The sequence below is a fragment of the Salvelinus fontinalis genome, chromosome 25 (genome assembly GCF_029448725.1).
Source record: "Salvelinus fontinalis isolate EN_2023a chromosome 25, ASM2944872v1, whole genome shotgun sequence".
Taxonomy (NCBI): Eukaryota; Metazoa; Chordata; class Actinopteri; order Salmoniformes; family Salmonidae; genus Salvelinus; species Salvelinus fontinalis.
Genome location: NC_074689.1, coordinates 33,916,962 through 34,061,140, shown reverse-complemented (window position 1 = coordinate 34,061,140; position 144,179 = coordinate 33,916,962). Strand labels below are relative to the sequence as shown.

The 144,179-nt window shown below is 44.6% G+C and overlaps 4 protein-coding genes across 41 annotated transcripts; all 4 read right to left on the bottom strand.

Annotated features, from left to right (window-relative positions):
• Positions 1-8,825: 8,825 nt before the first annotated feature.
• LOC129823218 (60S ribosomal protein L22-like 1) lies at positions 8,826-19,867 on the bottom strand. 24 transcript variants are annotated; one of them, XR_008754586.1, is made up of 5 exons: positions 18,339-19,867; positions 15,904-15,947; positions 15,568-15,630; positions 9,298-15,446; positions 8,826-9,126 (listed from the first exon to the last, which is right to left on the bottom strand). XR_008754586.1 is itself a non-coding variant. In XM_055882089.1 (4 exons), exons 2-4 carry the CDS (start codon positions 9,712-9,714, stop codon positions 9,100-9,102), a joined length of 261 nt encoding a protein of 86 aa, XP_055738064.1. In that variant the 5' UTR covers positions 9,715-9,952; positions 12,662-12,680; the 3' UTR covers positions 8,826-9,099. The 24 variants fall into 24 exon arrangements, 1 of the variants encoding a protein (XP_055738064.1); XR_008754591.1 differs by lacking the exon at positions 18,339-19,867 and adding an exon at positions 18,209-18,332; XR_008754590.1 differs by lacking the exon at positions 18,339-19,867 and adding an exon at positions 16,269-18,202.
• An 8,088-nt stretch (positions 19,868-27,955) lies between these two features.
• Positions 27,956-32,132, bottom strand: LOC129823217 (eukaryotic translation initiation factor 5A-1-like). Its single transcript, XM_055882088.1, has 4 exons — positions 31,916-32,132; positions 31,522-31,626; positions 29,379-29,510; positions 27,956-29,278 (listed from the first exon to the last, which is right to left on the bottom strand). The coding sequence occupies exons 1-4, from the start codon at positions 32,081-32,083 to the stop codon at positions 29,210-29,212; spliced, it is 474 nt and encodes a 157-aa protein (XP_055738063.1). The 5' UTR covers positions 32,084-32,132; the 3' UTR covers positions 27,956-29,209.
• An 8,031-nt stretch (positions 32,133-40,163) lies between these two features.
• LOC129823215 (TRAF2 and NCK-interacting protein kinase-like) lies at positions 40,164-109,733 on the bottom strand. Of its 11 annotated transcripts, XM_055882084.1 has the most exons (34): positions 109,298-109,733; positions 97,911-97,976; positions 89,451-89,507; positions 89,210-89,335; positions 88,986-89,096; positions 88,793-88,883; positions 88,580-88,710; positions 88,404-88,458; positions 88,148-88,226; positions 87,890-88,065; positions 87,727-87,793; positions 87,395-87,593; positions 87,043-87,159; positions 86,276-86,362; positions 81,249-81,437; positions 80,553-80,888; positions 79,489-79,653; positions 78,389-78,628; positions 76,239-76,348; positions 76,035-76,150; positions 75,809-75,900; positions 75,624-75,647; positions 68,179-68,354; positions 67,138-67,240; positions 66,607-66,747; positions 59,817-59,928; positions 59,443-59,619; positions 58,861-59,004; positions 55,172-55,306; positions 54,906-55,006; positions 54,600-54,749; positions 53,972-54,131; positions 43,610-43,749; positions 40,164-43,484 (listed from the first exon to the last, which is right to left on the bottom strand). In XM_055882084.1, the coding sequence occupies exons 1-34, from the start codon at positions 109,352-109,354 to the stop codon at positions 43,401-43,403; spliced, it is 4,314 nt and encodes a 1,437-aa protein (XP_055738059.1). In that variant the 5' UTR covers positions 109,355-109,733; the 3' UTR covers positions 40,164-43,400. The 11 variants fall into 11 exon arrangements, with proteins under 11 accessions (XP_055738059.1, XP_055738051.1, XP_055738052.1 ...); XM_055882076.1 differs by lacking the exon at positions 80,553-80,888 and having other exon boundaries at positions 87,031-87,159; positions 109,298-109,730; XM_055882077.1 differs by lacking the exon at positions 80,553-80,888 and having other exon boundaries at positions 109,298-109,730.
• A 5,921-nt stretch (positions 109,734-115,654) lies between these two features.
• LOC129823213 (phospholipase D1-like) lies at positions 115,655-143,889 on the bottom strand. 5 transcript variants are annotated; one of them, XM_055882071.1, is made up of 26 exons: positions 143,593-143,876; positions 134,890-135,064; positions 134,474-134,637; positions 134,222-134,364; positions 133,018-133,129; positions 132,865-132,930; positions 132,612-132,670; positions 132,418-132,510; positions 131,862-132,014; positions 131,543-131,692; positions 130,915-130,998; positions 130,406-130,487; positions 130,163-130,273; positions 129,701-129,886; positions 129,344-129,563; positions 125,275-125,406; positions 125,074-125,192; positions 124,797-124,910; positions 124,583-124,693; positions 124,408-124,496; positions 122,573-122,686; positions 122,121-122,170; positions 120,830-120,964; positions 117,753-117,906; positions 117,497-117,614; positions 115,655-117,338 (listed from the first exon to the last, which is right to left on the bottom strand). In XM_055882071.1, the coding sequence occupies exons 2-26, from the start codon at positions 135,026-135,028 to the stop codon at positions 117,114-117,116; spliced, it is 3,123 nt and encodes a 1,040-aa protein (XP_055738046.1). In that variant the 5' UTR covers positions 135,029-135,064; positions 143,593-143,876; the 3' UTR covers positions 115,655-117,113. The 5 variants fall into 5 exon arrangements, with proteins under 5 accessions (XP_055738046.1, XP_055738047.1, XP_055738050.1 ...); XM_055882072.1 differs by lacking the exon at positions 143,593-143,876 and adding an exon at positions 138,595-138,708; XM_055882074.1 differs by lacking the exons at positions 115,655-117,338; positions 117,497-117,614 and having other exon boundaries at positions 117,762-117,906; positions 120,826-120,964; positions 143,593-143,880.
• Between the last annotated feature and the right edge of the window lie 290 nt (positions 143,890-144,179).

The following is a 144,179-nucleotide window of genomic DNA, read 5'->3' as shown; positions in this document are numbered from 1 at the left end:
GGTATATGAATGTAGATGCCGTTCTACAACAAAAAAGGCCGAGGTCCACAAAGCGGCACTTTCATACGAATCATTTGATGAGTCTTTGAGTGATGCCCTGAAGAAGCTGGAGGTGACATTTTTAAGTGTCGTTGTTGATGCTGCAACCTCAGCCCTTCAGGAAAGATTTTCCACATTGGAAAATGTGGGAGAGAAGTTTGGAGTGCTGTCAACTTTCCAACGTCTCTCAAATGAGGAGCTGACAGAACAATGTGAGACCCTTAGTGTGACACTGCACTATAAAGAACACTCAGACTTGGACGGCAGAGAGCTTGCACAGGAACTGAAGAACTTGCCTGACTTGCCATTGAAGACCATGACCCTGCTTGAGCTGCTGATATTCATACACGAAAGGGAGCTCTCAGAATTTGTCTTACTCTTCCAGTGACTGTGGCTGAAGCAGAGAGGAGCTTTCAAAGCTGAAGCTCATCAAATCCTATCTGAGGTCCACCATGTCACAGGAACGCCTTAGTGGCCTTGCTGTCATCAGTATTAACCATGCAATTGCTGGACAGATTTCCTATTATGATGTATTTGATGACTTTGCATCATGGAAGGCAAGAAAGGTCAGGGTTTAGATGGCAGTTGTGCAATTGTACTGATATTGTATCATATAATAGCACCCGCATTTTTCCAAGAAAACAAAAATTGAGATATTCATGGTCTGTTTACATGTATTTTAGAGGCTATGTATACAGAAAATGTGTATAAAACCTGTATTTATAATTATATGAACATATTTTTGTTTGGCAATAATCCTACTACACAATTTCTGATATATCACATGCCTTTTTTTTTCTCTTGCAAAAGTAAAAATCTGGATTATGCCTCTACTGCCATTCATTCCAAATACACTGGTTTGGACTTCTCCCTGAGCAATATGGCTGCCATGTTCACCCCATTCTGGAACTTTGAGGGTTCATGACATAGTCCCTAGTAATTTAATAGGATCTCTATGGTAGGAGTGACCTGGAAATGAGCCAGGTGTCTGTGAGTCTATAGTGGGGAAAGAGACTGACAGTCAGTCAATGGTTAACTACACCACTATACACCAATAGTATGTGTGCTGCTGGTCTCATCTGATGAACAGCTCTCTAATATTAGATCCCTCGGGCCTGGATCCAGTGGATCCCAGCAGTGGATTTAGTGTTAGCAGAGAGGAGAGATCTAAGACCCCTCAGAGCTGCGGAACAGAGAGATGGAGGAGAGGACTTTAAGGAGGAGCTGGGCTAATATTTAATGACCCTCTTCTCCAGGTTATTTTTGTGGTGTTGAGGGCTGGGGTGTACGGTAGGGGAGAGGGGTTGGGGCTTTTGATTTAGGGCTAGGTATGGGCTGGGGACATTGTTATAGATTCTGTGCTGCTCGTATTGTATTGTTGTAATCTGCATGTCTTCTGATAGAACAGATTGGGTTACCAACCTGCAGTCTGACCAATCAGTCTCAGGGCTAAAGAGAACATACACACTCACACACGCTCTCTCATACAGTACATGCTCACAGTGCTCTGACGTATAGAGCAGAAACACTGAGATTTATTAAAAGAAGCACACACACAGATGCCAGAATGCTGGGTAGGAATGCTTGGATTTATGGCACACACACACTAATGTCTGGCGCACACATACAATGCCTATTGAAAGTCTACACACCCCTTGCACAGTGTTCACATTTTGCTGCCTTAAAGTTAAATCTACAGTACACTGAAAAATGTATTGATTGCATATGTCTTCACACCCCAGAATTAATACTTGATGGAATCACCTTTGGCAGCCATTACAGCTGTGAATCATCTTGAATAAGATACTACCAACTTTGCACAACTGTTAGGGCAACATATCCATTGTTTTTGTCAAAATTAACAAGCTCAGTAAATTTGGTTGGGAATCATTGATGGACAGCAATATTCAAACCTTGTCTCTAATTTTCAAGCAGATTTAAGGACTGGAGTCACTGGACCATTCAAAAACACTCAACACCTCTTGGAAAGCCATTCTGTTGTGTCTTTAGCAATAAAATGTGTCTAATTGAAAATAAAACCATCACATGGTTAGGTTTTCAAAAGACTATGGCGGGTTTTCCTCTAACTTTTTACCTAGGCTTTGCTCCTTTCAAATATTTGGGGGATCCTGACGAACTCCCCAGTCCTTGCAGGTGACAAACATATGAAAAACACGATGCTGCCACCACAATACTTGAAAATATAGAGGATCTACAACATTGCATTCACTCCACATGACTGGCCTGTATGACAAAGTGAAAAGAATGAAGCCTGTGTTTAAAAATCCACTCCAAATCATCCATTCATTTTGCAACAAGGCCCTAATTTTCCCCCTAAATTAAAAAAACTTCTGGTTTGCGCTTAGTGGGACTATCATTTGTTTTTCAACAGGACAATGACCCAACACACCTCCAGGCTCTAGGTGGGCAGAGCCATGTATGAGCTTACAAGAGCCTATTGGCGCGTTCTAGCATGTATTTGAATATTTCCGTTAGGGAATGCCTACTCTGTGAAGTGTGCGTGTGCAATAACTCAATTCGGCCTTACACTCCTTCTAAAAAAGAAGAATGTCGACCAAAATCCATCTCCCTCCATTGCTGGCACTGTGCATATTTAGTAGTGAGTAGTGATGGGTTGTTCGCGAACGAGTCGGCTCTAAGAGCCAGCTATTGTAGGTGAACTTTGGGAGCCGGCTCGCATATCAGAAGAGCCAAATCTATTTATAAAAATATTAAAAAATTAAGATATGAACAATCAAAAAATTTAAATGAATAGAATTAACTAATTCAAAGAACAAAAAAAGAACTAAAATAATATAGGCCTAAATGCTCAAGCGCACACACATTCGTTCTGACTGTCTGCTCAGACTAACAGCCTCACCTGTTGTTCCTGTTAATCAGACACGCAGTGTCAACCAATGAACCAAAGATGCGTGAGGGAGTGCCTAAATCCAATGTACACAATTCCAAGCAGGAAAACCCTTTCAAAATCACTTATTCAACAACTGTACGAGACAGTTATTCTTTACATTAAAAAGTTATACTTTAAATGCAAATGTTTAATATCATTCTTTTTCATAACAAACATTATTTTTCATAAATACATTGTGGTTAAGGTAGAGTATTATTTCACTTAATTATTTAATTGGAATTGTTTTAAAACCAATCATAGTCAAACTATTGCAAACTGTTTGACTTGAAAAAATACAAAACATATTTTTTTTAAAGAGCCATTTGAGAGCCAAAAGAGCCGTCTCTTTTTGGTGAGCTGAGCTGAACGAGCCGGCTAACTGAAAAGAGCCGGAATGCCCATCACTAGTAGCGAATGGAAACACCAACCGGATGCTTCTCATTCACAAATCCGTTGAATTATTATTATTATAATTTTTATTTTTTGTAAATCAATTCAAAATATATAATATAGAAAATCAAACAGAGTATACAACAGATTATACAAACAGGGGAATAAAGAAATTACATTATATAAAGACCTTGTAAAAATGTAAAACATTCAAAGTTTTGATTGCTTTTTTGTTTTGAGAAGAAATTGTTTATACACTGTTCAAAAAAATAAAGGGAACACTTAAACAACACAATGTAACTCCAAGTCAATCACACTTCTGTGAAATCAAACTGTCCACTTAGGAAGCAACACTGATTGACAATACATTTCACATGCTGTTGTGCAAATGGATAGACAAAAGGTGGAAATTACAGGCAATTAGCAAGACACCCCCAATAAAGGAGTGGTTCTGCAGGTGGTGACCACAGACCACTTCTCAGTTCCTATGCTTCCTGGCTGATGTTTTGGTCACTTTTGAATGCTGGCGGTGATTTCACTCTAGTGGTAGCATGAGACGGAGTCTACAACCCACACAAGTGGCTCAGGTAGTGCAGCTCATCCAGGATGGCACATCAATGCGAGCTGTGGCAAGAAGGTTTGCTGTGCCTGTCAGCGTAGTGTCCAGAGCATGGAGGCGCTACCAGGAGACAGGCCAGTACATCAGGAGACGTGGAGGAGGCCGTAGGAGGGCAACAACCCAGCAGCAGGACCGCTACCTCCGCCTTTGTGCAAGGAGGAGCACTGCCAGAGCCCTGCAAAATGACCTCCAGCAGGCCACAAATGTGCATGTGTCTGCTCAAACGGTCAGAAACAGACTCCATGAGGGTGGTATGAGGGCCCGACGTCCACAGGTGGGGGTTGTGCTTACAGCCCAACACCGTGCAGGACGTTTGGCATTTGCCAGAGAACACCAAGATTGTCAAATTCGCCACTGGCGCACTGTGCTCTTCACAGATGAAAGCAGGTTCACACTGAGCACATGAGCACATGTGACAGACGTGACAGAGTCTGGAAACGCCGTGGAGAACGTTCTGCTGCCTGCAACATCCTCCAGCATGACCGGTTTGGCGGTGGGTCAGTCATGGTGTGGGGTGGCATTTCCTTGTGGGGCCGCACAGCCCTCCATGTGCTCGCCAGAGGTAGCCTGACTGCCATTAGGTACCGAGATGAGATCCTCAGACCCCTTGTGAGACCATATGCTGACACATGCACATTCGTGGCCTGCTGGAGGTCATTTTGCAGGGCTCTGGCAGTGCTCCTCCTTGCACAAAGGCGGAGGTAGCGGTCCTGCTGCTGGGTTGTTGCCCTCCTACGGCCTCCTCCACATCTCCAGATGTACTGCCCTGTCTCCTGGTAGCGCCTCCATGCTCTGGACACTACGCTGACAGACACAGCAAACCTTCTTGCCACAGATCGCATTGATGTGCCATCCTGGATGAGCTGCACTACCTGAGCCACTTGTGTGGGTTGTAGACTCCGTCTCATGCTACCACTAGAGTGAAAGCACCGCCAGCATTCAAAAGTGACCAAAACATCAGCCAGGAAGCATAGGAACTGAGAAGTGGTCTGTGGTCACCACCTGCAGAACCACTCCTTTATTGGGGGTGTCTTGCTAATTGCCTATAATTTCCACCTTTTGTCTATTCCATTTGCACAACAGCATGTGCCATTTATTGTCAATCAGTGTTGCTTCCTAAGTGGACAGTTTGATTTCACAGAAGTGTGATTGACTTGGAGTTACATTGTGTTGTTTAAGTGTTCCCTTTATTTTTTTGAGCAGTGTATATTGTTCCATTTCATTCTCAAAAAGAATAAACTGAAGTTTTTTTCATTTACATTTATGAATATGGAATTTAGCTAAAATAACAAGGAGATTGATTAAGAAGAAAGGCTTTGAATATACTTTACTATACTTTGTAAAAAAAACAACTCATCACATTTTTCAAGTAGAAGGGGAAAATGTGTATGTATATGATCTAAAACAATCTACAGATACTGTATCTTGCCACAGCTTCCGGGTATAAGAGCAATACCAAAATAAATGTAAAGCAGTCTCCGGTTGTTCATTACAGAAGGTACAAGAAACATCAATGTCTATTTTTTTTTACTTTTCAAGATAATGTTTAGTATGGTAGCACTTGTGGAATTAATTTAAAAGAAACTTATTTAAACGTATTAGTTAGAAGAAACTTCAGAGAAAGAGACCAAACATTTTTCCAATTAATATTACTTAAAAGGCCATTCCAGAAAGACATGACATATGGGACTGAAACAAAATCACATTGAAATAAGGCTCATCTGGTGAAATATCTGTCTCATTGTTCTATCTGTGATTCAGAGGTCGTAACAGTAGGTGCGGTAGTGGGAGAGAGCGAGAGGGAGATAAAAAAAATAAGGTAAAAATAACGTGTTTGGACTGTAGCCAGTGAGAGAGAGAAACAGGTTGACGGATAATCGAAACAGCTGGTCTGGGTCAAGGTAGCACGTCTGGTGAGCAGGAAACATGCTAGCTAACAGTGTACATGGCTCGAAATACTTTCGAAGAGATGGGAAACTCCACTGGAATCGTATTAAGGCACATTGTGTACGTTGCCCATGCTACTTCAATGGGCCACGCGGTGCATTCTGGGCGATTCTGGGACAAGGAGGGCGCTAGATCAAAAACCCAACATTATAATGAATTTCGTCGACAATAAGTACAACATTACAAATCTTTTCAAAAATGTAACATAATTAACTTTCTATCTGTAATAATGTATGTCTTTGGAATCGTGATAATACGTACATTCGAGTAGAATAGGCAAGTTAATCAACTCGTACCCTGACTTTGAAAATGGATTGCGTAACGCCGAATGACTACGTGAAGGCGATTGGTGGGTGGGACGTTATACGTTCCTCCATTCATTTGCAACTGGGATTTATAAACCTTCCTTTCTCTAATATCTCTGACATATCTAACAGGACAAGCGCTAGCATAGCTAACAAGTTAGCATGAAAACACGGTTAAAACCAAAATACACTATCCATTATGACAAACTACATGTTAATACGTTGTACATTAGTTAATACAAATCCTGTGACAATTTGGACGGAATTATATATTTTAAAAAAAGTGCTTTTAACTGGGCAAGGAGTGGAGAAGGACTTCAGATCTACCATCAATTCCAGAAAATGGTGCGCAAAAATAATAGAGTTGGGGTGCAATATCGTCAACCAACCACAGAATGTCAGTCAATTACGCATTAATTAAACATGTCAATATAAATAAATGAAATTATATATTTTAACAGGAACTCAATAACATGAATTGAATCTGTGAAACTAACTAATTTGGGCAAACGTCCACAAATACAACAGGATATAGGTTCTTACTCTGTTACACAAGGGGTGTGTAGACTTTCACTAGGTATTACAGATGGACACACACTAGTGGGAAGTTGCAGGGTGAAATGGGCATTCCTGAGGCGGTGTGTTTTATCCACAGCAGATGAGAGAGCAGATCAGAGAGTGGGAAGCAGGACTAGATACACCCATGCATACACACACACACACACACACAGACACACATAACTAACTAGGTATCGAACCCAGGTCGCCTCAAAACAAGCCGTTACTGTGAACGGTTCCACACACTAGTCTCCAACACGACAAAGATCACTAACACATTTACACACTCCCACAGATGAAAGGGCGGGATCAGTTCCAGGAAAACATTGCTCTGCTCCTGGGAATATAAAACATTTACTGACATTCTGACACATCAGCCAAGGTAGACGTTTATATAACATAAGAGCTTTATAAAATTCACTGCCAATCTAACATATCGAACACTATAAAAGGATAGAGGAGCTAACTGCTACCACATAGTGAAGAGGAGCGGAGAAGGAGAGCTTCTCACCGTTTTGTCCAGAACATAAACTACATTACCAAAATCATGGGCATTAATTGATCGCCCCTTTGCTGCTATAACAGCCTCCACTCTTCTGGGAAGGCTTTCCACTAGATGTTGGAACGTTGCTGCAGGGACTTGCTTCCATTCAGCCACAAGAGCATTAGTGAGGTCGGGCAATGATGTTGGGCGATTAAGCCTGGCTCGCAGTCGGCGTTCCAATTCATCCCAAAGGTGTTCGATAGGGTTGAGTTCAGGGCTCTGTGCAGGCCAATCAAGTTCTTCCACACCGATCTCGACAAACCATTTCTGTATGGACTTCGCTTTGTGGACAGAGACATTGTCATGTTGAAACAGGAAAGGACCTTCCCCAAACAGGTGCCACAAAGTTGAGGGCACAGAATCTTCTAGAATATCATTGTGCTGTAGAGTTAAGATTTCCCTCCACTGGAACGAAGGGGCTTAGCCCGAACCATAAAAAAACTGTCCCAGACCATTATTCCTACGCTAAATTTTACAGTTGACACTATGTATTGGGGCAGATAGCGTTCTCCTGGCATTCACCAAACCCAGATTCGTCCGTTGGACTGCCAGATGGTGAAGCGTGATTCATCACTCCAGAGAACACGTTACCACTGCTCCAGAGTCCAAGCGAGCTTTACACCACTCCAGCCAACGCTTGGCATTGTGCATGGTGATCTTAAGCCTGTGTGTAGCTGCTCGGCCATGGAAACCCATTTCATGAAGCTCCGACAAACAGTTATTGTGCTGATGTCGCTTCCAGAGGCAGTTTGGAACTCAGTAGTGAGTGTTGCAATTTTTATGCGCTTCGCGCTTCAGCGGTCCCGTTCTGTGAGCTTGTGTGGCCTACCACTTCGCGGCTGAGCCATTGCTACTCTTATACGTTTCCACATCACAATAACAGCACTCACAGTTGACCGGGCAGCTCTAGCAGGGCTGAAATTTGGCAAACTGACTTCTCGGAAAGGTGGTATCCCATGACGGTGCCACGTTGAAAGTCATTGAGCTCTTCAGTAAGGCCATTCTACTGCCAATGTTTGTCTATGGTGACTGCATAGCTGTGTGCTAATTTGAAGGGGTGTCTACATACACTATATATACAAAAGTATCTTGGCAGCAGAATGGGACAACAGGAACATTTCTTTGGGTTATAGTGAAGTGAAGGCTGTGGAGACTGGGGTATCTACACTGGGGTCGGGTAAAGCAAAGATGGTATGGTAGGGTTTGTGCTCTGCTTATAGTATGATAATCACATACTCCAGCTTCATAGAGTAGTGCAGCAGTGAGGTTATTTATTTTACATTGTAAACCTTCCAGTTTAGCCAGCATTGCCATTAGCGGTCCTGATTCGCAGACTATAACAGCAGGGCAGGACGCAGTAACACAGCGTCTGGTGACATCACGTGGACATACTGGGAATTACACCTATGATAGTCATCTGAGAAGTTCTGTGACAATCATTTCTCACTGAACTTCATACTTCATTGAAACAGTCATGCACCCACAAAATATTCAAGCAGAACACACCAGGGCTGTTTTGTTGATCTAATTTATTCTCCCATCAAAACTAGAGACATGATGACACACTGAAGTTTACAGTCTATCCACTGACAAATACAAATGTCTCTCACAGAAGACTTCCCTCTCACAAACAAGTGACAAGTGTGAGGGACTGGCCAGTCTCCAGTCCTGCATGCTGGGGCAGGTGGGCGGAGCTTGGCTCTACTCGTCATTGTCCTCTTCCTGGCTGATCTGGAAGTATCTCAGCTCGTAGGTCTCCTTGTCTGACAACACGACTCTCAACCAATCACGGAGGTTGTTCTTCTTCAGGTACCTGTGGACCAATGGGAAAGGAGGAGTTTGATGTCAAAGAAGGGGAGGAGTACACCTCAGACCTGTCCTAAAGGGTTGAGGCCAGGGAGTTCCTCAAACCTACTCCTAGTTAAAAAAAGGCACACTCAATGGAGTTATTAGTAGTAGTAGACTATCGACAACAATAGCTTACCTCTTGGAATGCTGGTTCTGTGACATGGATCTTGTTTTTCAGAAGGTTGATCTCGACTACATTTGCCAGATTTCCTGTCTTGCCATTGACCTTTACCCTCTCGTTGAGAAAGGTTTCCTGTTGGAAAGAGCAGTGACTAGGGAAGAGAACCCTAGTCAGCTAGGGAATGTTACCATAGTCCACACACAGAGTTAGACAAACATTACACAATGATAAAGCATAATATCCCTAGCCTGTTTAATGATGAAGACCATGGGCAGTAGCCCTATGGTGTCCGGTGAAGCGGGGCCGGTAACATACGAAGTTGGCCGAGTCCAGGATGCTGTCCTCCACAGGGTGAGTCAGGTCCAGGGTGAACCCCCTTTCTTGGCGCTCTTGACCACAGTCTGTTTCTTCTGCTTCAGCTAGGGGACACATTCAGATCATAGAAATATAAAGGAGCGTAATGATTGTCTCCCTCAACGTCAGCAAGACAAAGGAGCTAATCATGGACTACAGAAAACAGAGGGCCGAGCACTCACGTTGACAAGCTGTAGTGGAGCAGGTCGCGAGCTTAAAGTTCCACGGTGTTCACATCACTAAGGATTGATCACGGTACACATACACCAACACAGATGTGAAGAGGGAAAAACAACACCTCTTCCCCTTCAGGAGGCTGAAAAGATTTGTCATGGGCCCTCAGATCCTCAAAAAGTTAAACAGCTGCACCCTATAATGCATCTTGACTGCATTATAGGGCTGGGTGATATACACTGCTTATTCTCAGATGGATTCAATATTTGAATGAATTATCAATCTATACACAATACCCCATAATGACAAAGCAAAAACAGATTTTAGACATTTTGGCACATAAAAAAACTAACAGAAATACCTTATTTACACAAGTATTCAGACCCTTTGCTATGCGACTCAAAATTGAGCTCGGTTGCGTTCTGTTTCCATTGATCATCCTTGAGATGTTTCTACAACGTGATTGAAGTCCACCTGTGGTAAATTCAATCGATTGGACATGATTTGGAAAGGCACAGTTGACAGGCACAGTTGACAGTGTATGTCAGAACAAAAACCAAGCCATGAGGTCGAAGGAATTGTCCGTAGAGCTCCGAGACATGATTGTGTCAAGGCACAGATCTCAGGAAGGGTACTGAAACATTTCTGCAGCATTGAAGGTCCCCACCAACTAAGTGGCATCCATCATTACTAGAGCTGGCTGCCCGGCCAAACTGAGCAATCGGAGGAGAAGGGCCTTGGTCAGGGAGGTGACCAAGAACCTGATGGTCACTCTGACAGAGCTCCTCTGTGGAGATGGGAGGACAATCATCTCTGCAGCACTCCACCAAATCAGGCCTTCTTGGTAGAGTTGCCAGATGGAAGCAACTCCTCAGTAAAAAGGCACATGACAGCCTACTTGGAATTTGCCAAAAGGCACGTAAAGGACTCTCAGACCATAAGAAACAAGATTCTCTGGTCTGATGAAATCAAGATTGAACTCTTTAGCCTGAATGCCACGTCTGGAGGAATCCTGGCACCTGGAATCCTGGAATCCTGGCACCAACATCCACCAGAAGCATGCTGTGTGGATGTTTTTCAGCGGCAGAGACTGGGAGACCTGTCAGGATCGAGGGAAAGATGAACGGAGAAATGGGAGAAACTCCCCAAATAAGTGTGCCAAGCATGTAGTGTCATACCCGAGAAGAGTCAAGGCTGTAATCACTGCCAAATGTGCTTAAACAAAGTACTGAGTAAAGGGGCTGAATACTTATGTAAATGTGATATCAGTTTTTTTTTAAGTTATAAATTTGCACCAATTTCTAAAAAACAGTTTTTGCTTTGTCATTATGGGGTATTGTGTGTACATTGAGGGGGGAAAAACGACTTAATACATTTTAGAATAAGGCTGTAACATAACAACATTTTATGAAGGGGCCTGAATAGCTTCCCATTTACACCAGAAATCTGTATATAATGCTCATGTCTCCACCCTAACTCCCTATGTGAGTCGTTTTCCCAATGGCAGGAAGGCAGGTGACAAGTTAAGGTTCAAAATAGGCGCGGTGTGCTTATTTTGGACAGATTTCAATTCACCTCTTTCACCCAAGCCCCTCCCCCTACCACTCACAACAACAAAGATGAGAGATCACTTATTCCTCTATGACAGTTTCAACTCGCTATTCGCATTTCAGGTTTGGACCAACAGAATGGGTCATATGGACACCAAAACACATGGGGACATTATTTTACTGTAATAGAGGGGAAGTTGACCTTTCCAACCCTGTTTATGTTTCAACTCCTCAAAATTCAAGCAGAGCAGAATATACTAAAACAGATGTACCAATGAACATTCATTCTGAAAAATGCTCAGTTTGTCACACGCGCATTACGGTACCACATATCGCTAGCAGCATTTTAGTCAAATAAAGATCGTTATACTAGCTGTTTAGTCTTTTATAAATGTGCAATAAACTTAAAACAATTATAAAGGAATTGGCAACTCTTTCTCATTCTGAGAAATAAGGTAAGCCTTATTTATAGTGGACCGGCTAGCATGCTGTTCAAATAGTTGGAGACGGACAGAAGGTTGTGTTCATAACAGTTCAACTGTTTTGCCTTGTTAGCTGAAATCAGAGCTTGTGAAATTATACCTAGATCCAAGTTGGCTAAACTTGAAATATAAATATTAGCTGGCTACTCACTACTGTAACAGTTCAACTTTAGTCCGTCCCCTCGCCCCGACCCGGGTGCGAACCAGGGACCCTCTGCACACATCAACAACAGTCACCCACGAAGCATCGTTACCCATCGCTCCACAAAAGCCGCGGCCCTAGCAGAGCAAGGGGAACCACTACTTCAACGTCTCAAAGCGAGTAACGTCACCGATTGAAACGCTATTAGCGCGCACTACCGCTAACTAGCTAGCCATTTCACATCGGTTACACTCACCCCCCTTTCGACCTCCTCCTTTGCCTCGGGCAAACAGTGATCCGGGTCACGGCACCAATGTAACAGTTTAACTTTAGTCCGTCCCCTCGCACCGACCCCTCGCCCCGAGCATCATTTATTTCTGTTGTTAAATGGGAAACAGCACGTTAGTTGTGCAGGGCTTAACAGTGTTGATGGCTGTCGATGGCAAAATCTGTAGCATGAAGACAACTGTGTTAGCAGTGGCTTATGTGACCATGACATCGGTGTATGCTAGCTAACACATTTATTTACAGCAATCATATGCCAAAGCACATCCCAGAAAGCCCCTCAATCCCTAACAGGTACCATATACCCACACATGTATAAATCAGTAACGTACAGCAAACTTGTACACATTGTAAAATAGAAAATAGAAAACAGTATTCAGAACGTGACCTACCCCTTGCATCACATTTTCATACTGGGAAGACCTGACGTTCGCGATCTCCCCCTATCTGCAAGCGGGGCCAATCACAACACACCTTATTGTCATCAGAGTTGAACTAACCAATAAGAATGATTGAACATTAAATACACATTTCTTTAGAGGCAAGTGGAAACATAACCAACCCTGTTACACTAGCATGTGGGCTTGTGTTTGAGAAATTGTTTATGAGTGTTAATTTTCTATAATGCTTGCTACATTATTAGTGGATGTGCATTATGAATGGTTTTGGTTAAATTTGTAACAAAAATTGCATTTTTATAGACAAACCTGAAAGCCAGACTAGTGATTATTGCAAAAAAAAGCAGGTACAACTATTTTGATTAACTTATTAGTGGGTCTTATGGTTGTGTAAGGTATATACTCAGCCTCGGTATAATTACACAAGCTCTGAATTCAATTATTGTTGACCGTTTGGATTTGACCTTTAAATTGTACAACAAAGCTTAAAGAAAACACACACATATATTTTTTTAAATCAAGATGTTATTGTGAATCACTCATAAGAAAAATTAATAAAAGGTGAGCTATGAGTTTCAGGCCATATCGCTCAGCCCTACTGCATCACTGCTTGGTATGGCAACCGACCGCAAGGTCCTACAGATGGTGGTGCGTATGGCCCAGTACATCACTGAGGCCAAGCTTCCAGCCATCCAGAACCTCTATACCAGGTGGTGTGTCAGAGGAAGGCCCTAAAAATGGTCAGACTCCAGCCACCAAGTCCTAGACTGCAGGGCTCAATGCTGAGCTTTTTTTAAAGGAGCACGTGTGCGCCTAAATGGAAAAAAGGAAGCGCGCACAAAATAATTTAGGCGCACAATGACAAATATTTGAGGTAATAAAGCTAGAATTGTTAATTTCTTGGGGCCTGGTCGCACAGCAAAATATTTAGGCGCATATGCGAGTAAAATGTTCAGAATGTAGAGCCCTGAACTGTTCTCTCTGCTACCGCACAGCTAGCAGTACCAATGCACCAAGTCTGAAAGCAACAGGACCCTGAACAGCTTCTACCCCTAAGCCATAAGACTGCTAAATTGTTAGTTAAATGGCAGGCTGACCACTTGTTACGCGAGTGCAGCAAGGAGCCAAGGTAAGTTGCTAGCTAGCATTAAACTTACCTTATAAAAAACAATCAATCTTAACATAATCACTAGTTAACTACACATGGTTGATGATATTACTAGGTTAACAAGCTTGTCCTGCGTTGCATATAATCAATGCAGTGCCTGTTAATTTATCATCGAATCACAGCCTACTTCGCCAAACGGGTGATGTTTTAACAAAAGCGCATTTGCAAAAAAAGCACAATCGTTGCACGAATGTATCTAACCATAAACATCAATGCCTTTCTTAAAATCAATACACAGAAGTATATATTTGTAAACCTGCATATTTAGTTAAAAGAAATTAATGTTAGCAGGCAATATTAACTAGGGAAATTGTGTCACTTCTGTTGTGTTTATTGCACACAGAGTCAGGGTATATGCAACAGTTTGAGCCACCTGGCTCATTGCGAACTAATTTGCCAGAATTTTACATAATGATGACATAACATTGAAGGTTGTGCAATGTAACAGCAATATTTAGACTTAGGGTTGTCACCCGTTCGATAAAATACGGTTCCGTATTTCACTTAAAGAATAAATGTTTTGTTTCGTAATGATCGTTTCCGGATTTGACCATATTAATGACCAAAGGCTCATATTTCTGTGATTATTATATTATAATTAAGTCTATGATTTGATATTTGATAGAGCAGTTTGACTGAGCGGTGGTAGGCAGCAGCAGGCTCGTAAACATTAATTCAAACTTTACTGCGTTTGCCAGCAGCTCTTAGCAATGCTTGAATCACAGCGCGGTTTATGACTTCAAGCCTATCAACTCCTGAGATCTGGCTGGCAATACTAAAGTGCCTATTAGAATATCCAATAGTCAAAGGTATATGAAATACAAATGGTATAGAGAAAAATAGTCGACGCGTCATAATTCCTGTTATAACCACAACCTAAAACTTATTAATTCTTAACTGGGAATATTGAAGAACTGGGAATATTGAACCACCAGCTTTCATTTGTTCTGAGCATGGAATATAAACGTTAGCTTTTTTATTTTTTACATGGCACATATTGCACTTTTACTTTCTTCTCCAACACTGTGCATTATGTTAACCAAATTGAGCATGTTTCATTATTTATTTGAGACTAAATAGATTTTATGTATTATCTTAAGTTAAAATAAGTATTCATTGTTCATTCAGTATTGTTGTAATTGTCATTACACACACATATAAAAATCGGCCGATTAATCGGTATAGGCTTTTTTTGGTCCTCCAATAATCAGTATCGGCGTTGAAAAATCATAATCGGTCGACCTCTAATATTGACTCCTGATCAACTCCTGATATATCCTGGGTGTATTCAAACATATTGACTCCTGATATATCCTGGGTGCCATCAATGATAAGTGCGAACTGAACCACTGGCATTGATGTTATTTCCGACAGAAATTCTTTGATGATTGTATTGCCCACCAGCTTCAACATTTCGTTTTGCATTTGGGGACTGGTGAAATCAAAGTGACCTTTCAGCCAGGTGGTCAGCTCTGCGTCGCCCTCTGCCTTGTACTTTAGAAGCTTGCTGAAATTCCCACTTTCCTTATCAATGCCTCAAAAAGCCTGACCTTGCCGCACCAAGTACTTCACACCCCCAACAATCTTCATAAGACTGCTTGAATTTATTATCTGAAATACACATGAGAAGCCATACTTAGAGGAATATCTGTTTAAATTAACATTAGGATTAGACAGCTGTTATGTCATTATTCGGTCTTAACCATCAATATTTACTCCTTTTCTCACTCACCTCCATGTCACCTGCTCTCCCTGTCCTGTCAGCATCCTCATGCTCTCTCTCTCTCTCTTTACACTGAACACAGGAGAGTGAACATGAAAGAAATATTATCAGTAAACTAAGGACTAGAAAGAATGTTGATACACATGTTGATACACATATGGAGGCCAACAGGAGTCTGGTCTGTACATTAGGATTAGACTGTTGTGATGTCCTTTTTCGTAACCAACTAACTACAGGTCAGTTATAATGATGGTCCTGGAGCAACATTAATTATGATGTCGTAGGAACAACACCAACACAGCAATATCAGATCAGTCATCAATATTTACTCCTTTCCTCACTCACCTGCTTTCCCTGCCCTGTTGGCATCCTCATGCTCTCTCCTTACCCTGAACATGAAATAAATATTATCAGTAAACAAGTGGTGTTTCTTGCTATGATGTTCAGGAATGGATTACTAACCATTTCTGATCTGAATGGCAATGATTATTATATCAAGAAACATTTACTCATCACTTGTACTACTGTAGACTTCTATCATCTGACTGGTACTCAATTCCTCACTGCTCTCAACTTATTCTTCTTTCGTAAAACTGAATATCCTACCGATCCTTGACTTCGGCAATGTCATTTACACTCTACTCAGCAAATTGGATGCAGTCTATCACAGTGCCATCCATGTTGTCACCAAAGCCCCATATACTACTTACCACTGCGACCTGTATGCTCTCGTTGGCTGGCCCTCGCTTCATATTCGTCACCAAACCCACTGGCTCCAGGTCATCTATAAGTCTTTGCTAGGTAAAGCCCCGCCTTATCTCAGCTCACTGGTCACCATAGCAGCACCCACTCGTAGCACACGCTCCAGCAGGTATATTTCACTGGTCAGCCCCAAAGCCAACTCCTACTTTGGCTGCCTTTCCTTCCAGTTCTCTGCTGTCAATGACTGGAAAGACTTGCAAAAATACTGAAGCTGGAGACTCATTTCTCCCTCACTAACTTTAAGCATCAGCTGTCAGAGCAGCTTACAGATCATTGCACTCTGCACATAGCCCATCTGTAAACAGCCCACCCAACTACCTCATCCCCATATTGTTGTATTTTTTTGCTCCTTTGCAACCCAGTATCTCTACTTGCACATTCATCTCCTGCTAATCTATCTCTCCAGTGTTTAATTGCTAAATTGTAATTATTTCGCCACTATGGCCTATTTATTGCCTTACCTCCCTAATCTTACTTGATTTGCACACACTGTATATAGACTTTTCTATTGTGTTATTGACTGTACATTTGTTTATTCCATGTGTAACTCAGTGTTGTTTGTGTCACACTGCTTTGCTTGGTCTTGGCCAGGTCGCAGTTGTAAATGAGAACTTGTTCTCAACTGGCCTACCTGGCTAAATAAAGGTGAAATAGAAATAGTCTATCACAGTGCATTCCGTTTTGTCACCAAAGCCCCATATACTACCCACCACTGCGACACGTATGCTCTCGTTGGCTTGCCCTCACTACATATTCATCGCAAAACCCACTGGCTTCAGGTCATCTATAAGTCTATGCTAGGTAAAGCCCCGCCTTATCTCAGCTCACTGGTCACCATATCAACGCCCACCCGTAGCACCGCTCCAGCAGGTATATTTCACTGGTCACCCCCAGAGCCAACACTTCCTTTGGCCACCTTTCCTCTCAGTTCTCTGCTGCCAATGACTGGAAAGAATTGCAAAAATCACCTTAGATGGAGTCTTACATCTCCCTCTCTAACTTTAAGCATCAGCTGTCAGAGCAGTTTACCGATCACTGGACCTGTACACAGCCAATCTGTAAATGGCACACCCAACTACCTCATCCCGATATTGTTACTTATCCTCTTGCTCTTTAGCACCCCAGTATCTCTATTTGCACATCATCATCTGCACATCCATCACTCCAGTGTTAATGCTAAATTGTAATTATTTCACCACTAAGGCCTATTTATTGCCTTACCTCCCTAATCTTCTATATTTGCACACACTGTACATATATTTTTCTATTGTGTTATTGACTGTATGTTTGTTTATGTGTAACTCTGTGTTGTTTCTGTCGCACTGCTTTGCTTTATCCTGGCCAGGTCGCAGTTGTAAATAAGAATTTGTTCTCAACTGGCCTACCCGGTTAAATAAAAAAATAAAAAATTCTGACTGCCCAAAAAACTGATGAATGTCACTGCCACCCTTCCTCTTGCTCATGATGACATCACTGTGAATGAAAGCTGACTGTAATAAAACGGCTTGCACTTTAATCAAACACTAATAATTATATTTATCATAAGCAAGTACAGTACACTAATATGCAATAAATTAAAGCTACTACCGTCTACATAAATTACATATGCAGCGCAACATAAATGATTGACACTACTCAGACTTCACTTGGGATTTCTGACAAATATAACGTAATAAAGACATTAACATTAGTTGAATACACCCGTGAGCCCCATTGTTGGTCCATGGGTGAATGTGTGGCTAATTAATTTTCCAGGTAATTTAGCTATGATAGCTAACGTTAGTGGTGGTTGATTAGCACTCGCAAATCGGCCCATTTCCACCAAAAACGTTTGTTTCCACTCCATGCAAACATTGACTTTTGAGCAAAATATTATTTCCACAATTACCGTTCCAGCGCACAGCGACATGTTGAGTTTAAAACGATCACAATCGAGAGAGATATAGCCTACATAACACTCATATTATATTATTGTTTTCAAATGTTTAATACACATGTTTGACATTGATTGTACCTACCCACAGCAGTCGAGCAACGGCTTCTGCTGGGGTACGGCAAAACTACTTGGACAAACCACACGCAGAACTGCAGTACACCGTAATATTAGAACCGGTCGTAATAATAATGGCAATTTGTTAAATTTAGTTATGATTACGTTTGCTAATGATTATTTCGGATGGCGGTGCGTGGTTCCGTCGTACCGTAGCAAATTTATGTCAATATATTGGGAGGGGACAATTTGAGCATATTTGAATATTGTGTGTGTGTGTGTGTGGGGGGGGGGGTCCCTCCCCAAATATATATTATAATTACGGCCCTGTCACATACGCTGCAGCTACTGTTTATTATCCATCTTGTTGCCAAGTCACTTTATTCCTAGTTATATGTACATATCTAACCTCAATTACCTCATATGGGCTCCTGAGTGGTGCAGCGGTCTACGGCACTGCATCTCAGTGCAAGAAGTGGATTCAAAATCAATCCTTGTCTTGAATCCAGGCTGTATCACATCCGGCCGTAATTGGGAGTCCCATAGGGCGGCGCACAATCGGCCCAGCGAGTTTGGCCTGGGCATTTTTCTGAATTACTTTTCATGTTCAAAACTGTGCTCAAACAGCATGGTATTATTTCACTGTAATATATACTGTAAATTGGACAGTGCAGTTAGCTTAACAAGAATTGTCTTTCTGCCAATATCAGATATGTCTAAGTCCTGGGAAATGTTCTTGTTACTTACAACCTCATGCTAATCACATTAGCCTACGTTAGCTCAACCGTTCCCCAGGGGACCCACCGATCCCGAAGAAGTTTAACTGACTTGCCTAGCTAAATAAAGGTAACATTACAAACAAAAAAACATTGACTCTGAACTGGTACCCCGTGTATATAGCCAAGTAATCGTTACTCATTATTCCTATATTTTCTTTCTCTGCAATGTTGAGAAGGCTCGTAAGTAAGCATTTCACAGTTCGTCTACTGAAACGTGACAAATTCAATTTGAGCCACTATGGGTCAGATCGCCATAAGAGGTTTTCCTCAATCTAATGTTTCTCCTGAACCACGTCTCTGAGATTAGAATAGGAATCTAGTTCACATGATCCAGCTGTCCCCAGACTGGAGTATTGAAATAGCAAATTCACCCATTTCTGATTAGGCACAATGGATCCAATTCATTTCACACTGACCGACAATCCAAAATGAGGTAAAATGTATGTATGCCACTGTTAGTGAAGAGGCTGCAAATTGCATACTTGTAAAAATAAAATGGTATCAATTGTGAAAACAAATACCCATCTTGAATCTATGCTTTGAACTTACTTTACAGTAATTGCCATCTTTGAAACTGAACATGTTTAACGTTAGAAAGCCAAGCTAACGTAAACTAGCTAAAGCTTGACTACAAATGAATGGGGAGTAGTTTTATACTTTAATAATATAAACCCAGAAATCACAATGAAATGTATTATATAGCACAATGTAAAGTAATTAACACATTTTGTTTAGTAAAAGTGAAATTAACGATAAAAAAACTAAAGTTCAGAAGATCTCTTTTCACATACCGGTGCCATGTTGAGTGATCGGAGTATAAAGGAAGTTGCGGTGATCTTACACCTAGTTACGCAGGCCCCTTACCTAATATGGTCATCGTTCTGTGAATGGCATTCCAAATTGGAATGTGGGATATTCCACAGCAGGGATCATCAACTAGATTCAGCCGCCAGACGAATTTTTCTTGGGCGGATGATCAGGAGACCGGAACAAAATTACAAATAATTTGTAAACTGCAAATTGACCGCAAGACGCCAAAACATATGTGTTTGACTGAAACATAATCTTTTTAAACATTGCTTACGTTTGTATGTGATCACGTGTCTCTCTCTAGGTGTGAACAATACTTGGTAACAGATTACTTGAATTAAAATCACTTGGAGCTGATTTCCTGGTGTTTTTTTTAAAGGTCTTTCATGTCCAACCAAACAAATATGAATTTTTCTTTTTGATCAGAAAGCTTGCGGGGAAAATAAAACCACCCGCGGGCAGTCAGTTGGGGGACCCTGTTCTACAATTCCATTTTCAGTATTCTGCAGTACACTTATATAATGGATGAAATACTATTCCATACATTTCATTTTTTATTCATAGATCACTCGTGTTTTATAGTTGTGAAATTGACCATTATCATTTACCATGAATGAGATACTATATTTTACCTTTACATCTATTGTGATAAATCTACTAATAGTTAGAAACTACTATTAGTTAGAAAAACAGAGGCTTTCACTGGTTATTGGTTGTCATGGCGGTGCCTTTAAATTTATTTAATTTTTAAATCCACTCCAAAGGCCAAGTTGGGTTCAAAGAGCAGCCAAAAAGCACCCACCCAGACTGGAGAGTGGTCAATCATTGACAGCAGGGCCAGATTAAGAAATCATAGGCCCCAGGGTTTCATTTTTTAGTATTTTAAAATCTGAAAAACACAAACAGACAGCTGCAACCAACCATAGAAATATAACCCATAGATGGCAGTTACCATTCCAAGTCAGGACTGGCATCCATTGCTACTGTACCCCTTGAGTTTAATAGTCAAATTACCAGGGTAAGAGGTTACAAAACCCTTCTATGGATTATGTCTATGGCCACAACACAACTGTATACCTGTAACTGCCAAAATAAAGTAAATACTTGAGTAAACTAGGGATACAAAGTATATATTATGGTGTGGGGTGCATTTTCCTGGCATGGTTTAGGCCCACATGTAGAATCTATGCCAAGGTGCATTCAAGCTGTTCTGGCAGCTCGTGGTGGCCCAACATCACTTTATGTTTCCTTTATTTTGGCAGATACAGTATATATACACAGACGTGGCCAAAAGTTTGGAAAATGACACAAATATTAATTTTCACAAAGTCTGCTTCCTCCGGTTGTATTTTGGCAATTTGCATATACTCCAGAATTTTATGAAGAGTGATCAGATGAATTGCAATTAATTGCAAAGTCCCTCTTTGCCATGCAAATGAACTGAATCCCCCAATAAACATTTCGACTACATTTCAGCCCTCCCACAAAAGGACCAGCTGACATGTCAGTGATTCTCTCGTTAACACCGGTGTGAGTACTGACGAGGACAAGGCTGGAGATCACTCTGCCAAGCTGATTAAGTACAAATGACTGGAAGCTTCAAAAAGGTGCTTGGAATCATCGTTCTTCCTCTGTCAACCATGGTTACCAGCAAGGAAACACGTGCCGTTATCATTGCTTTGGACAAAAAGGGCTTCACAGGCAAGAATATTGCTGCCAGTAAGATTGCACCTAAATCGCATCATCAAGAACTTCAAGGAGAGCTTGCTCAGGAATGGCAGCAGTGAGGCAAAGACTTTTGGAGGATGGCCTGGTGTCAAGGAGGGCAGCAAAGAAGCCACTTCTCTCCAGGAAAAACATTAGGGACAGACTGATATTCTGCCAAAGGTACAGGGATTGGACTGCTGAGGACTGGGGTAAAGTCATTTTCTCTGAGGAATCCCCTTTCCGATTGTTTGGGTCATCCGGAATTAAGCTTGTCCGGAGAAGACAAGGTGAGCGCTACCATCAGTCCTGTGTCATGCCAACAGTAAAGCATCCTGAGACACTTCATGTGTGGGGTTGCTTCTCAGCCAAGGGAGTGGGCTCACTCACAATTTTGCCTAAGAACACAGCCATGAATAAAGAATGGTACCAACACATCCTCCGAGAGCAACTTCTCCCAACCATCCAGGAACAGTTTGGTGACGAACAATGCCTTTTCCAACATGATGGAGCACCTTGCCATAAGGCAAAAGTGATAACTCAGTGGCTCGGGGAACAAAACATCGATATTTTGGGTCCATGGCCAGGAAACTCCCCAGACCTTAATCCCATTTAGAACGTGTGGTCAATCCTCAAGAGGCGGGTGGACAAACAAAACCCCACAAATTCTGACAAACTCCAAGCATTGATTATGCAAGAATGGGCTGCCATCAGTCAGGATGTGGCCCAGAAGTTAATTGACAGCATGCCAGGGCGGATTGCAGAGGTCTTGAAAAAGAAGGGTCAACTCTGCAAATATTGACTCTTTGCATCAAATTCATGTAATTGTCAATAAAAGCCTTTGACACTTATGAAATGCTTGTAATTATACTTCAGCATTCCATAGTAACATCTGACGAAAATATCTATAGACACTGAAGCAGCAAACTTTGTGGAAATAAATATTTGTGACTCAACTTTTGGCCACAAGTCTGTTGACACCCCTTCAAATGAGGGGATTCGGCTATTTCAGCCACACCCGTTGCTAACAGATGTATAAAATCGAGCACACTGCCATGTGATCTCCATAGACAAACAGTGACAGTTGGATGGCCTTACTGAAGAGCTGAGTGACTTTTAACCTGGCACCGTCATAAGATGCCACCTTCCCAACAAGTCAGTTCGTCAGATTTCTGCCCTGCTAGAGCTGCCCCGGTCAACTGTAAGTGCTGTTATTGTGATGTGGAAACATCTAAGAGAAAGAATGTCTCAGCCGCAAAGTGGTAGGCCACATACTCACAGAACAGGACCGCTGAAGCACATAACATGTAAAAAAAATCGTCTGTTCTCGGTTGCAACACTCACTACCGAGTTCCCAACTGCCTCTGGCAATAGGTCTAGCTGATTGAGTTGCGACTGTCAGTGAAAAGCATCTAGATTCTAGAAGATTGTGTGTCTTGAGTATAATATTTAAAATGTTGCAACAAGAAAAGTGGAGGGGTGAGGCAAAGATATGGCACCTCTCTCTCCAGAATGCGCTCAGCTGTCTCCTGCCAATTCCTGTGCACTCATTCCATGATTTTGGAATGAGATGTTCAACAAGCAGGTGTCCATATACTTTTGGTCATGTGGTGTAGACAGTATGCAGTATTTATTTTGTATTTTTTCCCAACAACCATGTGGTCACCTGCTCGTCAAACATCTCATTCCAAAATCACAGATATTATATGGAGTTGGTCCCCCCTTTGCTGCTACAATATAGCCTCCACTCTTCTGGGAAGGCTTTCCACTAGATGTTGGAACATTACTGCGGAGATTTGCTTCCATTCAGCCACAAGAGCATTAGTTAGGTCGGGCACTGACGTTGGGTGATTAGGCCTGGCTTGCAGTCTGCCTTCAAAATCATCCCGAAGCTGTTTGATGGGGTTGAGGTCAGGGCTCTGTGCAGGTCAGTTAAGTTCTTCCACACCGATCTCGACAAACCATTTCTGTATGGACCTCGCTTTGTGCATGGGGGCATTGTCATGCTGAAACAGGAAAGGGCCTTCCTCAAACTGTTACCGAGTTGGAAGCACAGAATTGTCTAGAATGTCATTGTATGCTGTAGCATTAAGATTTCCCTTCACTGGAACTCAGGGGCCTAGCCCGATACCATGAAAAACAGCACCAGACCATTATTCCTCTTCCATCAAACTTTACAGTTGGCACTATGCATTGGGGTAGGTAGCGTTCTCCTGGCATCAGCCAAACCCAGATTCGTCCGTCAGACGGTGAAGCATGATTTGTCACTCCAGAGAACACGTTTCCACTGCTCCAGAGTCCAATGGCGGTGAGCTTTACACCACCCCAGACGACGCTTGGCATTGTGCATGGATATCTTAGGCTTGTGTGCAGCTGCTCGTCCATGGAAACCCCTTTCAAAAAACTCCAAACAGTTTTCTGCTGATGTTGCTTCCAGAGGCAGTTTGGAACTCAGTAGTCAGTGCTGCAACTGAAAACAGTCTTATTTTTATGCGCTACGTCATTCAGCACTCAGCAGTCCCCTTCTGTGAGCTTGTGGGGCCTACCACTTCACAGCTGAGCTGTTGTTGCTCCTAGACATATCCACTTACAATAACAGCATTTACAGTTGACAAGGGCAGCTCAAGCAGGGTAGAAATTTGACAAACTGACTTGTAAAGGTCGGATCCTATGACGATGCCACATTGAAAGTCACTGAGCTCTTCAGTAAGGCCATTCTCCTGCCAATGTTTGTCTAATGAGATTGCATGGCCGTGTGCTTGATTTTATACACCCGTCAACAACAGGTGTGGCTGAAATAGCCGAATCCACAAATTTCAAGGGGGGGTACACGTGTTTCTATACACTATCGGTCAAAAGTTTTAGAACGCCTACACATTCCAGGGTTTAAATATATATTTTTTATACTATTTTCTAAATTGTAGAATAATAGTGAAGACATCAAAACTATGAAATAACACACATGGAATCATGTAGTACCTAACAAAAAAAAAGTGTTAAACAAATCATAATGTATTTTATATTTGAGATTCTTCAAAGTAGCCACCATTTGCCTTGATGTGTGAATGCCAAGAGTGCAAAGCTCTCAACCAGCTTCATGAGGTAGTCACCTGGAATGCATTTCAATTAATAGGTGTGCCTTGTTAAAAGTTTTGACAATGTAGGGGGGTATACAGAAGATAGGGCTATCTGGTAAAAGATCAAGTCCATATTATGGCAAGAACTGCTCAAATAAGCAAAGGATAACGACAGTCCATCATTACTTTAAGACATGGTCAGTCAATACGGAAATTAAGAACTTTGAAAGTGACATCAAGTACAATCACAAAAACCATCAAACGCTATGATGAAACTGGCTCTCATGAGGACCCCCAAAGGAATGGAAGACCCAGAGAATAAGTTGAGTTTCCAGCCTCAAATTGCAGCCCAAATAATTGCTACACAGAGTTCAGGTAACAGACAAATCTCAACATCCACTGTTCAGAGGAGACCATGTGAATCAGGCCTTCATGGTAAAATTGCTGCAAAGAAACCACTACTAAAGGACACCAATAAGAAGAGACTTGCTTGGGCCAAGAAACACGAGCAATGGACATTCGACCGGTGGAAATCTGTCCTTTGGTCGGATGAGTCCAAATTGGAGATTTATGGTTCCAACCAGTGTCTTCGTGAGACGCAGTATGGGTGAACCGATGATCTCCACATGTGTATTTCCCACCGTAAAGCATGGAGGTGGTGTTATTGTGTGCTTTGCTGGTCATACTGATATATTTAGAATTCAAGGCACACTTAATCAGCATGGCTAGTACAGCACTCCGCAGCGGTACACCATCCCATCTGGTTTGGGCATAGTGGGACTATCATTTGTTTTTCAACAGGACAATGACCCAACACACCTCCAGGCTGTGTAAGGGCTATTTGACCAAGGAGTGATGCATCAGATGACTTGGCATCCACAATCTCCAGACCTCAACCAAATTGAGATGTTTTGGGATGAGACGGACCGCAGAGTGAAGGAAAAGCAGCCAAAAAGTGCTCAGCATATATGGGAACTCCTTCAAGACTGTTGGAAAAGCATTCCAGGTGGAGCTGGTTGAGAGAATGCCAAGTGTGTGCAAAGCTGTCGTCAAGTCAAAGAGTGGCTAATTGAAGGATCTCAAATAAAATCTATTTAAACAAATGTAACACTTCTACATGATTCCATGTGTGTTATTTCATGGTTTTGATGTCTTCACTATTATTGCACAATGTAGAAAATAGTAAAAAATAAAAACCCTTGAATGAGTAGGTGTTTACGATATACACTACTGGTCAAAAGTTAAGCCTAAAGGCAGGAGGGGTTGTGGTATTTGGCCAATATACTACGACCAAGGGCTGTTCTTATACACAACGCAGAGTGCCTGGTTACAGCCGTTAGCCGTGGTATATTGGCCATATATCACAAACCCCTCAGGTACCTTATTGCTATTATAAACTGGTTACCAATGTAATTAGAATAAAAATAAATGTCATCATACCCGTGGTATATGGTCTGATATACCACAGCTGTCAACCAATCAGTATTCAAGGCTCAAACCACCCATGTTATAATGTATACATTTCCTTTTTAGCTTCCTATTGGGCCCCCCACAGAAATTGAGCCCTGTTAAGCATTTGCATGAATCAAATTGACACAACAGCAGGGTTGTGGCTTTACTGATGTAATGGGTCTGTATTGTTGCCAATATGCTTACTGAGTGACCTTAACACACCAACCTTACATTTCTTTCCTTTACCTAATTCTTCAATATGTATTAGTCTAGTGTTAGACTGATCCGACTCATTGTCCAGGTTTGAGAGCATGCAGATGGGTTGTGTACACTTGTCTGCGTGAGTATGCATTGTGTGAAGAGAATGAATGAGTCATCTTCACACTGCAGTGGCAGGCATTGAGGCAAGGTGTGGCTCTAACAGCCATACAGGCCCCTGCAGGGACAGGGCTTCATCCTGGCTCAAACCCAGACACTTCCGCTCAGTCATTGAGTCTTAGCTGAGCCCTGAACACTAATATTTGCAGTGATTTGCCTCTGTTGCAGCGTACTCTAGTCCGGGCAATGGGCCAGAGACCAGAAGAAGCAGCGGAGTGAGTACTTCACTGGGCATCAGGTATCAAACCCAGGCTGTACAAGTGCCTCAAAACAGCTTTAGCAAACTGCCCTAAAGGATAAAGGTCAAGCAGTCAACAGTGAGGCTTCCTCTATCAAAGACTACACCATTCTGCTTACCAGACCCAGCAAATTGAAGACAAACCCACATTACAGGATGTGCCAGTTGCCAGGGATCAAATTGATACACTGAACAAAAATAAACGCAGTCTACCAAGATTTTACTTAGTTCATAAGGAAAACCGTCAATTAAAATAAATCCATTAGGCCTTAAATTTATGGATTTCACATGGTTAGATATCTTTAAAAAAAATATATATATATATATTGTTTTCCCACTCTTCAATGGCTGTGTGAAGTTGCTGGATATTGATGGGAACACGCTATAGTACGTCAATCCAGAGAATCCCAAATATGCTCAATGGGTGACGTCTGGTGAGTATGTAGGCCATGGAAAAACAGGGACATTTTCAGCTTCCAGGAATTGTGTACAGATCCCTGTGACACGGGGCCATGCATTATCATGCTGAAACATGGCGGTGGTGGATGAATGGCACGACAATGGGCCTCAGGATCTGGTCAAATTCTCTGTGCATTCAAACTACCATCGATAAAATGCAATTGTGTCATATCTTATGCCTGCCCATACCATAACACTGCCACGGGGCACACTGTTAACAACGTTGACATCAGCAAATCGTTCACCCACACCATACACTCCACCTGCCCGGTACAGGTGAAACTTGGAATCATCCGTGATGAGCACAATTCAACGTGTCAGTGGCCAACTACCAACTTTAGTTAGTTACAACGCAAGTTAGGGCAAGCGGTTTGACATTTTGTGCTGAAATTCTCAGGTTGTGCAAACCCAGTTTCAGCGGTCCGGGTGGTTGGTCTCAGACGATAATGCAGGTGAAGCTGGACGTGGAGGTACTGGGTTGGCGTGGTTCCACGTATTCTGCAGTTGTGAGGCCGGTACACCATACTGCCAAATTCTGAAGTCATTGACTTGGCTTATGGTAGAGAAATGGACAATCAAGTCTCTGGTGCCATTTGCATTTTCTGTAGCATATGACTAAACTGCAAATTTTAGTGGCCTTTGTTCCCAGCACAAGGTACCCTTGACATGTCGCCTGTCAGATGGATGCATTATCTTGGCAAAGGAGAAATGCCCACAACATTTTAGAGAAGTAAGCTTTGTGCATATGGAACATTTCTGGGATATTTTATTTCAGCTCATGAAACCAACACTTTACATTTTGCGTTTATATTTTTGTTCAGTGTACTATGCATATACAGAGTAACATACCATATGGTTCCAAGCAACTTGGAGTGCAGAGTTTCCAACCAAAGCTCAAACCTATCCATTCCTGTATCATTATTTTACTTCAGTCAGGCATTGGACAGTGGAACATTATAGCGAAAAAACAAAACCACCACAACTAAGAAAACTTTTCTATTTGTTTTAACTTTATTTTTTGCCATCTCCAGTCAGGTGACAAAGGCCTCGAGTGAACAAAATAAGTTTGCAACTCCACCCCCCCTGCCCTCATACACACCTCACTGCCTTCCAGAACATTCCGGAAGCCCACGCTGCCACACCAACACCTCGACTATTATGGGATGCCCAGGGCAGCCGGGGCAGGGCCAGGTTGCCGTGGTGACAATAGAGGTAAGCGCACAGGGCCCTCAGCTTCCTAAACAGACAGAGCGGCATTGACAAGAGAAATCACTGAAGTTTGGTTTCATATTTAGCATCTTCTCTAATGTTCTCTTTTTCATGATATCGAAGGTTTATTTAAATGCTGGGGTGGGACTGTTAAGACCGCTAGTTAAGCACTAGCCACCATCGTTCCCGTGGCTTGGGAAAAAAGCATCAGAATTGTCTGATCTGCCAGAGCAGAGAGGCCATGCTGGGAAGCAGCAGTAAGGCGGCCAGAGAGGGACAACCCCAACGGAGTTGGTCAGTAAAAGGGGCCTCCAGCCCCCTCCTCCCACCAGTCAACCCCCCCCCCCCCCCCTAAAAGGCATCAGACCTGTTCTATTCAATCTAAGTAATATAAAAAAATAATCATACAAAAAGCTGGATCCCATCATTATTTTAAACATTCTGGAATGTATGTGGCAAGACCAAAACATCTCGAAGGCAAAAATAAACAGGAATGAGGAAGTCAAAAAAGAAAATCTATATTTTTAAAGTATTTTTCTTTATATAGTAGATTATGTATAACTAAACCTCAGTGATCCGGCAGAATGCCACCCAACAGCGAGCAAGCCGCTGTAACGGTGGGACAGTCCGACAGCGTCGGAGAGAGAAAACCAAAAAAACGAGAGAAAAAAGGAATCACAACAGAATGATTGAAGTTGTCTGAAGGCCGTCGCTTTGGTGACAGAAGAACCAATAAGAATGCTAGACTGGTTGTGGGTGGAGTTTGTTGCCTGGGCAGCCCAGTCTGGTCTTTCTATTTGCCACCGGTCATCTGCTTAACGGCCACAGCACACTCCTCCCCCATAGCGGCCAGCACAGAAACCTGCAGGCAGAGAGATGGTTAATATTCTTCATAGGCACCACTCAAAATAAACTGTCAAACGTCACAACACCCCAGCCAACACTGTGCCAGCCACACTCACCAGGATATCCTCACCGGCAGCAAACTTCTGCTCGATCTCCTTGCCCAGGTCTGAATCAGGCACACGCAGGTCCTCCCTCACATCACCGTTGTCACCCATGAGGGACATGAACCCATCAGTGATGTTCAACAGCTGAAAACAAGCAGGTTACAGTCAGACAAAGGCACACTCCAGGTGGTCTTAATGTCAGTCAGGCTGTGCAGATGAGAAGGAAATAAGCAGAAAACTGCATGACGATGTGTGAGATGATGTTAGAGAAAATGTGCATTTGTTTTGTTAGCAATCGCATCAGAGGTTTGTGATCTTATCACTCTGGTGTAACAGCCATCTCCAAGGAGATCTCTGTAGCATGAACCATTCACACTCACGCCACGGGTATTGGCACAGTGCTGGGTGATCGTCATGCATTAACACAGGGGAACACACAAACACCAAATTCACAGTTGAATGTAATCAGTGTTTATAAAAAGGGACATTGCAAAGGGGAATATTACTGTGACCCAATCAGGGCCCAGTGCTGACAGCAGAGGAACATGCTGTGCATACATGGTTCCCATAAAAAGAAAGCCATTGTGATCAGCACAACAGCGTTACTCCCAAGGCAGTTGAATTATGTACCAAGAAACTATGAGGTCACCCAATTGACCAGGCTTAAGCCCTAACACATACAAGCGCATTTGATCCTGCTTTGAGGCCCAAGTCTACCCCCAGGAAATGTAGCACAGTACGTTAACATAGTCAACACGTCAATAAACAAAGGGTCGTGGACAGTAACTTCAATGCCTTAACAGTAACTATCAGAGCATTAAAGCTCAATGAATACAAGCTCCCTGGACAAGGATGACATCATGCCTGGGAGATCAAGACCATATGACCTTGGGGGGGACAGACACTGGCCAATCACATTGCGCCACCTCTCAGGTGAAAGCAAGCCAGACTGGGAGCGTGTAGCGCTTGTCTCACTACTCCACACTGAAAACTGACCAACTAAAGGACTGCCCAGGAAGCCTTCTAGGAAAGTGTCTAGCCTTATGACGGTGGTTGGTTTGATAGCCAGTGACTGAATAGTGTTGAATGGATTTTCTAGTCTCTTGGAAAGTATGGTCCTGATAGTAATGACTAATTCACATTCTGAATTAGTACAGTCAACTGGTATCATGCCAACTATGTGGGAACAAGTTGGATAAGTGAACCCTTGTGACATAGGGCATGTTTCCCTAAATCTGTCTTGGCCACCTCGGTGCACCTTTTGCCATAGCACTACACAGCCGCTTAAAAATATCTAAGCTTGATGAGCTGGTTATTTGAGTCAGCTGTCTAGGGCAAAAACCAAAATGTACACCCAACACGTTTGGGAAACCCTGGCATAGGGGAATGTGCACTGACAGGAAGTGAGGTCACACTCTTTGGTCCACCAGCCACTGTGGCAGGTAGATGTAAAATCTACAAGCCATTCCAATTTACCAGCCAAAATATTTTTGCCATAATAACACCGAAAGTAGTAATGAGGTATATTGCTCAAGTCAATTTCATTTTGATCCCAGTCTTAACCAATGCTAAAATAGTAAGAAGTTGAATGATGTTCTACAACTGAACATCCAAGTGCCTGCACTGTCACAAAATGCTGAGTGATACAGATTTATTAGTTCAGGGCTCTAACAATGACATTTAGTACGAGTACTTAAGGTGATATTTAGAACAATTAAATTGGAGTGTTTTAATAAGAAATGACTGAACGCTAATCAAAACATTTGTGTTCCATGCTCAAAACAAGCACAATGTAACCCTCATATATTTGAGTCACAAGGTAAGAAATGTTCAGCTGCTCCCTTTTGAGCGGAGGGCCATTACCATGGTAACGCAGTGTCCATCAGAGTTGAGTATCTCCTCATCAGCAGACCATTGCAGCCAACTCAAACTAATATTGAACAACCTAGCATGTGTACAAAACAATGCAAATAGCCAAGAGACACAAGGACAAAGTTCCACTAATACTCTTTCAGGGCAAGTCGACCAATTTCTACATTTTGGCTTTTAATAAAATGAACGGTCGCGATTGTGGCTGGTGAAATAGGCATCACGACATTGCCAAAAATCGACCCGCTTTTGGCAGGCGTTCATTTCCCACCCTGGTCACACTGACCTGGAACTCATTCCTCTTGATGTGGGGCACATCCATGTTGTGGGTAGAGGGGCACATGTCCTCATACTTCTTGTTGGTGAAGATGTCAATGCCCACCATGTTAACCTAAAAGAGGAAGAGGGATAAACATCAACTTAGAGAACAGAGTTTAACCATACAACTAATAAAAGTCATAACAAGTTAGGTAAAGCCTAATTTGATGAGTCAAGTTATGCTTGGAGAATTCAGACAAAGCATTTTGGGGTCAATTACTTTAGACGTGGACAACGCATGTACACCAAAAGTCTGTTCCCGGCAAATTCGCTAATACTGATGCTGTTGGACGTTGCCACTATCTAGCAGAGGCATCCCTAGGGCATGTCGTATGTGTATGCGTGTCTAGGCAATCTCCTACCTTGGCGTGTCCGTGCTTTCCGGTCTTGGAGGTGGACATTTCCACAATCTTACATGGGCGTCCCTTTAACACCACGTGACCGTTCTTTCGCAGGGCAGAGCACTGCATAGGAATGGTGGCGGAGGCACCAGACTCTCCGGTGGTGAAGTCAAGTTCGGGATCTGCCATGGTGCGATGGATTAGGGGGTACTGCAGAGGAACACATGTATCGGTTGGATCAGGCAATTACAGCAGCGCCAAATTAATTCCATGTATGAATACTGGGGCTGTCAAAGTCAACGAGTAAAACATTAACGGCATTCATTGTTGGACACTGTTAAGCGCATCTCCATTTCTTCAATGTACGGACCCTTTAAGCGCACATCCTTCCACAAGTGTGCAGTCTGCGGCAGGTGCTGTTATGTAGCGAGCTCCGTCTCACATCCATTATGGAGTGAAATGGCGGCCATTCGCATATCATATGTTGCTTCATTACAATGTTAGATCATGATACCTTACTGTGTTCAGTTTGTCATGTTTAGCAGACCAACTGATATCCATGCCATGTCAATGGGACAAACAGACCAATTCTTTGGGACTGGGGGGCAGTATTGAGTAGCTTGGATGAATAAGGTGCCCAGAGTAAACTGCCTGCTACTCAGGCCCAGAAGCTAGAATATGCATATAATTAGTAGATTTGGATTTTTTTTTAACTCTGAAGTTTCTAAAACTGTTTGAATGGTGTCTGAGTATAACAGAAGTCATATGGCAGGTAAAAACCTGAGAAAAATCCAACCAGGAAGTGGGAAATCTGAGATTTGTTGTTTTTCAAGTCATTGCCTATCCAATATACAGTGTCTATGGGGTCATATTCACTTCCCAAGGCTTCCACTAGATGTCAACAGTCTTTAGAACCTCGTTTCAGGCTTTTACTGTGAAGGGGGAGAGAATAAGAGCTGTTTGACTAAAAGGTCTGGCAGAATTTACATTTACATTTAAGTCATTTAGCAGACGCTCTTATCCAGAGCGACTTACAAATTGGAAAGTTCATACATATTCATCCTGGTCCCCCCGTGGGAATTGAACCCACAACCCTGGCATTGCAAGAGCCATGCTCTACCAACTGAGCCACACGGGACCTGTGCCATGAATGCCATGAGCTCAGTCAGGCGCACAGCCGTGAGAGCGAGCTCTGTTCCTTTTCATTTCCACAGACAAAGGAATCCTCCGGTTGAAAAATTATTGAAGATTTAATAAACACATCCTAAAGATTGATTCTATACATCGTTTGACATGTTTCTACAAACTGTAATATAACTTGACTGTCTGAACTAAGTAATCGCGCATTGAGCATTTGGATTACTGGGATAAACGTGCAAACAAAAAGAAGGTATTTGGACATAAATGGACTTCATCGAACAAAACAAACATTTATTAAGCAACTGGGATTCCTGGGAGTGCATTCCGATGAAGATCAAAGGTAAGTGAACATTTATAACGCTGTTTCTGAGTTGTGACACCTCTCCTTTGGAAAATGGCTGTATGTTTTGCTGTGACCTGACGCTGACCTAACATAATCTCAAGGTGTGCTTTCGCCGTAAAGCCCTTTTGAAATCAGACACTGTGGCTGGATTAACGATAAGTTTATCTTTAAAATGGTGTATAATACTTGTATGTTTGAGGAATTTTTATTACGAGATTTGTTGTTTTGAATTTGGCGCCCTGCAATTTCACCGGCGGTTGGTTAGGTGGGACGCTAGCTTCCCATATATCCCAGAGATGTTAATTAGCTTTTGGTATGTTTAAATAGATGGTTTGCTTAGAACGGTTAAGTAAAACACTGGCAAAATTTCGTTGTTCTTACTTTTGCCTTGCCAATGACTTGACTGGCAGTAGGTCGAGCGGATGAACAAGGCAAGGGCAACGACTTAGTCGCTTGTTTGTTAGCTGATATTCCAGTACAGATTAGAGGTCGACCGATTAATCGGAATGGCCGATTTTAAAAAATATATATAATTTGCACACAGCTTTATTTAACTAGGCAAGTCAGTTATGAACACATTCTTATTTTCAATGATGGCCTAGGAACGGTGGGTTAACTGCCTTGTTCAGGGGCAGAACGACAGATTTTTACCTTGTCCGCTCAGGGATTCAATCTTGCAACCTTACGATTAACTAGTTCAACGCTCTAACCACCTGCCTTACATTGCACTCCACGAGGAGCCTGCCTGTTACGTGAATGCAGTAAGAAGCCAAGGTAAGTTGCTAGCTAGCATTAGCCTTATCTTATAAAAAACGATCAATCATAATCACTAGTTAACTACACATGGTTGATATTACTAGTTTATCTAGCGTGTCCTGCGTTAAATATAATCGATGCAGTGCGCATTCGCGAAAAAGGACTGTCATTGCTCCAATGTGTACCTAACCATAAACATCAATACCTTTCTTAAAATCATTACACAAGTATATCTTTTTTTAAACCTGCATATTTAGTTAATATTGCCTGCCAACATGAATTTCTTTTAACTAGGGAAATTGTGTCACTTCTCTTGCAACAGAGTCAGGGTATATGCAGCAGTTTGGGCCGCCTGGCTCGTTGCGAACTGTGTGAAGACCATTTCTTCCTAACAAAGACAGCTAACTTCGCCAAACGGGGGATGATTTAACAAAAGCGCATTTGCGAAAAAAGAACAATCGTTGCACGACTACCTAACCATAAACATCAATGCCTTAAAATCAAAACACAGAAGTATATTTTTAAACCGGCATATTTATCTAAAAGAAATCCAGGTTAGCAGGCAATATTAACCAGGTGGAATTGTGTCACTTCTCTTGCATTCATTGCACGCAGTCAGGGTATATGCAACAGTTTGGGACAACCTGGCTCGTTGTGAACTAATCTGCCAGAATTTTACGTAATTATGACATAACATTGAAGGCTGTGCAATGTAACAGGAATATTTAGACTGATGGATGCCACCCGTTAGATAAAATACGAAACGGTTCCGTATTTCACTGAAAGAATAAAAAGTTGTTTGAGATGATAGTTTCCGGATTTGACCATATTAATGACCTATGGCTCGTATTTTTGTGTGTTATGTTATAATTAAGTCTATGATCTGATAGAGCAATAGAGCAGTCTGACTGAGCGATGGTAGGCACCAGCAGGCTAGTAAGCATTCATTCAAACAGCACTTTTGTGCATTTGCCAGCAGCTCTTCAAGCACTGTACGACTTTCAATCCTATCAACTCCCGAGATTAGGCTGGTGTAACCGATGTGAAATGGCTAGCTAGTTAGCGGGGTGCGCACTAATAGCGTTTAAAACATCACTCGCTCTGAGACTTGGAGTAGTTGTTCCCCTTGCTCTGCATGGGTAACGCTGCTTCGAGGGTGGCTGTTGTCGATGTGTTCCTGGTTCGAGCGAGGAGAGGGACAGAAGCTATACTGTTACACTGGCAATACTAAAGTGCCCATAAGAACATCCAATATTCAAAGGTATATGAAATACAAATCGTATAGAGAAATAGTCCTATAATAACTACAACCTAAAACTTTATACCTGGGAATATTGAAGACTCATGTTAAAAGGAACCACCAGCTTTCATATGTTCTCATGTTCTGAGCAAAGAACTTAAACGTTAGCTTTCTTACATGGCACATATTGCACTTTTACTTTCTTCTCCAACACTTTGTTTTTGCATTATTTAAACCAAATTGAACATGTTTCGTTATTTATTTGAGGCTAAATTGATTTTATTGATGTATTATATTAAGTTAAAATAAGTGTTCATTCAGTATTGTTGTAATTGTCATTATTACAACAAAAATTGGCTGATTAATCTGTATCGGCTTTTTTTGGTCTTCCAATAATCGGTATCGGCGTTAAAATCATAATCGGTCGACCTCTAGTACAGATGTGGTAGTCAAGCTATAGGAAATGAGTGAAGAAATGTGGAAATTAAGTTGGAGTCATATGAAATCTATTCATGTTGCTCAATGCTCCAGTCTCATACCCAACTCAGTTGCAAGAAATATTGCTAGTGTATCAATTTACAGTAACATTCCGCAACCATTTTAATTAGAAGCATTACAGCCATTACATTTACCTACTGTTTGTTGTAGTTCAGGTCAAAAGATAAGCAAATGGTCCCAATTCTAGCAGTAGCAGCTTGTGACTAGTTCTTGATAAAGAACATAAGTAGCCTAGTCTAGAATTAGACCTGGCTGCCCTGTTATTAATTTCACAAGATAACATTGTTGGACATGTTTAAAATGGTGAAATATGTAACTTCATGGGCAACCCGACCAAATACACAGAAATTCGTTATAGATATGCCACTCATTGAAAGCAAGTCTAAGATGCGGTAGATCTGATCAGTTTAGCACACCAGCTTCAAAAACACAATATTTTTGGTAATGGTAAAGATAATTCACAGCTGTGTAGGGGCGGCAGGTAGCCTAGTGGTTAGAGCTTTGGGCCAGTACCCGAAAGGTTGCTGGATTGAATCCCCGAGTTGACAAAGTAAAAAGCTGTCGTTCTGCCCCTGAACAAGGCAGTTAACCCACTGTTCCCAGGCAGGGCGTCATTGTAAATAAGTTTTTTTTCTTAACTGACTTGCCTAGTTAAATGAAAAAAGATTCTCTACACTATACTTACGTCAAACAGAAAATAGGCAACCTACCATAACTTGGGCAATGAGGAAATAGCAGAGCACATTACAGATAGATCCTAATTGCTAAGTAGAAATTATATACGCTCTTAAAAAAGCACCATTTATTAAAACCGTAATATCAATTTGTTATTTTACGGAGAACAATCTTCAAAAAGACAGTTACCTCAGCAGTGGTGCTTGCTTGTAGAAGCATATGGCATAGCCTTGTTTTGTTAATGTAGCAGACAAGACTTACTTCCCAAGCCCTTTTCAAAAGTCAAGACAGCCATTTTACAATATAATATTATCCAAATGAAATAAAGCTGCCAGGGTGAAGTGATACGCATCTCACGCCTGGAACAGTTATTTAGTGATCCTTTAAAAACAGGGCTCGTTTTGGCCAGTTGAAAGAATTCACGGTAATACAAATAAATACCACCCCCCTCGATATACAGACGCAAATGTTTTATTTTATTCTGCCCATTTGGAATTTTGCAAAAGGATTGACTACTCCACATTTAACAATGCACGGTGATGATTTAGGGCCACAACATCCTTTTTGTTCAGTAGTCCCTGGCCTCCGAGTGGTGCAGCGGTCTAAGGCACCGCACCTCAGTGCTAGAGGCATCACTACAGACCCTGGTTCAATTTCACAATTGGCCGAACACTAACCTGGACTACGCTGGGCCATCATTGTAAATAAGAATTTGTTTATAATTAACTTGCCAAGTTAAATAATGGTTAAAAAAAATGATCCTGATGAATGTACTGTCTTCATTAAACTAATGTCAGAATATTTTCATTGTGTTGGGGTTATAGCCTAGCCAATTCTATATGCCACTAACAGTTCACAAATAACTTAAGTGGAATAGACAGGACACATTTATTCCAGAACTGCAGCTAGTTGGAACATTTCCCTACTTCAACCAGTCCATTTTGAATTTGACAAGGAATGTAGCTTGGGTATCTTATCCGTAGGCTTAATGGGAGCAGTTGCAAGGGGCACCATATGCGTTTTGTTTTGCAGGATGACCAGCCTGCATTTGCGTGCTTGTCGCACATGTGAATAACTTTCAACCTAGTTAGTTTGTTTGAGTCTGTACTTCTGTACCATTGAACAGCAAATAAAACGGAGCTGAAAATATTGAAGGCATGCGGTACTCGGAATGCCCCGCATTGCGGACTGCTCCATATACAATGAATGACTTCCGTCAGAAAGCAGAGTTGACACATTTGGTGGACAAGAGGCGCGAGACGGGGAAATGCTTGGCTTTTTCGGTGAGCATCACAAAAACACTAGTCAACGCAATGTAAAAAATGTGGGGTCAAAATTGTACTTATGGTCATGCAATCACAAAGCTATTCCACTAAACAGTTTCACTAGTCTGGTTAAAGATAGTTGACATCAGTTCCCGTACTCATGCCCATTATAACCAACATCATGTGGTGGGTGACAACGTGGGAATAATGGACGTCCCAGCACACGTGGACCTCAGTCAAATTTAACAGGCGACTGCTAAACCGATTTCACAAATCAGCCCAAAAGACTGGATCAGGGCCCGACCTGGTCATGTTAACGATCATCCCCACGCCCTGTCCACGTGTCCCAGTTTGGCCTGCGCCTTTGCTCGAGAGGCAGAACGGGAGTTTGCCTCACGTCACGATGAACCTGCCGCATTAAAGTGCCCCGGTAAATAACGAAGGCCTGGCCCGGGACGCTCGTGGCCGAGCGGACAACATTTATTACCATTGTTGGCTAGACAACTTCCTCTGCGCCAACGTCAGATTGCTAATGTTATTCACACAAGCACCAGTGATACCGTTCAGCCAACTTCACAAGTTTGGCTAGGTTACCAAAAAGAGGCTAACAATAAGCTAGTTAGCTATTGGCCCGGCCTACACGCTGTGTATCTATTGTAACTAGCTTTGAGAATAAACATTGGGAGAGAAAAAAAACACTGACGACGGATTATAAGACAACGTTATCCACCATAACAAATAGTATTGATTAACAAGACTCATTGGATTATAAATAGATGCGATAATGTATTAGCCAGCTAACCAGATGCCTACGTTAGATTGAAAGACGCGATAGTTAGCTAGCGTTACTAGTATGACGACAATTCCATGCCATTAGCGAGAAGTTAATTGTTGAAACGTTCGGGGTAATTTTAAGTCATCACAACCTCCCAGGTTTGTATTACGAACACATTGCATTACCGAGCCAATTAGCTAATGTTAGCTAGCGTTGGAATTGGCAACCTCATCACAATACTTTGTCTAAACAAAAGATTGTTAATTCAGAAGTGATAACCATTTAAAAAAAAATAACAGTTAGCTTCTTTGTTCAATCGTCTGTCAATGTAACGTACATTACAACATTGTTAGTTTTCCAAGTGCAGTTATCAACATTCGGCTAGTTTAGCAGGCTAGCAAGACATGACTAGCAACTTCCAACAAGCGCGCAGAAGGCCTCATGCCTCTTTTTCCATTAGCGTTAGATCGGTGGATTCAGAAATATGGGACCCACACCCTATCGCCGAATGCACCTACACTCGTGAAGCAAACTTAAATTTGACCTTTGCTTTCCACTACCAAAACCTAAAATGAATCTGTCCAGTCAAAAATAAACTGACATAAAACTACTAAAAGTTGTCAATTTTCCCCCGTGAACAGACGCACGCTGCATGCACCACTTACCTTCCAAGAAAAAGAAGAATAGGACTGCGCAAGCGCGACCAATTTAACTGCGGCATACGTAGACAGAGGAACATGTATATGGTTTCCGTTAAAGCGGTAGTCCAAAGATTTTCTTTTGTGTTCTCCCAACATACCCCTACAATAAAATATACTGCTATGGTCCTAATGTAGTGTTCAGCCAATACTGCAACATATTTGGTTCAGTAGTGTGGTGTTAATGACAATAAAACAGCAAAGTACCTACTAACTATGATGATAACTGTTTCCTGAAGACGTTCTTGAGTGGCCTAGTTACAGTTTTGGCTTGAACATCTATGGCAAGACTTGAGAATGGCTATCAAGCAATGTTCAACAACTAACTTGACAGAGCTTGAATAATTTTTTAAAGAATATTATGAAAATATTGTACAATCCAGGTGTGCAAAGCTCTTAGAAACCTACCCAGAAAGGCACAGCTGTAATCACTGCCAAAGTTGATTCTAACATGCATTGACTCAGACGGTTGAATACTTATCAAATAAAGATATATATTTTATACAAATGTTCAAATTTTTCATCCACTTTGACATTAGAGTATTTTGTGTAGATCATTGACGGAAAATGACAATTACATCCATTTTAATACAACATTTGGAAAAAGTAAAGGGGAATACTTTGTGAAGGCACTGCATGACACTAGATGAAAGGGAATATAGGCTCCAGGGCTGGGGTTAATTCCATTTCAATTCCAGTCAATTCAGAATGTGAACCAAACTCCAATTTTAAAAAATTAAATACTAAATGAAAAGCAATAAAGAGAATTGGAATTTTAGAGTACTTTCTGAATTGACCACAGCCCTGGTAGGCTCATAATAACTAAATCATTTTATGATAAGAGAGAGAGGAGTACAGACAAGATATTTCACACATTGCTCATGTTTAACTTATTTTATTTAAGAAAAAACAGCACATTTTTAATGCATGTTGTCATTTGGAAACATGAGGTGTGTGAATAGGTTACATGGAAAATTCATAAACAAAATGCTTCCAGTCACATTAATTAATCACCACCATTAATCACATGTATCCATGCTCATCACCCATACATCCTACCTACCTCTGCACCTCTGTGTCTGTCATGGTGACACAGAAGTAACAGCAGAAGACTAAAGAAGTCAGTAGCTAGTGCTCTTTATTGCTAAACACTAAAGGAAGCTAGGATCCAGTGTACAGATACCATCCCAACATTGTTCCCTTATAATCAATGTTTAATCCAATTCTACTTACTTATATTTAAAACATACATATTTGTGATGTGCCAAAGTTGGAGGCCCAAAGTCTAAAGAAGCTGTAAGTAGGCCTACTGCAGTCTGCCCTGCTTCTCTCTCCCCACACCTCCACATGCACAGACAGAAAAGAACGCTAGAGAAGTGCTCTCAGACCAGTGGGCCGGTCCTGATCGGTACAAAGAACAGCCTCCTCTGATATGCTACTGCTTGAATACTGGCACCTCTTACAGAATATTGGCTCTAAAATATGGACCCGTGTACTATAGTCTCTTGTGACAACCTTCACAGCTGAGATTTGGTTCTGGGTGTCGAGATTACCTGTACTGTAGAATTTAAATAAGTACTGGTACCTATTTCATTCCACTTCAAGCACTTTGTCACAAAAACACAGATCATGGAGGTGAAGCACCTTGGGTAGTTTACCATACACAGCCGACCACACAGCTATTCCCATGGAGCCAAAGACAGAGCCCTCTATGACTCCAGATCTACGTACAGCAGTATTGACATTGGTTCTAATTCAAGAAAAGAACATGAAAATCACAACTGAGATTAGCTCTCAAACAAGGAAATCATATGGACGCTCAGCAGAGCAGGACATCATCCCAATATTTAGTATGTCACACAGGTGCTTGTTTCTTTGTGTGTGTGTGTGTGTGTGTGTGTGTGTTATGGAGCTGAACATGGGGGACAAAGGGGCAGGGGGAAACCATGTGGCCAACAGTGTGAGATAGGGCTGCCGTGTACTTTACATGTCAGACACAGACATCCAGACACAGAGTGAGAAGTAAAGCAGAGGAGGACGTCTATGTAATCATAATCATGTCTCTGTACAAGGACAGTTACGCTTCAACAACACATAGTTGACTGGAGTACCAGTCTGGGGGGCGGGTTATTGATTCCAGTGATTCAGAAGAGGTGAAAACACACACACACACACACACACACACACACACACACACACACACACACACACACACACACACACACACACACACACACACACACACACACACACACACACACACACACACACACACACACACACACACACACACACACCTAACAGTGGCAGTTTAATTCTGTACTGTTAGCAGGGAAGACAAGTCACACATGCACACTTTCATTCTTGCACACGTTCAAAGTCTGATACAACAACAAAAACATGATAAAAACATATTGTAGAAACCATTTTCTCTACTCTGTAGAAAGCCTTATATTATGAACATGATGGTGGTCTATCTCTAAATGATCCGTTAGATATCATAATCAAATGCTTTATCATATTTACCCTACGGTTTCTTGGAAACAACCCCATTTTCCTCTAACTTATACCCCTGCAGTGTTCAAAGATCTGACAGGACTAGATAGGAGAAAGCAAGATGGCTGCCGACCCAGGTTCAAACACCAGTCGGTCACACTTATATTTAACCAGTCATTTCAGATCTATGATGACTGAAGAGGTATGGGATTAGTGGATGGAGTAGGCTCATTTCTATTACCCTTTATTACATATAACCCACATCAGTAGTCTATCATCATTGGTTCAGTAAACACAGACACCCTCCTCAACTTTCTACTACCTTTGCAAGTAGTGTCAGACACAGTATCCTAGAAGACTAAATGTGATTAAACTTAACGGTTGAGATTCATAATGTGGTCATTCCACCTGGCCATCTAAAGCTATTTCGAGTACATTTACACCCCCACCCCCAGTTTAAGGTATTAACTGACTATAACATGGTGGGTCTCATTTTGGAAAGTTAAATCTTTCCAACCACGCATTTGTTCAGTCAGACCACACCTGTGTATTGCCTTAGTTTAGAAGTCAAAAGTGATGACGACAAGTGGAATATGTGTCACTATGCAAATGTTGAGGAGCAGGTCAACTAATGGAAGGGGGGAAGAGATGAGAGAAGAGGTGGTGTAGGAGGAAGCCTGACAATTAACCAACCCAAACGTCTATCTCTCCATCACTTCTCCCTCTCTCGCAGTCTTTAACATGAAGAAGCATGTCACATTTTTTTAATGAAATTTCTACAGGAGGAAGATGAACTAAACAAACTCAGACTGCTCTCATCATTCTCTCTTTCTATCTCCTCCTTTTCTCTGTCCTCCGTTGTTCCGTCTCAGTGTAAGAGTGTCTGATAGAGAAGCAGCTCCGTTTCAGATCATAGAATGTGTATTTACAGATGTGAAACACAGAATATAAATATGGCAAATAGATTGAATGTAAAATAGAAGAGGGGAGCACAGAGAAAGAGGGGAGCGCAGGTGAACTAGAACAAGAATGGCAAGAGTATATATATTTTCTGTGACCACTGGTTTCAATATTTGTATTTTTTCAAGTGATCCTGCAGTCAAGAATCTACACTCAGCCCCACCGCGTATATACGCACACAGGTCAGGGGTCATGACAACACCCTCAGTCACTGACCCCTGACCCCATGAGGGAGACTACACCAGCACCTCTTGTCATCACCTCCCAAAAACAAAACACTGAGGCTACATCCAAAACGGCACGCTATTCCCTACTCTGGCCAAAAGTATTGCACTGTATAGGGAATATGGGCCATCTTGGACGGTGCCTGAGAGAAACTAAACGCACCACAGAGAGAGTGTTGGCTGAGCGTAATCTGGAGAGTTGTTGGAGAGCTCCTCTCTAGTTCCTCTGGTGGAGGGAGGTTAGTACTGCAGACGTCTGGCTGGCTGGCGATGAGAGTTGGATGGAAGACGGTTTTTCTTTTACTCCCGTCTCCACTGAGCCGCAGCCGCTCTGTGTTCACTCATCTGTCTCAGTTCTCTCTTTTCATCCCTCCATCCTGTCCTCTGGTTAGGCATGTACAGTATGGAGGGAGAATGTAAGGAGGGGTTGCCAGGGTTACCAGTTCATCATAGAGCTCCGGTTCAGGGTCATGAAGAAGACTTGGCTGCTGCCGCCAGAACGCACAGAGGCGAAAAACACCTGCACACAGCACAAAGTATCATGGGAAGTGAGGAGAGTAAGCATGTGTGTTGGCTTATAAATTTAGGCTTTGCAGCATGTGTGTGTGCTTGTATACATGTACATGTGTTCGTGCTAACACACACCTTGTCGTTCCTCTCCGACAGGAACTTCAGTCGCTGAGCTCGCTTGTGCATGAAAACTCCGTCGAGGTGTCCCGTCTCCACGGAGCGGATCTCAATGGCCTTCTCTCCCCAGCCCATGATCTGGTTGGAGTGGATGTAGGCTGGGGGAGGGACAGGGACACACAGACAGGGGATTGGACAGGAGAGCACTCACTCAAACCAGTCAGATCACACCCCTAGGCCACGCCTCCGGGAGGAAATCATTGCAGCAGTTTCTGTATCTGATTCTGAACGATGGATAAAAATCAAACACCTGAGCTGTCCACCCCGAGGGGGGATGGGGAGGACAGTTTCATACAGACCCAGGGATAACACTAATAAGAGAGATGCCCAGATTTATGGGGGCATAGTCAAAGTCAACCGTAGAGCGCTACTGGGAGAGAAGGCCATCTGAGGGTCTACTGTGATGACTATGGTATTGTGGTTTGACGTGGACGGTAACCCTGCCCTGGGTTTACCCCTGGGTGGTTGTACTGTAGCAGAGATTCTGCAGGTGACTGATGACTATGCTGTGAGAATGGTTACAGTAGTAGCAGCATGATGATGATTGGGTGATTTTACCTCCCAGTTCTGTCATCCAGCTCCTTTGTGCTCAGGGAGTGAGCTGGCCAACGGACTGGAGTGTTAGTGTGTGGGTGTGTGTGCCATTCCGTGTGTGAATGTGTGTGTTTGTACTGGTTTGTATTGGGTGGCTTGGGGCTGTATGTGTTTATATAGTGTGTGTGTTGGGGCCGGGGTGGAGATGCCTTTAATAGAACGAGACAAACTCAGGGGTAGAAGCTCCTAGGACTGAGTGCAGTCTCAAAATACAACAACACAAACACAGTGTTTCAGACAAAGACAGAACGAGCCAAATGAAAACAGAACTAGTCAACCAGACAGACATGATAAACTGAGGCTTGGTATTAAGAGTGGAGAGAGAGAAGAGAAGCAGAGCTGATCTAAAGGGATCAGAGGGATCTATCAATACCCATTCTAGATCTAGTGGGATTAAAGCAATAAGATCCTTATTACTGACCCTGAACTTTGTTAATTAGTTAAAGATGTGATGCGCGTCGTTAATAGACCTGGGTCAAATACTTTCAAATACTTGGTGAGCTTGATTTAGCTTGGACCTTACGCCGTTGGAGCTAGTCCATGGCACAGAGGAAATTTAATCAAGCGCAACTCATGTACTTGAAAGTATTTGACGTATGTACACTGAGCGTACAAAACATTAAAGACACCTTCCTAATATTGAGTTGCACCCCCCACCCCCACAGAACAGCCTCAATTCGTCGGAATGGACTCTACAAGGTGTCAAAAGCGTTCCACATGGATGCTGAACCATGTTGACTCCAATGCTTCCCACAGTTCTTTCAAGTTGGCTGGATTTCCTTTGGGTGGTGGACCTATCTTGATACACATGGGAAACTGTTGAGCGTGAAAAACTCAGCAGCATTGCAGTTATTGACACAAACCGTTGCGCCTGGCACCTACTACCATAGGTACTTAAATATTTTGCCTTGCCCATTCACCCTCTGAATGACACACATACACAAACGTCTCAAGGCAAAAAATATATATAATAATTCTTTACCCTGTCTCCTTGCCTTCATCTACACTGATTGAAGTGGATTTAACAAGAGAGATCAGTAAGGGATCATAGCTTTCACCTGGATCACCTGGTTAGTCTGTCATGGAAAGAGCAGGTGCTCCTAATGTTTTGTACACTCAGTAAATAAAGACAATGTATTTGACATGCGTACATAAAAACAAACAGAAAGTGTCTCCATCCTAAAGAGAGGCAGGTAGATGTATCCTAGACCCAGAAAGACAGATAGATAGATCCTAGACCTGGATAGACAGGTAGATACAGTTGAAGTCGGAAGTGTACATACACCTTAGCCAAATACATTTAAACTCAGTTTTTCACAATTCCTGACATTTAATCCGAGTAACAATTCCCTGTCTTAGGTCAGTTAGGATCACCACTTTATTTTAAGAATATGAAATGTCAGAATAATAGTCAAGATAATTATTTATTTCAGCTTTTATTTCTTTCATCACATTCCCATTGGGTCAGAAGTTTACATACACTCAATTAGTATTTGGTATCATTGCCTTTAAATTGTTTAACTTGGGTCAAATGTTTCAGGTAGCCTTCCACAAGCTTCCCACAATAAATTGGGTGAATTTTGGCCCATTCCTCCTGACAGAGCTGGTGTAACTGAGTCAGGTTTGTAGGCCTCCTTGCTCGCACACGCTTTTTCAGTTCTGCCCACAAATTTTCTATGGGATTGAGGTCAGGGCTTTGTGATGGCCACTCCAATACTTTGACTTTGTTATCCTTAAGCCATTTTGCCACAACTTTGGAAGTATGCTTGGGGTCATTGTCCATTTGGAAGACCCATTTGCGACCAAGCTTTAACTTCCTGACTGATGTCTTGAGATATTGCTTCAATATATCCACATAATTTTCCTCCTCATGATGTCATCTATTTTGTGAAGTGCACCAGTCCCTCCTGCAGCAAAGCACCCCCACAACATGATGCTGCCACCCCCGTGCTTCACGGATGGGATGGTGTTCTTCGGCTTGCAAGCTTCCCCCTTTTTCCTCCAAACATAACAATGGTCATTATGGCCAAACAGTTCTATTTTTGTTTTAGCAGACAAGAGGACATTTCTCCAAAAAGTACAATCTTTGTCCCCATGTGCAGTTGCAAACCGTAGTCTGGCTTTCTTATGGCGGTTGTGGAGCAGTGGCTTCTTCCTTGCTGAGCGGCCTTTCAGGTTATGTCGATATAGGATAAATTCTACTGTGGCTATAGATACTTTTGTACCCGTGTCCTCCAGCATCCTCACAAGGTTCTTTGCTGCTGTTCTGGGATTGATTTGCACTTTTCGCACCAAAGTACGTTCATCTATAGGAGACAGAACGCGTCTCATTCCTGAGCAGTATGACGCCTACGTGGTCCCATGATGTTTATAATTGCGTACTATTGTTTGTACAGATGAACATGGTACCTTCAGAAATTTGGAAATTGCTCCCACAGATGAACCAGACTTGTGGAGGTCTACAATTGTTTTCTGTGGTCTTGGCTGATTTCTGTAGATTTTTCCATGATGTCAACAAAGAGGCACTGAGTTTGAAGGTAGGCCTTGAAATACATCCACAGGTACACCTCCAATTGACTCATATGCTGTCAATTAGCCTATCAGAAGCTTCTAAAGCCATGACATAATTTTCTGGAATTTTCCAAGCTGTTTAAAGGCACAGTCAACTTAGTGTATGTAAACTTCTGACCCACTGGAATTGTGATACAGTGAATTATAAGTGAAATAATCTGTCTGTAAACAATTGTTGGAAAAATTACTTGTGTCATGCACAAAGTAGATGTCCTAACCAACTTGCCAAAACTATAGTTTGTTTACAAGAAATTTGTGGAGTGGTTGAAAAATGTGTTTTAATGACTCCAACTTAAGTGTATGTAAACTTCCGACTTCAACTGTAGATCCTAGACCTGGAGAGACAGACAGATCCTAGACCTGGAGAGACCTGGGTAGACAGACAGATCCTAGACCTGGGTAGACAGGTAGACAGATCCTAGACCTGGAGAGACAGGTAGACAGATCCTAGACCTGGAGAGACAGGTAGACAGATCATAGACCTGGAGAGACAGGTAGACAGATCCTAGACCTGGAGAGACAGGTAGACAGATCCTAGACCTGGAGAGACAGGTAGACAGATCCTAGACCCGGAGAGGCAGGTAGACAGATCATAGACCTGGAGAGACAGGTAGACAGATCCTAGACCTGGAGAGACAGGTAGACAGATCCTAGACCTGGAGAGACAGGTAGACAGATCCTAGACCTGGAGAGACAGGTAGACAGATCCTAGACCCGGAGAGGCAGGTAGACATATCCTAGACCCAGAGAGGCAGGTAGACATATCCTAGACCCAGAGAGGCAGGTAGACATATCCTAGACCCAGAGAGGCAGGTAGACATATCCTAGACCCGGAGAGGCAGGTAGACATATCCTAGACCCAGAGAGGCAGGTAGATAGATTCATGTACAGGTAGATATCCATTAGATTTCAGTCTCATCTGGTTGTCAATCAAACGACACAAAAATAACATGAATAACATAAAGTAGCAGACAAACAGACACACAAACATTCCTCCCTGTGCTGAGGGGGGGCACTACTCTAGGGGTAAGGAGTGTGAGAAGTCCAGGTCGAGGGGCATCACTTGTAGGAGCATGCAGAGTGTCTGTAACTGTCGATCTATGGGTTGCAAGTGTGTGTGTTATTATATTGCATTTGGAAGGGGAATGCTACATGTAAAACTACTATGAGGTATTTGGTGGGTGTTGGAGTGCAGGGGTTAGAGTGCAGGGGTTGGAGTGCAGGGGTTGGAGTGCAGGGGTTGGAGTGCAGGGGTTGGAGTGCAGGGGTTGGAGTGCAGGGGTTGGAGTGCAGGGGTTGGAGTGCAGGGGTTGGAGTGCAGGGGTTGGAGAGCAGGGGTTGGAGAGCAGGGGTTGGAGAGCAGGGGTTGGAGAGCAGGGGTTGGAGAGCAGGGGTTGGAGAGCAGGGGTTGGAGAGCAGGGGTTGGAGAGCAGGGGTTGGAGAGCAGGGGTTGGTGTGCAGGGGTTGGTGTGCAGGTCCGGCGTTATGGGCAGGCCTTAGGGGGCCTGGCCCACCCTACCGCATCTCCTTGCCCGTCCAAATAAAATTGTGAAATTATTCATATTTCAATGAGACGCGCACTGACAGAAAGACATGAATCCAGTTAAAGCATCCGAGCGAGTGAAACAGCGCCCCTCTGTCTCAGTATGTGTAGACCATGTATCTGATGCTATCTGGACAGTGAAACAGCACCCCTCTGTCTCAGTATGTGTAGACCATGTATCTGATGCTGTCTGGACAGTGAAACAGCGACCCTCTGTCTCAGTATGTGTAGACCATGTATCTGATGCTGTCTGGATAGTGAAACAGAGCCCCTCTGTCTCCGTATGTGTTGACCATGTATCTGATGCTGTCTGGACAGTGAAACAGCGCCCCTCTGTCTCAGTATGTGTAGACCATGTATCTGATGCTGTCTGGACAGTGAAACAGCGCCCCTCTGTCTCAGTATGTGTAGACCATGTATCTGATGCTGTCTGAACAGTGAAACAGCGCCCCTCTGTCTCAGTATGTGTAGACCATGTATCTGATGCTGTCTGGACAGTGAAACAGCACCCCTCTGTCTCAGTATGTGTAGACCATGTATCTGATGCTGTCTGGACAGTGAAACAGCGCCCCTCTGTCTCAGTATGTGTAGACCATGTATCTGATGCTGTCTGAACAGTGAAACAGCGCCCCTCTGTCTCAGTATGTGTAGACCATGTATCTGATGCTGTCTGGACAGTGAAACAGCACCCCTCTGTCTCAGTATGTGTAGACCATGTATCTGATGCTGTCTGGACAGTGAAACAGCGCCCCTCTGTCTCAGTATGTGTAGACCATGTATCTGATGCTGTCTGGACAGTGAAACAGCGCCCCTCTGTCTCAGTATGTGTAGACCATGTATCTGATGCTGTCTGGTCAGTGAAACAGCGCCCCTCTGTCTCAGTATGTGTAGACCATGTATCTGATGCTATCTGGACAGTGAAACAGCACCCCTCTGTCTCAGCATGTGTAGACCATGTATCTGATGCTGTCTGGATAGTGAAACAGCGCCCCTCTGTCTCAGTATGTGTAGACCATGTATCTGATGCTATCTGGACAGTGAAACAGCGACCCTCTGTCTCAGTATGTGTAGACCATGTATCTGATGCTGTCTGGACCAAAAGAGTATGGCATGTCATAATATTTCTGTCCAGACAGCATCAGATACCTGGACTACATATATTGGGGCACTGTTTTGCTCGTTAAGATGCTTTCTCCAGTGATATAATTTCAGCAGAGAGAAAGAGGCGATGCGAGAGGGTTTACTCTGTCCAGAATAAGCACAATGCGTTTCTATGGGCATAATATGCAGCCTTAAGCTTGTCGCCTTCCTTCGCACCTTAATGACAAATACTCCCATTGTTAGGGCGGAGACATGAGCACCTTAATGACAAATACTCCCATTGTTAGGGCGGAGACATGAGCACCTTAATGACAAATACTCCCATTGTTAGGGCGGAGACATGAGCACCTTAATGACAAATACTCCCATTGTTAGGGCGGAGACATGAGCACCTTAATGACAAATACTCCCATTGTTAGGGCGGAGACATGAGCACCTTAATGACAAATACTCCCCTTGTTAGGGCGGAGACATGAGCACCTTAATGACAAATACTCCCCTTGTTAGGGCGGAGACATGAGCACCTTAATGACAAATACTCCCCTTGTTAGGGCGGAGACATGAGCACCTTAATGACAAATACTCCCATTGTTAGGGCGGAGACATGAGCACCTTAATGACAAATACTCCCATTGTTAGGGCGGAGACATGAGCACCTTAATGACAAATACTCCCATTGTTAGGGCGGAGACATGAGCACCTTAATGACAAATACTCCCATTGTTAGGGCGGAGACATGAGCACCTTAATGACAAATACTCCCATTGTTAGGGCGGAGACATGAGCACCTTAATGACAAATACTCCCATTGTTAGGGCGGAGACATGAGCACCTTAATGACAAATACTCCCATTGTTAGGGCGGAGACATGAGCACCTTAATGACAAATACTCCCATTGTTAGGGCGGAGACATGAGCACCTTAATGACAAATACTCCCATTGTTAGGGCGGAGACATGAGCACCTTAATGACAAATACTCCCATTGTTAGGGCGGAGACATGAGCACCTTAATGACAAATACTCCCATTGTTAGGGCGGAGACATGAGCACCTTAATGACAAATACTCCCATTGTTAGGGCGGAGACATGAGCACCTTAATGACAAATACTCCCATTGTTAGGGCGGAGACATGAGCACCTTAATGACAAATACTCCCATTGTTAGGGCGGAGACATGAGCACCTTAATGACAAATACTCCCATTGTTAGGGCGGAGACATGAGCACCTTAATGACAAATACTCCCATTGTTAGGGCGGAGACATGAGCACCTTAATGACAAATACTCCCATTGTTAGGGCGGAGACATGAGCACCTTAATGACAAATACTCCCATTGTTAGGGCGGAGACATGAGCACCTTAATGACAAATACTCCCATTGTTAGGGCGGAGACATGAGCACCTTAATGACAAATACTCCCATTGTTAGGGCGGAGACATGAGCACCTTAATGACAAATACTCCCATTGTTAGGGCGGAGACATGAGCACCTTAATGACAAATACTCCCATTGTTAGGGCGGAGACATGAGCACCTTAATGACAAATACTCCCATTGTTAGGGCGGAGACATGAGCACCTTAATGACAAATACTCCCATTGTTAGGGCGGAGACATGAGCACCTTAATGACAAATACTCCCATTGTTAGGGCGGAGACATGAGCACCTCATCATTGTATACAGATCTCTGGTTTCAGCCTCTTGCAAATTGGGTAGGAACATTGGCAGGTGCACAAGTGCACTGTTAGGATGCTGGATTCCCCTAAAGTAAATTTATGTTTCGCTAAAATTATAGGCTATAATTATTCCAGTCTAAATAAAATCATTCAAAATACTTCACCAGAGAGCATGACTTAGCCACAGAGGATCATTAGTTTCTTTTAAAAAAAAACTAGCTGTGGATTGTTTCAAATCACGTGTGTGTTGACCTAGGCCCATTTGGGAAGCCCGCAATTTGGCTATTGCCTCTGGCAATAGGTCTAGCTGATTGAGTTGCGGCTGTCAGTGAAAAGCATCTAGATTCTAGAAGATAATGTGTCTTTAGTATAATAATTAAATGTTGCAACAAGAAGGGGAGGGGTGTGGCAACAATATGGCTCATCTCTCTCCAGAATGCATGCACTCAGCTCTCCAGAAAGCGCTCAGCTGTCTCCCACCAATTTTTGTGGATTCATAGTTTTATTGTATGAATTGTTTGCCCTTTGCTAATTAATTTTTTATATATTTTTTACTTTTTACCCTTCAGTGTGCATTCGCCCGGCCTGCTACAGGAGCGCGACAGGAGAAGGACATCCCGGCCGGCCAAACCCTCCCCTAAACCGGACGACGCTGGGCCAATTGTGCATCACCTCATGGGTCTCCCGGTGAAAGCCGGCTGCAACACAGCCCGGGATCAAACCTGGATATGTACTGACGCCTCAAGCACTGCAGTGCCTTAGACCGCTGTGCCACTCGGGAGGTTGTTTGTTTATTTTTTGAGTAATTCTCCATAACATATCATCAGCAGCTCTAGTAGATGTACCGTTAATCCCCTGTCATTTGGTTACATGCATTTCTGTTAATGTATTAATTACAGTCATTTACCATACTCATTATCAGACAGGAAACGTTGTTTGCAGAGTTCACAACCTGCCACACTTGTGAGAAACAAGTTTTGGTTTATTTCATAACAATTACCAGATTTGTCAATTGTTTCATTGTCTTTTGTTTGGAGTGCTCCATGTGAGCAATGAGCATGTGTCTGGTTTCCATTTCCTGATAAAGTTGAGGGAGCGCACGCGCCTGAGCACACACAGAAATAGGCCTACCTGGCCTGCTGCGTGCAAAAGTAGTTAAGTACCCATTTGGCAATGTCTGATTTTTGATTGTTATAGCTCACCACATTCACCACTAATAAACTGAGCTTCTCAGTCATTTTTTCTTCACCTCACACAGTAAGTCAACAAAGTCTGTTTTTGTGAATGACAGTTCCTCAGTATTTGAAAAATCTTTCCAACACTCCTGGCCTTGATAATCACGCATTGGTGTAAAAGAACAGAATATCTTGATCTGATTATTCCATATTGTCCATGGGATCCCGAGTGGCCCAGCGGTCTGAGGCACTGCAACTCAGTGCAAGAGGCGTCACTACAGTCCTTGGTTCGATTCCAGGCTTTATCACATCCGGCCGTGATTGGGAGTCCCATAGGGCGGCACACAATTGGCCCAGCGTCGTCCGGGTTTGGCCGGTGTAGGCCGTCAATGTAAAAAACAATTTGTCCTTAACTGACTTGCCTAGTTAAATAAAGGTTAAATAAAAAAATATAATAATATATCCAGTGGAAATGTCATAAAAAAAAACAGCTGTCTGTCCCGAGCTCAATGGCACAGGAAACTCTGAAGACCTGGAATAGGCTAGTTGATACAATGTTGCACGTTCCCCAGAGACAGCTTGGGGCTGGATCCAGTTGATGATTTGATACAATGTTGCACGTTCCCAAGAGACAGCTTGGGGCTGGATCCGGTTGATGATTTGATACAATGTTGCACTTCACCAGCAATAGCTCAAGTCAAGACAGATAAAAAGGAAGGCAGAGAGGCGGAGTAGAGAGATGAATGTGAAATATTTTCGAAAATGTTTAATTGTCGACTTTTGGCCAATGTATTTTACTTAGTTGACGATTATAGGCTTACTGCATTGGCCTGAAGGCTATCTCTGAGTTCTATGCTCTCATTTCTTTAGCCGCCAGTGGATCACAGTGTATCAATGTGTCCACATGGCAGAGGCTGATGCTCTCGCCTTAGTTGAGTTTTTACTTTGACTTTTTTATTGTTTTACTTCAGATTCATGATTAATCAAGTAACACTGATTTTGAGAAACAAAAACGTTATTAGTGAAATAAAACTGTTCCACGAAAATGCGCATTTAAAAATAATCATAATTGGCATGTAGATCGGTAGAGATGGTAATATAAACTGTAGCTTCCCCAACCTTGAAATTCACAAGCTGCCTATGGTCTTCACTATAACACTCCTTAAAAAATGGTGAATATGCAAGCGCATGCACATATAGGAGGTCCAGTGAAAAAATGTGCCCGCAATTAGAAACTGATTCGTTCTGGAGCTGGTCCTGGTTGGGGACCAGGGGCTGGAGTTGGGGAGCAGGGGCTGGAGTTGGGGAGCAGGGGCTGGAGTTGGGGAGCAGGGGCTGGAGTTGGGGAGCAGGGGCTGGAGTTGGGGAGCAGGGGCTGGAGTTGGGGAGCAGGGGCTGGAGTTGAATCTGGGGTTGGAAGCTGAAAAGACTCGGAGTCCTAGCCTTACTAGTGGATCAGAGGGGGATAGAGAGGGAGTATAGAGGGGTAGTGAGGGGTAGTGCATGGATGTGCGGAATAGTGAGGGAGAGGGGTAGCCAAGGTTAGAGAGGGACTAGTGAGAGGTATTGAGGGGTGTATTTTATGAACCAGTGAGAGGCATAGAAGTGTTTGTGAGGGTGGCAGTGAGAGTTGTGTATATAGTGTGTGTGTGACCTACCAACAGATGTAGGCATCTCTCCCCACTGCAGCACCACGTCTTTAGTGATGCGTCCGTAGGTGTTGACGTAGACGCCCTCGTCCTCGTAACACAGCAGCATCTCCATTCCGTCGGTCCGCGGCAACACCACGATGGCATGGGGCGTCACCTGACTCTGAATCTGCCGGGGGCGATAGATACCACACAGTGGAGGGGTGGGGGGCTGGTGTCAGCCTGGCTGGCACAGAACACGACCCCCGCAACTCCTCTACCTCCAAATCTCTCTTTCTCGCCCTTCTTTCCCTCCCTCCTTGTCTTGTGGCCAGCTCCCCACCCCCGTGTGCGATGAGAAACTGCTGCAACAACGGAATCTCCCGCTCCATCAGTCACACAATCACCATGGTAACACACAATGTCAACAAAACAGCCTTGTCATGGTTTCAACAACATAAATGGTAACCGTCATGGTATTTGAGCCCTGAAACCAGAACCGCCACACGGTAGGTACGGTTACCATTTAAAAGGTAGTAGTTCAGAGGGAAACCATCTTCTCACCACCAGAGTGCAGAAATCAGATGTTACCTGGTTCAGTAGTCCTTCTCTGACCACGCACACACACACATACACACGCATGCACACGCAGCCTTACGTGGGAGGGGATGTAGATGTCATACGGGTTGCCAGAGTCGACATCGATTACATGAAACCCAACGCTGGAGCCATAGATGACCTTTAACCTCTGACCTTCCTCCACTGTCAGGTCAACCAGCTGGGGGCGGTGCTGTAGGTCAGTGAACGACTGACAGACAGAGGGTGGGGAACAGAGAGACATTATTGAGAGAGATACTGTAGAGAGCATTCAGCTACAAAATGACTGCTGTGGCATCACCCAGGTGGGAGCTACACACTGGTAGGGGAGGAAATAAGATAATAAGATAATATTTCTGTGTGTTACCTTGAAGGCCATGAACTTGTGGTAGGGTTTGGGTGCCCAGGCGTAGATCTCCACTGAGTTCTTCAGAGCGATCACCAGAAACTTGATCCTCTCATACTTCACTGGAGACACACACACACACACACACACACACACACACACACACACACACACGAGTCAATCACTTGTATTAGTACCGGTGATAATGCCTTGGCTTTAGCTTAATGGGCTAATGCAACACACAGACACCCAGGGTCAAACGTCATGCCCCCAGTCCACACACGTACCGACTTTGTAGTGCACACAGCCCTCCAGCTCTCCTACAGTGACCCAGCCCTGCTTCTTCTCCACCTCGGGGTCGTTGTGTAATATCCTGTTCCTCAGCCAGGACAGGTAGTACACACGCAGCTTATTCTTCTTCCCTGGAGGAGAGAGAGGGGAAAGGATAGAGAGGGGAAAGGAGAGAGAGGGGAAAGGAGAAGGGAGAGAGATGGGAAAGGAGAGAGAGGGGAAAGGAGAAGGGAGAGAGATGGGAAAGGAGAGAGAGGGGAAAGGAGAAGGGAGAGAGATGGGAAAGGAGAGAGAGGGGAAAGGAGAAGGGAGAGAGATGGGAAAGGAGAAGGGAGAGAGATGGGAAAGGAGAAGGGAGAGAGAGGGGAAAGGAGAAGGGAGAGAGAGGGGAAAGGAGAAGGGAGAGAGAGGGGAAAGGAGAAAGGGAGAGAGAGGGGAAAGGAGAAGGGAGAGAGATGGGAAAGGAGAGAGAGGGTAAAGGTGAAAGGGAGAGAGAGGGGAAAGGAGAAGGGAGAGAGATGGGAAAGGAGAGAGAGGGGAAAGGAGAAGGGAGAGAGATGGGAAAGGGGAGGGGTGAGGAGAGAGAGGGGAGAGGAGAGAAGGGAGAGAGGGGAAAGGAGAGGAGAGAGAGAGAGGGGAGAGGAGAAGGGAGCGAGAGAGAGGGGAAAGGAGAGAAGAGAGAGGGGAATGGATAAGGGAATGAGGGGAGAGGAAAAGGGAGAGAGAGGGGAGAGGAGAAGGAGGGGAGAGGAGAGAGAGGGGAATGGAGGAGAGAGGGGAATGGAGGAGAGAGGGGAGGGGAGGAGAGAGGGGAAAGGAGAAGGGAGAGAGATGGGAAAGGAGAGAGAGGGGAAAGGAGAAGGGAGAGAGATGGGAAAGGAGAGAGAGGGGAAAGGAGAAGGGAGAGAGATGGGAAAGGAGAAGGGAGAGAGAGAGAGGGGAAAGGAGAAGGGAGAGAGAGAGAGGGGAAAGGAGAAGGGAGAGAGAGAGAGGGGAAAGGAGAAGGGAGAGAGAGAGAGGGGAAAGGAGAAGGGAGAGAGATGGGAAAGGAGAAGGGAGAGAGAGAGAGAGGGGAAAGGAGAAGGGAGAGAGATGGGAAAGGAGAGAGAGGGGAAAGGAGAAAGGGAGAGAGAGGGGAAAGGAGAAGGGAGAGAGAGAGAGGGGAAATGAGAAGGGAGAGAGATGGGAAAGGAGAGAGAGGGGAAAGGAGCAAGGGAGAGAGATGGGAAAGGAGAGAGAGGGGAAAGGAGAAGGGAGAGAGATGGGAAAGGAGAGAGAGGGGAAAGGAGAAGGGAGAGAGATGGGAAAGGAGAAGGGAGAGAGAGAGAGGGGAAAGGAGAAGGGAGAGAGAGGGGAAAGGAGAAGGGAGAGATAGGGGAAAGGAGAAGGGAGAGAGATGGGAAAGGAGAGAGAGGGGAAAGGAAAAGGGAGAGAGAGGGGAGAGGAGAAGGAGGGGAGAGGAGAGAGAGGGGAATGGAGGAGAGAGGGGAGGGGAGGAGAGAGGGGAAAGGAGAAGGGAGAGAGATGGGAAAGGAGAGAGAGGGGAAAGGAGAAGGGAGAGAGATGGGAAAGGAGAGAGAGGGGAAAGGAGAAGGGAGAGAGATGGGAAAGGAGAAGGGAGAGAGAGAGAGGGGAAAGGAGAAGGGAGAGAGAGAGAGGGGAAAGGAGAAGGGAGAGAGAGAGAGGGGAAAGGAGAAGGGAGAGAGATGGGAAAGGAGAAGGGAGAGAGAGAGAGAGGGGAAAGGAGAAGGGAGAGAGATGGGAAAGGAGAGAGAGGGGAAAGGAGAAAGGGAGAGAGAGGGGAAAGGAGAAGGGAGAGAGAGAGAGGGGAAATGAGAAGGGAGAGAGATGGGAAAGGAGAGAGAGGGGAAAGGAGCAAGGGAGAGAGGGGAAAGGAGAAGGGAGAGAGATGGGAAAGGAGAAGGGAGAGAGAGGGGAAAGGAGAGAGAGGGGAAATGAGAAGGGAGAGAGATGGGAAAGGAGAAGGGAGAGAGATGGGAAAGGAGAAGGGAGAGAGAGGGGAAAGGAGAAGGGAGAGAGAGGGGAAAGGAGAAGGGAGAGATAGGGGAAAGGAGAAGGGAGAGAGATGGGAAAGGAGAGAGAGGGGAAAGGAGAAGGGAGAGAGATGGGAAAGGAGAAGGGAGAGAGAGAGAGAGGGGAAATGAGAAGGGAGAGAGATGGGAAAGGAGAGAGAGGGGAAAGGAGAAGGGAGAGAGATGGGAAAGGAGAAGGGAGAGAGATGGGAAAGGAGAAGGGAGAGAGAGAGAGGGGAAAGGAGAAGGGAGAGAGAGGGGAGGAGAGAGGGGAAAGGAGAAGGGAGAGAGATGGGAAAGGAGAGAGAGGGGAAAGGAGAAGGGAGAGAGATGGGAAAGGAGAAGGGAGAGAGAGAGAGGGGAAAGGAGAAGGGAGAGAGAGAGAGGGGAAAGGAGAAGGGAGAGAGAGAGAGGGGAAAGGAGAAGGGAGAGAGATGGGAAAGGAGAAGGGAGAGAGAGAGAGAGGGGAAAGGAGAAGGGAGAGAGATGGGAAAGGAGAGAGAGGGGAAAGGAGAAAGGGAGAGAGAGGGGAAAGGAGAAGGGAGAGAGAGAGAGGGGAAATGAGAAGGGAGAGAGATGGGAAAGGAGAGAGAGGGGAAAGGAGCAAGGGAGAGAGGGGAAAGGAGAAGGGAGAGAGATGGGAAAGGAGAAGGGAGAGAGATGGGAAAGGAGAAGGGAGAGAGAGGGGAAAGGAGAGAGAGGGGAAATGAGAAGGGAGAGAGATGGGAAAGGAGAAGGGAGAGAGATGGGAAAGGAGAAGGGAGAGAGAGGGGAAAGGAGAAGGGAGAGATAGGGGAAAGGAGAAGGGAGAGAGATGGGAAAGGAGAGAGAGGGGAAAGGAGAAGGGAGAGAGATGGGAAAGGAGAAGGGAGAGAGAGAGAGAGGGGAAATGAGAAGGGAGAGAGATGGGAAAGGAGAGAGAGGGGAAAGGAGAAGGGAGAGAGATGGGAAAGGAGAAGGGAGAGAGATGGGAAAGGAGAAGGGAGAGAGAGAGAGGGGAAAGGAGAAGGGAGAGAGAGGGGAAAGGAGAGAGAGGGGAAAGGAGAGAGATGGGAAAGGAGAAGGGAGAGAGATGGGAAAGGAGAAGGGAGAGAGAGAGAGGGGAAAGGAGAAGGGAGAGAGAGAGAGGGGAAAGGAGAAGGGAGAGAGAGAGAGGGGAAAGGAGAAGGGAGAGAGATGGGAAAGGAGAGAGAGGGGAAAGGAGAAAGGAGAGAGAGGGGAAAGGAGAAAGGAGAGAGAGGGGAAAGGAGAAAGGAGAGAGAGGGGAAAGGAGAAGGGAGAGAGATGGGAAAGGAGAAAGGAGAGAGATGGGAAAGGAGAAAGGAGAGAGATGGGAAAGGAGAAAGGAGAGAGATGGGAAAGAAGGGAGAGAGATGGGAAAGGAGAAGGGAGAGAGATGGGAAAGGAGGAGAGAGAGAGAGAGAGAGAGAGAGAGAGAGAGAGAGGGGGGAAAGGAGAGTAAAGGGAGGGGGAGGGAGGGAAAGGTCTTAAGGCCTCCAGCTCTTTAGGAAACACAAGACTGCCTTTTGGGGCCAGACAGTTAAAAACCACAAAGTCAAAAACACACCATAAATCTTCCTCGATGGGGCCACAGAACCCTTTGTTAAAGTCTAACTGTGTTCAAGTAGCTGTCTTGCTGCAATCAGTCCTACCAGATATGGTGACCAGGACGTTGAGGCCCTCCAGAACGTCCATCTGTTGGAAGCGTCGGCGGTTGATCAGGTTATACACCTTCCCCTGACCACTGCGGTCCAGCAACATAAGACCGTTCTCTGTCCCCACCAGCAGGTTCACACCTAGACACACACACACACACATTTAAAATACTTTATTTGAATCCACAAATCACATTACAGTCAAGAACAATTCCAAGATTTCATAGGTCATGGATATGTGGACACTTACAGATACAAAAGTCATGGATATGTGGACACTTACAGATACAAAAGTCATGGATATGTGGACACTTATAGATACAAAAGTCATGGATATATGGACACTTATAGATACAAAAGTCATGGATATATGGACACTTATAGATACAAAAGTCATGGATATATGGACACTTATAGATACAAAAGTCATGGATATATGGACAGAGAAAGCACCACACACACACACACACACACACACACACACACACACACACACACACACACACACACACACACACACACACACACACACACACACACACGTGTCAACATATATAACGTATATTTGAAGTGTCTTACCCCAGAGAGCAGCACACAGTATCTCAGAGTTGAAGCGCTTCTTATATTTGCGTATCTCAGGCGTGTCGCTATGAGGTCGTATGTTGGTCGGGTTCACGTTGACCACACTGATCTTTCTGGCCTCGTTCAGTCTGGCCTGCTCCTGCTCCTGAAGCAGCAGCTCATTTGCAAAGAGAGCTGCAACCACAGGATAACATTATACTAATGTTCACACAACCTTTTAAACTTAAAACAACAGGACACCCTGTACAGTATGTTCACACAACATTACAACCTTAGAGCAACATTCATGCAACCTCCTTCTTCCTAAGCAATTTACTGGCAACAAGAGCTAGAGCAAAGATGACAGAAGATTGACAAGATAACTGACTCACCAGAGGCAGAGTTTTCATCATCATCATCGGTGGGGGAGGTTCCGTAGACTCGTGGATCAACGAATGGCGTGAAGGAGGAGGACTTGGAGCCACTCCCATCGCCCATGCCATACTGCAAATCAGAGAGGGGGGTGGGGGGTGGGGGGGATCAGGACCTCAGAGCATTATAGGTAGGGTTCAGAGTTTTCCCTGACCATCTAAACAAGAAAAACTCTAGGCCCCAATTTCTGTCCTGAGGTAACAGGTTGCCAGGTGGTGAGAGTTTTCAGCATACACTTACGGGTTGCCAGAGCAGAAAGTGTGTTGAGCAACATTAGGCTTGGTTTGCCATGCAAACACACAGCATGCAGAGGAGAGAGAGCAGAGAATGTGACCAGCAAAAAAGGAAGGCAATGTATGGAAGAAATGGTTATGGACTGGGTTTAACTAGGTTAGAGTGGGTTTAATCGCGAGCCAGACAGACTCAGCGTCTAGGTCGAAGTCAGACTTGACAGGGTGAGTTTTTTTGTTTGTTTTAGTACAGGATGCAGAGAGAGCACAAGGGCACAGAGCCACAGGGCTAGGTAGCCAGCAAATCCGACCCGCTTGCTTACAGCTGCATTAAGGTTGGACAGGCTTCCTGTGTAGATTAAGACACCACAGAGCTGGTGCGAGATATGGCTCGGACAGTGCCTCAATTCAGGGACGAGAAATACGTTGTACTCCGAATTGTCCCATTATCCCAAATGTTACTCAGAGAAGATTAAACGACTGCTACTGTGACTTGCACCCGTTGTCTCTCTCTCCTCCGTGCTGCAGCGACCACCAAAGAACATCAAAGTGTTTATCGCGCTGTCTGTGTTCGCACCGGACTAGTATTATCAGAGAACCTTGGAGTTTGCCCAAAAACAATAGGTTATTCTGGTTGGAAAGTTTACTCTCCTGCCATGTAAAAATTACTGCCAGGGCAGATTAGGACGGGATGTGGTGTTTTGTGCTCGTGCACATAAATACCCCCCCCCCCCCCAGTAAAACTAATTCCGTCTGAATATGGGTCAATAGAGCCTGACCTATAGCCAGGGCCGGTCTTTGCCATTCTGCCGACATAGGCGAGCCCAAAAGATGAAACCCCCTGCAAAACTACTCATCCCAGTAATCAAAATGAAGTTGAAAAGACATCTAAAATAAGTATTTCCCAGACTTTGAACTTACACGGAACCCAAACCGGCTACACGCGTGCGCCATCGTGCGCCATCGTGCATTCATTTATTTTGTCCCACTACACCAAACGCGATCACGACACGCAGGTTAAAATATCAAAACAAACTCTGAACCAATGACATTAATTTGGGGGCACGTCGAAAAGCATTAAACATGTATGGTAATTAACTTGCTGTTGCTAGCTAATTTGTCCTATTTAGCTAGCTTGCTGTTGCTAGCTAATTTGTCCTGGGATATAAACATTGAGTTGTTATTTTACCTGAAATGCACAAGGTCCTCTACTCCGACAATTAATCGACACATAAAGAAGCTAGCCAGAAGCTAGCCAGTTCACTGGCTAACGTTAGTATTCAGCTAACCACGGTTGGCGGTCATCAGCTATCCTTTAGCTCAAAAAGCTATCGCCAGTTTTGTACAACGCGACTCAGACCAGAGCATACCGGACCTATTTTCTCTCCATATCCCCGGATTTCTACCGCACGCTCTGGACATTTACACCTGGATCTTGCAGCTAGCTAGCTGCTATCCGAGTGACTATTGGCTTACGTCGGTCCCGGAGCAAACATCAATTATTCCGGAGCTAGCCAGCTGAAGAGTTCCATCAGCCACTCCTGGGCTACAATCACCTATCCGGACCCGTTTTACTGCTGATACGGAGCCCCACCGGGCCTTCACGACTGGACTACCGACGTTATCTGCCCGAGGGAATTATCCAACTGGCCCCTCCGTCGCGACGTAACCTGAACGCCCATCTGCGGCCCGCTAATCATTAAGCTGTCTAATCGGCTGCTATCTGAATAGGTCTATCGGACAATTTTCTTGGGTCACTATAACTATATCTATTTTGCCAATTGGATTGGTCCCCTCTACCACACGGAACCCCACTAATCTACCGATGGAAACGCACGAGGTGGCTAAAAACAGACCTCCATCCTCTGCCAGCTTGCTACCCATGGCCCGGCTAGCTGTCTGAATCGCCGTGACCCCAACCAACCTCACTACTCACTGGATCCTTATGATCACTCGGCTAAGCATGCCTCTCCTTAATGTCAATATGCCTTGTCCATTGCTGTTCTGGTTAGTGTTTATTGGCTTATTTCACTGTAGAGCCTCTAGCCCTGCTCACTATACCTTATCCAACCTTTCAGTTCCACAACCCACACATGCGATGACATCACCTGGTTTCAATTATGTTTCTAGAGACAATATCTCTCTCATCATCACTCAATGCCTAGGTTAACCTCCACTGTATTCACATCCTACCATACCTTTGTCTCTACATTATACCTTGAAGCTATTTTATCGCCCCCAGAAACCTGCTCCTTTTACTCTCTGTTCCAGACGTCCTAGACGACCAATTCTCATAGCTTTTAGCTGTACCCTTATCCTACTCCTTCTCTGTTCCTCTGGTGATGTAGAGGTGAATCCATGCCCTGCAGTGCCTAGCTCCACTCCTATTCCCCAGGCGCTCTCTTTTGATGACTTCTGTAACCGTAATAGCCTTGGTTTCATGCATGTTAACATTAGAAGCCTCCTCCCTAAGATTGTTTTATTCACTGCTTTAGCACACTCTGCCAACCCGGATGTCCTAGCCGTGTCTGAATCCTGGCTTAGGAAGACCACCAAAAACCCAGAAATTTCCATCCCTAACTATAACATTTCCCGACAAGATAGAACGACCAAAAGGGGGCGATGTTGCAATCCACTGCAGAGATAGCCTGCAGAGTTCTGTCCTACTATCCAGGTCTGTACCCAAACAATTTGAACTTTTAAAAATCCACCTCTCTAAAAACAAGTCTCTCACCGTTCCCGCCTGCTATAGACCACCCTCTGCCCCCAGCTATGCTCTGGACACCATATGTGAACTGATTTCCCCCCCATCTATCTTCAGAGCTCATGCTGCTAGGTGACCTAAACTGGGACATGCTTTACACCCCAGCCATCCTACAATCTAAGCTTGATGCCCTCAATCTCACACAAATTATCAATGAACCTACCAGGTACCACCCCAAAGCCGTAAACACGGGCACCCTCATAGATATCATCCTGACCAACTTGTCTTCTAAATACACCTCTGCTGTTTTCAACCAAGATCTCAGCGATCACTGCCTCATTGCCTGCATCCATAATGGGTCAACGGTCAAACGACCTCCACTCATCACTGTCAAACGCTCCCTGAAACACTTCAGCGAGCAGGCCTTTCTAATCGACCTGGCCCGGGTATCCTGGCAGGATATTGACCTCATCCCGTCAGTAGAGGATGCCTGGTTATTTTTTTTTAAATGCCTTCCTCGCCATCTTAAATAAGCATGCCCCATTCAAGAAATTTAGAACCAGGAACAGATAAAGTCCTTAACCAACACAAAAATATCCTATGGCGTTCTGCATTGGCATCGAACAGCCCCCGTGATATGCAACTTTTCAGGGAAGTTAGAAACCAATATACACAGGCAGTTAGAAAAGCCAAGGCTAGCTTTTTCAAGCAGAAATTTGCTTCCTGCAACACAAACTCAAAAAAGTTCTGGGACACTGTAAAGTCCATGGAGAATAAGAACACCTCCTTCCAGCTTCCCACTGCACTGAGGATAGGAAACTCTGTCACCACCGATAAATCCACTATAATTGAGAATTTCAATAAGCATTTCTCTACGGCTGGCCATGCTTTCCACCTGGCTACCCCTACCCCAGTCAACAGCACTGCACCCCCCACAGCAACTCGCCCAAGCCTTCCCCATTTCTCCATCTCCCAAATCCAGTCAGCTGATGTTCTGAAAGAGCTGCAAAGTCTGGACCCCTACAAATCAGCCAGGCTAGACAATCTGGACCCTTTCTTTCTAAAACTATTTGCCGAAATTGTTGCAACCCCTATTACTAGCCTGTTCAACCTCTCTTTCGTGTCGTCTGAGATTCTCAATGATTGGAAAGCAGCTGCGGTCATCCCCCTCTTCAAAGGGGGGGACACTCTTGACCCAAACTGCTACAGACCTATATCTATCCTACCCTGCCTTTCTAAGGTCTTCGAAAGCCAAGTTAACAAACAGATTACCGACCATTTCGAAACCCACCGCACCTTCTCCGCTATGCAATCTGGTTTCAGAGCTGGTCATGGGTGCACCTCAGCCACGCTCAAGGTCCTAAACGATATCTTAACCGCCATCGATAAGAAACAATACTGTGCAGCCGTATTCATTGACCTGGCCAAGGCTTTCGACTCTGTCAATCACCACATCCTCATCGGCAGACTCGATAGCCTTGGTTTCTCAAATGATTGCCTCGCCTGGTTCACCAACTACTTCTCTGATAGAGTTCAGTGTGTCAAATCGGAGGGCCTGTTGTCTGGGACTCTGGCAGTCTCTATGGGGGTGCCACAGGGTTCAATTTTTGGGCCGACTGTCTTCTCTGTATACATCAATGATGTCGCTATTGCTGCTGGTGAGTCTCTGATCCACCTCTACGCAGATGAGACCATTCTGTATACTTCTGGACCTTCTTTGGACACTGTGTTAAAAACCCTCCAGCCGAGCTTCAATGCCATACAACTCTCCTTCCGTGGCCTCCAACTGCTCTTAAATACAAGTCAAACTAAATGCATGCTATTCAACCGATCGCTGCCTGCACCTGCCCGCCTGTTCAGCATCACTACTCTGGACAGTTTTGACTTAGAATATGTGGACAACTACAAATACCTAGGTGTCTGGTTAGACTGTAAACTCTCCTTCCAGACTCACATCCAAACATCTCCAATCCAAAGTTAAATCTAGAACTGGCTTCCTATTTCGCAACAAAGCATCCTTCACTCATGCTGCCAAACATACCCTTGTAAAGCTGACCATCATACCGATCCTCGACGATGTCATTTACAAAATAGCCTCCAATACCCTACTAGCAAAATATTGAGTCCCTGCCCTTGACAAAGTGGGCAATGCTTATCAAACATCGGCATCAGCCCTCACCAAAAGAGCCCATATGTCACTGGTTGAGAGAAATTGTCATTGTTTTTGGGCAAAATTTGAGGTTTTGTGTTGTTGTTGGATGTATTGTTGCTACCTAATGAGTGGGCAGGCCATGCCTATAGCATATCCTAACCACATCAATAAATTGGTTACAACAAACTCTGAACACCGTAACACATATGAACTCAAAATGGATGCGGAGGACGTGACAAATAAACTTGAAACAGGAATATTTTCCAGGTTGCTCAGGAGGTAAAAGGGAAGTCCGATGTGTGGAATAAATGTGACTAGTTGTGGAAAATACTGGAGCTCAAGACAAAGAAGGAGCAAGCACTGTGTGCATATCATATATGACTAACACGTGTTGTATAGATTACAATAGATTTTTTCTGACCATTTGGAACAATGTAAACAACACAAAATAAAGTATAAGTGTACCAGAGAGTCTGTTAAAACGTTGTTTTTTTGTTAAGCCTTTATTACAGCAAAGACTAAACAGTCGCATTCATTCATGAATGCCATTTCCGAAATGGAACGGTATATTTATTGTTGAGCTAATTATTGAAGGAGATCAAGAAAAATATGCGTTATTATTATTATAAATATTATTTTCAAACAATTTCAAACATTGTAAACACTAAATAAATTAGAAATAATACCAGAGAGGCTGTTCTAACAAAGAAAAAAAAGCCTGTATTACAAGATCAAAAACAGCCGAATTTCTGAAATGTCTGTGTGAAGCATGGTGCTCACGGAATCAGTAGGCTATTAAACACACACTCAAACAGGCAAGAGAAGCAGGATCTGTCTTACTTCTGTATATGTATTGATGATTTATAAAGACAGGCACATTTAACAGTTAATCTATTGATTATAGATCTACTTAAGTTCTGGTTTCCTCTCTCCTCACTTTTCTTAGGCAAAAAGGCAAGGGCTGTATTGTCATCTCCTCATTCTGCTGCTGCCTCCGGCATTGTTCTCTAAACCAATATGCTGGTTAACTTTGCTATTATGCACATAGCAACATGGTCTAGGAAAAGGCGCCAATTCAACAGCGCTTTGAATTAACCGCTGCCGGCGACCACTATCCAACGTGGGAGAAAGCGCATTTGTTATAAAATAATATTATTTTTATTAGTGTTGCACCATTGTTTATGTAATATAAGCATATACAATTTCAGTAGCACTGGACTGTGAGCGATGGACTGTGCCATCCCCACGGCCTCCACAATGGATCAGTCCACACAGCGCGAATCAGACAGGTGTCTTGTACACCATGATTATTATTATATATTTTTTTCTGCTCGACTAAAGAATCTTGGTCAGCCAACAGCCTATCTACCAAATAATCGACCAGTCGACTAAAAGGGGTCGGCCCTAGTTGGGATAATGGGACAATTTGGAGTACAACGCATTTCTCATCCCTGGATTGAGTTACGTTTCTGAGCCATATCTTGCACTGGCTCCATAGTGTCTTCATCTACACAGGAAGCCTGTCCAGCCTTAATGCAGCTGTAAGCAAGAGGGATCGGATCTGTTGACTAGGGAGTAGGGAGCTTGTGTGTACAGGGCTAGAATGTAGGGGGTTTGTGTGTAGAGGGCTAGCAAATAAGGGTGTAGGGGTCTAGTGAACCTACTTTGGGGTGGCTGCGCCCCGAGCCATCGCCAGGGGAGACCATGGGGGAGGGGCTTTGCTGCACCAGATCGGGCAGATTGGCGTTTCGGGGGAAACCGTTGCTGTCGGCGAGAGCGGAGTTCCGCCTCCTGTCCCCATAGGTCTGGAACAGAGAGAGAGTGAGGGCCACTCTACACACTGATCTAAGTTCAGATTAATGTATTTCCTTGTGATGGGAAGGATTTGGGAAAGGTAACATGATTCTAGATTTGTGTTGAAGGTAAGGTTAAGGTTGGAATCTAATGGTTAAGGTTAGGTTTAGGGTTTGGAGGTTCATCTGGATCTGTGGTTAAGGGGGATGTTCTGCCACTGATGTGGAAGGTGGGTAAACCCAAAGACTTGAAGAAGCTGAGCGACGGCTGGTGACAATGCAGAGACTCATTCACACAGACAGACACACGCAGAGCCGAGTGCATGCCAGGATGCTGAGTTGTGTATTAAGCAAGCAGAGCGAAGCCCAGGGGTCAGGGGTTAAAAGTGAAAGGCGACTGACCTCTCTCATCATCAGGGTGCTGTCTTGGGAACTGTTGCCGAAGGAATCATTATGTCCTCCCATCACACCGTACACCTCACCACTACTCTGCCCCGCAGCCGGCCTGACACAACACACACACGTTTAAAATACTAAAAGATGCACTATGCAGACATCGCTCTGCCATTTCCTGGTTGCTAAAATTCTAATAGTATTTTATTTTTAAATTTTATCCCCTTTTCTCCCCAACTTTCGTGGTATCCAATCGCTAGTAATTACTATCTTGTCTCATCGCTACAACTCCCGTACGGGCTCGGGAGAGACGAAGGTCGAGGCACAACCCAACCTCCGAGGCACAACCCAACCAAGCCGCACTGCTTCTTTAACACAGCGCGCCTCCTATCCGGAAACCAGCCGCACCAATGTGTCGGAGAAAACACCGCGCACCTGGACCCCTTGGTTAGCGCGCACTGCGCCCAGCCCGCCACAGGAGTCGCTGGAGCGCGATGAGACAAGGAAATCCCTACCGGCCAAACCCTCCCTAACCCGGACGACGCTAGCCCAATTGTGCGTCGCCCCACGGACCTCCCGGTCGCGCCCGGCTGCGACAGAGCCTGGGGGCGAACCCAGAGACTCTGGTGGCGCAGTTAGCACTGCGATGCAGTGCCGTAGACCACTGCGCCACCCAGGAGGCCAGTAATTTAAGTTTATGTGACAAAACAAGCAAATATAGTGTAGAGAATCATTGTCACATTTAAACCACTGAAATATGGTTTCCAGAACCAACAATATTGTATTTTCAACTGTTTGAAACTGGTGTACAAAACCCAAAGTAAAAGAAGCAAATAGTGCACATACTGTAGAACACATCTGCCGCTTTTTAGACTTGTTTTCAATGGAATTACAGATCTATAACTCACATTTCTATGTGGATTTGGTCTGGTTGCCCAAATGTTACATATTACAGATTTAAAATACATAGCTACAATAAAATAAATGCATATATTAAAATGCAAACACACACACACACACACACACACACACACACACACACACACTCACATGATGCGTGGGGTGTCGCTGACAGACACAGAGCCGTCGTTACTTCCTCCCTCTCCCTCCTCGTCACTCTGTGACTCGTCACTGGATGAGGAGTAGTCCGTCACCTTGACGGGCGGGCGATTAGGCTCCTCCCCCTGACGCAGCTCCCTCAGCTCCTTGGCTAGAGCTGTCAGGTCCTGGAAGTGAGGAGGTCAAAGGTCAGTAGAGGATATTATAAAAGGTCAGCACTCAAGTCGTGGGTGCAGTAACAGTTGCTTTGATTTATGGGGAACATTTTATTGGCACAACATTTTAAACATACATTTTTCAGCAGCTAACTCCTTCCTCAGAGTGTGAGTGAGGAACAATGAGGATTCAGTCAGGATGCAGTCAGGAAAGGTCACTAACAGAAGGGTTAGGTTTCTGGGAACTTAACCCTTATGGTCAGTGGTTAGAGGTTATTTGTTATCTGTTTAAGGGGAAACACAGCTCCAATGCTCCCCAGTCTGCCTCTGTCACACGGCACAGGTAGAGCAAAACAGGTGAGCTAGAGGAGAGAGGGGCGTGCACAGGGCCGGATTAATGTAGGGGCCAAAACAGGTGAGCTAGAGGAGAGAGGGGCGTGCACAGGGCCGGATTAATGTAGGGGCCAAAACAGGTGAGCTAGAGGAGAGAGGGGCGTGCACAGGGCCGGATTAATGTAGGGGCCAAAACAGGTGAGCTAGAGGAGAGAGGGGCGTGCACAGGGCCGGATTAATGTAGGGGCCAAAACAGGTGAGCTAGAGGAGAGAGGGGCGTGCACAGGGCCGGATTAATGTAGGGGCCAAAACAAGTGAGCTAGAGGAGAGAGGGGCGTGCACAGGGCCGGATTAATGTAGGGGCCAAAACAGGTGAGCTAGAGGAGAGAGGAGCGTGCACAGGGCCGGATTAATGTAGGGGCCAAAACAGGTGAGCTAGAGGAGAGAGGGGCGTGCACAGGGCCGGATTAATGTAGGGGCCAAAACAGGTGAGCTAGAGGAGAGAGGGGCGTGCACAGGGCCGGATTAATGTAGGGGCCAAAACAGGTGAGCTAGAGGAGAGAGGGGCGTGCACAGGGCCGGATTAATGTAGGGGCCAAAACAGGTGAGCTAGAGGAGAGAGGGGCGTGCACAGGGCCGGATTAATGTAGGGGCCAAAACAGGTGAGCTAGAGGAGAGAGGGGCGTGCACAGGGCCGGATTAATGTAGGGGCTTAAACGTTATTGTTTTTATTATTATAATTTTATCCAACTAAAGAAGTCTGCTCTCAATGTTCAAAATACATCAGAAAGAATCATTTAGCCACAGAGGATTTTTTATTGTTTTTTAAATAATGGTGGTTAACTTTATCACAAGCACTATCAAGTATTGGTCAAAATGAAGGAAAAACCAACACAAAGTGTATTAACATAAAGTGTCTTAAAAGGGTGTTGCGTCACCACGAGCTGCTAGAACAGCTTCAGCATAGATTCTACATGTGGACCTAAACCTTGCCAGGAACACGCCCCCCCACACCATAACATATACTTTGTATCCCTTGTTTACTCAATTTTGGCAGTCATCAGTATGCCAACAGTCGGCAAGGCCACAGTTTGGGCACCATGCAAGCCAAATATAGGTTACAGCTTGTTGCGTTGTGGCCATAGACATATAATCCATAGAAGGGTATTGTAACCTCTTACCCTGGCAATTTGACTGTTAAACTCATGGGTACAATAGCAATGGATGCCAGTCCTGATTTGAATGGGAACTGCCATCTATGGATTATATTTCTATGGTAGATTGCAGCTGTCGGTTTGCCTTTTGCAGATTTCAAAATACAATGGCAGGAAAAACGTACAGTTTGGAAAGAAAATGCCTACTGCTGAAAAAAGATGACTAGTCTGTCTGTAGAACCAATATAAACATACATTAGCTAACAGCAGCACTGGTTTTCAAAGTAGCTTATCTTGAGATAGGCCATTGCCACCCCTACCATGTCACAACACAACTGATTGGCTCAAACGCATTAAGGAAAGAAATTCCACAAATTCACTTTTAACAAAGCACACCTATTAATTGAAATGCATTCCAGGTGACTACCTCGTGAAGCTGGTTGAGAGAATGCCTAGAGTGTGCAAAGCTGTCATCAAGGCAAAGGGTGGCTACTTTGAAGAATCTCAAATCTCAAATATATTTTGATTTGTTTAACACTTTTTTGGTTACTACATGATTCCATATGTGTTATTTCATAGTTTTGATCTATTCACTATTATTCTACAATGTAGAAAATAGTAAAAATAAAGAAAAACCCTTGAATGAGTAGGTGTGCCCAAACTTTTGACTGGTAATGTATATTGCCTCCTAATATTGTACAATCTGTGTGTCGCTTCATTGACCTGGGCTATTGTTTGTCTGAATTAAAGACCAGATTGATCTCAGTTTGTCAGTGTCAGAGTAGCCACTCATTTCTGTCATTTGTGTGGTATTAAAAAATGTTCCGTCAATGTCTTCTGTCATGTAAATGACGAATTGCATGAAATGCGTTTTTAAAAGGCCGATTTTTTTGGGCCCATGCAACAACAACAAAAATAATCTTGTGAGGAAATCCAAAAAATGCCTCTGCTCAATTAATAGCCTATGCCACATGGCAAACGTTAGTATGGCTTTATTTATAAAGAGTATTTTTCTTCAACAGTAAATTTAACACGCATCGAATTGCATCTTGGTGCACAGACTTGTTTACACCAAATGATTTGTGTGCCGGGAAAAGGGGGATAGAAAAATACATTAAAAAGCCTCGGGGTCAATGATTTCTTCATCCGGCCCTGGGCGTGCATGTGAAAAGAGGGGACCGTGTGGATATGAGCGTGCACATGGGGATCAATAGATATCTTACCAACTCCTCCTGGATGATAGAGGGGGAGAGAAAATAGAGAAAGACAGAGTGGGAAAGAGAGGCAATAAGAGAGAGAAAAGGGGAGAGAGAGAGAGGCAAGAATGAAGCTATAACTACTGCAGGGATACACAAACCTTTGTACTCCAAGAGAAAGATTGAGAGAGAGGGAGAGAGAGAGCGAGAGAGAGAGGGCTGTGGCGGTTATGACATTTTGTCAGCCGTTTGTCAAGCAAAAGACTGCCAGTCTTACGTTAATTGACTGTTATTTAACAAACATGTTTAGCATTTCCAGGCCTTCACGTATACAAGCTACAGGTGTGTGCCTTTGGAACATCTACAGTTTAAAAAGTCTAATAAATGCACACATTTGTTTATATCCCTGTTAGTGAGCATTTCTGCTTTGCCAAGAGAAGCCATCCACCTGACAGGTGATGCATATCAAGAAGCTGATTAAACAGCATGATCATTACACAGGTGCACCTTGACTGGGAATAAAGATCAACTCAGCAAAGAAAGAAACATCCTCTCACTGTCACTGTGTTTATTTTCAGCAAACTTAACATGGGGTAAATATTTGGATGAACATAAGATTCAACAACTGAGACATAAACTGAACAAGTTCCACAGACATGTGACTAACAGAAATTGAATAATGTGTCCCTGAACAAAGGGGGGGTCAAAATTGACAATTTCAGGAAACTTTTATTTCAGCTCATGAAACATCAGACCAACACTTTTACATGTTGCGTTCATATTTCTGTTCAGTGTATTTCAGAAGAACAGAATATGAGTTGGCCTACTGTATGTTATCTGGCTATGCACCATGCCATAGGCTGTAGACTTGTTCATTTAGCAGACAAGATATGCTTATAAGTCCCGTGCCATTATTATATATTATATGATTTTATAGTAAGTAATATAATAGTATCCCTGCAGCTGAATAAAATAGAAAGTATATTTTCCCATTCCTTAGTGAGTGTGCATATGAAGTGGCTATGTTGAGCGTAAAAGTGATAATTTGAAACAGGTCCTATACGTTATTTAGAGTTATTTGCTAACTTTATTTGTGAATGATACAAACCTTAGAATATCTTATAAATCCAAACATATATGGGCTGCATGATGCATCTGGCTATTGATGATTTGAGAAAGTCACAAACAATAAGCTTGCCTTCCATTCCTTGCCTCCGGCTGCTCACGCTGTTCTCTCATCAAGTGATCATATTTTCACCCATGAGACTATTATCAATTAAATGTTGTCTTTACTCGTATATTAAAAGTGGTTTCGATTTAGAATGGCCCATTATGAAATGGGCAGGAACAAGGACAGGTGGGAAAAAGACCACAACAGTATGCACTCGAATAACGAATGGAGGCCGATTTCTCGCCTGTTCGTTTTTCAATCATGCAGGCTATTCTGGTTATTTCACTCCAGGCATCAACCACTGTTTGAGGAGCATGCAGCTTCTCGCTGGGCGACAAGTGATATTCCTCCCAAACTGTATGCCATGGGCTCTCCAACCCTGTTCCTGCAGCTATCTAGTGCTCTATATGCCATGGGCTCTCTAACCCTGTTCCTGCAGCTATCTAGTGCTCTATATGCCATGGGCTCTCCAACCCCGTTCCTGCAGCTATCTAGTGCTCTATATGCCATGGGCTCTCCAACCCCGTTCCTGCAGCTATCTAGTGCTCTATATGCCATGGGCTCTCTAACCCCGTTCCTGCAGCTATCTAGTGCTCTATATGCCATGGGCTCTCTAACCCCGTTCCTGCAGCTATCTAGTGCTCTGTATGCCATGGGCTCTCCAACCCCGTTCCTGCAGCTATCTAGTGCTCTGTATGCCATGGGCTCTCCAACCCCGTTCCTGCAGCTATCTAGTGCTCTGTATGCCATGGGCTCTCCAACCCCGTTCCTGCAGCTATCTAGTGCTCTGTATGCCATGGGCTCTCCAACCCCGTTCCTGCAGCTATCTAGTGCTCTGTATGCCATGGGCTCTCCAACCCCGTTCCTGCAGCTATCTAGTGCTCTGTATGCCATGGGCTCTCCAACCCCGTTCCTGCAGCTATCTAGTGCTCTGTATGCCATGGGCTCTCCAACCCCGTTCCTGCAGCTATCTAGTGCTCTGTATGCCATGGGCTCTCCAACCCCGTTCCTGCAGCTATCTAGTGCTCTGTATGCCATGGGCTCTCCAACCCCGTTCCTGCAGCTATCTAGTGCTCTGTATGCCATGGGCTCTCCAACCCCGTTCCTGCAGCTATCTAGTGCTCTGTATGCCATGGGCTCTCCAACCCCGTTCCTGCAGCTATCTAGTGCTCTGTATGCCATGGGCTCTCCAACCCCGTTCCTGCAGCTATCTAGTGCTCTGTATGCCATGGGCTCTCCAACCCTGTTCCTGCAGCTATCTAGTGCTCTGTATGCCATGGGCTCTCCAACCCTGTTCCTGCAGCTATCTAGTGCTCTGTATGCCATGGGCTCTCCAACCCTGTTCCTGCAGCTATCTAGTGCTCTGTATGCCATGGGCTCTCCAACCCTGTTCCTGCAGCTATCTAATGCTTCTTTTGGGAAACCACGTGAAATATGTTGGGGAACATCAATAGTAGCTTGTTTCACAACGAAAAATATTTGATTAAACTGTTAACAGCCCCTCTCTCTGCACACTCGAGAACGGAATGAAGGAGAGAGGGGAGGAGATGGAAACGCATGGTGAGATATTCCGTAGTTAAAGGTAATGGGTCAATCTATTATGAAAATACCTTATTACTAGGCTATTAAAAATTAAATACATATTCACTATAGGCTGTAAGCTGCAAGCTACTGTAAGCTGCCCTGTACAATCAATGAACTAAAAGCATTGTCTAGGCCTATACATTCTCTCCCAGACTCATGGATAGAAAGTTTGGAGCATAGCACAAGGTAACCAGTCCATCCAGTATGCATACTAATAGATTCCACACTCAAAGCCGATAACTAGAATATGTTCAATTTAGGAGTATAGGCTAGACCAATTATGCACCAAAGACATCTTAAATCAGTAATATTTTAAATGTTTTTCTGCTGTGCGTAATATGCGATAGACCAGGGTTCTCCAACCTTTTATAGCACGAGAGCTACTTCAAAAAAATATAACATGTTGTGAGCTAATTATTTTTTTCTAGCTTTCAAATAGGCACCCTTCTCCCCTGCAAATCTTCCTCAGCTTCTTAGTGCGCTACTTTCTCTCCATAGTTTAACGATCCTTTTTGCTTACTTAATAACCCACAGCACATACCTCTCCAACTAAGTTGGAATGGTGTTTATTATGTTTTAATTACTCCTTGTTCATGCTACATAATCCCCTCCTTATGAATTAACATTATTAATCAGATATAATAATACAGGGTAGAGTTCAATTAATTATAGTTTTATCTAAATGTAGACATTGTTTAGTCATTATTCATAAAATTCCTAACAATAACCTTCTTGTGGTTTGACAGAAATACTTTCCCCAAAACATTCACAATTAAAGGTTAACTGTAAAGTAGGCTTAATTGGAAGAAGTATTTCATAAGTATATAATTTGTATATTATATGTTATTTGCAAACTTTACCATGAAATGAGCAGCAGCAGTACATAACCATCGCTAGACCAGCATATTAGATGGCACATTCCTCAATGGCTAGATGCACAAATAAAGGGCCAGATGTGCAATTAAAGGGCCAGATGTGCTATTAAAGGGGGAATTACACTCAATCTAAATCTGTTCTTTCAGACACCCAATAAATGGTCTTCTGATGAGATTTAATTGTTGTTATGGACTCAGAACATCCAATTTCATTGTTTCTGTGAGAAATTGTAAATTTGAGAGTAAAATAAAAAGGTTGAGTAATCCGTCCTCCGATACATGACCCACCAAACCGTGCTTCTTAACACCCGCCCGCTTAACCCGGAAGCCAGCTGCTCCAATGTGCTGTTCAACTGACGACCAAAGTCAGCTTGCAGGCGCCCGCCCTGCCACAAGGAGTCGCTAGAACGCGATGAGCCTAGTAAAGCCCCCCTGGCCAAACTCTCCCCTAGCCCGGATGTCACTGGGCCAATTGTGCGCCACCCTATGCGACTCCCGGTCACAGCCGGTTGTGACACAGCCTGGGATCGAACCCGGGTCTGTAGTGACGTGCGATGCAGTGCCTTAGACCGCTGCGCCACTCGGGAGGCACCATGAAGTGAGTTTTAAAAGGACAATACTGTCTTGATGATAAGTATTTTTGATGTGATTTTCGATTGCATTAGCATTGCTGTCAGAGTGGTTCTATGGACAACAGAGCCCTGAGAACCAGACCATTAGGACCTGATGGTCGTTAGTGAGTTGGGTACTAACAACGCATGTCCTGAGTGCACAAGAAGAGATTACCGTGACTCAATTTTACTGCCGTCATGACTCATGACTGCCGGTATGGTGGTAATACGATCACCTCAACAGCCCTAGATGGGGGGTGGAGAGTAAGTAAATACCTGAGTGGGTGAATGAGTGAAAGAGCTAGGAAGTGAATGGGTGAGAGAGATGGAGAAAGGGGGAGGAGAAATGCCACTAACCTCATCTACAGCTCTCTTATAGCTCTAAAGAGGTTGGAGAGAAACGCAGAGAAAGGAAAGAGGGAGACAATAAAAAAGGAATGTGGGAGGGACAGAGACGAGAAAAGATGAAAGAGAGATGAGACATGTATTGGTTAGTTCAGAGAAGAGAATGGGTTGTTTTTTCTCTGTGTGTCTGTACTTACCGCGGGCCTGCTAGGTCGTGTCAGCGTCACATCTCTGTTTTCTTCTTTGGTCTCCTGGGCCGGTGGCCCAGAACCCTCCGCTTGATTTGCCCCTGTCAACCAATCACATTCTGCTCACTAAATAGTCAACAAATCACATCTTCTCTCTGCCTGTATAGAGTGTTAAGGGTTGAAACATTTACAGGAACACACATGGGAATCTGTGTGTGGTGGTGTGTGTGTGTACCTCTTTCGTTGCTGCCCCCCTTGGAGGAAGGGGTAGAGGAGCTGGAGGAGCTGCCACTGCTCTTCCTCTTCAGGGGAGTTTCCATTGGGACATCAGTCCTCCGCAGGTCTGGGTTACTACAGCAACACACACAAACAACATTAAACTGCCTGATTCACAAAGGAACATGGAGTGTGTGTATAGTATGTGTGTGTGTGTGAGTACCTGGCCCGTATCAGGTGTGCTCCAGCTTTAGGAGCAAGGCCCGCAGGCCCATTCCCAGGAGAGTTCTTCCTGACCAGGGCTGGAGAGATAGACGTGGTCCTCTGGGGCACCTACACACACACACAAGTTTGTTTTACTATCCTTGTGAGGACCAAACAATTGATTCCCCGTCAAAACCCTATTTTCTCTAACCACTAACCCTGAACCCAATTCTAATCCTAAAATAGCCTTTTTCTTGTGGGGACCGGCAAAATGTCCCCACTTGTCTGAATTTTACAATCTTTGTGAGGACTTCTAGTCCCCACAAGAATAGTAAAAAAAAATTAAAAAACACACACTGAGAACCAATAAAAATCAGTTAGAAAAGGTCTAAGTGGGACACATTCTGTATTCTCAATCGCAAACTAAGTTTGCTAAACTGTATGTACAGTTGAAGTCGGAAGTTTACATACACCTTAGCCAAATACATTTAAACTCAGTTTCACAATTCCTGACATTTAATCCAAGTAAAAATTCCCTGTCTTAGGTCAGGTAGGAACACCACTTTATTTTAAGAATGTGAAATGTCAGAATAATAGTAGCGAGAATGATTTATTTCAGCTTTTATTTCTTTCATCACATTCCCAGTGGGTCAGAAGTTTACATACACTCAATTAGTATTTGTTAGCGTTGCCTTAAATTGTTTAACTTGGGTCAAACGTTTCAGGTAGCCTTCCACAAGCTTCCCACAATAAGTTGGGTGAATTTTGGCCCATTCCTCCTGACAGAGCTGGTGTAACCGAGTCAGGTTTGTAGGCCTCCTTGCTCGCACACGCTATTTAAGTTCTTCCCACAAATGTTCTATAAGATTGAGGTTAGGGCTTTGTGATGGCCACTCCAATACCTTGACTTTGTTGCCATTTTGCCACAACTTTGGAAGTATGCTTGGGGTCATTGTCCATTTGGAAGACCCATTTGCGACCAAGCTTTAACTTCCCGACTGATGGCTTGAGATGTTGCTTCAATATATCCACATAATTTTTCTACCTCATGATGCCATCTATTTTGTGAAGTGCATCAGTCCCTCTTGCAGCAAAACACCCCCACAACATGATGCTGCCACCCCCGTGCTTCACGGTTGGGATGGTGTTCTTCGGCTTGCAAGCCGCCTCCTTTTTCCTTCAAACATAACGATGGTCATTATGGCCCAACAGTTCTATTTTTGTTTCATCAGACAAGAGGACATTTCTCCAAAAAGTACGATCTTTGTCCCCATGTGCAGTTGCAAACCGTAGTCTGGCTTTTTTATGGCGGTTTTGAAGCAGTGGCTTCTTCCTTGCTGAGTGGCCTTTCAGGTTATGTCGATATAGGACTAATTTTACAGTGGATATAAATACTTTTGTACCCGTTTCCTCCAGCATCTTCACAGGGTTCTTTGCTGTTGTTCTGGGATTGATTTGCACTTTTCACACCAAAGTACATTCATCTCTAGGAGACAGAACGCGTCTCCTTCCTGACCGGTATGGCGGCTGCGTGGTCCCATGGTGTTTATACTTGATTACTATTGTTTGTACAGATGAACGTGGTACCTTCAGCCATTTGGAAATTGCTCCCATGGATGAACCAGACTTGGGAGGGTCTACAATTTTTTTTCTGAGGTCTTGGCTGATTTATTCTGATTTTCCCATGATGTCAAGCAAAGAGGCACTGAGTTTGAAGGTAGGCCTTGAAATACATCCACAGGTACACCTCCAATTGACTCAAATTATGTCAATTAGCCTATCAGAAGCTTATAAAGCCATGACATAATTTCCTGTAATTTTCCAAGCTGTTTAAAGGCACAGTATATGTATATGTAAACTTAGTATATGTAAACTTCTGACCCACTGGAATTGTGATACAGTGAAATAAACTGGTCTGTAAACAATTGTTGGAAAAAATTACTTGTGTCATGCACAAAGTAGATGTCCTAACCAACCTGCCAAAACGATAGTTTGTTAACAAGAAATTTGTGGAGTGGTTGAAAAATGAGTTTTAATGACTCCAACCTAAGTGTATATAAACTTCTGACTTCAACTCTACATAGTGATTTGAGATAAACAATCGTAAGGTGCCCCAAAAGTTGAGACATTGCATTCCAGCCACAAACAAACAGACATTGTCATGCAGACCTTAGGAGGTAGGTCTAGGTCCGTTCGTAGCCAGGAGCTGCGGTCCAGTTTGTCGAGGGGGGGAGCGAGGCGGGGGAGAGGTATAGAAGGAGGGGTGTCTGAGGTAGGGTCAGAGTTCTGGCGGGGCATGGGGGGGCGGCCGGAGGATGGGGAGGGGGACAGGCCTGTGACCCCTGCAGGGTCGTGGAGAGACTGGGACCCAGACAGACCATGGGACTTCACCTGCACCAGGTGGGCCATCTGACAAGACCAGACCAGGACCAGATCATAACAGACCAGAGGAGCAGGTTCGTACATCAGCACCAGGCAGGTAGAGGAGCAGGTTCATACATCAGCACCAGGCAGGTAGAGGAGCAGGTTCATACATCAGCACCAGGCAGGTAGAGGAGCAGGTTCGTACATCAGCACCAGGCAGGTAGAGGAGCAGGTTCATACATCAGCACCAGGCAGGTAGAGGAGCAGGTTCATACATCAGCACCAGGCAGGTAGAGGAGCAGGTTCATACATCAGCACCAGGCAGGTAGAGGAGCAGGTTCATACATCAGGACCAGGCAGGTAGAGGAGCAGGTTCATACATCAGGACCAGGCAGGTAGAGGAGCAGGTTCATACATCAGCACCAGGCAGGTAGAGGAGCGGGTGTAGAGGAGGAAGAGAGGAGGAGCCGGAGGAGAGGGGAAGGAGGTAAGGAAAGTATTGGGGGAGGGGAGAGGGGAAAGAGGCACGGAAAGTAGAGGGGGAGGGGAAGGACGTACGGAAAGTAGAGGGGGAGGGGGAGGGGAAGGAGGTACGGAAAGTAGAGGGAGAGGGGAGAGGGGAAGGAGGTACGGAAAGTAGAGGGAGAGGGGAGAGGGGAAGGAGGTACGGAAAGTAGAGGGAGAGGGGAGAGGGTAAGGAGGTAAGGAAAGTAGAGGGGGAGGGGAGATGGGAAGGATGTAAGGAAAGTAGAGGGGGAGGGGAGAGGGGAAGGAGGTAAGGAAAGTAGAGGGGGAGGGGAAGGAAAAATGAAAGGAGGAGAAACAAACATCATAAAGGGTAAACGTGCACCTACATATACTGTACACATGCACCCACACACTTCCACTCCCCCACACACACACACCTGTGGTTCTACGGGGCGGTGCATGGGGGGTGTTCGGGCCTGCTGTATGCCCCCGCTGCTGAACGACTCTGAGCGGGGGGGCAGGGATGGATCAGAGATACGGTTGGACACTTTATGTTGCAGCGCTGGAGAACTCTGTCTGTTTAGCTTGGAACGCTCTTCTACCTGCCACACACACACCCACCCGCACATACAAACGCACACAAAGTTAGAGCACAATCATTTATATTGGCCGTCAGTGACAGATTTTTCAATGTATGTTTGTGTGTCTTGTGTGACGTGTGTCAAACCTCCAGTTTTCCCTCAGAGCCGTTACCATGGAGGAGAAGCCTAGAGACAAACCTGGCTACAGTGTGCATGTGTGTGTGTACGTGCCGGTGTGTGTGTGTGTGTGTGTACCGGTGTATGTACTGGTGTACGTGTGTCCATAGGGAAGCAGATACACCCATGTGTGTTGACAGATATAGCCACGGCTGGCCTACATCAGCCCACAGTGGCCACCGGGGGGCAAGCCTGGTGGTGTGTGTGGCCTGGATCTAGGCTAAATCAGGAGCTGCAGTGTGGCCCTGAGAGAAGCCTGGTGCCTGAACATGAAGCAGACTAAAACATTCAGTTTGAAGAGCTGAGATTCTGAAGGAGACCGATCAGTCGGGTGTAAAGACTAGAGGAAGAGAGAGACGGAAGGGGTTCATGGCACAGTTACAGACGATAATCTAGAAATGACAAGTCTGTCAGTCTCTGAAAGTACATCTATCTCCATTCTAAAAGATGCCAGGCACCATTCCAGAACGTAGAGAGGGAAAAAAGTTGTTGTAGAAAACACCAGCCACCATTCTAGAACATAGAACATTCCAGGCAGGGTTTTTTTCAGGAGTGCGTCTCCTGGTGCAAGGGACGAGAAAATGGTTAATAGGGACAGGAGAGTCACGTCCAGAAGAAAGGAGGTTAGGAAAAGAGAGAGCTTCCCCAGACACACCAGTCGAGTAATGTTAGTCCACCTCTGGAGAGAGAGGGGGAGGAAGTGTGTTAGACAAACAGGAAGTGGGTATGTCTCCCTGACTGACCAGTCGACCTGGACTCCTCCCCCTAGACTCCTGGACTCTTCCCTCAGGGCTCCTCCTTCTGGCCTCGGGATGATGCAGGATTGGATAAGAGGAGTCAGGGGCAGGATCAGAGGCGCAGGACACATGTATACACGGAACAGTCACATTATTGCCTTCTGTTTGGAGGAGCCTCTCCCTGGAGTGACTTGATTGGGCAGGGTAGGAGGGGGGGCGGGGGCGGGGTTTGTAACCAGGGAGCAGGAGGAGGTGTGATAGGCTGGCGTCTCCAGGCAGGTTAAAGGAGTGGTGCTTCTTGGGAGGAATACGAGGGGAGTTACTCTGGGCTCGACGCATCACCTAGAGACAGGGGGCGTCATACAGAACATCACACACACATACAGGTGGACATACTGTCAGTTCACACACATACTACCATGGCAGAACCTGAAAAAAACTTTTCAACCACATAAACCAGTAGAGGATCTGTCCATGACGGAGACGCTGTGTGTGTCTGAGGAAGAGAGAGACGTTGTCAGATATCTTAACGTTCAGACATAGCAACGCTACAGGGCTCCACTTCTTCAGAAAAAATGCTTTTGGAAGTGAGAAAGAGAAAGAGAGATCATTGTAGGAGACCATGTCAATGTTGCAAACTATACTGCTGGTGTAACCACATGAACTGAACCCATGTACAAGTGCTGTGTGTATCAACAGTACCTCCTTGGCCCAGGCAGGTTTGTCGTTATTGGGGGCTGTGTCTTTGTAGTGGTACAGCTGTTTGGTGTCTTGTGGCCGTGGCTCCTGCTGCTGCTGCTGTAAGGACACCAGGTAGGCTCTCTCCTGCTGCAGCTGTCTCTGGAGACGCTCCGCCTGCCGCTGCTCCTCCATCTGCTTACGCTTGTACTCCTGTAGTTACACACACACACGGTTTACAAGGGGAGGAACGCAATGACACAATGTATATACGCTGGCGCCACAAGAGAGCTATGGGGTTGTTGTGGAGGCAACACGGAGATGTGGAGTAGAGAGCTATGGGGTTGCTGTGGAGGCTACACAGAGATGTGGAGTAGGAGTAGAGAGCTATGGGGTTGTTGTGGAGGCTACACGGAGATGTGGAGTAGGAGTAGAGAGCTATGGGGTTGCTGTGGAGGCTACACAGAGATGTGGAGTAGAGAGCTATGGGGTTGCTGTGGAGGCTACACGGATATGTGGAGTAGAGAGCTATGGGGTTGCTGTGGAGGCTACACAGAGATGTGGAGTAGAGAGCTATGGGGTTGTTGTGGAGGCTACACAGAGATGTGGAGTAGGAGTAGAGAGCTATGGGGTTGCTGTGGAGGCTACACGGAGATGTGGAGTAGGAGTAGAGAGCTATGGGGTTGCTGTGGAGGCTACACGGAGATGTGGAGTAGGAGTAGAGAGCTATGGGGTTGCTGTGGAGGCTACACGGAGATGTGGAGTAGAGAGCTATGGGGTTGCTGTGGAGGCTACACAGAGATGTGGAGTAGAGAGCTATGGGGTTGTTGTGGAGGCTACACGGAGATGTGGAGTAGAGAGCTATGGGGTTGCTGTGGAGGCTACACGGAGATGTGGAGTAGAGAGCTATGGGGTTGCTGTGGAGGCTACACGGAGATGTGGAGTAGAGAGCTATGGGGTTGTTGTGGAGGCTACACGGAGATGTGGAGTAGGAGTAGAGAGCTATGGGGTTGCTGTGGAGGCTACACGGAGATGTGGAGTAGAGAGCTATGGGGTTGCTGTGGAGGCTACACAGAGATGTGGAGTAGGAGTAGAGAGCTATGGGGTTGCTGTGGAGGCTACAGAGATGTGGAGTAGGAGTAGAGAGCTATGGGGTTGCTGTGGAGGCTACACGGAGATGTGGAGTAGAGAGCTATGGGGTTGTTGTGGAGGCTACACGGAGATGTGGAGTAGAGAGCTATGGGGTTGCTGTGGAGGCTACACAGAGATGTGGAGTAGAGAGCTATGGGGTTGTTGTGGAGGCTACACGGAGATGTGGAGTAGAGAGCTATGGGGTTGTTGTGGAGGCTACACGGAGATGTGGAGTAGAGAGCTATGGGGTTGCTGTGGAGGCTACACGGAGATGTGGAGTAGAGAGCTATGGGGTTGCTGTGGAGGCTACACGGAGATGTGGAGTAGAGAGCTATGGGGTTGTTGTGGAGGCTACACAGAGATGTGGAGTAGGAGTAGAGAGCTATGGGGTTGCTGTGGAGGCTACACGGAGATGTGGAGTAGAGAGCTATGGGGTTGCTGTGGAGGCTACACAGAGATGTGGAGTAGGAGTAGAGAGCTATGGGGTTGTTGTGGAGGCTACACGGAGATGTGGAGTAGAGAGCTATGGGGTTGCTGTGGAGGCTACACGGAGATGTGGAGTAGAGAGCTATGGGGTTGTTGTGGAGGCTACACAGAGATGTGGAGTAGGAGTAGAGAGCTATGGGGTTGCTGTGGAGGCTACACAGAGATGTGGAGTAGGAGTAGAGAGCTATGGGGTTGCTGTGGAGGCTACACGGAGATGTGGAGTAGGAGTAGAGAGCTATGGGGTTGCTGTGGAGGCTACACAGAGATGTGGAGTAGGAGTAGAGAGCTATGGGGTTGCTGTGGAGGCTACACGGAGATGTGGAGTAGAGAGCTATGGGGTTGTTGTGGAGGCTACACGGAGATGTGGAGTAGGAGTAGAGAGCTATGGGGTTGCTGTGGAGGCTACACAGAGATGTGGAGTAGGAGTAGAGAGCTATGGGGTTGTTGTGGAGGCTACACGGAGATGTGGAGTAGGAGTAGAGAGCGATGGGGTTGCTGTGGAGGCTACACAGAGATGTGGAGTAGAGAGCTATGGGGTTGCTGTGGAGGCTACACGGAGATGTGGAGTAGAGAGCTATGGGGTTGCTGTGGAGGCTACACAGAGATGTGGAGTAGAGAGCTATGGGGTTGTTGTGGAGGCTACACAGAGATGTGGAGTAGGAGTAGAGAGCTATGGGGTTGCTGTGGAGGCTACACGGAGATGTGGAGTAGGAGTAGAGAGCTATGGGGTTGCTGTGGAGGCTACACGGAGATGTGGAGTAGGAGTAGAGAGCTATGGGGTTGCTGTGGAGGCTACACGGAGATGTGGAGTAGAGAGCTATGGGGTTGTTGTGGAGGCTACACAGAGATGTGGAGTAGAGAGCTATGGGGTTGTTGTGGAGGCTACACGGAGATGTGGAGTAGGAGCAGAGAGCTATGGGGTTGTTGTGGAGGCTACACAGAGATGTGGAGTAGGAGTAGAAAGCTATGGGGTTGCTGTGGAGGCTACACGGAGATGTGGAGTAGAGAGCTATGGGGTTGCTGTGGAGGCTACACGGAGATGTGGAGTAGAGAGCTATGGGGTTGTTGTGGAGGCTACACGGAGATGTGGAGTAGGAGTAGAGAGCTATGGGGTTGCTGTGGAGGCTACACGGAGATGTGGAGTAGAGAGCTATGGGGTTGCTGTGGAGGCTACACAGAGATGTGGAGTAGGAGTAGAGAGCTATGGGGTTGCTGTGGAGGCTACACAGAGATGTGGAGTAGGAGTAGAGAGCTATGGGGTTGCTGTGGAGGCTACACGGAGATGTGGAGTAGAGAGCTATGGGGTTGTTGTGGAGGCTACACGGAGATGTGGAGTAGAGAGCTATGGGGTTGCTGTGGAGGCTACACAGAGATGTGGAGTAGAGAGCTATGGGGTTGTTGTGGAGGCTACACGGAGATGTGGAGTAGAGAGCTATGGGGTTGTTGTGGAGGCTACACGGAGATGTGGAGTAGAGAGCTATGGGGTTGCTGTGGAGGCTACACGGAGATGTGGAGTAGAGAGCTATGGGGTTGCTGTGGAGGCTACACGGAGATGTGGAGTAGAGAGCTATGGGGTTGTTGTGGAGGCTACACAGAGATGTGGAGTAGGAGTAGAGAGCTATGGGGTTGCTGTGGAGGCTACACGGAGATGTGGAGTAGAGAGCTATGGGGTTGCTGTGGAGGCTACACAGAGATGTGGAGTAGGAGTAGAGAGCTATGGGGTTGTTGTGGAGGCTACACGGAGATGTGGAGTAGAGAGCTATGGGGTTGCTGTGGAGGCTACACGGAGATGTGGAGTAGAGAGCTATGGGGTTGTTGTGGAGGCTACACAGAGATGTGGAGTAGGAGTAGAGAGCTATGGGGTTGCTGTGGAGGCTACACAGAGATGTGGAGTAGGAGTAGAGAGCTATGGGGTTGCTGTGGAGGCTACACGGAGATGTGGAGTAGGAGTAGAGAGCTATGGGGTTGCTGTGGAGGCTACACAGAGATGTGGAGTAGGAGTAGAGAGCTATGGGGTTGCTGTGGAGGCTACACGGAGATGTGGAGTAGGAGTAGAGAGCTATGGGGTTGCTGTGGAGGCTACACAGAGATGTGGAGTAGGAGTAGAGAGCTATGGGGTTGCTGTGGAGGCTACACGGAGATGTGGAGTAGAGAGCTATGGGGTTGTTGTGGAGGCTACACAGAGATGTGGAGTAGGAGTAGAGAGCTATGGGGTTGCTGTGGAGGCTACACAGAGATGTGGAGTAGGAGTAGAGAGCTATGGGGTTGCTGTGGAGGCTACACAGAGATGTGGAGTAGGAGTAGAGAGCTATGGGGTTGCTGTGGAGGCTACACGGAGATGTGGAGTAGAGAGCTATGGGGTTGTTGTGGAGGCTACACGGAGATGTGGAGTAGAGAGCTTTGGGGTTGCTGTGGAGGCTACACAGAGATGTGGAGTAGAGAGCTATGGGGTTGCTGTGGACGCTACACGGAGATGTGGAGTAGAGAGCTATGGGGTTGCTGTGGAGGCTACACGGAGATGTGGAGTAGGAGTAGAAAGCTATGGGGTTGTTGTGGAGGCTACACGGAGATGTGGAGTAGGAGTAGAGAGCTATGGGGTTGCTGTGGAGGCTACACAGAGATGTGGAGTAGAGAGCTATGGGGTTGCTGTGGAGGCTACACAGAGATGTGGAGTAGGAGTAGAGAGCTATGGGGTTGCTGTGGAGGCTACACGGAGATGTGGAGTAGAGAGCTATGGGGTTGCTGTGGAGGCTACACAGAGATGTGGAGTAGAGAGCTATGGGGTTGCTGTGGAGGCTACACAGAGATGTGGAGTAGAGAGCTATGGGGTTGCTGTGGAGGCTACACAGAGATGTGGAGTAGAGAGCTATGGGGTTGCTGTGGAGGCTACACGGAGATGTGGAGTAGAGAGCTATGGGGTTGCTGTGGAGGCTACACGGAGATGTGGAGTAGGAGTAGAGAGCTAGATAGCCATAGTGAAGAAGTGGCATGTCTAGAGGGAGGCCCACGGCCCTGTCGTAAGTGGAAGAGTTGAGCTCGTCTTCATCACCATCCATGATGAGCCTGTCCTGCACTGCTACTCCCTAGATGAACTTTCCTTATCCCCTTCCCCATAATATTTTACTATAAATGCCGTTAATAAATGTTTTAGGTTAAATTGATTTGTCTTAGACAGTTTTTCAAACAAGCTTTGCAGTCTGAGTTGCGTCCTGCTCAATTTTTCACCTGCCTCGACTGGTGTTGAACCATTCTAATTATATTGGAAAAAATCCACCTCGCATTGATTAAGGTTCAAAATGTTATGGCTCCCCTAAACTGGGTCTGTGCCCCACCTTGGCCACCCCATTTAAAATGTTCTGGACACGCCACTGAGTGAAGGGTTAGCAGTGATAGGCTGAGGACTAAGGGATGAGAGACCAAGGGTGAGAGGTTACCATCAGTAGAGCCTGCTCCTGGAGTAGTTGTTGCTGTAGAATCTCCAGCTGTCTTTGCTCCTCCTCCAGCTGCCTACGGATATACTCCTAACCAATCACAGGCCAGATAGCCAGGATATCAGCCAATCAGAGCAGTAGGAGAGCAGCCATGTAAGTCATCAGAGCAGTCGGAGGATGCAGAAATAGAGTGACGTGGTGAGAGGAGGAGAAAGGAGAGAAAAGAAGAGGGACAAAGAAAGAGTGAGAGGTTGTACACGGACAGATTAAGGAGAAGATTTTCTGAAAGAGAGAAAGAACCAGCAGTAAAGATTAAAACCAACATAGAAGAGAGGAGACGTGGTAAGAGAGGGAGAAAAGGGAGAAAAGAGAGAGGGTGAGAGAGAGCAGTAAGAAAAGAAAATGGCATTACCAAAAAAAGAGACTTAGTATTTAGTATTGAATCAAGTGTGTAAGATAGAAAAACAAGATGTTTTAGAGACTGAGAATTACACGGAGTGAAAGAGAAACATTAGTGAAACAGAACCATCCGGATCCTTGACCCAGACCCTTCCTACACCTGGCCTGGGACATGTAGCTTCATAACACCTAAATGTCAGCCTCATGACTGGTCTATGTTAAGTCTATATCTGGTCTGCAAAAGAGCTCTGGCAGAATGGGGTGAATCCTAGTTGATGTGTGTATTTAATGTGTGTGTGTGTGTGTGTGTGTTTGAGAGAGAGAGCAAGAGAGAGGGTGTGTGCGCACCTGAGTGTTACCTGTGTGTGTACCTGTTCTCTCTCCGCGTGCCTCCTCTCCTCATCTCTCCGTAGTTGTTCCATCTCTTCATAGCGTCTCCTTTGTTCTCTCTCCTGTTGCTTCCTCATCTCACGTTCCCTACGCTGTTGCTGTTGGAGAAAGAGAGAGATGGAGGGAGTGAGAGAGACAGAGAGAGACAGACAGAGAATGAATGAATGGTATAGGGTCAGCATCTTTTTATATATGTTTTCAAAGCTGGCACCAGATATGTTATCAAGCTGAGCTATGCTGGAAAATGCAACGTGAACAGAAAGGATCTGAGTTAGCAGAGTACGGTTCAGGTGCGCATCATAGATCATGCTGCTCTTCCCAACAGCGCTCTACCTCCTCCAGTCTCCTCCTCTGTTCTTTCTGCTCCTCTATGCGTTTCTGCCGCTCTGCCAACAGGAGGCGTTTGTGTTCCTCATTCTGCTGTTGCTCCAACTGCTGCCTCCTCAGAGCCTCAGAACGCTCCTTATTGGCTAGCTGCAGCCGCAGGAAGTCCCGCCTCAACGTCGACTCCCCAGGGATGTTGATGATGGAGCTGGACAAGGACGAATGAGAGAAGAGATAGGAGAGGGAAGGTTGATGAGCGTAAATCTCATTTGGAAGCAAAAAGGCATGCACACACCAGCGCATGTAGGCACAAGCTCAGAAAAAAACCACAACAACCCTACCTTGGCTCCCCCATGTCCCGTTCCTCCTCCTCTTCCTCACTGCCACTGTACTCATACTCTGTCTCATCTGTAACACACGGTTAGAAACACACACATTAAGCAGTTACAAACACACGTCAATGGCAGACAGAGTGGGATCTGAGCCCTTTGTTGTATGTCTCACCCCTCTCTCCGCGTTTCTTCTTGGTTCTGTCGATGTGGTCCTTCAGCTGGATGCGGATCTGTCGTTCGTTGGGCAGCTCTCTGATGAAGGGGTGCTTCAACAGCTGTTCTGTGTTGGGTCTCTGACCATGACTCTTCACCAAGCAACTCTCAATGAACGACTGGAACTTCTTAGACCTGAACGCACACAGTGACAACATAGTGAATGCTTGTGTGAATGTGTGTGTGTGTGTGTGTGTGTGTGTTTTTGGTAACTCACCACTTCTTGGACTTGAGTCTGGGGGCGGGGTTCCTGGGGATCAGGAAGAGAGCCCTCATTGGGTGCATGTCACACAGTGCTGCAGAGAGGAAAAGAAAGGGTTAACACCAGAGCTTTGACACAAACACACACAATACCCATCTCAAGATACCCCAATAACAAACCACAACACCTCCAACCAACGCACACAACGTCTGATAGTGTCTAATGTCACGGTGTTGTGCCAGCCTGTGTTGTGGTTGGCGCTGGTACTTACGCGGTGCTCCTTCTGCCATCTCTATAGCCGTAATACCCAGAGACCACAGATCACTCTGAGAGAGAGAGAGAGAGAGAGAGAGAGAGAGAGAGAGAGAGAGAGAGAAGTTAGGAGGGACGGAGGAGATAAACCCTGAAACAAACACAGTCATATACACACACAGTCTGCTACGGTACCTTGAAGTCGTAGGTGGCCTCAGGGTTTTCGTCGCAGGCGATGACTTCAGGAGCCATCCAATAGGGCGTTCCTATAAACGTGTTCCTCCTCCCCACAGTACGGTCCAACTGAGCACTCACACCGAAGTCCACTGGAACACACACACACACGTTTAAACAGTTTGCTTGCTGTCTGTCTGCCTGTCTGTCTGCCTGCCTGCAAGTCTGTCTCACCCAATTTGACCTCTGCGTTCTCTGTCAGCAGGACGTTCTGACCCTTGATGTCTCTGTGGATGACCTTGTGTTGGTGGAGATGGGTCAGACCCTAGCAATAGAGAGAAATAGAGGTTGGTAATTAGAAGACATTATTTCAGTAGGTCTCATTCCAAATGTGTTGATTGCATTAGTTCTATATAGAGGGTGGTACCCTGAGGATCTCTCTGCAGATGTAGGCAGTCCACTCCTCCTTCAGAGAGTTCCCCTTGGTGTTCTTAATCAGATCTGTCACCGAGCCCGCCCCACAGAACTCCATCACCAACTACAGAGACACAGATAGACACAGAAAGAGACACAGAGAGATGAACACACACCAAACTGAACAGAACTGACAGTCATGCACACAGTCATGCACACATGCAAACACGTACGTACCCATAGCTGGTCGTCGATACCAGGTGGGTTCTTCTTGACGAAGGCACCGTAGTAGGTAGCAATGTTACGATGGTGGCTGTATTTCTTCAACATGTTGATCTCTGCTTTAATCTCCTCTTCCTCATCCTGGAACACACACACACACACACCTTTTAGTGATACAAACACAGATGAAAACAATTTGGGATAGCTTTCTTTATATTTGTGTGTGTGTGTGCGCACGTGCGTGCATGTGACTTACGCCAGTGACGTCCATAACTTTGATCGCCGCAAGCTGGCCTGTTTTGACATGCCGACCCTGAAAGAGAGAGAGAGAGAATCTGAAATAAACCAGTTTTGCCAACATTACCATCCTGTAATCTGTGTGTTTTGGTCCCAGAGCCACAGCCTGTCACCCAGCTCTCAGCCTGTCACCCAGCTCTCAGCCTGACCAAGATGGCTGACCGCCAGCAGGCCGACACAAACGCCTGCCTCTGATGCGCCTTGACAAGGCTCCATCTAGATCTGCTGTATATCAGCTGCCAGCAGAGGCAGCTACTTTACAGCAGGGAAGTTAAATAATACAAAAACATCACGTAAGATAAGATGCGGATTGAATGTTTGCCTTTATAGTGAGGAAGAATTCCCACATCACTGCCATAACACATAGAAACACTTCCTCATGGTAGCCTAGCAACAGGCCTGGCACGTTGTTTAGTCACAGGGATTTTTACACTGTGGTCCAGACAGACAGACATGTGAGCTGGGGTTACAACACACACAAACACCGTATCTGTTTCCTAGTATTGCATCAGACACACAACGTATTTGACAGGCAGAGAAGCTGAACCAAACTGTTAAAAGTCACTCTTCTGTTCTCGACAAGGTGTTGAAAGAGTTCCACAGAGATGCTGACCCATGTTGACTTCCACAGTTGTGTCAAGTTGGCTGGATGTCCTTTGGGTGTTGGACCAATCTTGATACACACGGGAAACTGTAGAGTGTGAAAAATCCAGCAACCGGTGCGCCGAGCACCTATTTCCATACCCCCGTTCAAAGGCACAATCTTTAGTCTTGCCCATTCACCATCTGAATGGCACACATACACAATCCATGTCTGAATTGTCTCAAGGCTTAAAAACCTTTCTTTAACCTGTCCCTTCCCCTTCATCTACACTGACTGAAGTGGATATTACAAGTGAAATGAATAAGGCATCACCTGGATTTACCTGGTCAGTCAATGTCATGGAAAGAGCAGGCATTCCTAATGTTTTGTACACTCAGTGTATAACACAGAGAAAATAATACTTGAATCAATAGACATCGAAATGGATAAAACAGAATTGAACTGGATAGAGCGGTAATTTTTATTTATTTTATATTTCACCTTTATTTAACCAGGTAGGCAAATTGAGAACACGTTCTCATTTACAATTGCGACCTGTGTGTGTGTGTAGCGGTATGTATGTGTGTGTGTAGGGATATGTGTGTGTGGAGAGAAAAGGACAGAATACTCCCTTTATTAGGTGTCCTGAGGCATAAAAACACTCATTGGTTCAGACATGCCTCGCATTCCTGATCTGTTGGAGTACATTTACTCTACTGATGTGTGTGAGAGAGAGTGAGTGAGTGAGTGAGTGAGTGAGTGAGTGAGTGAGTGAGTGAGTGAGTGAGTGAGTGAGTGAGTAAGTGAGTGAGTGAGTGAGTGAGTGAGTGAGTGAGTGAGTGAGAGAGAGAGAGAGAGAGACAGAGAGAGAGACAGAGAGAGAGAGAGAGAGAGAGAGAGAGAGAGAGAGAGAGAGAGACAGAGAGAGACAGAGACAGAGACAGAGACAGAGACAGAGACAGAGACAGAGACAGAGACAGAGAGAGAGAGAGAGACAGAGAGAGAGACAGAGAGAGACAGAGAGAGACAGAGAGAGACAGAGAGAGACAGAGAGAGACAGAGAGAGACAGAGAGAGACAGAGAGAGACAGAGAGAGACAGAGAGAGACAGAGACAGACAGACAGACAGACAGACAGACAGACAGACAGACAGAGAGACAGAGAGACAGAGAGACAGAGAGACAGAGAGACAGAGAGACAGACAGACAGAGAGACAGAGAGACAGACAGACAGAGAGACAGACAGAGAGACAGACAGACAGAGAGACAGACATGGAGACATGGAGACATGGAGACATGGAGACATGGAGACATGGAGACATGGAGACATGGAGACATGGAGACATGGAGACATGGAGACATGGAGACATGGAGACATAGAGGAAGAGAGAAGGACTGAAGGGGCTATGAGACCTACAAATGTGTCTTCCATTGAAAAGATAGGTAACATGGAAACAAATAGGCCTACAGCTTCACACAAACCTACCCATCTCTGTATGACAAACAGTGTGCAACAGACTCCCTGTACAGCCAACCCTGGCTGTAATCCCACAAGTTAGTTTACAACAAGTGCATCTGAGCGATTTGACGTGAAAAGTCACTGGCAGAGAAAGCAAATACTTTTGGGGCAGCAAGTAGCCTTGTGGTTTGAGCGTTGGGCCAGTAACCGAAAGGTTGCAAGATCAAATCCCCGAGCTGACAAGGTAAAAAACAGTCGTTCTGCCCCTGAACAAGGCAGCTAACCCACTGTTCCTAGGCCGTCATTGTAAATAAGAATTTGTTCTTAACTGACTTGCCTAGTTAAATAAAGGTATATATTTTTTTAAAGTGCAACCGAGTGCATCGATACCTGGGCCCTGTCCAAAAACAACCCCTAGCACCAAACCCATTGTTTCTTGGAGATTGAAGAGGTAAGAAATACTAGCTACACTTTGTCTTTTCAGATCTACATAAGTGCTTGGGTTTAGGGGCCAGGGGCCCTGAAGTGAAAAACATGTCGGCAAATAAAACTCATCAGCTCTCAGCTCCTCACTGTTAAGCTCTAACAGGTCAGTGGAAGGTGGCACCACAAAGTTTGTAAACCCACAGGTGCAACATCGCAATACTTCCGGCAAAGCAGACAAAACAGTGGTTTGAGAAGTCAATGAGAGAAGTGAAAAAGTCTTCCTTAGTTACTAATTTTCTCAATTTCCACACTCCAAAAGATACCGCTAATTTGTATGTACCCTACCGGTCAAAAGTTTTAGAACAATTACTCATTCAAGGGTTTTTCTTTATTTTTACTATTTTCTACATAGTAGAATAATAGCGAAGACGTCAAAACTATGAAATAACACATATGGAATCATGCAGTAACTAAAAAAGTGTTAAACAAACCAAAATATATTTTATATTTGAGATTCTTCAAAGTAGTCACCCTTTTCCTTGATGACAGCGTTGCACACTCTTGGCATTCTCTCTACCAGCTTCACCTGGAATGCTTTTCCAACAGTCTTGAAGGAGTTCCCACATATGCTGAGCACTTGTTGGCTGCTTTTCCTTCACTCTGCGGTCCGACTCATCTCAAACCATCTCAATTTGGTTTAGGTCGGGGGATTGTGGAGGCCAGGTCATCTGATGCAGCACTCCATCACTCTCCTTCTTGGTAATATAGCCCTTACACAGCCTGGAGGTGTGTTTGGGTGATTGTCCTGTTCAAAAACAAATGATAGTCCCACTAAGTCCCACTAAGCGCAAACCAGATGGGATAGTGTATCGCTGCAGAATTCTGTGGTAGCCATACTACACTGCTAAAAAAAATAAAGGGAACACTTAAACAACACAATGTAACTCCAAGTCAATCACACTTCTGTGAAATCAAACTGTCCACTTAGGAAGCAACACTGATTGACAATAAATTTCACATGCTGTTGTGCAAATGGAATAGACAACAGGTGGAAATTATAGGCAATTAGCAAGACACCCCCCAAAACAGGAGTGATTCTGCAGGTGGTGACCACAGACCACTTCTCAGTTCCTATGCTTCCTGGCTGATGTTTTGGTCACTTTTGAATGCTGGCGGTGCTCTCACTCTAATGGTAGCATGAGACGGAGTCTACAACCCACACAATTGGCTCAGGTAGTGCAGTTCATCCAGGATGGCACATCAATGCGAACTGTGGCAAAAAGGTTTGCTGTGTCTGTCAGTGTAGTGTCCAGAGCATGCAGGCGCTACCAGGAGACAGGCCAGTACATCAGGAGACGTGGAGGAGGCCGTAGGAGGGCAACAACCCAGCAGCAGGACCGCTACCTCCGCCTTTGTGCAAGGAGGTGCACTGCCAGAGCCCTGCAAAATGACCTCCAGCAGGCCACAAATGTGCATGTGTCTGCTCAAACGGTCAGAAACAGACTCCATGAGGGTGGTATGAGGGCCCGACGTCCACAGGTGGGGGTTGTGCTTACAGCCCAACACCGTGCAGGACGTTTGGCATTTGCCAGAGAACACCAAGATTGGCAAATTCTCCACTGGCGCCCTGTGCTCTTCACAGATGAAAGCAGGTTCACACTGAGCACATGAGCACATGTGACAGACGTGACAGAGTCTGGAGACGCCGTGGAGAACGTTCTGCTGCCTGCAACATCCTCCAGCATGACCGGTTTGGCGATGGGTCAGTCATGGTGTGGGGTGGCATTTCTTTGTGGGGCCGCACAGCCCTCCATGTGCTCGCCAGAGGTAGCCTGACTGCCATTAGGTACCGAGATGAGATCCTCAGACCCCTTGTGAGACCATATGCTGACACATGCACATTTGTGGCCTGCTGGAGGTCATTTTGCAGGGCTCTGGCAGTGCACCTCCTTGCACTAAGGCGGAGGTACCGGTCCTGCTGCTGGGTTGTTGCCCTCCTACGGCCTCCTCCACGTCTCCTGATGTACTGGCCTGTCTCCTGGTAGCGCCTGCATGCTCTGGACACTACACTGACAGACACAGCAAACCTTTTTGCCACAGTTCGCATTGATGTGCCATCCTGGATGAACTGCACTACCTGAGCCACTTGTGTGGGTTGTAGACTCCGTCTCATGCTACCACTAGAGTGAGAGCACCGCCAGCATTCAAAAGTGACCAAAACATCAGCCAGGAAGCATAGGAACTGAGAAGTGGTCTGTGGTCACCACCTGGAGAATCACTCCTGTTTTGGGGGGTGTCTTGCTAATTGCCTATAATTTCCACCTTTTGTCTATTCCATTTGCACAACAGCATGTGAAATTTATTGTCAGTGTTGCTTCCTAAGTGGACAGTTTGATTTCACAGAAGTGTGATTGACTTGGAGTTACATTGTGTTGTTTAAGTGTTCCCTTTATTTTTTTGAGCAGTGTATTTAAGAGTGCCTTGATTTCTAAATAAATCACAGACAGAGTCACCAGCAAAGCACCCCCACACCATAACACCACCTCCTCCATGCTTACGGTGGGAAATACACATGCGGAGATCATCCGTTCACCCACACTGTGTCTCACAAAGACACGGCGGTTGGAACCAAAAATCTCAAATTTGGACTCCAGACCAAAGGACAAATTTCCACTGGTTTAATGTCCATTACTCGTGTTTCTTGGCCCAAGCAAGTCTCTTCTTATTATTGGTGTCCTTTAGTTGTGGTTTCTGTGCAGCAATTCGACCATGAAGGCCTGATTCACACAGTCTTCTCTGAACAGTTGATGTTGAAATGTGTCTGTTACTTGAACTGTGAAGCATTTATTTGGGCTGCAATTTCTGAGGCTGGTAACTCTAATGAACTTATCTTCTACAGCAGAGGTAACTCTGGGTCTTCCTTTCCTGTGGCGGTCCTCGTGAGAGCCAGTTTCATCATTGCGCTCAATGGTTTTTGGGACAGCACTTGAAAAAACTTTAGAATCTCTTGAAATGCTCCGTATTGACTGACCTTCATGTCTTAAAGTAATGATGGACTGTCGTTTCTCTTTGCTTGTTTTAGCTGTTCTTGCCATAATATGGACTTTGTCTTTTACCAAATAGGGCTTCTTCTGTATACAAACCCTACCTTGTCACAACACAACTGATTGGCTCAAACGCATTAAGAAGGAAAGAAATTCCACAAATTAACTTTTAAGAAGGCACACCTGTTAATTGAAATGCATTCCAGGTGACTACCTCATGAAGCTGGTAGAGAGAATGCCAAGAGTGTGCAAAGCTGTCATCAGTGAAAAGGGTGGCTATTTGAAGAGTCTCAAATATAAAATATATTTTGGTTTGATTCACACTTTTTTGGTTAATACATGATTCCACATGTGTTATTTAATAGTTTTGATGTCTTCACTATTATTCTACAATGGAGAAAATAGTCTAAATAAAGAAAAACCCTTGAATGAGTAGGCGTTCTAAAACTTTTGTTTAGTATAGCATAGTACGTGCATCCTTCATGATATGAGGAATATGAGGAAAATGCAAGCAAACACACATACAGACACACACAGCATTGCCATGGTCATGTTGGGGCTTGATCCAGGTACTGCAGGTAAGATCATGTTGTGTAATGACCTGCCTATAATGAGCCGCTCATCTAACCCAGGAAGACTAAAGGCTGTCAAAACACACACACACACAATGGCAGAACCCGCTTCTGCTGTTACCTCTAATATTATTCAACCGTGTGTGTGTGCAGGCTGTGTGTGTCAGCATAAGGCTGCAGGACAGACAGCTTAACATATTGACGTGAGACGACCGTTAGACCAGATAACGTGTTTCTACTAGAGGTCAGCATGGCCGATTAATTAGGGCCAATGAATTAGGGCCGATTTCAAGTTTTCATACCAATCGGTAATCTGCATTTTTGGATGCCGATTATGGCCGATTACACTGCACTCCACGAGGAGCGCAATGTACGCGAGTGCAGCAAGGAGCCAAAGTAAGTTGCTAGCTAGCATTAAACTTCCCTTATAAAAAACAATCAATCTTAACATAATCACTAGTTAACTACACATGGTTGATGATATTACTAGTTTATCTAGCGTGTCCTGAGTTGCATATAATCGATGCGCCTACTTCGCCAAACAGGTGATGATTTAACAAGCGCATTCGAGAAAAAAGCACAATCGTTGCACCAATGTACCTAACCATAAACATCAATGCCTTTCTTAAAATCAATACACAAGTATATTTTTTTAAACCTGCATCTTTAGTTAAAAGAAATTCATGTTAGCAGGCAATATTAACTAGGGAAATTGTGTCACTTCTCTTGCGTTCGGTGCAAGCAGAGTCAGGGTATATGCAGCAGTTTGGGTCGCCTGGCTCATTGCAAACTGTGTGAAGACCATTTCTTCCTAACAAAGACCGTAGTCATTTGCCAGAATTTTACATAATTATGACATAACATTGAAGGTTGTGCAATGTAACAGCAATATTTAGACTTATGGATGCAACCCGTTCAATAAAATATGGAACAGTTCCGTATTTCACTGAAAGAATATATGTAACGTTCGTTCTCCTCGCATGGATCGGACCAAAACGCAGCTTGTGGAGAATACATGTTTGTTTTATTAAACAGAAGACGAAATGGAGAACACTGACAAACTATACAAAACAACAAACGACGTCAACAGACCTGAACATGAGAACTTACAAAACACGAAGAACGCACGAACAGGTACAGACTAAACAAACGAAACAGTCCCGTGTGGTACAAACACTGACACGGAAGACAATCACCTACAAACAAACAGTGAGAACAGCCTACCTAAATATGGTTCTCAATCAGAGGAAACGTAAAACACCTGCCCCTGATTGAGAACCATATCAGGCTAATTAGAAAGAACCCAACATAGAAACACATAACATAGAATGCCCACCCAGCTCACGTCCTGACCATACTAAACAAAGACAAAATAAAGGAAATAAGGTCAGGAACGTGACAAACGTTTTGTTTTCGAAATGATCGTTTCCGGATTTGACCATATTAATGACCTAAGGCTCGCATTTCTGTGTGCTAATTATATTATAATTAAGTCTATGATTTGATATTTGATAGAGCAGCCTGACTGAGCGGTGGTAGGCAGCAGCAGGCTCCTAAACATTAATACAAACAGCACTTTCCTGCGTTTGCCAACAGCTCTTCACAATGCTTGAAGCACAGCGCTGTTTATGACTTCAAGCCTATCAACTCCTGAGATTTGGTTGGCGATACTAAAGTGCCTATTAGAACATCCAATATTTAAAGGTATATGAAATACAAATGGTATAGAGAGAAATAGTCCAACAATTCCTATAATAACTACAACCTAAAACTTCTTAACTGGGAATATTGAAGACTCATGTTAAAAGGAACCACCAGCTTTCATATGTTCTCATGTTCTGAGCAAGGAACTTAAACGTTAGCTTTTTTTTTTTTTTTTTTACATGTCACATATTGCACTTTTACTTTCTTCTTCAACACTTAGTTTTTGCATTATTTAAACCAAATTGAACATGTTTCATTATTTATTTGAGACTAAATTGATTTATATTTATGTATTATATTAAGTTAAAATAAGTGTTCATTCAGTATTGTTGTAATTGTCATTATTACAAATTTATATATAAAAATCGACTGATTAATTGCTATCAGCTTGTTTTGGTCCTCCAATAATCGGTATCGGCTTTGAAAAATCATAATCGGTCGACATCTAGTTTCTACGGACGAGCTTAGTTAGCCAACATTGCCATAACATCGCCTACAAGTGGGATCTGGGATTTCTATTGGAAATCAGTTTGTGCCTATCTTCATACTATACTGTCTTTGGTGACAGAGCCCAAGTGGGAGGAGTCCTCAGGCACACTGTAGGTTGAGAGTGTGGTGAGGGGTGTGTCTTACCTTGTAGACCTGCCCGTAGGTTCCATTTCCCACCAACTCCACTAGCTCAAATATACCAGCAGGGTCCTGGAGGGAGCAGAGAGCAGAGAGCGGGAGAGAGGGAGAGTGAGAGTGAGGGAAGAGAGAAGAGAAAAAGAGAGAGAAGTTAGTCAAGCATTGAAACTCTTTACTCAAGAATTCAGACCCTGTGGAATCTGGGACCCCCCCACACACACACACACACACACACACACACACACACAGTAAGAGCGCACACACACACACACACAGTAGGACTTGAGATCTATAGCGCTACACTGTGACTACATAGACTCATAGAGAGTGTGTGTATGTGAAAGCGAGAGAGGGGAAGAGAGCAAGAGAGAGATTGAGAGAGATAGGGCAGGGAATAATGGAGTTGAAAATCAGCCACATACTCCCAGATGGGATTTGCAAAAAAAAAGTGACATTCCTTTTTATTCAAGGTCAAACAGAAGCACTTCTAAACCTAGAACACTGCTCTAGAGACAGGTTGACATCTACACACAACCTCTTTGTCTTTTAACTAGCACCACCACACACATAGATGTCTCCTCACACGTGTGTGTCAGAAAGGAGAAAGCATTGGAGTCATGGGTTGGCGTGAGTGTGTGTGTGCATATGTGTGTGTATGTGTACGTTAATAGCAATGTCAATATGAATATTGTGCAAATTTTCTTGCTTCATACCACTCAAGTTATGAGGGTGTCTGGAAGTTGATTCATGTATTAGTCTCCTCATTTAATCTTTGATCTCTAAATGTCCCAAGATATAAACAACTATCAGGGAGTGAAGCCCCAGACACTTCCCATAGGACATGGTCACTAACCCCTCTAGATGAGAGCATTAGATTAAACCGTAATTAAACCGTAAATATGAGATTATGAGAATATGAGATTATGGGTGCTATTTTCGGCTGGCGTTAAGGCGGCGCCAGTATCAAACGCACGTTAGTTTACAATTTCGTCATGTAAAAACTGACGCACTGGCATTTTCTAGCCCTAATGCCAGGTTTGTTAATTTACCTGTCTTATATCAGCTCGGAAATATTTGGGGTGTGTCCTTAAAAACATGATCCAAAGTGGTAATTTCAGGTAGCGCTGATGGGAATGTTTAAGACCAACCAAAATCTGGTTTTAGATGTAAATTTTGACAGAGGAAGCGCAGCCTAACCCGCTGTGACGTACACTGCCCATATAACTATAGTAGCCTGATGTACATGGTATTTGATTTTTTTGTATTTTATTTGATTAAAAACCAAGCATAGTCTCCCCTCACAATGAAGGCTTTTATTGTATTCATTAATTTTGTACCCCTGCTCCACTCTGGAGGCCCAATGAAGGCTTTTTTTTGGTCTGCCCAATGCAATCACGAAGTATAGTCAAGACTGTTGATAAAGGGATTGGCTCCTGAGACCGCTTGGAAATAACTGTTCATCACCAAAGCTTTAATAAAATATAAAGTTTGAGAGGAGTAAAACAGTGAGCCGACATTCCTTTTTCATCTGTGCATTATAGGCAGCCCCACATTATTTCAGCCAGCGAGGTCCCGTTTCGGATATGCATAAATCCCCCCAAACCATGATGTAGGCTACGTGTCAACGCCCAGCATGAAAGGAGAGATGAGAACCTTATTTATAAATTATCTATAACATGTAAAAAATGGCTTGTTTTCCGTTTCATATGTTCAAAGCCCAAGCCCTCCCTTAGGCCTACAATAAAGATGGCTGGTTCAACAGCAATGACTGTCTTTTTTATCCTGCCGGTTTAATGATATCATTACATTTAAAATGTATTTCTTGTCGTTAAAAAATAAAAAATAAGACTTGTTTTCGTTTATTTTCATTACAACCAAACTTATTAGAATGATTCCCCTTCCTGGTATTATGGTGACAACGTCCGCGGTGCTCTTGCAATGCAACTTCTGGAGATGTGTGAACGTGATCTGTAATATGGTTCAGATTATGTTAATAAACATAGGCCTATTTGGAAGCAGTATAACGGTGTGTGGACATTCTCCCATTTTATTTATATTGGATCTTTGTCCAGCTACTGTGAAAGTTTGGATGTGCGTAAAACCCTCCATAGTCTGCGTTGTTTTAATATTATATGCCCACGGGGAGAAATTATGGTACCTGTAAGTGTGACATAACAAAACAACTTTTTAAAAATAGGCTAAGAATTTAATTCTAATTATTTGTTCTCTTTTTAGGCCTTATTAATAATGAATGTAATCTTGCTTATTGACAATGTTTGTCATGTCCTTGCTCAGCCATAATGTAATACAGTAATACAATACAGTAGGAGCCCCTATATCAGTGCTAATACTATTGAAGCCATGCAATTACTTAGACTGCAAATGGGTTCAAGTTAACATATTTAGCAAAGATAGGTCTACATTTTCATACTTAATTTATGTAAACTATAATGGACTAAACTTAGAATTGAAGTTGATTCCAAGACGATACATAAAAGACTGTAAATACACAACTTAAAGCAACCACACTTGGCCATGGAGCAGGTTCTGATTGGGCAGTGAGGGGCCAAAACTCGACACACAGGAAAATAAATAAAAACTATAAATAAAAATGTTTACTACACAACAAACATAATAGGATAAAAAACTAAAGAATTACAATATAAACTGAACGACTAAAATGCACCCTAAGAAAAACCAAGCTAAAAAGGTGTTTTAAGATCTCTTTTAAATATGTCCAGTTTCGGCCTCCCTCAGGTTCACTGGCAGGCGATTACAGAGGCTGGGGGCGTAGTAACTAAACGCTGCCTTCTCCATGCCTCTTGGTACTAGGCTTCGGGATAGTTAAAAGGCCAGTGCCAGAAGTCCTGAGGGACCTACTGTGTACATAACTTAAAAGTATGTCTGATATGTATTGGGGTGCACAATTATGGATTTAAACCAATGGAGGAAACTTAAAATTAATTCTAAAACTAACACAGCCAGTGCAGAGACCTTAAAACCCGTGTAATGTGTGCTCCCCGTCTGGTCTTGGTCAGTACCCGTGCTGCAGCATTCTGTATGTTTTGCAGTTGACCAATGGCTTTCTTGTGCAGACCAGACAGGAGAGCATTACAGTAGTCAAGCCTGCTTGTAATAAAAGCATGGATGAATCTATCTGTATCAGCCTGAGCGACAAACAGACGCACCTTGGCAATGCTCCTCAGGTGGTAAAAAGCTATTTTGGAAAAATTCCTTATGTGTGATTCAAAATTGAGTTCAGAATCCAAAATGACACCTAGGTTTTTTGCTTGGCGTTTTATCTTTATTGCCCACAAATTAAAATGTGTGGCCAGAATCTCTCTCTGTGCTTTCCTTCCAACAATAAGTATCTCGGTCTTGTTTTGATTTAGCTGAAGTTGTGAGCCATCTAAGTATTTAATTCACTAATACAGTCTAATCATTTATCAATGGAGCTAAAATCCTCTAGTGACACAGAAATGCAAAGTAGTGTATCATCTGCGTAGCAGTGATAATTAATGCTGTGTTTATTTTTTTACCCCCTTTTTCTCCCCAATTTCGTGATATCCAGTTGCGAAAAATGAATGTAAATCATTCAGCACATTATGTCAAGATCGCAGATTTTAGAGAAACAACAAATGTCGGTACATATAAGTGTTTTATATCGTCTGAAAGCTTAAATTCTTGTTTATATAACTGCACTGTCCAATTTACAGCAGCTATTACTGTGGAAAAATTCCATGCTATTGTTTGAGGAAAGCTCCTAACAACAAAACACTTTTTCCACTGCGATAAGTTTGATAAATTCACCTCTGAAGGTGAAATGTATACTTACAGTTGAAGTCGGAAGTTTATACACACTTAGGTTGGAGTCAGTAAAAATAATTTTTCAACCACTCCACAAATTTCTTGTTAACAAACTATCGTTTGGCAAGTCGGATAGGACATCTACTTTGTGCATGACACAAGTAATTTTTCCAACAATTGTTTACAGACAGATTATTTTACTGTATCACAATTCCAATGGTTCAGAAGTTTACATACACTAAGTTGACTGTGCCTTTAAACAGCTTGGAAAATTCCAGAAAATTATGTCATGGCTATAGAAGCTTCTGATAGGCTAATTGACATAATTTGAATCAATTGGAGATGTACCTGTCGATGTATGTCAAGACCTACCTTCAAAACCCAGTACCTCTTTGCTTGACATCATGGGCAAATCAAAAGAAATCAGCCAAGGCCATGGGACCACGCATTCTGTCTCCTAGAGATGAACGTACTTTGGTGCGAAAAGTGCAAATCAATCCCAGAACAACAGCAAAGGACCCTGTGAAGACGCTGGAGGAAACAGGTACAAAAGTATCTATATCCACAGTAAAACGAGTCCTATATCGACATAACCTGAGAGGCCGCTCAGCAAGGAAGAAGCCACTGCTCCAAAACCGCCATAAAAAAGCCAGACTACAGTTTGCAACTGCACATGGGGACAAAGATCGTACTTTTTGGAGAAATGTCCTCTTGTATGATGAAACAAAAATAGAACTGTTTGGCCATAATGGCCATTGTTATGTTTGGAGGAAAAAGGGGGAAGTTTGCAAGCCGAAGAACATCATCCCAACTGTGAAGCACGGGGGTGGCAGCATCATGTTGTGGGGATGCTTTACTGCAGGAGGGGCTGGTGCACTTCACAAAATAGATGGCATCATGAGGGAGGAAAATTATGTAGATATATTGAAGCAACATCTCAAGACATCAGTCAGGAAGTTAAAGCTTGGTCGCAAATAGTTCTTCCAAATGGACAATGACCCCAAGCATACTTCCAAAGTTGTGGCAAAATGGCTTAAGGACAACAAAGTCAAGGTATTGGAGTGGCCATCACAAAGCCCTGACCTTAATCCTATAGAAAATTTGTGGGCAGAACTGAAAAAGCGTGTGCGAGCAAGGAGGCCTACATACCTGACTCAGTTACACCAGCTCTGTCAGGAGGAATGGGCCAACATTCACCCAACTTATTGTGGGAAGCTTGTGGAAGGCTACCTGAAACATTTGACCCAAGTTACACAATTTAAAGGCAATGCTACCAAATACTAATTGAGTGTATGTAAACTTCTGACCCACTGGGAATGTGATGAAAGAAATAAAAACTGAAAGAAATAATTCTCTCGACTATTATTCTGACATTTTACATTCTCAAAATAAAGTGGTGATCCTAACTGACCTAAAACAGGGAATTTTTACTCTGATTAAATGTCAGGAATTGTGAAAAACTGAGTTTAAATGTATTTGGCTAAGGTGTATGTAAACTTCTGACTTCAACTGTACATTCTGAATTCTTGCTCTGATTTATCATCCAAAGGGTTCCAGAGAAAACATGAAGGGTCGTTTTGTTAGATAAAATCATTTTTCATATCCTAAAAAGGTCCATATAGCATGCACGATCGATTTTGTATTTCCACTCGTTCAATTTGAAAAGAAAGTGTATTAAAGTAAATTAATGTTAGCAGGCAATATTATCTAGGGAAATTGTGTCACTTCTCTTGCTTTCATTGCACGCAGAGTCAGGGTATATGTGTGCAACAGTTTGGGCCGCCTGCCTCGTTGCGAACTAATTTGCCAGAATTTTACATAATGATGACATAACATTGACGGTTGTGCAATGTAACAGCAATATTTAGACCTAGGGCTGCCATCCGTTCAATAAAATACGGAACGGTTCTGTATTTCACTGAAAGAATAAACGTTTTGTTTTCGATAATGATAGTTTCCGGATTTGACCATATTAATGACCAAAGGCTCGTATTTCTTTGTTTATTATATTATAATTAAGTCTATGATTTGGTATTTCATAGAGCAGTCTGACTGAGCGGTGGTAGGCGGCAGCAGGCTCGTAAGCATTAATTCAAACCTTACTGCGTTTGCCAGCAGCTCTTAGCAATGCTTGCTTCACAGCGCTGTTTTTGACTTTATGCCTATCAACTCCCGAGATTAGGCTGGCAATACTAAAGTGCCTATTAGAACATCCAATAGTCAAAGGTATATGAAATACAAATGGTATAGAGAGAAATAGTTGACGCGTCATAATTCCTATAATAACTACAACCTAAAACTTCTTAACTGGGAATATTGAAGAACTGGGATATTGAACCACCAGCTTTCATATGTTCTCATGTTCTGAGCAAGAAACTTAAACGTTAGCTTTTTTTACATGGCACATATTGCACTTTTACTTTCTTCTCCAACACTCTGTTTTTGCATTATTTAAACCAAATTGAGCATGTTTCATTATTTATTTGAGACTAAATAGATTTTATTGATGTATTATATTAAGTTAAAATAAAAGTGTTCATTGAGTATTGATGTAATTGTCATTATTACAAATATTATATATACACTGCTCAAAAAAATAAAGGGAACACTTAAACAACACAATGTAACTCCAAGTCAATCACACTTCTGTGAAATCAAACTGTCCACTTAGGAAACAACACTGATTGACAATAAATTTCACATGCTGTTGTGCAAATGGAATAGACAAAAGGTGGAAATTATAGGCAATTAGCAAGAAACCCCCAATAAAGGAGTGGTTCTACAGGTGGTGACCACAGACCACTGCTCAGTTCCTATGCTTCCTGGTTGATGTTTTGGTCACTTTTGAATGCTGGCGGTGCTTTCACTCTGGTGGTAGCATGAGACGGAGTCTACAACCCACACAAGTGGCTCAGGTAGTGCAGCTCATCCAGGATGGCACATCAATGCGAGCTGTGGCAAGAAGGTTTGCTGTGTCTGTCAGCGTAGTGTCCAGAGCATGGAGGCGCTACCAGGAGACAGGCCAGTACATCAGGAGACGTGGAGGAGGCCGTAGGAGGGCAACAACCCAGCAGCAGGACCGCTACCTCCGCCTTTGTGCATGGAGGAGCACTGCCAGAGCCCTGCAAAATGACCTCCAGCAGGCCACAAATGTGCATGTGTCAGCATATGGTCTCACAAGGGTCTGAGGATCTCATCTCGGTAACTAATGGCAGTCAGGCTACCTCTGGCGAGCACATGGAGGGCTGTGCGGCCCCACAAAGAAATGCCACCCCACACCATTACTGACCCACCGCCAAACCGGTCATACTGGAGGATGTTGCAGGCAGCAGAACGTTCTCCACGGCGTCTCCAGACTCTGTCACGTCTGTCACATGTGCTCAGTGTGAACCTGCTTTCATCTGTGAAGAGCACAGGGCGCCAGTGGCAAATTTGCCAATCTTGGTGTTCTCTGGCAAATGCCAAACGTCCTGCACGGTGTTGGACTGTAAGCACAACCCCCACCTGTGGACGTCGGGCCCTCATACCACCCTCATGGAGTCTGTTTCTGACCGTTTGAGCAGACACATGCACATTTGTGGCCCGCTGGAGGTCATTTTGCAGGGCTCTGGCAGTGCTCCGCCTGCTCCTCCTTGCACAAAGGCGGAGGTAGCGGTCCTGCTGCTGGGTTGTTGCCCTCCTACGGCCTCCTCCACATCTCATGATGTACTGGCCTGTCTCCTGGTAGCGCCTCCATGCTCTGGACACTACGCTGACAGACACAGCAAACCTTCTTGCCACAGCTCGCATTGATGTGCCATCCTGGATGAGCTGCACTACCTGAGCCACTTGTGTGGGTTGTAGACTCCGTCTCATTCTACCACTAGAGTGAAAGCACCGCCAGCATTCAAAAGTGACCAAAACATCAGCCAGGAAGCATAGGAACTGAGAAGTGGTCTGTGGTCACCACCTGCAGAACCACTCCTTTATTGGTGGTGTCTTGCTAATTGCCTATAATTTCCACCTGTTGTCTATTCCATTTGCACAACAGCATGTGAAATGTATTGTCAATCAGTGTTGCTTCCTAAGTGGACAATTTGATTTCACAGAAGTGTGATTGACTTGGAGTTACATTGTGTTGTTTAAGTGTTCCCTTTATTTTCTTGAGCAGTGTATAATAAAATCATCCGATTAATCGGTATCGGCTTTTTTTTTGGTCCTCCAATAATCGGTATCGGTGTTGAAAAATCATAATCGGTCGACCTCTAATTCAGAGTTATGAATTTATGAAAACTGGTTGTTTTGCAAATGTTGAATTTATAATATGGCTACTAATACTTGGAAAGTTAAATCAAAGTCCAAGTATACAGATTTGACGATATCCTTGCAGGAAAATGTAATATGAATGTGAATGTCTCCTTCACGATTTGCCCAAATGTACCTGAGGACTTAACACTAAAAGTATTGTAGTTCACTCATACTTCAAATTATCCATCTGAAACTTAGCACATACACCGCTGCCATCTTGTGGACACTATCGGAATTACAACCAGAGTGCTGGATAGCATTTCAAAGTTGGTGGTTGAAAAAGACTGGCTGTTTTTTTCTCTTGTATTTTCTTCTACCAGATCTATTGTGTTATATTCTCCTACATTCAATTCACAGTTCCACAAACGTCAAAGTGGTTCCTTTCAAATGGTACCAAGAATATGCATATCCTTGCTTCAGGGCCTGAACTACAGGCAGTTAGATTTGGGTATGTCATTTAGGCAAAAATTGAAAGAAAAAGGGCTATACCTAAGAAGTTTTAACACCTGCCCGCTTAACCCAGAAGCCAGCTGCATCAATGTGTTGAAGAAAACACCACAAGGACTCGCTAGAGCACGATGAGCCAAGTAAAGCCCCACCGGCCAAAGCCTCCCCTAACCCGGACGACGCTGGGCCAATTGTGCGCCGCCCTATGGGACTCCCGGTCACGGCCAGTTGTGAACCAGCCTGGTATCAAACCCGGGTCTGTAGTGACACCTCAAGCACTGTGATGCAGTGCTTTAGGCCACTCGGCCACTCGGGAGGCCAATGCTGTACTTTCTGGTAACGCTACTAAGGGGTAATATATATAAACTGAACTGGTTGGATGGAGATTGGCCAGAAATGGCTAAAATCTGAAGACTCTAGATTCCTTTTCTTCAGAACGGGTTTCACCAAAGCCGTTTTTAGTGCAGAGGGGAAAGTGCATGTGAAAAGGGATTAATTAACAATCAATCAAATGTATTTATAAAGCACTTTTAACATCAGCCGATGTCACAAAGTGATATACAGAAACCCAGCCTAAAACCCCAAACAACAAGCAACGCAGATGTAGAAGCACGGTGGCTTGGAAAAACTCCTTAGAAAGGCCAAAACCTAGGAAGAAACCCAGAGAGGAAACAGGTTCTGAGTGGTGGCCAGTCCTCTTCTGGCTGTGCCGGGTGGAGATTATAACAGTACATGGCCAAGATGTTCAAACGTTCATAGACGACCAGCAAGGTCAGATAATAATAATAGCGTGCACTTCTTCAGATATGCAATTAAAAACAGTTTTGAGGCCTCCCGGGTGGCGCAGTGGTCTAGGGCACTGCATCGCAGTGCTAACTGCGCCACCAGAGTCTCTGGGTTCGCCCCCAGGCTCTGTCGCAGCCGGCCGCGACCGGGAGGTCCGTGGGGCGACGCACAATTGGGCCAGCGTCGTCCGGGTTAGGGAGGGTTTGGCCGGTAGGGATTTCCTTGTCTCATCGCGCTCCAGCGACTCCTGTGGCGGGCTGGGCGCAGTGCGCGCTAACCAAGGGGGGCCAGGTGCACGGTGTTTCCTCCGACACATTGGTGCGGCTGGCTTCCGGGTTGGAGGCGCGCTGTGTTAAAGAAGCAGTGCGGCTTGGTTGGGTTGTGCTTCGGAGGACGCATAGCTTTCGACCTTCGTCTCTCCCGAGCCCGTACGGGAGTTGTAGCGATGAGACAAGATAGTAATTACTAGCAATTGGATACCACGAAAATTGGGGAGAAAAGGAGATAAAATGTATTTTAAAAAAATAAAATAAAATATTTAAAAAAACAGTTTTGAACAGTTTTGAAAAACAGTTTTGGGGATAGAATTGAGAAGGCAGGTAGAAGGCTTAAGTTGTGATATCACTTTCCTGAGCATGTCTGTGTCAACCAGGGAAAATAACTCCATAGTGCCTTTGCGTGGTTGTCTAGGGCTTCTCATCAGTTCTTGCTTGACATCCCTGGTCTAGGGGAAGTGAGACCGACCAGGGCATACAGGAAGAGTAAATGCCCATCTATCATGGGTAGTGTGCACAACACTGAAATCCTCCCAAGCTTTCTGCCTCTCTGTGACCTAATTTCCAGTCTCGCTGCAGATTCTGGACAAGAGCTCCGTGAGAGAGAGAGGCCAGGTGTGTGTGCGTGTGTGTGTGTGTGTGTGTGTGTGTGTGTGTGTGTGTGTGTGTGTGTGTGTGTGTGTGTGTGTGTGTGTGCGCGTGTGTAATAACTGTCATACATCTATCAGAGGTAGATGGAGAAGATAGAGAGATAACTAGTGAGGGAGACAGGCTGAGAGAAAGAGAGCTCTGCAAATTGTTTGGCTACATTTCTCAAGAGAGAGGATGAATGAGTCAATGTGCTGTTGGATGTGCCAGATTTCCACAGTCCAAAGATTCCGAAAATGTGTATGTATTTGCATTGTATGTGCATCATTCACAGCCATTGCCATATTAGGGAAAATGCAAGCAAGCAAACACACATACAGACACACACAGCATTGCCATGGTCATGTTGGGGCTTGATCCAGGTACTGCAGGTATGATCATGTTGTGTAATGACCTGCCTGTAATGAGCCTCTCATCTCACCCAGCAAGACTAAAGGCTGTCAACAGACACTAGTGCTATGAGGCCGCTGTCACTGACTCCCCACAATGTCACGAAATGGCGGAAACCGCTTCTGCTGATATCTCTAATATTATTCAACCGTGTGTGTGTAGGCAGGCTGTGTGTGTGTGTCAGGGGCAGCGTGAGGCTGCACGACTGACAGTTTAACATCTGCCACAAATACAGAGGGTGCTATACTACAGTACACAGGCCCAGGGCTCCATTACATCACGTTCCAATTGTGGAGAAAAAAAGCTTTCCGAGGATCTAAAGCGCGTGGGAGGGAGTTGCCATTGCCGAGGAGAGACGAGGAACAAATGTTCAACTCCTTTTCTATACCCCTGTATCCCCCCTCCCCTCGTTATGTCACATCGCTGTTATGTCGCATCGCTGAAGTAGGCTATAGCAGACGTCGGTTGATCCAGATTAATTATATCTGATCAGCGGATGTTGTCGCGTGCATGGCCGTTAACGATGGCTCGAGGACGCCAACCACACACAGACACACACACAGTCGGTAAGGTGAAGAGAGGCTGTCGTTAACGGGGGATGGGGCAGGTGCTCGAGACGCCGTGTCTCATTCATACTGTCTCCATTTTATCACGAACACACACACACACACACACACACACACACACACACACACACACACACACACACACACACACACACACACACTCATTCAACACACACACTCTCTTTACCCGTAGCGCTGACAGGTCTATCTCATCCAGGCTCCGGGCAGGGGAGTCGCTCGCCATGATTCTCTCTCAAAATGGAAGCTTCCTCTCCGATCATTTACCGAGAAGAGAAACCCTCTCTCCCCTCCGGCCGTTAAAGTCCCCCGTTATATCCCTGTTAGGCGTCCATTAATACTATTCCACAATGGGTAATATAATCCGTTTTTCCGTTTGATCCCGGTGGGAATACTTCTCGAGACCCCGAGGTGATCCAGGTACTACATGCTTTATAGTGGCCCCCTGCACGGGCGAATGGTGAAAACGCACACACACTCCACGAGAGAGCAGTGAGCACATTCGCATAAACACTGAGAGAGCCAAGCAAAGCGCCTGAAACAGTGTAGTCTCGCGCTCCCCGGGAGTGGCCTAGCAGCACGAGCGGCGGGCGGTTCTCCTGGAAACAGGGACGCCCACAATGTCACACACGCGCACGCACACTTGGTGTGAGTGAGAAAAAAAATACTCCATCCAAGGTTAGGTTAAGTGTTAGTGTATCTTCAGGCTAAAGTGCCATAAAACGAAGAATGTCTTTATGTTCTATAAGTACTTCATGACCTGCTGCATCTCTTCACATGGTAGCCTAGGGCATCATCATCATCCTCACTGTGTATCATCATCACCATCACACCCACTATCTTCATCAAGATCATCCTAAATAGTAGTAACAGCATCACAATCTTCACCATTATCATCAATCAACTGTGTCTTGTTTGCTGAAGTCTGTATTCTCAATTCCTGACTGTAAAACGAATTCTAGTCCTAAATAACCACAATGATGCTTGGCCAAAAACACTTTGTTCATTGCTGTGCAGGAATAAAGCAGCATTAACTGTGAGCAGGTCTTTCTTTATGCAAAATTATTTTCCTATGAAAGATGATAAACTGAATGGAATATCCTGCTACATGAACTAGATAGATGTTCACTGGCATCCTCTGGTGGAGAGAAGAAATAGCAGGAGAGGAAAGTGGGACAAGAGAGAATGGAGAGAGAGAGAGGGAGAGGGAGCGAGAGAGAGAAAGAGAGAGAGAGTAAGAGAGGCAGAGAGGAGAGAGAGAGAGAGAGAGAGAAAGAAAGAGAGAGAGGAGAGAGAGAGAGAGAGAAAGAGAGAGAGAGAGAGGAAAGAGAGAGAGAGAAAGAGAGGCAGAGAGGAGAGAGGGAGAGAGAGAGAGGCAGAGAGAGAGAGGAGGCCACAAATAGAGCTGAGAGTAAAAGGGTGAAATAGAGAGTGAGGTTGAGTGGATGAGTGATAAATGTTGGGAATTAGATGCAAAGCAGAGATAAGATGTTAAAGAGAGAGGTTGAACAAGATCCTCCTGAGAGGAACAGTCAGTACACTGTCAGTGTTCAGTCACACAACAGTGTTCAGTCACACACACACACACACACACACACACACACACACACACACACACACACACACACACACACACACACACACACACACACACACACACACACACACACACCGAGACGGATATCTCCAGCATTCCAGAGGAGTGACTGTATCAGGTGTGTCTGTGAGTGTGTGTATGTATGAGTCAATTTCTGTGTCTTAATCTGGTAGGAGCTCCAAATATGGGCACAGCTGGGTCATGTAGAATTGTTGTTGGAGTGAGGGTTTAGCAGGAAATCCATATGGGCATAGTATTAGGGGGAGGAGAGAGGGGTATAGTTTCAGGTACACAATATCAATGTCTACAGCGATAGAGTAAATTGTTACAGTTTGCTCTGAAGTCCATTATCATGTTATTTTATTTATTTATTTAGGTTCTGTATACCTGTGTAACAAATAAAAGATATAAACAATAAATAATTAGTAGAGCAAGAAACAGATGAAGGACATGAGAAGAACAAGAGGGAAGAATAGAGAAAGAGACAGGGTATGGGATTTGAAGCCATGCTTGGCTAGCAATTGCCCCACACAGCAGATCAGAATTCCATTTGATCACCTCCCATGATTAGCAATGACAGTAAACCCTGACCCTAGATCTGTGGTTGTTAAGGATATATGTGTCTGTGTGACATCCTTTATACTGTATATTAATTTCTAGTCAGAGTTATGTAATCCGGAGCATTAATTCAGAAACCAATGCTTAATCTGTCAAACTGGGCCAGCTAGCCCAGAGGGGGAGAGGGACCGTGAAAGAGACAAGAGCTGATTGTCTATTAGCACCTGTGAAGAATAACGCCAACTAATCTAAAATAGAGCGGCTCTCCAGTTGGGCTGGTCTGTGACTCACCGACAACTCTCCCCGTCAGAGGAACAAGGCAACCCCACAGAGAATTTACACACAAGAAGGAATTTTATTTCCAGAGGGCATATGATATGGACGTGGTTCTCATGTTGACGTTTATTGTCATGAATCTTGCGCTGGAGGCAGAACTGGGCGACTCAGCTAGCTGGGCCAGCTGCAAAGTCAAAATGTAATGTTAATGTTAGCAGTGTGGTTAAGATTAGGGTTAGGTTTAAAATCAGATTTTATGACTGTGGCTGTGCCAGCTAGTGACCACTCTGCAGAACTGCCTTCAGAACAAGATTCATGACAATAACTGCCAACCTACAAAGAGTGATATGAATGAAAATACTATACATAATAAACATAGCATGGCAATGCATGGTTAACCAGATACGATAGTGGAAGAGCAATAATAATATGGACTGTATAAAGTGATAGTGGCATAAGCAAAGGGCTGTATAAGACAAAGCCTAACGACTATGAACAACAACACAGAGATTGTAACTGTACAAAGTAAATGCACAAGTTACAAAAGTAGCACCAACTGTCACGACTTCCGCCGAAGTTGGTCCCTCTCCTTGTTCTGGCGGCGTTCGGTGGTCGACGTCACCGGTTTTCTAGCCGCCACCGATCCACTTTTCATTTTTTACCTTTGTTTTGTCTTCATTGTACACACCTGGTTTCCAATCCCATAATTATGTTCCTTATTTAACCCTCTAGTTCCCCCCATGGTTTTGTGCGTGTTTGTTCTGTGTTAAGCGGTCGCTTATATTTGTGAGCTGGTATATTTTCCCTGCGTGGAATATTTTGTTGTTTTGTTGAGTAAAGTCCGTTATTACTCATTCTCTGTCTCCTACGCCTGACTCCGTCCCACCTGCTGCACATTGACTCTTAACACCAGCTCACTTCTGTCCACTCACCCCATCACACATGTCCACTTGGAGAGAGACTGAGGCAGATCTGACCTGAGCAGGCAAGAGGACTATCAGGTGTCCAGCCCCCTACCAACCACCTGACCCCAGAAACCTATCAGTGGCCTGGTCACAGAGGTCACTGGAGTTTGGGGAGACAGTTTATGACCCACTAGTCTCTCTAGCCCTGTAAGGGGATTTTTAAAAATTATTTAAAAAATCACCATTATTTAACCAGATAGGCTAGTTGAGAACAAGTTCTCATTTACAACTGCGACCTGGCCAAGATAAAGCAAAGCAGTTCGACACAAACAACAACACAGTGTTACACAAGGAATAAACAAACATACAGTCAATAATACAGTAGAAAAAGGATATATACAGTGTGTGCAAACGAGATAAGATAAGGGAGGTAAGGCAATAAATAGGCCATGGTGGCGAAGTAATTACAATATACCAATTAAATACTGGAGTGATAGATGTGCAGAAGATGAATGTGCAAGTAGAGATACTGGGGTGCAAAGGAGCAAGATAAATAAATACAGTATGGGGATGAGGTAGTTGGATGGGCTATTTACAGATGGACTATGTACAGGTGCAGTGATCTGTGAGCTGCTCTGACAGCTGGTGCTTAAAGCTAGTGAGGGAGATATGTCTCCAGTGATTTTTGTAATTCGTTCCAGTCATCGGCAGCAGAGAACTGTAAGGAAAGGTGGCCAAATCAGGAATTGGCTTTGGGGGTGACCATTGAGATATACCTGCTGGAGTGCGTGCTTCGGGTGGGTGCTGCTATGGTGACCAGTGAGCTGAGATAAGGAGGGACTTTACCTAGCAAAGACTTGTAGATGACCTGGAGCCAGTGGGTTTGGCAACGAGTATGAAGCGAGGGCCAGCCAATGAGAGTGTACAGGTCGCAGTGGTGGGTAGTATATGGGGCTTTGGTGACAAAACAGATGGCACTGTGATTGACTGCATCCAATTTGTTGAGTAGAGTGTTGGAGGCTATTTTGTAGATAACATCGCCGAAGTCGAGGATTGGTAGGATGGTCAGTTTTAGGAGGGTATATTTGGCAGCATGAGTGAAGGATGCTTTGTTGCGAAATAGGAAGCCGATTCTAGATTTAATTTTGGATTGGAGATGCTTAATGTGAGTCTGGAAGGAGAGTTTACAGTCTAGCCAGACACCTAGGTATTTGTAGTTGTCCACATATTCTAAGTCAGAACCGTCCAGAGTAGTGATGCTGGACGGGCGGGTAGGTGCGGGCAGCGATCAGTTGAAGAGCATGAATTTAGTTTTGCTTGCATTTAAAAGCAGTTGGAGGCCACGGAAGGAGAGTTGTATGGCATTGAAGCGCGTCTGGAGGTTAGTTAACACAGTGTCCAAAGAAGGGCCAGAAGTATACAGAATGGTGTCGTCAGAATGGTGTCGTCTGCGTAGAGGTGGATCAGAGAATCACCAGCAGCAAGAGCGACATCATTGATGTATACAGAGAAGAAAGTCGGCCCGAGAATTGAACCCTGTGGCACCCCCATAGAGACTGCCAGAGGTCCGGACAACAGGCCCTCCAATTTGACACACTGAACTCTATCAGAGAAGTAGTTGGTGAACCAGGGGAGGCAGTCATTTGAGAAACCAAGACTGTTGAGTCTGCCGATAAGAATGTGGTGACTGACAGAGTCGAAAGCCTTGGCCAGGTCGATGAATACGGCTGCACAGTAATGTCTCTTATCGATGGTGGTTGTGATATCATTTAGAACCTTGAGCGTGGCTGAGGTGCACCCATGACCAGCTCTGAAACCAGATTGCATAGCGGAGAAGGTACGGTGGGATTCGAAATGGTCGGTAATCTGTTTGTTAACTTGGCTTTCGAAGACCTTAGAAAGGCAGGGTAGGATAGATATAGATCTGTAGCAGTTTGGGTCTAGAGTGTCACCCCCTTTGATGAGGGGGATGACCGCAGCAGCTTTCCAATCTTTGGGAATCTCAGACGATACGAAAGAGAGGTTGAACAGGCTTGTAATAGTAATAGGGGTTGCAACAATTTCAGCAGATAATTTTAGAAAGAGAGGGTCCAGATTGTCTAGCCCGACTAATTTGTAGGGGTCCAGATTTTGCAGCTCTTTCAGAACATCAGCTATCTGGATTTGGGTGAAGGAGAAATGGGGAGGCTTGGGCGAGTTGCTGTGGGGGGTGCATGGCAGTTGACTGGGGTAGGGGTAGCCAGGTGGAAAGCATGGCCAGCCGTATAAAAATGCTTATTGAAATTCTCAATTATAGTGGATTTATCGGTGGTGACAATGTTTCCTAGCCTCAGTGCAGTGGGCAGCTGGGAGGAGGTGATCTTATTATCCATGGACTTTACAGTATCCCAGAACTTTTTTGAGTTTATGTTTCAGGATGCAAATTTCTGTTTGAAAAAGCTAGCCTTAGCTTTCCTAACTGCCTGTGTATATTGGTTCCTAACTTCCCTGAAAAGTTGCATATCACGGGGGCTATTCAATGCTAATGCAGTACGCCACAGGATGTTTTTGTGCTGGTCAAGGGCAGTCAGGGCTATTTCTGTTCCTGGTTCTACATTTTGAATGGGGCATGCTATTTAAGATGGTGAGGAAGGCACTTTTACAGAATAACCAGGCATCCTCTATGGGTAGAGTGAGGTGTGAGAGGGGATAACAGAGGAACAGGGCCACCGGCAGTGGGAATTCTCTAAGAGATGAGGGCTGATTATAAAGGCTTTATCAGGTTAAAAGTTGAATTGTTGGCCCCTGTGAAGAACAAAGCCAAAAAATCATATTCTCTAGACAGACAGGGCCTCTCATTGCAATGTTTTGTCCCTGGCCAGGTCATCATCATAGGACTCCCGAGTGGCGCAGCGGTCTAAGGCACTGCATCTCAGTGCTGGAGGCGTCACTACAGACCTTGGTTCGATCCTGTGCTGTATCACACCCGGCCCGTGATCGGGAGTCCCATAGGGCAGCGCACAATTGGCCGAGCGTTGTCCGGGTTAAGGGAAGATTTGGCCGGGGTAGGCAGTCATTGTAAAATAAGAATTTGTTCTTAACTGACTTGCCTAGTTAAATAAAGGTTACATAAAAAATCTTTGTAAATGCAAATTGGCTCGCAACAGACTAACTTGGTTGTATTATAAATAAGACACACCAGGACAATGAGAAAAAACAGAAATATTTAATAGTTAATATTCATTTCATCAACGCACAAATAATTAAATACGTGAACTATCAGTATTTGGGTTTTCCTACAAGACACAATCAGTCTGTGCAAAAAGTGCAATTTATAGAAACAGGCTAATAAAAGGTAGAGTGAAAGAGAAATGTACGAAAGAGATGAACAAAGACAGGACAGAGAAAATAAATGAAAAGGAACGTGACAGAGAACGGGGACAGAGGACAGTTGATACATTCTGATATGAGACAGTTATGACTTCCCCATGGAGACCTCTTATCTCGGACAGAACAGTTACAGTCAGTAAAGTAAAAAGATCACTTATTTTTGGTATAATGACCACAGTCCAGCCATTTACTAGCAAGCAAACGGTAAGCATATCAGTTAGCTACCAGAGTTGGGCTCAATTCAAAGTAAACTACAATTCAATTATCGGAAAAAAATAGCATTTATTTTCAAGGACTTCTCAAACTGAAAAGAAGCAGCTATTTATTTCAATTTTACTTTAATACAAAATCACTTCCTGAACTGACTGTCTTCAATTAGAATTAAGACCAACCTTGCTACTGTAGCTACATGCCGGGTGTAGCTAAAAATGGACTGACTCTAGCTAGCATGCTAATGATTGCATGGACTGGTAGCTAACATGACAAGTTACCAGCAACACACAGCAGACTGACTTGTTTTCATGCTAATGAATACATGCAGTGACTAGCTAGCATGCTAACAGCTACGTGCAGCATCATACAACATCCTAAGATGGAATACAATGTCCCTTTGTGTTTTGCTATTGTACAGGGTGTCTAGGCCTCTAGAGACCTAAAGGCACGCTAGTAGAAACAGAGGTCCTTAAGGTCATAATCTGAAATCCACAGAATGAACATGAGGAATGTAAGAGAAGGTATACTGCATTAACATTACCGTAGCAATAATTGGCACTTGTGTTGAGTTCATGTGATTTCATTTTGGTGTTAAGGTCAGGGTTAGAGGTTAGATACATGGCAGGGCTTTAAGGTTTCACTTTCACAATGTGCCTGCAAGGGCACAGAGCTCTCTCTCACCCCCCCTTCTCCCTTTCTAACTCCGATATCACACTCTCCTTTTTTTCTCCCTCTCGTCTTTTTTTGTCTTACATTATTCTAAGGCCTTAGTATGTTTTCATAGAAACATCACGCAGAGGAGTCTGAGCTGCGTTCTCCAGCCCTCACGGCGTCCCATAGTGTTAGTAAACAGTACAGAACAGTTACAGAGCAGAGCAGTCCGTTACATTCCAGTTAATCACTCCATTGTCCTCTCCTCCTCCTTTGTTTTCTTCTTTTTAATGTAAACTTGAAGGTGCTGTCTGCTTTTCAGACACACACTCCAGAGTGGAATGACCTCCAGACACTGGTAGAGTTCTCTGGTATAGAATGTGGAGTGTGTGTGTGTAAAGTCACTGGTCTCGGTCTCAGGTCCAAACCTCCATGGGGACCATGGACTCCTTGGAGCCGATGGGAGGAAGTAGATTCTGCTCAGTTAGGAAGTCGAGCGGAAATTGGACCAGGAAGCCACGGATCTTCTTCAGCTCCTCATGAGCGCGTGCAGAATCCTCCCTCTCCAACCCCGGCTTGGCCAGGTAGCCTTCCAGTTCCAGAATGTTCCTGACATCACTGGAGGGAAGGCACCGGAACACCTGGGGGGAAAGAGGGAGAAGTTCAACTCTGTACTCTCTGTGATAGCAAAGCATAGGTAGCATTATGACATAATAGTGACTGGGTTGGTTCTAATGTTGCATGTTAGTGTTTGTGTACCTTCTGGTAGATGGAGTGTTTTTGTGTGTCTGTTAGCTACCTTCTGATAGATAGTGGCGTTGCGAGCACAGGTGGTCATCCAAATCTCCTTGTAGAAGTGATCACTGAGAGGGTCAGACACGTCTATAGACAGATCAGTATGGGCCCCTAGGATAGTCCTGATGGAAGGCGGGAGAGAGGGATGGAGGGAGTGACGGGAGAGAGAAGGGGAAAAAGTCTCAGTATTAAAGAGAAGAGTTGAATCCTCAGTGAGGTCGTAAGTCAAAGCACTTGAAGGCTCACACACCGACACACACCTGAAGCACTCTAGACGTAGTGCCAGTGCATAGCGACCAGCCTGGTACTCCTGTCCATCCATCACCGCGGTAACGGTCTCCGAGTCTTCAACGATCACCGCCACCTCGCTGTCACGCTTCCCCAACATGCTGCGGTCGTTGATGTTGGCCGAACCTACAACACACACACAGGAAGTGTTAGCTGTGTGTGGGTCCTTTGTGTCTGTCATTAGGACTTTCTTTAGCTCTTCTTTGACTATGAGTAAATGGATGGATGGATGCAGTAATAACACTGACCAGCAGATGGTAATGTAAAGCTTAGGTTACAGACGTACATTAATTACATTTTACATTTACATTTAAGTCATTTAGCAGACGCTCTTATCCAGAGCGACTTACAAATTGGTGCATTCACCTAATGACATCCAGTGGAACAGCCACTTTACAATAGTGCATCTAGATCTTTTAAGGGGGGGGGGGGGGGGCAGAAGGATTGCTTTATCCTATCCTAGGTATTCCTTGAAGAGGTGGGGTTTCAGGTGTCTCCGGAAGGTGGTGATTGACTCCGCTGTCCTGGCGTCGTGAGGGAGTTTGTTCCACCATTGGGGTGCCAGAGCAGCAAACAGTTTTGACTGGGCTGAGCGGGAACTGTACTTCCTCAGTGGTAGGGAGGCGAGCAGGCCAGAGGTGGATGAACGCAGTGCCCTTGTTTGGGTGTAGGGCCTGATCAGAGCCTGAAGGTACTGAGGTGCCGTTCCCCTCACAGCTCCGTAGGCAAGCACCATGGTCTTGTAGCGGATGCGAGCTTCAACTGGAAGCCAGTGGAGAGAGCGGAGGAGCGGGGTGACGTGAGAGAACTTGGGAAGGTTGAACACCAGACGGGCTGCGGCGTTCTGGATGAGTTGTAGGGGTTTAATGGCACAGGCAGGGAGCCCAGCCAACAGCGAGTTGCAGTAATCCAGACGGGAGATGACAAGTGCCTGGATTAGGACCTGCGCCGCTTCCTGTGTGAGGCAGGGTCGTACTCTGCGGATGTTGTAGAGCATGAACCTACAGGAACGGGCCACCGCCTTGATGTTGGTGGAGAACGACAGGGTGTTGTCCAGGATCACGCCAAGGTTCTTAGCGCTCTGGGAGGAGGACACAATGGAGTTGTCAACCGTGATGGCGAGATCATGGAACGGACAGTCCTTCCCCGGGAGGAAGAGCAGCTCCGTCTTGCCGAGGTTCAGCTTGAGGTGGTGATCCGTCATCCACACTGATATGTCTGCCAGACATGCAGAGATGCGATTCGCCACCTGGTCAATTAATCCAAACTTGCACACAGAAATCAAATACAATTTTATTGGTCACATGCACATACAGTTGAAGTCGGAAGTTTACATACACCTTAGCCAAATACATTTAAACTCAGTTTTTCACAATTCCTGACATTTAATCAGAGTAAAAATTTCCCGTCTTAGGATCACCACTTTATTTTGGGAATGTGAAATGTCAGAATAATAGTAGAGAGAATGATTTATTTCAGCTTTTATTTCTTTCATCACATTCCCAGTGGGTCAGAAGTTTACATACACTCAATTAGTATTTGGTAGCATTGCCTTTAAATTGTTTAACTTGGGTCAAACCTTTCGGGTAGCCTTCCACAAGCTTCCCACAATCAGTTGAGTGAAATTTGGCCCATTCCTCCTGACAGAGCTGGTGTAACTGAGTCAGGTTTGTAGGCCTCCTTGCTCACACACACTTTTTCGGTTCTGCCCACAAATGTTCTATAGGATGGAGGTCAGGGCTTTGTGATGGCCACTCCAATACCTTGACTTTGTTGTCCTTAAGCCATTTTGCCACAACTTTGGAAGTATGCTTGGGGTCATTGTCCATTTGGAAGAACTATTTGCGACCAAGCTTTAACTTCCTGACTGATGTCTTGAGATGTTGCTTTAATATATCCACATACTTTTACTTCCTCATGATGCCATCTATTTTGTGAAATGCACCAGTCCCTCCTGCAGCAAAGCACCCACACAACATGATGCTGCCACCCTTGTGCTTCACGGTTGGGATGGTGTTCTTCGGCTTGCAAGCCTCCCCCTTTTTCATCCAAACATAATGATGGTCATTATGGCCAAACAGTTTTATTTTTGTTTCATCAGACCAGAGGACATTTCTCCAAAAAGTACGATCTTTGTCCCCATGTGCAGTTGCAAACCGTAATCTGTCTTTTTTATGGCGGTTTTGGAGCAGTGGCTTCATCCTTGCTGAGTGTCCTTTCAGGTTATGTCGATATAGGACTCGTTTTACTGTGGATATAGATACTTTTGTACCTGTTTCCTCCAGCATCTTCACAAGGTCCTTTGCTGTTGTTCTGGGATTGATTTGCACTTTTCGCACCAAAGTACGTTCATCTCTAGGAGACAGAACCCGTCTCCTTCCTGAGCGGTATGACGGCTGCGTGGTCCCATGGTGTTTATACTTGCGTACTATTGTTTGTACAGATGAACGTGGTACCTTCAGGTGTTTGGAAATTGCTCCCAAGGATGAACCAGACTTGTGGAGGTCTACTATTTTTTTTCTGAGGTCTTGGCCGATTTTGATTTTCCCATAATGTCAAGCAAAGAGGCACTGAGTTTGAAGGTAGGCCTTGAAATACAACCACAGGTACATCTCCAATTGACTAAAATGATTTCAATTAGCCTATCAGAAGCTTCTAAAGCCATGACATCGTTTTCTGGAATTTTCCAAGCTGTTTAAATGCACAGTCAACTCAGTGTATGTAAACTTCTGACCCACTGGAATTGTGATAGGGTGAATTATAAGTGAAATAATCTGCCTGTAAACAATTGTTGGAAAAATGACTTGTGTCATGCACAAAGTAGATGTCCTAACCGACTTGCCAAAACTATAGTTTGTTAACAAGAAATTTGTGGAGTGGTTGAAAAACGAGTTTTAATGACTCCAACATAAGTGTTTGTAAACTTCCGAATTCAACTGTATTTTGCAGATATTATCGCAAGTGTCGTGAAATGCTTATGTTTCTAGCTCCAACAGTGCAGTAATACCTAACAATACAAAACAATACACACAAATCCAAACCTACCCACCTATGATGACGGTGTTGTCGTCTGCGATGAGCATCTTGCTGTGGACGTAGACGAGCTCTGTGACCAGGCGTCCCTCCAGTTCAGCGTGAGTCCTCAGACCACAGAATGAGATGTAGTTCATCCACTGATCGTCCACTGAAACACACACACAACCAGTCCACTGAAACACACACACACACAACCAGTCCACTGAAACACACACAACCAGTCCACTGAAACACACACACACACAACCAGTCCACTGAAACACACACACACACAACCAGTCCACTGAAACACACACACACACAACCAGTCCACTGAAACACACACACACACACACAACCAGTCCACTGAAACACACACACACACACAATCAATCCACTGAAACACACACACACACACACACACACACAATCAATCCACTGAAACACACACAAACACAATCAATCCACTGAAACACACACACACACACACACACACACACACACACACACACACACAACCAGTCCACTGAAACACACACACAACCAGTCCACTGAAACACACACACAACCAGTCCACTGAAACACACACACAACCAGTCCACTGAAACACACACACACAACGAGTCCACTGAAACACACACACACAACGAGTCCACTGAAACACACACACACAACGAGTCCACTGAAACACACACACACAACGAGTCCACTGAAACACACAACCCGTCCACTGAAACACACACACACAACCAGTCCACTGAAACACACACACAACCAGTCCACTGAAACACACATACAACCAGTCCACTGAAACACACATACAACCAGTCCACTGAAACACACACACACAACCAGTCCACTGAAACACACAGAACCATAAATAAAAGCAGAACCATAAGGAGACAGTCTAATGTTAATCAAAAAGTAGGTCTGTGTTCTGCTAGGTGGGTGTGCTATTATTATTTTTTTTTTTATGTAACCTTTATTCAACTAGGCAAGTCCGTTAAGAACAAATTCTTATTTACAATGACGGCATACCCCGGCCAAACCCGGACGATGCTGGGCCAATTGTGCGCCGCCCTATGGGACTCCCAATCACAGCCGGGTGTGATAAAGCCTGGATTCGAACCAGGGACTGTAGTGACGACTCTTGCACTGAGATGGTGTGTGTTAAACTATGGCTGTTTGTACTGGTCAGTATGACGCCACTCTGGTGAAGAGGGTAGAAATGTGGAAACTGGCATGAACTTCCCGTTACCCTTGTGTACACACACATACACGCACACGCACGCACACACACACATGCACACACACACATTACTTACTTTCTCTCTTCAGCTGAGATATGATGGAACAATCTCCTCTGTTCATGGTTCTACAGAGAGTGAGATAATGTTAACTCCAGTACTTGCCACTTCTAGATTGATGAGTCACAGGAACAGGGGGGGGGGGGGGGGGGGGGGGGGGGGGGGGGGGTGTAGACAGCCTAGCCAGTGTGTGATGTAGTGTTTCCACAAAGATGCTAATTTGACCCATAAAGTCCATCTCCATGGGTGGAGTACACACACAGACACTTTACTGCTGTGGTTGTAAAGTGAAGGCAGGTCTTCTCAGTGTCTACTCTGTGTAAACAGAGGTAGATATAAACCCTTTAACTGACCTCCCAAGTGCCATCCCAAGTCTCCTCTGGCCACAGCCTTCTGAATCCCCTTATATTACAGCAGAGATACATTACACAGACAGACATGTCTAATTACATGGCGTGCCGCTCACACACCTGTAGTTGTAGTGCATGACAGCCTGAAGGGCAATGCCTCCTCCGGTGTTGATGTCTCCTTCGAAGCCGGGCAACAAGGGGGTCACAACGTACACTCGGAACTTCTTACCCTCCCTAAAAGGACACACACACACAGTTTATTTCCCCCCGGAGAAAGATGTGACCTTAAACAGTGGGAACATCCTCAAGAAAGCTGCTGTTGCCAAACCTAACAGTTGCCATGTGGAGCTGGTTATTCTTAGTGAGTGTGTTTCTACTGTACGTGTCATATCGTGTGTGTGTACATATGCGTGTGTACAGTACCAGTCAAAACAGCAGCTCATTCAAGGGTTTTTCTCTATTTTGACTATTTTATACATAATAGTAAAGACATCAAAACTATGAAATAACACATGTAGTAAACAAAAAAACTTAAACAAATCAAAATATATTTTATATTTGAGATTCTTCAAAGTAGCCACCCTTTTCACTGATGACAGCTTTGTACACACTTGGCATTCTCTCAACCAGCTTCATGAGGTAGTCACCTGGAATGCATTTAAATTAACAGGTGTGCCTTCTTAAAAGTTAATTTGTGGAATTTCTTTCTTTCTTAATGTGTTTGAGCCAATCAGTTGTGCTGTGACATGGTAGGGGTGGTATACAGAATATAACCCTATTTGGTAAAAGACCAAGTCCATATTATGGCAAGAACAGCTCGAAACAAGCAAAGAGAAACGACAGTCCATCATTACCTTAAGACATGAAGGTCAGTCAATACACAAAATTTCAAGAAATTTGAAAGTTTCTTCAAGTGCAGTCGCAAAAACCATTGAGCGCTATGATGAAACTGGCTCTCATGAGGACTGCCACAGGAAAGGAAGACCCAGAGTTCCCTCTGCTGCAGAGGATAAGTTCATTACAGTTACCAGCTTCAGAAATTGCAGCCCAAATAAATGCTTCACAGAGTTCAAGTAACAAACACATGTCAACAATCAACTGTTCAGAGGAGACTGCGTGAATCAGGCCGTCATGGTCGATTTGCTGCACAGAAACCACTACTAAAGGACACCAATAATAAGAAGAGACTTGCTTGGGCCAAGAAACACAAGCAATGGACATTAGACCAGTGGAAATCTGTCCTTTGGTCTGATGAGTCCAAATTTGAGATTTTTGGTTCCAACCGCCATATCTTTGTGAGACGCAGAGTAGGTGAACGGATGATCTCGGCATGTGTGGGTCCCACCGTGAAGCAAGGAGGAGGTGGTGTGATGGTGCTTTGCTTAGAATGCAAGGCACACTTAACCAGCATGGCTACCACAACATTCTGCAGCGGTAGGCCATCCCATGTGGTTTGCGCTTAGTGGGACTATCATTTGCTTTTTTAACAGGACAATGACCCAACACACATCCAGGCTATGTAAGGGCTATTTGACAAAGAAGGAGAGTGATGGAGTGCTGCATCAGATGACCTGGCCTCCATAATCAACCGACCTCAACACAATTGAGATGGTTTGGGATGTTGGACCACAGAGTGAAGGAAAAGCAGCCAACAAGTACTCAGCATATGTGGGAACTCCTTAAAAAAAAGCATTCCAGGTGAAGCTGGTTGAGAGAATGCCAAGAGTGTGCAAAGCATTCATCAAGGCAAAGGGTGGCTACTTTGAAGAATCTCAAATATATTTTTATTTGTTTAATAGCTTTTTGGTTACTACATGATTCCATATGTGTTATGTCATAGTTTTGATGTCTTCACTATATTCTACAATGTTAAAAATATGAGTAGGTGTGTCCAAAAGTTTGACTGGTACTGTACATGTGTGCATGTTTGTGTGTGTGGAGAGGGGGGGGGTTACTTGTATGCTTGGATGATGCGTTCAGCGATGGCGTCTCCTATCTTGTTGAAGACATGTCTGTTATCAGTACAGCTGATGAAGAACTGGTTCTGAGAAACAGCAGGACATAGAAGCATGTTACACTACACAACGCCTATGTAGTGTTATGTAATGTACTCTATATGTACAACAGTACCTCTATGTAGATGTAGTGTTGGCTGTTCTTGATAGCGTGGACGTAGGCATTGTGGATGGATTCTTCATGGTACTTTATACCAGCTGACCAGTCGGATGCTGAGCGCAGGATCTGACAGGGGACACAGACAGGAAGAGAGTGGAAATGTGCAGTTGGATATTCAAGCCATAAAACTTGTGTGTGTAGGATGGTGCGTGTGTTAGTGTGTGTTTACCTGTACTTTTGCAGGGATGCAGTTGGGGACTTGGTATCTGATCTCTCCTGCGGTATTGTGAGACTTGGGCAGGAGGTACGGGTAGGAGAGAGAACGATACTTTGGCTTCATTATCTAGAGCCAGATAGAGAGACAGACAAAGAGGAAGTGAAAGAGGGGATGCCAGAAAGAGAGAGAAATGATCAATTACCAAAATGCTGTTCTTGTACAGAAATTGTGAAGGAGTCAGACATGTTACCTCTGAACCTTATTGACATCACTATGACCTGTGTCTGACCTTGCAGAAGTTCCAGCGCTGGATAAAGTGTCTGGCCACATCCCTGGCAGCCTTCCCATGAACCACGGAGGCGATGTCATGCCACGGCATCCTGGGGTGGGTGTGTCTGTCAATGAAGTCTGGCGAGACGGGATACAGTCATGTACAGGTAGGTGTGTGTTTATGACCAGGTTCAAGTGTGTGTTCAGGTGATGTGCTTACCGTCAAAGGGCTTGTCCAGTTGGATCCAGTCTTTGTATACGAAGTTGCAGTAGTCTTTCCCATGCCAGAACCTTGTATCTCCAACCAACTCTCCTACTCCTCCTATTCCTGTTTGCATGCTACGCACTGTCTCTAAAGGCCAGACACAGACACATAGAAGTTAAACATCAAGCGTATAGGTCCAGGAGGTTTTCCTGACTTTGATCTGACCAGGAAAACGTTTCCCTGCACCTCCCAAAACCAGCAGCAGGGGGCAGTGGAAATCAGAAGAGGAAAGGGAGAAACCTAGTCAGTTGTACAACTGAATGACTTCAACAGGTAGCCTAGTGGTTAGAATGTTGAGCCAGTAACCGAAAGGTTGGTGGATCGAATCCCCGAGCTGACAAGGTATAAATCTGTCGTTCTGCCACTGAGCAAGGCAGTTAACCCACTGTTCCCGGGGCGACAAAGACGTAAGGTGGCCCCCAACACCTCTCTGATTCAGAAGGATTGGGTTAAATGCGGAAGACACATTTCAGTTGAAATCAGAAGAGACTCCAAGAGAGAGAGGTTGGTTACTATAAGTAGTTAGTTTCAAGGTTTAAATTAGTTGTATAAGGATTTGTTTCCTCAATGCATTAAACAAACAGTGGACAGAAAGACAGTTGAGTCAAAATATTCCCCAAACGGACGGACACACACACACAGAGAGAGAACACACCCCACACCCAAACAGCCATGACATAGAGTTACAGTCCACCCTGTTTCAGACAGATAAGTCAGCTCATTTACCAGCAGCAGCGGTCTTGTCTGAGTCTAGCTACACAGTTGAGTACTATTGTGCCCAGATGATCATTCACAGTAGTAAAAACATAGTGATCTGAGGAAAACATCTGAACATTCCCAGGCATAACCACAGCCAGGTGTGTGTGTGCAAGCTGCAGTAAGCTGCCATTTTGAGGGATAATATGTCTGGGTGGGTCTTTGCCTCCTCCACATTCCTTGAAATTCTTCTGCCATAAAAACACACTGCAGAGGCCCTAGTCTGCATCATGGGGGATTCTTATTGACCTTGTACAAACAAAGTTTTGACATGAGCACACACTCTCATGCCACGCCAGGCCACGCCATGCCACACGGTGTAGAAAGACCTGGGGCCTCATTTATAAACATTGCCATACACACAAAATATGCCCCAAAACATGCGTGCACCAGTTTTCACGCAAAAGTCGGCATTTATAAAATCTGAAATTTATGTTAGAATGTGCTTATCCTCCCGTAAACTTCAGACCATGTGTACGCACAGTTTCTATTGGTTGAAGTATTGCATTGCAAATAGGCAACGGTAGACTAGCCTTGAGCAGGAATATGTGTCACCACTTCCGCCGAAGTCGGCTCCTCTCCTTGTTCGGGCGGCATTCGGTGGCCGACTTCACCGGCTTTCTAGCCATCGCTGCTCCATTTTCATTTATCCATTTGTTTTGTCTTGTTCCCTGCACACCTGGTTTTCATTCCCCAATCACACTACATGTATTTATTCCTCTGTTCCCCCTCATGTCTTTGTGTGAGATTGTTTTGTGTTATGTGTCTATTTTGATGCGCTTTACTGGTATGCGTTTATCCCGTGTTTTATTTCACGAGGTATGTTTATTTGTTTGTACATATTATTGTGACTGTTTGCACGTTTGCACTTTTGCCAATTGGCTGGAGGTTTTGACGCAGTGGCGTTCGTCTGTTGGTTTCTCCTGCCTAAATAAAGTGTGCGCCTGTTCACAACTCTCTGCTCTCTTGCACCTGACTCCGCTCCCAGTACGCATTGACAATATATGATGACAGTTTTATTTAGAACAAAAAAAACAAGAAGCTAAATATAATAAGATGCAATCATTTGCCATTAGTTAGAAGAGCGAAAATCTATTTATTTTATCTTTGCATTCTAAAATAATCATCTATTTCCTATTGTTAATTTAATTTCCACAATCATTGCAGAATAAAACCTTGTCTGACTGGGATGTTTTTAATACTTGCTACACCTGAAATAGCCTATAGGCATACAACAAGGTAGGACAGGCTACCATTCTTCCCATCTCTCTTAATTGGACCCACTTCACAGTAGCAAATAAACAGATACGCTTTTTAAGTATTTTGCTCTATGCGTACCGATGGTTCACATTTTCCAATGACGTTTGTAGACTACGCCTGAATATTGTAGCCTAATGTAACATTTCTTGAGTAAATAATATTTAAATTACAAACATAATAGCCTACATAATACATAGATATATACATACCATAGCCATTGCAGAATAAATTCCTCACCTTTTCTAGCATGAGTTCATATTCCTGAAGTAGCCATGCAATAACTTAATATGCGCATCTCTCATTGTGCCTAATAGATAGGCTATTATACTTTCAGGTTATTGCTCTCTGCATCCGAACGGGAGCACGTTTTATAACATACAGAGTTTAACAGGTGAACAGACAGTTGATATTTAGCATTGAAGTGTGTTAACTACCACTGTAAGTAGGCCCATTGTAGTTTACATTTTTGTTCCTGAGTAGACAATGTTTCAGAATTCGCGGGCAGTGCAGCATATTTAGGTTCGGGAAATAGTAAAATGCAAAACATTAGTGAATTCAAACGATCTGTTTACAGGTCCACAATAATGTGGAATAGTTTGTCTTTCAGACACGGTCAGATGTCACCGCAAAAGAAAACATTCTGCCAAAATCAATAATATCAAACAATAATTACAAAGTATACAGCAAATAAGGGTGCCTTTGTCACCATAACAGGCGAATGATGGGGGTTTTCAGGCGGAGTTATAATGCTTGTTCACACACGCAGTTTCACAACAGGTCTGATTTATAATGGGAAACATGCCTATTTATGGCAGGCATGCGCCAAGCTGATCAATCTCAATATTTTGGTGCATGCTCAGTCTTTACAGATATTTCATATAAAATTTACACAACGTTATAAATGAGGCCCCTGAGATATTTGCACTCTTTCAGAGAGACACAGGTGATGAACACTGCAAAGCACACTGGGTGATGAGTTTAGCAGCGGGACAGTCGAAGCCCCGATCCCACAGCGCATCTTCCAATCAGAGACTCACTCACCAGCCTGTGCCAACCCAATGGGAGGGGCCAGTCTCAGCTCCACCCCTCTAGTAAGGATCAGATTGTGTTGGCTGTTGACGCTGTTCGTCCAACCTGGACACACAGACTGCCATTTAACCTCTGCAGACTATGGTCCTGTCCCTCTCTCTGCACCTGAAGTACATGGTCTCTAAATGCGTGCTAGTGCGTGAATTTCTAATTCTGGGAGACTCCAGATCAAAATGGGGATAGCGAGCTAGTATTGTAGTACCAAAGATACTGGTAACTAACCAAAGATATCGCATTGGCGTTGTTTCCAATGGGAGCAAATGAAGCACAGTGGGAAGAACAAGCAAGGAGGTGGGCAGAGCCAAGCATGAGCTAGCGAGATCCTATTGGCGCGTTTTAGCATGTAGTTGCATATTTTCCTTCTCTGTGAATTCCGTGTGTGCAATAACTCAATTTGCCCTTTCACTCCTTCTAAACAACGCATTTAAAAAAAAACTTTGGCAAATGGTCAAGTCTACAAATGTTAGTGCAATCTGTTCGTAACACATTCTAGTTTTGGGAACAGATAACTGCATCGAGATTAATCGATCTGAAAGTTAGCAGAATGTCCGCCAAGTTTCATCTAGCTCCATCTTCTCCCACAGCCCGCTGGACTTCCTCTCATCACCATATTTGGTGGTGAGTGAAAGTTCCAAACGGATGCTTCAGATCTGATTCTACTATCTACATAATGCTAGCGTGAACTGAGTAGTTTGCTATGCTAACATTGGTATTGTTTACCAAGTGATAAGCAGAGCACCAGCATCAATGTAGCATTGTGTTGAGTAGTTAGTAGAGAAGAGTTAGTGATGTTAAACATTCAAAACAGTTAGGCACGACGGTTAGATACACAAAGCAGCAAATTACTCAGTAAAATACAACAATTTGGGCAAAGTTTAGCTTCTGCATGTGTTTATGACATGTGCATGTACGGACTCACTCTCTTCTGAGCTATCCACACTGCTAACAGAGTCGGCGTGGGCCAGTCCATGTTTCTGCAGGTGTCTCTTCATACTGAACCCTGTCCTCCTGATTCTCCCCAGCCCCTTCAACTTGGGCTGGTCCCCTGAGTCCACTACCAGGGCAGCAGCACCCTTCCCATTGCTAGGGGCAGAACTACTGGTCAGTGCGGTGGCCATCTTGAAGGAGGAACCCTCAGCCTGTGGAGACAGGAGGCAGGAGACAGAAAGACAGATCGAGAGGAAAGTTGGTGTGGATGTCTGATCCTCACATGCTCTATGTTGGCTAGTGATCATGTGACACTCAGACTGTGTGTGTGTGTGGTTGTGTGTCTGACCTGCTCCAGGGCTACAGAGCGCGTCACACTCCCCACGTCCGTCAGACGGTGCTCTCTGTCATCCCAGCGACCGTACGCCAGGTCGATCCCACCCACGAAGGCCACTGATTGGTCGATGATGATGATCTTCTCGTGATGCGCCCACAGGTATACAGAGGAGGAGACATGGTCCGGATGACGCATCACCTACAGAAGAAACACACACACTTTTACTACATAAAAGGATACCTCTATACCAGTGGAGGCTACTGAGGGGAGGACGGCTCATAATAATGGCTGGAATGGAGTGAATGGAATGGCATCAAAAACACATGGAACCCATGTGTTTGATGTATTTGATACCATTCCATCTATTCCGCTCCAGACATTCCGCTACCACAAGCCCGTCCTCCCCAATTAAGGTGCCACCAACCTCCTATGCTCTATAAACACACTGTAAACACATTTCACACACACACCTACCTTGACATTGGGGTGGAGGTGCATTAGTGTTCTCTTGCTGTATTCACTGTTGATGCCCAGAGCTAGCTCTACCTCCTTATACAGCATCACAAAGATACGCACTCCCTGTTGCTATAGGGAAAGAAAGACAGAGACACCGTTACTAATCACCACATAATCAAATCATTTAATCAATGATAAGATCCACACTAAGGCAGTTTGAGGGGTGCGAATGGACCAATGAGACAGCATTTTGTTGCTCACCGCTTTGCGTCTCAGGATGCAGTCAAGGCGCCAGCGGTTTCCCTCGACAACCGGTCTCTTCATAAAGATCTCAGGGCTCAGCCTGAAAACACACACATACAATCAAATGTATTTTATAAAGCCCTTTTTACCTCAGCCGATGTCAAAGTGCTATACAGAAACCCAGCCTAAAACCCCAAACAGCAAGCATTGCAGATGTAGAAGCATGGTGGCTAGGAAAAACTCCCTAGAATGGCAGGAATCTAGGAAGGAACCTAGAGAGGAACCAGGCTCTGAGGGTAAACAAATGTGAGATGTCCACACACTGGCGGCTGACAGCTGTGTGGGGTGGGTGTAACAGTATTCCAGGTCTCTGATTGTAACCCATCTGTTTGACCACAGTCTGCCTTGGAGGTGTGACCGCTCTGTGCTCTCCATATGCAGACACACACACACACACACACACACACACACACACACACACACACACACACACACACACACACACACTGTAAACAACCCACACGTACCACCAGTCAGTGATGAAGATCTCTTCTTCAGCCTCCTCCAGAGCGTCGGCCACATCGGCCATGTAGGTCTTCCCATTCACATACCTATAAACAGAGTTATATTATAGTCACACACTTAAAACACAGTGCGGTCTCTCTTTCATACACACACTCACTCTCTCTCTCGGGTAAACAGACACACAAACTTTCCCACGCACGCAAGCATACACCCACCAGAGACTTTCACTGTTGCACACACCCCCTCCATGTCTCACACAGACAGTATAGTGTTGCCACAGCAGGTGACAGGTGATGAGAAGCCCAGTGTCACTTTCCCTCCCTTTGTGTCAGGTTACTCCAGTGAGACAGATACCTTTAAGGGCTGTAACTGGGCCAAACTGTACCTGGGCCAAAGTGTACCTGGGATTACCTGGGATAACCCACCTGCCACACTAGCTGGCCTTTATGCTCTACTGGGACTTTGGTGTGTACAGTAAATGTGTCTTGAAAAAATACATTCCCAGAGTAATTTCCCATTTTAAATATATATTCTGCATTGTTCTCACTTAATGTTCAGACTGGGGTGTTGTTTAACTCTGACTGTATTAAACGTGTCGTGGTTTAATGATTGTGGTGTAGCCGTGGATACCATTTGGCTGGGATGTTGTGCTCCTGTCGGGCGAAGGAACCAAAGCGGTGGTCGGTCAGGAAGGCAGAGCCATGTTTCTGGACGAAGCCCTCGATGGCCTGACCCCACCACCTGGCATGTCTGTAGCTGCTGCATTTCAACACCAGGGCCCTGCAGAATATACACACACACACAAAAACACTGATTGTGTAAACTCCTTTTTACTCAATGATTGTCTGAATAATTTCTGTAGATTTCCGTTTTTTTAATACTCTTTGGTGAGGTGGCAACCTACGTTTTTTTTATTTTTACAACCAGCATCTTACTCAAACCCACCCACCTGGAAAGGCTATCAATCCGTACTCCGTGTCTGGTCTCTGTGTCTTTGGAGTCCATTTTGATGCAGAACTCTTTATCCACCAGGAGAACAAAGGCAATGGCTCCCGAGTCTGGCTTCATGTAGAGGAGGAACGAATCCTTCACCACCAACCAGCTAGACAGACAGACACTAGAGTTTATTACTAAAGCACAGCCTAGCAGTATCAGCTGGAGCAGTAAGAGGAGGATAGAATCATTCTCAGACTTTGATATTTCATCTATTATTCAGGGTACTGACCGTTTGGATCAGCGGTAGCACATCTTGATATTTCATCTATTACTCAGGATACTGACCGTTTGGATCAGCGGTAGCACATCTTGATATTTCATCTATTATTCAGGGTACTGACCGTATGGACCAGCGGTAGCACATCTTGATATTTCATCTATTACTCAGGGTACTGACCGTTTGGATCAGCGGTAGCACATCTTGATATTTCATCTATTATTCAGGGTACTGACCGTTTGGATCAGCGGTAGCACATCTTGATATTTCATCTATTACTCAGGGTACTGACCGTTTGGACCAGCGGTAGCACATCTTGCTATGACCACAGCAGTTAAGTCCTGGGATACGATGACCACCTGACCGCTTGTACACCATCCCTTCTCTGGGGAAATGAAGAGAAAAAGTAGAAGACTTCTCTTCCTGACTGAAGTATCATGGTGGTGATGAGTAGTTAGTTACAGTAGATAGTGTAGAGCTACTCACAAGCCTTTAGGTCCCAGATCATGGATGAAGGATAGCTGGCTGACATCTATAAACTCCATCTGAGAGAAACAAGAACATTTGAAAGTTGGACATATCCTCGTAGCGTGGACATCTCCAGCAGTGTGTGTATGTGTCTCACCGTAGCATGGTAGTTTCTGTACATAGACATCTTCAGCAGTGTGTGTATGTGTCTCACCGTAGCATGGTAGTTTCTGTACATAGACATCTCCAGCAGTGTGTGTATGTGTCTCACCGTAGCATGGTAGTTTCTGTACATAGACATCTTCAGCAGCTTGTTCAGGTAGTCCTCCAATGCTTTCTGTAACCAATAAAGACATACCGTTTTAGGAAGAGTAGAGCAGGTGATTAACAGGTGATTGACAAATGTGTTTGCCGAATGGCGTACCCTCCTGCTGGACACCTGTTCCTCACGGGCCAGCTCATCCCCGCTCCCCCGTGGCAGAGTGGGCATGGCCCTGACCTCTGACCTCCGAACACTATGCCTTCTCACTGTGTGGCTGGAAGAGAGAGAAAGGATGGAGAGAGAAATAGGAGAGGAGAGAGGGAGTCAATAGGAAATTGTTAGTGTATTTTCAGTTTCAACATCTTTTTTTTTCTTCTTTAAAAAAAAAATGTTATCCCATTTTCTCCCCAATTTTTCGTGGTATCCAATCGCTAGTAATTACTATCTTGTCTCATCGCTACAACTCCCGTACGGGCTCGGGAGAGACGAAGGTCGAAAGCCATGCGTCCTCCGAAGCACAACCCAACCAGCCGTACTGCTTCTTAACACAGCGCGCCTCCAACCCGGAAGCCAGCCGCACCAATGTGTCGGAGGAAACACCGTGTACCTGGCCCCCCTTGGTTGGCGCGCACTACGCCCGGCCCGCCACAGGAGTCGCTGGAGCGCGATGAGACAAGGATATCCCTACCGGCCAAACCCTCCCTACCCCGGACGATGCTATGCCAATTGTGCATCGCCCCACGGACCTCCCGGTCGCGGCCGGCTGCGACAGAGCCTGGGCGCGAACCCAGAGACTCTGTTGGCGCAGTTAGCACTGCGATGCAGTGCCCTAGACCACTGCGCCACCCGGGAGGCCCCTCAGTTTCAACATCTTTGATAGTACCTGTGTGTGTGTGTATTTTTGGTTTTACTATCCTTGTGGGGACCAGAAGTCCTCACAAGGACAGTAAAAGAAGGAACACTTGGACAAGTGGGAACATTTCGCTAGTCCCCAGAAGGAAAAAGGCTATTTTAGGCTTAGGGGTTAGGTTTAGAGTTCCAATTAGAGTTAGGATTAGGGTGAGGGGTTAAGGGTTAAGGGTTAGGTTTAGGGGTAAAAAGTAAAAATTTGATTTTAAAAATGGGAATCAATTTTTTGGTCCCCACAAGGATAGTAAAACAAACAGGTGTGTGTGTGTGTGTGTGTGTCTGTGTGTGTGTCTGTGTGTGTGTCTGTGTGTGTGTCTGTGTGTATGTCTGTGTGTGTGTCTGTGTGTGTGTCTGTGTGTGCGTGCGTGCGTGTGTCTGTGCGTGTGTGCGTGCGTGCGTGCGTGCGTGTGTGTCTGTGTGTGTGTCTGTGTGAGTGTCTGTGTGAGTGCGTGTGTACCTGCGGGAGGGTAGTGGTATTCTCATGAAAGTCTTGTATCGGAGCAGTTCTCTGTGGAGGTCCATGAAGTGTTTCTCCTTCCTCTTGACCACCCAGCTGAACTCTCCATGTCTCATTTCAATCTTAAATACCGCAGGCAGACTCTACACAGACAGGAAAAATATAAAGGGTATGGCTGAGTGAGTGTCTGTGTGTGTGTGTGTGTGTGTTTGTGTGTGTTGTGGTGCTTTGCTGAGGTATGTGCGTGTGTACCTTGTTGACACTGCGCTGTGAGGTGATATTGAAGCGGTCCTGTGCAGAGGTGAATCTCTCCACTTCTAGTATCTTAGCGGTGATGGGAGAGGAGAGAAACACCTTGGCCTCCGCCTCCTTAAACCCCACAGTATTGTAGACAGACGCAAAGCCCCGACGCTCCTCTGGGGGAACACACACACATCAGAAACTACACACACACACTTCTCTAAGACATAACATTCCTCACTGTCAACCAAAACCTTGAGCAAAACTTACCTGCCCACACTACACACACTTTGTTGCTCATGAATATGTTATAAATAGTTAGATAGGTAAAACTGTCTTCTTATAAACTAATCCATCAATCAATGAATAAAACATTTGCACACACACTCACATGTACACACACTCACATGTGCACACACACACCCTACCTGGGAGTTTAAAGTCTGTAGTGTCATATTCCCCGTCTCCTAGGTACAGCTCACGAGTGTCCAAATTCTCCATGATTTCACTCATATCCGTAGCAACCAGGTGCAACGTGCTATTGGTAGGCTCAGATTGGCGCAGCATGGTTATTGGCTAGCACGCTCGGTGCCCAGGGCTCACCTGGTGAACAGGCAGAGGGGGAGGGGGGAGGGAGATAGGGAGAGACAGGGACAGACAGAGAGACCAAGTAGACAACGTGACGTCAATGACAATGGAAGCAACGTCAATGGAATCTGACTGCAACCTTAGTGTTACTGTTACCCCCCATGGCAGTAGGTTGTGTGTGTGTGTGTAAATATGCAGATAAAGGCTGGTAAGAGTGTTTGAATGGGAACTGGTGAATAGCAGCACATCAGGAATGGCCTGTAGTAGCAGGCTAAAGACAACGAGAAGAGGAGGAAACAATGGAATTCACACGCTGTTGCCATAGGCTGTCTTCTCTGTAAGCCACGGCTTATTGCTAAAATATAACAAGGCTGCTTCCGCTCTCCTTAAAGTCCAACTGAACCAAAAAATAAAATTATTTTGAAAATTGCATATGTGGCATCGTAAAAAAATATTAGTGTCAAAATTGACTAAAGTGTAAATAGGATAATTTTGACCATAAAGTCACAACAGAGATTTGCGAGATGATTAGGAAAATATGGTATGTCCCTGAATGAAGGCAACAGAACAGTTTTCCCTGGATTGCGTTTATTTCAATCCTGTCCACATGCCCACAGCTGGCAGCACCCAAGTAATCATCAATTCAGAGCGCAGCGGTACACGACCCGATCGTACTGACCAGGGATATCCCCATGGGGCTAGTTAGGGCCCATCAGTAAATTACACAATGTACATGGGACAATATTTTACACGGGGGCCCCTCAGGGGTGCGTGCTTAGTCCCGTCCTATACTCCCTGTTCACCCACGACCGCGTGGCCATGCACGACTCCAACACCATCATTAAGTTTGCTGACAACATGATGGTGGAAGGCCTGATCACCGACAACGATGAGACAGCCTATAGGGAGGAGGTCAGAGACCTGGAAGTGTGGTGCCAGGACAACAACCTCTCCCTCAACGTCAGCAAGACAAAGGAGCTGAACGTGGACTACAGGAAAAGGAGGGCAGAACATGGCCCCATCCACATCGTCAGGGCTGTAGTGGAGCAGGTCGAGAGCTTCAAGTTCCTCAGTGTCCACATCACTAAGGAATGATCATAATCCACACACACCAAGACAGTTGTGAAGAAGACACGACAACGCCTCTTCCCCCTCAGGAGGCTGAAAAGATTTGGAATGGGCCCTCAGATCCTCAAAAAGGTATACAGCTGCACCATTAAGAGCATCTTGACTGGCTACAACACCGCTTGGTATGGCAACGGCTTGGCATCAGACCGCAAGGAGCTCAATTACCTCGTACCCATGCACATCGACTCGGTACTGGTACTAAGTGTATATAGCCCAGTTTACATTACTTATTGTGTATTTATTACTCCTGTTCTTTTTTTCTCTCTAAATTGTTGGGAAGGACCCGTAAGTAAGCATTTCACTGTTAGTCAATGTAACAGATTAGCTTCCGTCCCTCTCCTCGCCCCTACCTGGGCTCAAACCAGGGACCCTCTGCACACATCGACAACAGCCACCCTCGAAACATCGTTACCCATCGCTCCACAAAAGCTGCAGCCCTTGCAGAGCAATGGGAACAACGACTTCAAGGTCTCAGAGCGAGTGACGTCACCGATTGAAACGCTATTAGCGCGCATCCCGCTAGCCATTTCACACCGGTTACATCTACACCTGTTGTTTATGAAGCATCTGACAAACACAATTTGATTTGAGATCCGCATAAGGTGAAACAGTCACCCCAGGTGCATTTGTTTTTATTTTGTTTAGGAAAGGGAGCATCTTTGTTATAAAATCACTCTGCTGTTCTATTGCGTGTTCACTGATGTCTGATGGGAAAAAAAACAATGTTCTTGGTTTGAAGTAAAGTCTTTGTTGTAATATTGCAAATGGACTTGGCAGTTTCACAGCTACGGATTCCAGCTTTATTTAAAGATAAAGTTAATTATATCTCATCTCTCTACATCCCTTTCTCCCTTCCTGGTCACAGAGCAGACACTAAACAGAGAGAAACAGGACAAAGGTGGAGGTATGACACAGCAGTGTGATGTTTAATCCAGCATTATTTGTGTGTGTTCTTTAAAAACCTAAACAGCAGATTCAAATAATCTAAAACTGGTCAGACATGCGCTCCTGAACACGTTTATGACTATCTGAGAGTAAGTGTGTGTTGACAGAAACATTGAGGCAGGTGAGCTGCTCAGACATGGTGAAACAAGTGAGAGATTAGAGAGATGGCTCCAAACAGACTGACCCAGAAAAAGAGCATGGCAAGATCAGCAACCTGGTGTCCTACTAACAGAGCTGCAGTGTGTGTGTGTGTGTGCATGCTTGCATGTACAAGCATGTGTGTGAGTGTGGGTGCGCCCTCCTGGCAAGGTCTCCCCTTTATCATGGCATTAATTTCCTAAAATGGTTCCTGGAGAAACAGAGAGAGTCTACACACACTTCCATTCACTCCCTCTGCTTTCACTCATTCACTCCCTCTGCTTTCACTCATTCACTCCCTCTGCTTTCACTCATTCACTCCCTCTGCTTTCACTCATTCACTCCCTCTGCTTTCACTCATTCACTCCCTCTGCTTTCACTCATTCACTCCCTCTGCTTTCACTCATTCACTCCCTCTGCTTTCACTCATTCACTCCGTATGGAAATAACGCTCACTTCATGCAAATACTCATGCTTCCGTTACCTGCATGTACCGTACTGTATTACCCTACACACACACACTTTCATTTAGGTATTAAAAACATACACACACTGTGCTCTATAAATGTTGTTTTCTGTAAATAAGGACACAACAGCAGGAAAGCCACCTACAACTAATACCATACCTCCTAAACACACACACACCTCTGGACATATGTCTGTGTGTCTTTATGAACTTGCAGAATTGTTTTAGAAAGTAAAAGAGAAATTCCCCCAACTCTTCATTTAAAAAAAGTATTTCTTTCTCTATTGAGAGAGAGAGAAGTGTGAGGTGTGTGCAGCTGCGATATTCACAGTGACAAACATTTAACAATGGTTCCAGTTAGACCGGTGCTGCAGGGAGTAGCCACTGAGAAAGGAGGAAGATTAGGAGGAGAGAAAGGAGGGTGGCAAATGAAAGATACAAAATTCAAATAAAGTTCATATATCAGTTCATATTTCTGACAAAGAAACGGGGGTTAGTAGTCTACTGTGGGTCAATAGGAGTTGACTGATAGTTTCTTATGAAATTGTGTTGCATGCTTGAGTCCAAGGGACAACACTAGATGTACAGCAGGCACTCACTCTAATTGGGGAGGCCAAGGCCGATGACCTCCCACCAACCACCACTCTGGATCTCTCACCAGCCAGGTGGCAGCATGCAGAGTTCTCTCACAAACACACTCAGACAAAGTAATGCAAGACACACACACACACAGCAACTTCAATTATAAAAGAAAGCCAACAGTAACAAAACACACCTTTTCCTGAGCTATGAAAAGACAGACAGAGAGAGGGAAAGATGAATAGAAAGAGACAGAGTCAGACACACACAGTGACAGTGTTTCACTGACCTGTACCCACTCGGGGTGTGGGAACCCCATGATTTCCGAGCCTGTCCTATTCTCTCACGTCAGATAACACACACTCTCTCTCTCTCTGTTGGAAGACGGCAGATCTAACTGTACTCTAGCTGCGAGTTGGAGTGAATGTGAGAGAAGGAATAGAGGGAGGGAGGATGAGGTGGGGCCTAGGGTAGAACTATTGGACAAAGACATGTCAATCACTGACAGACGGCCAATGGGGAGCTGGGGGTGAGATTCATTTCTGGGATCTCCTATCCCTGGGAACCGTCTACACACCACCCACGTGTAAGTGTGTGTATGTGCCTTTGTGGTATTGACAATGGAATCCATCCTAGCCTTAGCTCACAAGATCAGGTGACTCATTGATGAGTTTCCAAAGACGTCCGAATGAGTGATGGGGGGGGGTCAATAGAGTTACTATAGCAATATTCTTTTTGGACGATATTATATCAATATTTGACTCCAAGTATCAATTTGTAAAGAAATAAAAAAATATATATACACTACCGTTCAAAAGTTTGGGGTCACTTAGAAATGTCCTTGTTTTTGAAAGAAGAGCGCATTTTTTGTCCATTAAAATAACATGAAATTGATCAGAAATACAGTGGAGACATTGATACTGTTGTAAATGACTATTGTAGCTGGAAACGGCTGACTTTTAATGGAATATCTACATAGGCGTACAGAGGACCATTATCAGCAACCATCACCCCTGTGTTCCAATGGCACGTTGTGTTAGCTAATCCAAGTTTATCGTTTTAAAAGGCTAATTGATCATTAGAAAACCCTTTTGTAATTATGTTCGCACAGCTGAAAACTGTTGTCCTGATTAATGAAGCAATAAAACTGGCCTTCTTTAGACTAGTTGAGTATCTGGAGCATCAGCATTTGTGGGTTCGATTACAGGCTCAAAATGGCCAGAAACAAAGAACTTTCTTCTGAAACTCGTCAGTCTATTCTTGTTTTGAGAAATGAAGGCTATGCCATATGCGAGAAATTGCCAAGAAACTGAAGATCTCATACAACGCTGTGTACTACTCCTTTCACAGAACAGTGCAAACTGGCTCTAACCAGAATAGAAAGCGGAGTGGGAGGCCCCGGTCCACAACTGAGAGGACAAGTACATTAGAGTGTCTAGTTTGAGAAACAGACGCCTCACAAGTCCTCAACTACCAGCTTCATTAAATAGTACCCGCAAAACACCAGTCTCAACACCAACAGTGAAGAGGCGACTCCGGGATGCTGGCCTTCTAGGCAGAGTTCCTCTGTCCAGTGTCTGTGTTCTTTTGCAGTTTTAAAGCTAATTTCCTGCAAATCTACATATTTTGCCCAGGGCCGTGTGTTATGATACCTGAGTGACTCAACAAAATCAACGTAGGCCCCCTGGGGGGTAGAGTAATCTTGCAATGATAATTACAAGATTTAGATAGCAGGTTAGCCTAATTTACCCATCTAGCTAACATGGCTAGTAGTTGATCAACTGGAAATTTCTGACGGGTTATAAATATCTCTCAAAGCAAGGTCTGTCAGTGAATGACAGTACCCTACCACATTTCAAAATGTAACCATGTGCATTCTACTATTACAACTCTCAACAGCAGTAAGCTCAAATCCCGACAGAATATTTGTTTTATATATAGGCAACATCTGCCAGTGTTGTCCTAATTAATGAAGCAATAAAACTGGTCAAGGCTGGTCATTGATCAGGTTAGTCACCTGATCTGGTTGGTCATTGATTTGCCTGCCTGAGTATTGTTGTATTACTCCTGAGTGCATGTCAATAGTATAGTCTCCATCCTTCCTCTGCACTGACGTGAAAGAACTGCATAAGTAAAATGCCATATAAGGAGGAGGGTGCATAATGGAAATCTGCTAACTCCTATACAGTCCTTTCATATCAGGTCAGATGAAGGGTAGGAGGAGAGGAGAAGAGAGGAAGCCACTTCAAACAGCGGAGTTCAGTTGTTTTGTAATAATCTGTTTAGACATGGCTAGCAGGCTGGTTTCTTATCAGTCTCTACAGCACACACGGGCACATGCACATACACTGTAGAATACTTAAAGGTCTTGCATTATCAGCTCTTGTTATGATATCCCAGCATATGACTAATCATCAGATGCACTCCCCTCCCTCAGTCCTCCGAAACTTCTAAGTGCTCAAACATTTTTTGTTATTTACTTCCCAAATTAGGAATATCACATGTTATCACCCTGCTACAGAATCACATTCATCTGCCTATTTCCAAATCCTCCTACACTCATAAGATACACACCCAACTAACTGCAAAACATATTAGACCTAGCATAGGTTTGTGACAATACAGAATTTACTTTCTGCAATTTTGGTAGGTTCCCAAACATTTTTCCATTGCAGCCCCTAAAAAGACTTACCACCAAATAACTACAACTCTGTTTAACAGTGTTTGGCTGTAATCCATGAGGAACTGGCCACAACCCACTATTTTAGAACCCCTGCAATGCACACAACACTAGTGTTTGTTTACATGCATGTCTGTGGTACCACTGCCATCTTCTGGTAGACTGAGCTACATGCACCTGGAATTAACAACTTCCCCTGCCCTGCAACAGAGGGATGACACACACAAACACTATCTTTGCACAGGGTCGTGTGTGTGTGTGTGTGTGTGTGTGTGTGTGTGTGTGTGTGTTAAATACACAGTGTTTATGTTTTTGCAGCTGGTAGATTAGGTAATATCTGAGTAGAAAACAATCGGATGGTACAGTGATGCAGAATCACAAGCCCCACTTCACTTCCTGCAATCCTATGACACTTCTGACTAGACAGACACCACTTCCCCTTTCAATATGAAGAGAGAGAGAGAGAGAGACAGAGAGAGAGAGAGAAGGGAAGAGAGAAGGAAGGATCGAGAGAGAGAGACCCTATAGCCCATCACCAACCAATTTATATCTGGGAGGATTGGTAAGGCCATCATTTCAGATCCTGTCAGGTGGGGTTGGAAATGGGATCAGCTGATGGTTGTTGGGAGACTAGGTTCCCTGATGCCCATCTCATAACCAACTCGCTTACATTCCAATATTGGACACAAACAGTGAACTGTGTGCACCAACACACAACACTTCTTTACTGTGTGTTTGTGTGCGTGTTTGTCCATGTCATTACATATAACTGATCATGTTGTTCTAAGGTTGGACCTGTTCCCCACACCTACTGCTCCTTGAGCTCACTGTATCTGCAATCAATATTGGGCCACGAGGTGTGTATGTGTATGTGTGTGTGTGCGTGTCTTTTGCCCACACCCACAAAGTCAACCAAACACACCTATACAGTGTTTGCCTGGTTGTCTTTCCTGACTAGAAAAGACAAGTGGTTCCAAGTGAATTATCTTCACCCTAAATTACATTTAGGGAACACTCAACCACACTGAAAAAGCAGGTATTTTCTTTAAACACACACACAAGTTATAAAGAATGCCATTCCAGAGAAGAGAGAGATACATTAACACCACAAGACACTCTCGCCATACCTCTCTCTTTCTCCCCATCTCTTCAACTCTCTCTTTCCTTCCCCCCTTTGGTTGGCTCAGTGTAATATTCTCTTATTATTTCCTCAGATCTCCACAAGGGCCTTAATAGGAGCTAGGTTTTTCTTTTGTAAAATAAGACTTTTTCAGGACTGTCTCTTTCGCAACTTCCTCTCTCCTACCCCAGAGTGGTGGGGTAACGGCTAAACACTACTTCTGCTAAAGCCTAAGTGTGCTACAGATTCCGGTTCAAGTGCCTTACTTGGCCTTAGATCAGAGGGGTAAAACAGGGGCGGCAACCCAGGTTCAATACCCAGTTGACTACATTGGTGCTGTGACCCGGATTTCAAATCCACACACACAAGAAGCTGGCCATCTGCAGTGGACTACTGTACTGCAGCATCACGGTCGCCCCTGCACAATCAGTTATATGTAATTGGATTTCAAAAACACTAACTGTAATCAGTTATGTTAACAGCAAAAACTATTGTAATCAGATTACAGATACTTTTGAAAAACTAGTTGTTACTTCTTGAATTACTTTTACATTCAGAAAGGAATTTTGTGGAAAAAAATACGACACCTTTCTGTTTTTCAATTACATTCAATTCAGCATTGAAAAAAGGAGCAAGTTTAAGTTTGTTCCACCAGACTCTATGATGGTGTGTCATCATAGCAGTCAGAGACCAATATGATGACACACCAAATGCACTTTTTTTTATTTCACCTTTATTTAACCAGGTAGGCCAGTTGAGAACAAGTTCTCATTTACAACTGCGACCTGGCCAAGATAAAGCAAAGCAGTGCGACAAAAACAACAACACAGAGTTACACATAAACAAACCTACAGTCTATAACACAAAATAAAATAAAAATAGAAAGATCTATGTAGAAGAGTAGGGAGGTAGGAAATAAATAGGCCATAGAGGTGAAAATAATTACAATTTAGCAGTAACACTGGAGTGATAGATGTGCAGATGATGATGTGCAGGTAGAGATACTGGGGTGCAAAAGAGCAGAAATAAATAACATGGGGATGAGGTAGTTCGGTGGGCTATTTACAGATGTCTTGTCTTCTAATGCCTCTTACGGGAAAGTAATCAAAAAGTAGCATAAAGTACTTATATGATGTTACTGAGTTTGGTTAATCCAAAAATTACGTTACTGATTACAATTTTGGACAAGTAACTAGTAACTGTAAATGATTACATTTAGAAGGTAACCTAGCCAACCCTGACCATACCCATTGATTCGGTCTGACAAGGGAGTCGACCAGTCAGATATTTCTCTATGGTTGGAGGATAAGAGTTTGTTTGCTTGTTTGATTTCGAATACAAATTAACCATGGAGTGGGACAGACTCCCTCAACTTTTCCTAGACAATAATCTTCGTCATCAAGGAAAGAATTTAACCGGAGTTTATGACAATATACACATCATAGGCAATACCTACATAACGGTTGTGAAAATGAAAACATAGTTACCTTATTAAGTAGAATCGGGTAATTAATTACACACGGGTTGAAGGCTGGTAAATTAGGGGTTCCCGGTGATCGGTTTGAGGAGTAAACGTCGAGTGCGGAGCCAGACGGAACCATCCACACCACGCTACACTACGCCACGCCACGCCCCCCTCCCCTCCCCTCGCTCTCTCTCTCTCTGTCTCTCTGTCTGTCTCTGTCCCTCTCGCGCTCTCTCTCTCTCTCGCTCTCTCTCTCTTTCGCTCTGCCTCTCAGCTGGAGAAAAAAAATTACGCAACCAACCTGTCAATCGCAATAGGTATGTCCCCCAGTCAGAGAGAGAGAGGTGAAGAGGAAGAGAGAGATGGAGAAAGAAAGGGAGTCAATACTGTTGTGTGTATTCAGCTGCCCAGACGTGCAGTGAATAAAATATTGATTGTGGCAACCGCCCCCCCCCCCCTCTCTATCTCCTCTGGTAATCAGAAAGCAGTTGTGTTGAAAATTCACTGATAATTGACAGCCATTAACCTTCCACACAGAGGCGGCTTGAATCTCTCACATACTGCCTTTATCGCGCTCTCTCTCTCCTTCTCTCAATTCAAGGGCGATAT

Excerpts from the sequence above, each read along its gene's own strand:
- LOC129823213 (XM_055882071.1), bottom strand. The coding sequence starts at position 135,028 with ATGCTGCGCCAATCTGAGCCTACCAATAGCACGTTGCACCTGGTTGCT. Across the intron at positions 125,407-129,343 it reads TGTGGATAGCTCAGAAGAGA|AGACAGTGCGTAGCATGCAA; the intron begins GTGAGTCCGTAC and ends TCTGGCCTTTAG. Across the intron at positions 117,615-117,752 it reads CTACGTCTAGAGTGCTTCAG|GACTATCCTAGGGGCCCATA; the intron begins GTGTGTGTCGGT and ends GCCTTCCATCAG.
- LOC129823217 (XM_055882088.1), bottom strand. The coding sequence starts at position 32,083 with ATGGCAGATCCCGAACTTGACTTCACCACCGGAGAGTCTGGTGCCTCC. Across the intron at positions 29,511-31,521 it reads TCAAGAGGAATGAGTTCCAG|CTGTTGAACATCACTGATGG; the intron begins GTCAGTGTGACC and ends GCTTGTTTTCAG. Across the intron at positions 29,279-29,378 it reads CTGCCGGTGAGGATATCCTG|GTTTCTGTGCTGGCCGCTAT; the intron begins GTGAGTGTGGCT and ends CTCTGCCTGCAG.
- LOC129823215 (XM_055882084.1), bottom strand. The coding sequence starts at position 109,354 with ATGGCGAGCGACTCCCCTGCCCGGAGCCTGGATGAGATAGACCTGTCA. Across the intron at positions 80,889-81,248 it reads AACCTGCCTGGGCCAAGGAG|GTGATGCGTCGAGCCCAGAG; the intron begins GTACTGTTGATA and ends CCCTGTCTCTAG. Across the intron at positions 43,485-43,609 it reads TGTCGGAGAGGAACGACAAG|GTGTTTTTCGCCTCTGTGCG; the intron begins GTGTGTGTTAGC and ends TGCTGTGTGCAG.
- LOC129823218 (XM_055882089.1), bottom strand. The coding sequence starts at position 9,714 with ATGTGTCCCCTAGCTGAAGCAGAAGAAACAGACTGTGGTCAAGAGCGC. Across the intron at positions 9,415-9,597 it reads TCCTGGACTCGGCCAACTTC|GAAACCTTTCTCAACGAGAG; the intron begins GTATGTTACCGG and ends TCTTTCCAACAG. Across the intron at positions 9,127-9,297 it reads CAGAACCAGCATTCCAAGAG|GTACCTGAAGAAGAACAACC; the intron begins GTAAGCTATTGT and ends ATTGGTCCACAG.